The sequence below is a fragment of the Dermacentor andersoni genome, chromosome 11 (assembly GCF_023375885.2).
Source record: "Dermacentor andersoni chromosome 11, qqDerAnde1_hic_scaffold, whole genome shotgun sequence".
Classification (NCBI taxonomy): Eukaryota; Metazoa; Arthropoda; class Arachnida; order Ixodida; family Ixodidae; genus Dermacentor; species Dermacentor andersoni.
In genome coordinates this window covers 66,161,854-66,276,513 of record NC_092824.1, presented here as the reverse complement: position 1 = coordinate 66,276,513, position 114,660 = coordinate 66,161,854, and the positions used below count along the sequence as shown (strand labels likewise).

General features: G+C 45.8%; 2 protein-coding genes across 7 annotated transcripts; one reads left to right on the top strand and one right to left on the bottom strand.

Annotated features, from left to right (window-relative positions):
* Nucleotides 1-7,228: 7,228 nt before the first annotated feature.
* On the bottom strand, nt 7,229-87,962 carry LOC126518369 (uncharacterized). Of its 6 annotated transcripts, none has more exons than XM_072285550.1 (16): nt 86,970-87,962; nt 86,739-86,856; nt 86,348-86,604; nt 85,919-85,993; nt 65,354-65,471; nt 63,478-63,705; nt 59,501-59,553; nt 50,222-50,389; nt 48,484-48,675; nt 26,155-26,357; nt 24,074-24,213; nt 14,532-14,573; nt 13,439-13,680; nt 12,832-12,891; nt 10,735-10,807; nt 7,229-7,392 (listed from the first exon to the last, which is right to left on the bottom strand). In XM_072285550.1, the coding sequence occupies exons 9-15, from the start codon at nt 48,541-48,543 to the stop codon at nt 10,781-10,783; spliced, it is 774 nt and encodes a 257-aa protein (XP_072141651.1). In that variant the 5' UTR covers nt 48,544-48,675; nt 50,222-50,389; nt 59,501-59,553; nt 63,478-63,705; nt 65,354-65,471; nt 85,919-85,993; nt 86,348-86,604; nt 86,739-86,856; nt 86,970-87,962; the 3' UTR covers nt 7,229-7,392; nt 10,735-10,780. The 6 variants fall into 6 exon arrangements, 2 of the variants coding, with proteins under 2 accessions (XP_072141651.1, XP_072141652.1); XM_072285551.1 differs by having other exon boundaries at nt 13,618-13,680; XR_011891102.1 differs by lacking the exon at nt 7,229-7,392 and having other exon boundaries at nt 10,769-10,807; nt 12,832-13,680.
* On the top strand, nt 32,560-37,997 carry LOC140214209 (tonsoku-like protein). The gene is made up of 2 exons (XM_072285572.1): nt 32,560-32,956; nt 34,200-37,997. The coding sequence occupies exons 1-2, from the start codon at nt 32,786-32,788 to the stop codon at nt 37,650-37,652; spliced, it is 3,624 nt and encodes a 1,207-aa protein (XP_072141673.1). The 5' UTR covers nt 32,560-32,785; the 3' UTR covers nt 37,653-37,997.
* Nucleotides 87,963-114,660: the final 26,698 nt, after the last annotated feature.

The window sequence follows — 114,660 nt, the reverse complement described above, 5'->3', positions numbered from 1 at the left end:
GGCCCAAAGACGGCCTAAGATTAACAGCGTGGTTCCAATATTGGCAGTGCCATTCCAATTCCTGGCCAAATGATGGCTTAAGCTTAACAGCGTGGCGCGAATATTGGCTGTGCCATTCTGATAGAGATCCAACGTTGGCCCACATTACACAGTCAGTAAACAATATTGGTACTGCCGTTCATCAAGGCGGGAATTATTGGACCGACTTTTGTACGGATTTGCCAATATGGGTTAGTAGTTGGCTTTCTTTGGAGGACAAACGGCCCGTAATAAGCCAATTTTTGCCTTGTCGGTTTTTAGTGCTCTACGACTTGCTGAGATTGAACAACATGTTTTGAAAACTAACGCACTGAACACAGGCACACTGCGCAGGAACCAGAAATATGTTTGCAAGCTGCGACCCCTTCAACAGAGCTGGTACCACGCTTGTTAACAAACCACCTGTGGTTCTCCCATGTCAACTCCATGCATGGTCCACGGCCATTTTTGCACTTCGCCTTCACCGAAATGTAGCACAACGTAGCAAGCAGGGGAAGTCGCATAACGGGCAAACTAGCCGCTGCTTTATTGATCATGCATTTGAACATGAGCTTTCCATAAGAAGCAACGGTATTGCGCATTTGCCTGCGCATTGTATATTTTGCATGTACGCTCCGCGGCTTTGGAGGATCAGGATTCTACGGAGAATCGAGAATTACAGTGCCACAGAGCTGATGGAACCTTTTTATGTTGCATCGAGATGGAGCGCATATGTATTAGTGAAACTTTTGTTTGTTTGTTTAGCATCGTGCATGGCATGTTGCGGTGACGTAATCATCATGCTCCTATTCCAATGTATTTGTTTGTTCGTGCATGTGTAGTAAGCTCCTTGTATGAATGCCCCTGACAGAAAGAAAAATTAATTGCACGTTTGGGCTTTTCCGTTTCAACAACCTCTCGTCTTTGCCTGTCTTTGGCACGGCGCATTCCGGATTTCTTTTTTCGGCCTAACTTTCCGTCCTTGAGCCCCCACTTGCCTCTCCCCCACGCACCCACGTGAGCCTGGTCAATGCTGTCAATCAAGCGCTCAGACAGCTACAAGCTGCTGTGTCGAATCTCTCGCAGTCACGGGGTAACGCGGCGGGGTCCCTATTGTCCTCCTCGTCTCCCTCCGTCGCTGCCGCCCAAAGAACGTGGTCGGGCTAAGCCCAGCGGGAAAAGCGAGGCGTTTACGCCGTTTTCTTCATTCACCTTTTCCTTTTACCCTTTCCTTCTATGCATCGCTAGCAGAACAGACGTGGGAGGAGCTGCTCAGAACACCGGATGAAAAACGACAAAAAGCCCTCCTTGCCTGGGCCGAAAGGGTCGCTCCTCGTGAGGGGCCATCCTAGGACTCGGGCCTGCCAGATCATAACTGAGCAGTGTCTCAATAAAGTTGTTACCACCACCACCGACTGGGTGCAACTCCACCTGAGAGCTCGCAGTCTTGTCCGTTCTTGTCAGCGCACTCCTATCGTGAAAAATGCTCGCTTGCGGTCGTCATTCCTACTGAGAAGCCTACACCTTGAAATATGCTGCAACGTGGCCACGAATGTTTGTGAGTGTTAGAATTAATACAGGCGAAACAACAACTAGAAAAAACTCAGCGCTGGTGGCCACCGTCTTTGATCTGGGATGAACACGGATACACAGAAGCATGGATCTTACAATGGTGAGCGCATTTCTTTTGCGCATGTTATAAGTTTTATAAGGAGCCAGGCGGAGTGAATTGGGAAACGACGCATTAAGTCGGATGTTTCACAAGCAAGGTTGTTTCAAAGGGGTAAATTTCAGGATACTCTTGGCTTTAAATTTATGTCCAGCTGCTCAAGGCTTTCTCTTTTCGCTTTTTAATTCCACGATTTGTATGCATATTACTGTTGAAGTTCTAACATTACTCATGGTTTCGCTGCGTCCTTAACGTTGATTTTTTTTCTATTCATTCTCAGCACTGCATCGATTTTGGACAGCCTAAAGAACAATCTTTGGTGGCGATTGCAACGTTATATTGCGTTTGCCTGCTATATGCTTGGGGCATTGATGTGCGCATTATAAATTTAGGTTGACTGGAAATTTAAAACAGTTTTTATGTGTGGTGGTTATATGTCAAATGTGATAATACATATTTTTCAGTACACTTTAAGTGAATACATTTTCATATAACCGCTAGATCGCTGTCGAGTTCCTTGTAGCGGCGGAACGCAATTATTTCAGGAATAGGCAGGCAATCTAAAATGAAATGGTGGTCTTCACAGCTGGAGAAGGCTGCTACCGCAGCAAGTTAGCGCACAGCCGAAAGAATCACTGAAATATGCTTTCTTATTTTATTCATTTCTTGCCTGCGGAAATTTATGTGCTGATAAATTGCTCGTGTAGAACCATCAACTTTTACTGAGCAGAAACGCTGTGAGCCGAATCGACAATTCTTTTGTGATTTTGTAGGATGAATATTATAAACCACTGCCAACCCAAGCAATATCACGCGGTATACATATTACTGAAACAGCTCTGGCTAATGTAGAGTGCCTGTAATTACATAGCTCTTTTTATTCGCAGCCTTTGGATAGTGCCAGGAGTAGAACACGTGTAAATCTCTGTGAATTTCACCCAAATTCCCGGACTCCGATTTTATCAAGTCATGCGCGCTGCCTGATCCTGATAGTCATACCGAGGAACCGCGCTTCTTCTCACTGTTCTAGGTCAAGCATCATTTCCAGCCGGCAGTTTTTCTTTCTTTTCGTATAATAATTGCCTAGTTTGCTAGTGTTTCCTGACAGAACGTCTCGGATTCCACATAAAAAATTTCGCACGAAGGCCGCATTGTATCTACACACTCTGAAACTAGGCTTTTTGTGCTGTAGCAGGTCTTGCTGCAATTTTTTTAATTATAAAGGGCTACGCTGACTAGGTGTGGGGTGTAAACAAGGCGGACGGATCCGGCGCATTTTATATTTGTGTTCTAAATACTCTCTCTTACACCTTCTACGAAATATGCCATATATGTCGAAATATTAAAAAGTGTTACCTGACAAATCTCTTGCAAGAAGGTTTCTTGATTCACCCCTTCGAACTCTCCGCTCAAACTTATATTATTCTTGCGGTATGGTGATTTTTCAAATGAAAACACTGCCACATACATTTGTCATACTAACATCTCTGATAATATTTCCTTTTTTTTTTTTACAGTGCAAGCATCTCCTCCAAGTAATGGTGAAGTCGCTATGGGAAGTGGTAGCAAATTCAACGAAACCACCGCGTTATCGTGGTCCTCGGGGGCCTGACCAGCCCGCCGTCATCCAAGTCCTGACCAACCTGCCTACCGACGTCAGCTCCCTGTCCTGAAACCCCTGGCCAGCCCACCGTCCTTGGCACATTGCCCAATTCCTATCCTGATGGCAGTGCTTGTAAACAAACTGTTTGAAGATTACCGAGCGTCACCCAGCTAGGTCTACGGAAAATGCCTGTTTATGCAAATTTATTCGCAAATAAACTGTCATAAAAGTCAATTTCAGTATTCTTTTATTTGCAAGTATAGAGGACTTCTGCTTCTTGACATAATATCTTCTTGTCGAGCTTTCCTAGCTACTATTGAGGAAGACGGTATGGGGACAATTGCTATAAAAAATGCCTCTAGCGAAAGGTTTTCGGTAAGAATGGCTACGTGCTCTAGAGACAGCCTATTTAAAATATTCGTCATGCAAAGTGCATTGGCTCAAAGCTGGCATTACTAATGGCGACGATATGGCTGAACACTGGTCCTACGCTGGCAGCACAATGGCTGCTGCATTGGCTCAAACCTGGCATTAATATGGCAAGGATATGGCTCAACGCTGGTCCTACGCTGGCAGCACATTGGCTGCCGCATTGGCATAACATTGGCCCAATCTTGGCTTTAACGCTAGACCAGCATTGGATTGGGTTGCACTTTGCCAATATGCCAACATTGGTCTAAGATTGGTACCAATTTCTGCCAGGACTGGGCCATGCTTGGACCAATGCTGGTGTGTTGCCTGGGCCATGCGTATGGCTCAGATCCGGTGTTTCGTGGCGCCTGTGTGCAACAACTATCATCATGTGGGCCGATCCTGGCGATAGTGCAGAAAAGGTCCAAGTTCAATGGCTCATACCCCCGTGGGCTCGGGGACCTGTAACGCGCCCTTGAACTGCCCGCGTCACACGTGGGACCCAAAGAGGTACCAGGCACACGGGTAATAACGTACGTTTTTGAAAAAAAGTCTTGTACAGCTTTTTCAGAAAGGATTGTTTAAAAAATTATCGGCGCCAACCGTGCGAACGCACTCGTGCCACTGCTCCCGCGTTCGTCGTTGTCGTCGTCTTCTTCCACAGCTGGCGCCGTCGCCGCTCACCATTTCAGCGTAGCATTTCTTGCAGTTACAATTTTATTAGAGAGGCAAAAAGAGTACCTCGTTGAATTTCAAAAATTATCCATAGTTTCTATTATTTCATTTCTTCACGTTAACTTATTTTATCAAAATTTTTAACAATATTTTCATTACACTTCTAAATTACAGTTCTATCGTCCCACGCTCCACTATTCAAATCTAGTTTTTCTCTACTTCTAACCATATGTAAAACCGCCTGCTTCTTGGCCAATCCCCCATAGTGGGTACGCGCCACTGTTAAGGACACAAGACAAGACAAGAATTTGTCTTCTGTCGTCGTAACGGCGAGACCGCGTTTACGGGGGTATAAGCCATTGCCTAAAGGAGTATCAGCCACTCATTGTCTTACGTGACGTACACATTTGATAATAGAGGTGACACGCGAATGTGTGTGCGTACTTATATAATGACGGTGACCACAGATTAGGACCGTAAATATGTTCGTATCTTTGTTGAAAATCCTGTGTCACCTCTGTGTCGGGCACTAAACAGTTTCACTGGACATCCACGTTCCCAGCGTGCTATGACTCATCATTTTTTCTACTAAATCGGCACTAATTGACGATTGTGATTATATATCATGTTAAGGTTCTGTTTGGTCAATTACAATTTCGTACGCCCACACCTGGTTAAGATCTGGTACCCAGGCTAGCAATACAGAATAAATAATAAAATTTCAAAAATGTCCGGCGATTACGATGCTCCCTAATACGAAATTTTAACGCAGCTGTATACGGTTGTAGTTGCAATTTTACCTACTCTGCGACTAGTTCTAGCTTATGTCGTTGAGACCTACATATTGATACCTTTTTGCGACTCACTACGACGCTCTAGAGGCGCGAAATGTCAGTTTTTATCTCTCCGTAAATGGTTACGAGATACCCAGATCCCAGATACGTTCAGCCCGTGTGAAGCCAGCAAAGATGATTGTGTCTTCAGTACCTAGTTTGAAGTATTCTCACGTCTACAAGTGATGGTTGTAGTATAACAAGTAGACATTTCCTAGGAAGCGTCGCGCATCAGAACGACAGAGAAACACGCGGAGTGAGCCTTTTTTTTTTTTACCGCACTACACGTAGCGCAGCTTCTGCAGCGTTGCCTGCTGAGTGAGAAACGGAGTATAAGCGTTTCTTTCTTTCTGTATTATTTTTTTTTTTTTGGCTCAGGCTCACTGATTGGCATGCTTTCGACAGACGGCGTTAGCGCACTGTGCGCAGGGATCTTAGTGTGCAGCGAAGACTCTGGCGCTAGGTTACGCCTCAGCAGATGCAACACGTTTCCCCTTTCATGAACACTCATCCACCTTGTGGGCATCAGCGGAACTTATTTGCCGTATTCAGTGTTCCTGTGCTGCGAGTTGGTCGATTAATTCATCCTCGCGCTGCAACCTGCTAGCCTCCTGGTTATCTCAGGTAGAAGAGCGACCGCCTCTGGAAACATATGTCGGGGGTTCGAGTCCAGGGCCAGGTATATTTTTTTTCCAACTGCGAATCTTTTATTTCTGCGAAACCCGTAGGAGCGTTCCCTTTAGTTGCATGCTACAGTCGGGTGGATGTGATTTTTTCCTTTCGTGCAACGAAATACATTGACTCATTACAAAAGAAAGTCGAAAAATTACCGTCAGTGCAGTGTGTTTGTAATGAAGTATCCTAGAGTGTCTCAAATAAAGTGGGTCGAACATAAACTCAATATATGCTGGTTTTGCATCGGGTCTGCTCTTTACAAAATCACAATACGTGGCTTTCCCTCAATACCAAGGTTTATTTTAAAAAAAGATAGTGGATTGCACTGCGCCTTGCTATACCAACAGAAGAAACGCCGTGCTATACTAACATTCATTCGCACCGAGTGTGCCCCTCAGCCGCCCTTTCCGCCCCGGGAAGCTGCACTGTCCAACTCATACCAGGAGAGCCAGCAGTCACAGGGACCCTGGGCCACCGTGCCCTGTACTGAGGGCTTCTCCCTCAGGCTCCACCCTCGGTTAGCACACTAAAGGTCTCCCTCTCCCAATTCGCCTCGACGTCGACGTCTATCGAAAAGAGAGATCATTTGCGTTCGACGGAATATTATTTCAATCTTTCGCGGGCAAGCTTCAAATTTTCCCCCGCTTCTTCGTTTTTCCCACTCCACCTCAGCGGTACGCGTGAAGCATTATTAGCGTCCCAGCGTACGGCCGTGTCGGCAGAACTCGTGTCTTTTTCCAAGTTTTCAAGCGTTTCGAGGTAGTGGAGAATGACGATAGAAGCCGCCGTTTACCCTTTCAAAACGAAACTAAGTCTTTCAGCTGAAACCGTTTCACGTAAGCACGAACCTGCCGGGCCACGCAAGCGTCGAGGCGAGCTCTGACAAACCATCAACGAAGGGTGCGTTGACTCGCTAAACAACCCCGGGCAACGTGCATTCAAACGCATTCGACTCAAGCCAACATCCAAGCCGAGTCAGCTCGCCTTCTGACTCAACCACCTTGCGTCGAGTCCACGTAAGCAATGCAACAGTGGTACGGAGCAGAAACATCTTCGCCTGTGTGTCGCAAAATCGCGCGCCAGAGAACGACAATGAACGCGGCACTGCTTGAGGTGCTCGCCTAATCACCGGCAACCTCTGTTTCATGTGAGTACGTTCGGTAGAAGATCAACGATAGCGCGGAGGTGGCCGATTTGCCGCTTCACTGGACCGAGAAGTGTTTTAGAGCGACTGCTGTTATCGCTAAAATAATCTATGCTGCAACCTGAACGCATAGCCAATATTAACAGCCAGACTATCAGAAAATATCTAACGCCATTGAGCGTTGGGTCCTGAGTGTTACATTTAACATTTCTCTTTATTTGCAACAATATCGCTGATGACGTACGTTAGATATAGACAAGTAATTAGCATTAAAAAAAACAAAGAAAGAACGCATTGGCGATGGCGACGCCAAACGCTGCGTGGGCTCCACTATTGTCGGCGTCAACGTCGCCGGTGACTGTACCTGCAAACGCAAACATAAAATGGTCTGTTGTGAGAAAAGTGCAAGATCAGCGCGCACGATAAGTCTGCTATGCTGACGCCGGTGCTCTTCTAGGCAAAAACAAATTCAAGCTTAACCTTTTTTTTTATTATTTACGATATATAGGATAAAACTTGTAGTTAGAGTAAACTCCTTAACTATTCTTGTTTAAGGAGTTGGTTAACTCGTTATTGTGAGCGAACTCCTTAACATTCAGTTAAAAAGTTAAGCAGCCAAGAATTATTCGATTGAGCAAGAGCATGCTTGACCTATACGATAAAGGGGTGCAAGCCAAAAACGGTCACGTCGCAATGCCGTTAAAAAAAATTAAATTATGGGGTTTCACGTGCCAAAACCACTTTCCGATTATGATGCACGCAGTAGTGGAGGACTCCGGAAATTTCGACCACCTGGGGTTCTTTAACGTGCACCTAAATCTAAGTACACGGGTGTTCTCGCATTTCGCTCCCATCGAAATGCGGCCGCAGTAGCCGGGATTCGATGCCGCACCCTCGTGCTCAGCAGCCTAGCACCATAGCCACTGAGCAACCACGGCGGGTCTCAATGCGGTTGCATCCGGCGCGGGGCAACGGTAATTCTTAAAGCGTGTCTTGTTTTTTTTTTTTTCGCCCACTGTCGTGTCAAAGAGGTGTGCTGGATTATGGTGCCCGTTAGTATGCCTGTAAATGCGAAGAAAGAAAGGCAGCCGTATTCAGCGATTCCACTGGCTCTCGACTCGCTGCCGCAGAAGCTTTCTCAGTGATGACCAGCGCCCTAATTTTGTGTACCTGTATTTGCCTAATATAAGTGCGTTCACGCACTACGGGGAGCACAGTGCAAGATTAGTTTGTACTCTGCTTTACTCGAATGATTATTGATTAGAGAGATAACAGGCGAGAACGCCCTGAAGAGCTAAAAGCCCATAAAGCGTGATTGTCCTTGTGCCAACAAAAATGCGGTTGTTGTTGTTGTTGTTGTTGTTGTTGTTGTTGTTGTTGTTGTTGTTGTTGTTGTTGTTGTTGTTGTTGTTGTTGTTGTTGTTGTTGTTGTTGTTGTTGTTGTTGTTGTTGTTGTTGTTGTTGTTGTTGTTGTTGTTAGGCACGTAGGGGAGCAGCCCGTAAGCAATTATTAAAAAAATCACTTCATTTACAGGATTTTGAGTCCCGGAGTTGAATCCGGTTCGTGTCACTCCAGGAGTGGGACTTAGTCCAACCATTCCGAGGAGTTAGAGGAATGAAATTATACGGGGATCTGCATTCTCCTGCCGTGTAGTGGAAATGAAATGGAGGGCTCCACTCCGCAACTCTGATCTGCGCACCGAAAAATTGTCCCTTTATAACGTTCAAACTCGGTGAGGTGTCACTTTAAACTGAGACAACGTGCAGACAGTATAGGGAGATTTACGGCACATCTTCGGACGGTCGCTCTGATTCTCCGAATCCGAGCGGACCGATTCCGCCGGCGCTCTGAATCCAAGTAGGAGCTACCTTGAGCCAACCAAACGGCCAGCTGTTTTGCCGAGCGAACAGTGATTATAAGTGGTCCTTCTTTAGAGCCCCCCTCGAAAATCGCCGAACAGTGTAGCTGTTCTGTGCTTGATTCACAAACACGTCCGCGCTGATCGCCCATCCCCTCTGCCGCTGAGCCCAGCCACGCCCAGCCGCGCCCAGCCGGTGGTTGCACGATCACTTCAGTCTCAGACGCATCTGCGGTAATACGCTTTGCCAAAATCAGACTGCCGACACCACACTTAATGCCAATTCTCTCATATTGCTCAGAGCTTTTTCATAGCGGAATGATTTTCTTAACGGCACTGCCGACATTGAAAATCGCGACACATTTTTTCATCGTTTGTATCAATACGGGAGCAGTCTCGTTCTACGTGTTCCTTATCCCCCGATTCAAGCTCGCATTCGTTTAAGTCGCGTTATATATATATATATATATATATATATATATATATATATATATATATATATATTCTCTATTAAAATTCGAAGTACCCCCCGCAGTGGCTTAGCGGTTATGGTGTTGCGCTGCTATAACCATGAGGTCGAGGGATCAAATCCCGGCCCCGGTGGCCGCATTCCGATGGGGGCGAAATGCAAACAAACGCCAATGTCCCGTGCATTGGGGGCACCTTCAAGATGCCCTGGTGGTCAAAATCAATCCGCTGTCCCCCGCACTACGGCATGCCTCATAATCGAATCGTGCTTTCGGCACGTAAAAACCGCAGAATTCAATTAAAATTCGAAGCATATTTACAAACATATAACCCTGTGTGCAGCTGACGTTCCTCTGCGCTACTTGCATGCTGCTAGTTCTCAGTTTCGTATGACACCTGACGCCTGTGAGAACTTAACCTCGCTGTACAGTCTAACGCCTTTATAACGAAGCGCTTGGTGCCTCCGAAATCGTTCGTTATACACGGCCCTTCGTTGTAAAGAACGCGAATGAGGGCACCGCTCGCAAGAGCACCTGCGGAGCACGCCGCAGCAACAGCGAATCCCTGAATTCAAGAGACGGTTAGAGAAATAATATTTTGCGCACTTCGGCCGTCTGTATACGCGCGACTGCAGCCGACCGAGATGCGACGGGCTGGCAAGTGCTCGATGATGTTTACTTCGTTTCGTAAACTAACACTTGGACAGCCGCAAATGGCCCCTAGGCTGTGCCGGCGGGCTTGAACTTGTAGTTGACAGAGTTCACCGGTGTTAAGTTACATGGCCAGCACCAACGGCTCGGTAAACTTAGCACGGCCGCCGAGTACAGGGCAGGAAACTTTTTCGCGATTAAAGTGTCGCTAAGCCTAGCACTGTTACTGTTATATTGTTATCGCTGGATCATTACACACACAATGCGTGCCCCTCCTGCAGTGTTCGGCTGTTCGGGCCCGCTGGGCTTGTTTCTTTTACTTTCTTTTGCGTCATAGTAAAATGCGGAGTGAAGTGTAGGGGCCAGTCCCTACGACCGTTCGTTGTAAAACAACAAATCAGCCTTCAGGGATACCTAAATGTATCCGTGGTAGAGGTGCATTAATTGTAGTATAGTATTCGCTGTGGAGGCGTGCACAATAGACATTAAGCATTGGAATTTGGCCGGGACATACGGAATCCTTCGTTATACAGGCAATTTCATTGTAGTAGCGTTCGTTAAACATGTGTTCGACCTTGCGTATTTTGTAACTCCCCCCCCCCCTTCCCTCACTCTAGGATATCATCAAGCCTGTTAGGTAATACGCGCTTAAATGAATGAATGAATGAATGAATGAATGAATGAATGAATGAATGAATGAATGAATGAATGAATGAATTGTTGTCTTACCATTACACGTAATCCAGCGCGACTGCTGACGGATCTTCTAAGCCGCTTATGTTCCTGGGTTCGACTTGGACATCTGGAGGCGCGTCATGCGTGCGAAGAACAAAGGGTTAAATTTCGGCGCCCTTCCGAGCTCGTATACTGCGGCAACGAGCACGTGAAAACTTCCCCGGCCACATGCTGCGAACGCTAAGCCTAACATGGGCACATGGCTGCCACACGGCTGCATTCAGGTACCAATAAGTGGACACTAAAGATCAGCACCAAACTGCTTTAGGCCGCCCCTCCCCCCCCCCCCCCCCCCCCCAACGTATTCTTTTCGAAAACTTTATCTTCCCCATATATGGCACAAAAAACAACTGTCTCTTAGAAGCGGATAACGTCTTCCTTTTATTTTTTTTAATTTCGCGCCGACGTCATCGCCATACGTCGTGTGACGTCACAAGTTACAATGCACTCGGGCTACCTGGGGAGAAAGAAATTATTATTTCCGCGGTTTTACGCCGCAAGAACCACAACATGAATACGAGGCAGGCCGCATTGGGAGCACTCCGAAGTATAATTCTAACCACCTGCAGAGTCCTTTAAGGCGCACGTAAATCGAAGTACACGAACGCTCCTGCATTTTTTTCCACCCCTTAGACGCGCGGTCACGTGGTCCGGGAATCGATCCCGCGACCTCGGTTGGGCGCAGAAACGGCGCTTTTTGAACGGGACGTGAAGAGACACACAAAAAAAAATAATACCGCTCGTGCGTTTCGTCTTCCCTAATGTCCCCTTCCCCTAATGTCCCCTAGTGTACCCTTCCAAATAGCCGTTTCTTCGCACAACGTACCGACCGACGTTAGCACTGCGTCGATTCGTCTGTGTGCGCCTTTCTCGCAGCAAGAAAAAGGTTCCCTAAACTCGCTACATTAAAGCTTTTTGTTCCTTTAGGCTGAAATGCGTTGCTTCTTCGGTAATAAGCAGGCGCGGTACCCAGTAACTGGCTATGATGGAGTCGTGCTGCTGAACACAACGTCACAGGTTCCGTCCCGGCCGCGGCGGCCGCATTTCGATGGGGAGAAATGAGAACGCACTCGTGCAGTTTGATTTAGGTGCTCGTCGCTTGCGAAATTTGTGACGTCATAACGTCACCAGAAAGTAGGCGCGAGTGCCGGTACCAGGCTTTTTTTCACTCCGACATCGGCGCGATCTTTCTTTTTTTTTTTCCAAATCTCGTTTTACGTTATTCCGGCTACGCAGTTGCCGTCAACCTGTCATAGGCGAGCTGGGATGGTAGTCTAAACGGTCACAAAGGCGCGATTTCATCTTTCTTAGGAGCGGCAGGCACACACGGAAACAAAAGGTAATATTCTATCAAAAAAAGATAAAGAAGGCTCGATTAGTCGGTGTGTTTATCTAATCAGCAAGAATATTGGAACATTTAACCTGTTCTCCGACATTCGTCGTTCCCATTAATCCAGCTTCTGAACAGTCGATTTTTCATCTCGAGATTTCTATTTCTAGGAGTTTGCTCCGCAGTCTTCTCAGAAACACCATGTATGAGCCGAAATAGCGCCACCCGCCGTGGTTGCTCAGTGGCTATGGTGTTGGGCTGCTGAGCACGAGGTCGCGGGATCGAATCCCGGCCACGGCGGCCGCATTTCGATGGGGGCGAAATGCGAAAACACCCGTGTACTTAGATTTAGGTGCACGTTAAAGAACCCCAGGTGGTCGAAATTTCCGGAGTCCTCCACTACGGCGTGCCTCATAATCAGAAAGTGGTTTTGGCACGTAAAACCCGATAATTAAAAAAAAAAAAATAGCGCCCGACCAAAAAACAGCAGCCAGGCAGCCACGATAAACTCGGGAACGTTGGCAAAGAAAGCATCGCTTTACACTCAACTAGGCCCGAGCTGACAGCGCGAACTTCCAAGACGGTGTCGCCAACCGTCTTCCGTTACTGCGCCTTTTTTTTTTCTAGCTTACCAATAACTTCCCAGTAATTATAGCTCGTCTAGCATATTTTAGAAGGGTGATATTACTAACACAGCTTTTAAAAAAATATTTCGTCCCGAGTGCGTATTCCAACACGTGCGCTCAAGACGTTTCACTCACTCTCTTCGACGCTTTCGGCGTCCTCTGCGAACACGATGGAGACCGGTGGCGTTCCGGAGCCTGATAAATAAAAGATGGCCGCAAGAAACAAAAAGATACTTCACAAGGTAATAACTAAATAACACATCGTAGAATTACGTCAACTCTGAGTGATTGCCACAGAATGCCGGCACATTCTCGGTCGTGACAAAGATAGCCACACGTGGGCTCATCACAGCGGGTGACCCGTGGGAACATCACAAGGCCGTGCAATTCGGAGCACGTAAGTTGTAAATGTGTAGGACCGCGCAAGTGAGTATTTGCGGCAAAGCAGGCGCCCGAGCTAGCTTGAGCAAGTGGCAAAACGTCGCAATGTTCTGCCCCCAGGTGACCACCCTTTTTGTCATGACGTCAAAAGAAAACGAAGCGGGTTTTTTTTGTTGTTGTTGTTGAAAGCCTATTAATCGGTCAACTTTCTAATTAAAGGCATTCTGAGGCATCCCAGTATCTTTTCTTCCCTTTTTTTTTTTTGCGGTTTCGAGGTCACCAAATGTCGTGTCTGCTCGTTTAAAATGGCTCCCGTTGTGTCAGGGGCGCTATTCTGTTCGTGGTAAAAATTGCGCCGCACCATCAGATTCTGTAATGGCGGCATCCTGAGCCAATCATAGAGGCCGTAGAAGGGCTCTGGGCCAATCCTAGCTGACGAGATGGCGAGTTTGACTACGTGGCGGAACGTGAGAAGGTTCAGAATAGCACCCCCAGAGCTCTTGCGCACGCGGGCGTGCCGGAAGATCGCACGCCACTCACTGTCCCAGAAGTCTCCTTCCGGCATTTCGTGGAATGGAGGAACTCCTCCGCTGCTATTTTCCGCTGAAAGAAAAGAAAGAAAGAGAAACGTGCCATAAACTTAAAATAAAAGTGATGAATAACCACGGGAAAATGAAGGTTCAAGAAAACCCTTCCTGCGCATCAACCAAATGTAAGAAATTTATGATGGAGCTGACGACGCAATGGGAGAATAAAAATAGAGCTTTGTTGAATGCAGGAATATTAACGAAACACGCACACACGCGCACACGTCCGTAACTTGAGCCAAGAATTTTTGAAAAATCGGTAAGCCGCATCTGGGTGAAACCAAAGACGTATTCTCTGTCTTCCTGTGGCGATCTCCAGAGTATCTTTTTTTTCCCCGCTTAATCAGTCAATCATAACTAAGACGAGCTATGAAAAACGTGTTGATATTCACCTTATAGCCAAGCGCGTTTCGTTACGTAGTAGAGGAGGCTCAGAAACAGCCGATCCAGCTTTTGTGGCAATTTACCTCCTGCGTATAGTGCTTCTTTTCCGGCATTTAAAGAAAGCCCGCGAAATATTAAAAAAAAAACACGTGACTGCGTTCATGGGCTATCATATTGCAGCGCTCTCCCACCACGTTTCGAGAGAACGGAGCAGGTGCCTTAGCCTGGCTGTCGCTTATCATAGATGGCGGCATGTCACATTTTGCACTACCAATCATGAACTTTCCCCTGCGTATAAACTTCATCACTTCCCACATTCCGACCAATTTTTAGCACGGGCTTATAATTTTTTGTTCGCGTCGCTGCGAACACCTTTCCAAACGTTTACGTTTTCGAGCTGTTCTGTTGTGTCAACAAAATCTTCGCTGTAAAAATGAGGAAAAAGATGAAGAAGGAAAAAGAATGAAAATCTCGAGCACTCACTTGCCGCGTCCTCGATCGGCGGTTGTTCCGCGGATTCGCTTGCTAGCAGAGGCAAAAAGAAAAAAAAAATAGAAAAAAAATGCAATGAATCAACGAGACACTTGTTTGCACAGACTACATATGCGACCGGGTCTAGCTGGAAGTTGAGCCTACTTGAAGACAATTTACGAGCCTACAGCATGTGCAGTGCTCATACGTTAAAGCACGATCGACGATTCCGAAACTACCGCAATGCAATTTCTTTCCGTTTTAGAGTTTCACCTGCATTCGCAACAGTGGCTTAACTCAGACTCCAAAGCGTACACACGGGACCACTCCATGCTTTTGAAACCGACTACCGAGCGATTACTTTGTAGTTGCGCGTAAAAAGGGGGTCCTTTACTGTTCGCGTTTTTAATTTAAGAGCATTGTACGTGAATGTCCCGTGTAATTTCTTGTGTACTGTTACTTGTTCCTTACTGCTTCTTTTTACTGCATACGTCGGTTTCATACGCGATATTCGTAAAACATCCGAATAAGGCCACCATGTTCGAGCTTGAACGGCGGCAGGCAGCTACTGAGTATACGTGCTCGAAGCTTCAAGACTCGGGTGTATCGGGCGTATCGGGCGTAATAGGTGATGTATGGATGGATGAGTGGTTAAGCTGGACGGATAGATAACGGGCGAAACGGCGGGCCTATAGGGTAAATGACATGAGCGATCCCCCTTCGAAACGAAGTGGCAGAAATTGCTAATGAGAGCCTTTTAACAAGTTTCGCTTCGTGTTGACCTTTACGCCGGCCATAGAACCGTTAGAACCTTTTACGCAATATGCCACAAACTAATATAACGTGTGATGTTTCTTTCAATACGTGTTTTCCCGTCCTTCGCACCACCAACCTTCGAGCCATATTTTTTTTTCATTTACTATTCTCCTCCCCGGCATATCCCTCATAGCCAGATACCCATACGACCCGTACGATAATCCAATATTATCACATGGGTTTTCTTTTATGGGAACGTGTGAATTCTTAATACAGGCTATAATGCAATAACGCAGGATTACAAATGTCGGGCATATTGTCACACTTGCATTGGATTACTTCTTTGCCAGCGACCGTGTTACCCCAGATTTTCACCGTTATGAAGTTGTCGCTCAACGCGAGTCGTACCTGCTGTAGCCGAGTTTGCTTTTCAAACGCTCTTGTCAATTCTATAGCGAGACAGTCTCGCCTAAACGAAATTCGCGAGCGACGCGAATGGCGTCGTATGTCTCAAGTGTGAGCCGAGTCCGAGCAATATTACATTGGAATGCACGGTGATCATACAAGCGTAAGTAGGTGACCGATTTGTCCCTTGAGTTCGGAGGACGTACATTCTCGAGCAGGAACGTCAACCGCCCCAGAGGGGCCACAGATCAACTGCGGGAACAGCTTTTCAGAGCTATTAAACCTCTATAAGGGGCTAAGATATCAATATCCCCCACCACATAAAGCATTAACAAAGGAGGAGACCGCAGGATGGCGGAGACTGCAAACGGGCTCCTTCCCAAACTTACACATACTAAGTAGGATGTTCCCCACGCAGTATAACGCAACCTGTCCGTGGTGTGGAGCTAAACCAACATTATACCACATCACATGGGAGTGTACAAGAAACCAGGCATTCCACAAACACAAAACACCAAGTGCGGAGCAATGGGAGAGCTGGCTCACCAGCCGCGAGCTAGAGGCTCAAAGAGCTCTAATAGCGCACGCGTGCGAGGCGGCCCGGCTCAGTGGAGCCCTGGACTAGGGGCCCATCCATGGCTGAAGAGGACCCAAGCTTCAAGAATGGAGACTTCGGCCTCGACCCGCTAAAACCTTAAAAGAGTCAATGAAGTTTTCCATTCCATTCCATTCTCGGACGATCACTTTCGGCGACACCATTGCATTCGCGTGACGTAGTGCTCAAACCAGCAAATCAGCTCGTGCGGTTTTGCTCAACCAGCCGATAAGCTAGCGCGCACCGAAGATGATATTGCTGAAAAGGACCGTCCGAAAACACGTCCCTAGATTTGGAGGACCAACGACCGTCCGTGATCGCTGCTGTCTTCGTTTGAGCGCCTTTTTGTTTTCCTTCCAGAACCCGATTAAGCCCAATATGAATATAAATTCTTTGTAATAGCTCTTTCTGATAGTAACTGTGTTTCTATCATCACCCTTTACTGCAGCATTACAATATTTAAGAGGAATATTTAGCTCGGGAGCTCCTACGTAAATACATGGGAAAAGAGCAACCACTTTTCTCGGCAACCACTGCACCAAATTTGATAATGTTTGTTGCATTTAAAAGAAAAATCACTCTAATGACTCTAGTCACTCTAGTGACTGCTGAAAGTGGATTCTTGATTAAGGCCGCCGATTCTTTTTAATAAATATGGTTTAAAATCGCACATTTGCAGAAAACGAAACTATCAAGTTTACAACTCTAGCTCAGCAATAAAAAATGACATCACAGTTTTGTAAATTGCATCTAATAGTACATCTAAAGCGAACAAAATCGATGTGCTATACATGGCTCTTAAATACGACACTAATGTGTGAGTAGGGCATTTTCAAAACTCTTTTAAACATTGTAACAAACTCAATAACAAATTATTATACCAAATTTGTCAGCTTTGGATGTTCTAACGGATGCCGTGTACGGAACTGCGATAGCTGTTCTTTGTGCAGAGTCACAGATTTTCTTTTTTACCTTGCCAGTTTACGGCGAATTAAAAAAAATGTTAGGCCCTAAATCAAAATTTCGCTTGCAACAGCCACTAGAATTTAACTTTCTCTCTCAAGTTCAGCAAATTTCATTAAAATCGGTTCGGAGGTTATCTCAGTAAATCTTCTCTGCCGTTTGCATATATCTGAATAGGTGGCATCGGAGTTCGGCCCGAGGTACAGCTTCCTCTTAGAGCACTAAATAATTAAGCCCATTGAAATTTAGTTCAATTGTCATACGGATATTAGTTTCACAAAATTTCGTGCATCTTCATAGTATTTAAAATCGTACAGCTACAGAACGAATTTTGAATTTTCCGTTATTCAGCGAGTTTTCTCAACTTTACAGACATTGACCCCATGCGAGGTCTGTGTGAATGAATGGCATATATGAGAACGTCGATTATTTCGTGTCTAGCATACGTGAAAAGCCTCTGTCTAGCCACTTGAAAAAAAAAATGCCTTGTGTAATTTATTGTCAAAAAACAATGAATGAAGTGAATCCGCTTTACATGATGGTATACTGGCACCCCTAGTGAACACCCAGCCGTCTATACCTTCCAACTCGCATTACTAAAACACTCTTCACACGTATCTTTCAAGTTTTCTGCACAGGTCCAATCAGAACCACACAAAGTCAACTGACAACGAAGCCACGAAAAGCATCAGGCAAATTGGGCGAGAGAGCTATCTGTCGCCGTAGCTTCGTTGGCAGAGCATCGCTCGCACCTGCGGCAAGTTTCTCTGCTCGCTTTCCTTTTATCTTATCATTATTACATTTAAAATAGCAGGCACAGGTAATTACCTCTATTATTTTCGTGTCCTCGTTGTCTGTTGCCTTCATGTAGTTCATCTAACACGAGATCGAGCGACACGATTGGGCTCTTCTTCAGGTCGATTCAGAAATGTTTCAACGTGTATGCAACACACGTTTCACGTACAACTTTCATCAACACTCTTGTGCTTTTCAAGTGCGATCAAGCCTGACATCGCATACACCCCACAGCCTACAGGGACGAATGCCCGTGGTATGGGGCCACACCAACCCTATACTACATTACGTGGGAGTGCACACTACACAGGCACGTACCCAGGGGGGGGGCCGGGGGGGCCCGGGCCCCCCCCCCCCCCCGAAATCAAGTGGCATACCCCTCCCCACCCACGCCACCACTCCTCACACATTCCTAAAGCGCCGCCAGATCAATGTTGAGACTTCGCAGCTGTTCATCGGTCAGTATTATGCTGCCTTTTTCACTCCTTTTAGATGGCGGTAGTTATCGCCATCTCTTGTAATGTGAAGGACAGTTTTCTCGTAGATTCCGCACCCGCGCGATTAACTCGATGTGCGTTCAGTTGTCACCATCTATTCAACCGTCACGCGCACAGCTGTTGCTTTTGTTATTCAACCTTCTTTGTTTAGGCTGATCCTGGGACCAGGAGAGGGATGCGGCTGTTACTCAGCTGGTCTGTACTCTCATGGAACGAGTTGCGGCCGGAGAAAACGCCAATTGCGTTTAACGTATCCCTTTGCTTCATTGTTTCCTTGACTTACGGCTCGCCGCGACGCTGGCAGATGCCCGGAACCATATACACGTGATATGGGTTAGATAAGGTGGGAAATAAAATAATGTGAAAGAGCGTCCATCATGGAACCCTGCAATAACCCTTAAGCCCATAAGCAAGATAACTGTCGCCGGTTACCTCGTCTGTTTTTCCCTAACTGTATAGCACTTTTCGTGCAAAATTGGCAACTGGAAACAAAAATCGCAAGGAGTTGAGAAATTAAGCGATCTACTAAGGGAGAGAGCCAAGGCAACAACCAAACTGCAAGCAAAAGCGAATAATAAGAAAGGTAACCGTTATTTATGAGAATATTTATGGATCAACATCTTTTTATTTAAAAAGGAAGTAGAGAAAACGCCGCCGGAAGTGGAGAACAATTACTTGTTTTGAATGACGCTTCTACAGTTATCGGTCGAAACGCCTCACGTAGCCACTTCTCTGCTGTGCTTATGTGGGTGTTTTTCTAACCTTTCGCAGTGAGCGCAGTATGTATAGAATCGCAGAGTCCTGCGCTCTACGCGGTTGTATGGGACTGGCGGCAGCACAGCGTTACGCAATTCGCGGAACTATCAAAACTGATCAACAAGGCGAAAATAACTGATATTCGAAACTATAACATGAGGAAGACTGAAGAAGCCGTAAAAAATGAACGCAGCCTGAAATCAGTAAAAAAAGAAACCTGCCATAGGACAAACCATGATGTATGCACTAAAAGATAAGAAGGATAATATCATCAGCAATCTCGAAGATATAGTAAAAGCAGCGAAAAAATTCTAAGCTGACCTGTATACAGTACCCAGAGGAGTCACGATAGTTCACTTAGCAACAGTAATGAACAGGATACAGAAACTCTCCTATAACTAGCGATGAGGTCAGAAGGGCCCTACAAGACATGAAACGATGAAGAGCGGGAGGATAAGGTGGAATAACAGTCGATTTTATCAAAGATGGAGGAGACATAATGCTTGGAAAACTGGCGGCTCTTTATACGAAGTGTCTATCGACTGCAAGGGTCCCAGAAAACTGGAAGAATGCAGACATTATACTAATCCACAAAAAAAAGGAGACGTTAAAAATTGAACAAATATGGGACCATTAGCTTGCTCCCAGTATTATATAAAATATTTACCAAAATAATCTCGAATAGAATAAGGTCAACACTGGATTTTGTCAACCAAGGGAACAGGCTGGCTTCAGGAAGAGATACTTTACAATGGATCACATCCATGTCATCAATCAGGTCATCGCGAAATCTGCAGAGTAAAATAAGCCTCTCTATGTGGCTTATATAGATTACGAAAAGGCATTTGATTCAGTAGAGATACCAACAATCGTAGAGGCACTACGTAATCAAGGAGTACAGAACGCTTACGTAAAAAGCTTGGAAAATATTGCTACATGCGTGAGGTATTTGTTTGTTTGAACGAGGCGCGAAGGCGCCATCACTCCAGAAAAGAGGAGGAAGAACGAACTGGGCTCGCGCTGTGAATCTAACCGGTCAGCGCATCAACCGTTGTTGTAAATATAATCTGTAAATAGTTTCTCGTCTTACTGACTCGTCTTTCGCGTTAGAATATCTACAGAGGTTCTACAGCTACCTTTATTCTCCACAAGAAAAGCATGGAGATACCTATAGAGAAAGGGGTCAGACAGGGAGACACAATTTCTCCATAGCTATTTTCTGCGTGCTTAGAAGAATTCAAGCTATTGAACTGGGAAGGCTTAGGAGTAAAGATCGACGGCAAATATCTCAGCAACCTTCGGTTTGCCGATGACATTGTTCTATTCAACAACAATGCAGACGAGTTACAACAAATGATTGGAGACCTTAACAGAGCGAATGTAAGAGTCGGGTTGAATATGATTATGCAGAAGATGAAGGTAATGATAAATAGCCGGGCAAAGGAACAAGAGATCAGGATGGCCAGTCGGCCACTAGAGACTGTGAAGGAGTACGTTTACCTAGGTCAATTAATCAGAGGGAACCCTGATCATGAGATGGAAATTCACAGAAGAATAAAAATAGGTTGGATCGCATACGGCAGACATTGCCAGCTCCTGATTGGAAGCTTACCATTATTATTGAAAAGTAAGGTGTGCAATCAGTGCATTTTGCCAGTGCAGTATGCCCAGTGCCAATGCATTTGCCAGTGCATTTCTCAGTGCATTTTGCCAGTGCATATGGGGCAGAGACTTGAGAGCAAGTTAAGGACCACGCAAAGAGCGATCGATTGCTAGGCATAACGTTAAGAGAGAAAGAGAGTGGTTTGGATCAGAGAGCGAACGGGTATAGACGATATTCTAATTGACATCAAGAGGAAAATATGTAGCTGGGCAGGTCATGTAATGCGCCGGTTAGATAACCGTTGGACCATTAGGGTTACAGAATGGGTACCAAGAGAAGGGAAACGCAATCGAGGACGACAAAATACTAGGTGGAGCGATGAAATTAGGAAATTCGCGGGCGCTAGTTGGAATCGGTTGGCGCAGGACAGGGGTAATTGGAGATCGCAGGGAGAGGCCTTCGTCCTGCAGTGGACATAAAACAGGCTGATGATGACGACGACGACGACGACGACGACGACGACGACGATGATGATGATGATGATGATGATGATGATGATGATGATGATGGAGGTGGTGGGCCCCCCCCGAAAAAAAATCCTGGGTACGTGCCTGACACTACACAACATAGAACACCCAGACACGAACACAACGAGGGACCAATGGACACAACTGCTGTCCAGCTCTGCCCTCGGCGACCAGCTCAAGCTGATACAGAGAGCTGAGAAGATAGCAAGAGCCAGCGGAGCCCTGGACTACGGGCCCCGACCATTAGCGATTCTTTTGATCGTTCTTTTAATAATCACATCGTAATACTCATAAAGTTTATCTATCTATATATCTACACAGTGCCTGAAAGAAATACGAGGCATGTGGGGTTACTTCTTTACACCGATCGAGCGCGGAGCGCAGCAGTAGATGAAAGAAGAGCGCGCGAGGAGGAAAGTGGAGGAGGAGGCTACTGTGAAAGCAAGAGGCGGAGTGTGGCGGAGCAGCGGAGAGGAGAGCAAACGGCCTGCGCATGCGCTGAGTTGGCAACGGCCACAGCATCCGCTTTTTTTTCTCACTTGCGTTGACTTTCACAAGGCCAATTTTGCCGTACAGATGCTTCTCGATGGGTCTATGTCGCTGCTTTTAGGATGAAGTTTGAAGGTCTTGGCAACTTTTATGGGAGACCATGATGTCATTACTCAGCCTATGGCAATATTTTAGCCCGAAGCAAGATTCTATTATTTTCCAGTTAGTCAAAAATTTGTATTCACAAATCAAGAGCAGTCGAACTGCGACTGTTCTCCATGTATTTCCGCACGCTTTCAAAGGCGAAGTAGGAGCAAGCGCCGGCTTCACCTCTGCTGGTAAAAAACTGCGAAGGCTGCCACTCCAGAATTTTTTTGTAACCTCATTGGACGGGAAACGCTGCTCCTGCAAGGGCCGATGGTGAGTTAGTACGAGTAAGGCTCGATGTGACGGTCCCTTGGGTGTTGTCGCCGCTGACACTGGTGACACCATTACCGCGCTACGAAGGGCCGCACTCGTAGTTGGTGGAAAGAAAGCGTGAGAAAGAAAAGCGTAGTGCCGCGCAAGACGGGCTGTGCGGCGACGGTGGCTACAATATGGCGCCAGAGTAGCGCGCGTCGTCTGTGTGGAAACAAAGCACACTACTCACAGCGTTCTCTTCCTAATATAAACAGTGTATGTAATCATAACACGAAATATTGACACGCGAAATGAAAACGTGTATAGAGCTGCGCCCAAATTTCGCATTAGGGAGTATCGTAATCGCCGGTGATTTCTTCAATAAATTATTGACCTCATTCCACATAAGCTCCACTAAGTGGTACATTCTTGCAATTGGGTTTCACTTAATTGTTGTAATGTATGTAGAACGACATTACGATGTTCCACTCGGTGAAACTTACGTGGAACGCCGATATTGAGAGTGACATGACAGTCACGGTGACAAGCTCTATAGCAAAGGCATAGCCAACACTTAAGGACCTTCGTCTCACATAGGGGGAATTTTTTTTTTTTCAAGTACGTTCCACTTAGTTGTTAGAACCAATGTTGAACGAAGAGTGACAGGGATGGAACATCACTGCGGCGCTTCGAAATTTGCCTGATCGTAACCGTAACGCGTGATAACATGTGTTGGGAACCTCGATCGCTGAGTGTACACAAATAAGGAGGAGGGACGAAGGGAGTTTTTTTTTTCTTCTCAACGTGATCAAAATCCTGAAACCGAAACTATGTGAAAATTGCATGTGTTTGAAAGTACACCTTTATGCACTTTGTTCGGGCATTCCGGTACACGAAAATGAGTCATGATTTAGGCTACAAAAACGCGTTTTCCGCTGACACAATTATAGCATCTTCACTGCGCAATTTACGCGTTTTCCTCCGCTTCACTTTTGATGGGTTCAGCTCGCTGAAAAAACGGATTTCACTCCACGCTGTGAAGGTGGTTGGCCAGCGAAACCGTAGTATCACCTGATCAGATAGACCAATGTGATGTAGCCTTGAATTCGGGCCTGCCGAGCCCGAGCACGACGCCGTTATGCATACTGACGTTGCTGTTCCTTTCGTCGATCATCGTATTCGCGCCACTCTTCAGGCGTCCTAACTGCACGTGGCTTGTTTTGGGCAGGAACCGCTGCGTCCAACCTAGCCTGAGCACGACAGCGTTGTGTATATTGACGTGGCTGTTCTTTTCGTCGCTCATTGTGTTCACGCTGTTCTTCGGAAGTCCAACTATGCGTGGCATTTCCACAGCGCTATAAGAACACAAGGGAAATCAGTTGCTATGCTAGTTCTTCTCTTACATATGAAAGTGTAGTAACGTCATCCCCTGCTTCGTCTGCTACATATTTAGCTTTCCCGGCAACTGCAGCTTATGCAACCGTAATCTTTACCAGCAAACGCTTGCGGCGAAAGGTAAGCACGAAGGTGACCTTTCTGGCTCTTTTTTGTTTTCCGCACGGCCGACACCGCCGCTGACGCAGATGCACAGAGGCGAGCGCCATCTGGTGCTGTTGCAACGAACCCAGCGGCTCACGCGGTGCACGCCTCCCGCTTTGATTGTCTAGTTTTTCCTCACAGACACGGCAAACGCGTTGGTGGGTAGATTTATAAACAGCTTCGCTGCAAAGAAGAAAAAAGAAACACTGACGTGGGCTCCATGCACTCACACGAAAAGAAGACCTTCCAGAAGACGAAACCGCCGACGCTGAGGATGATGATGACGAAGACCGCGAGACCCACGACGGTCATCGCCATTTGCATCTGGTCCGCGCCTTCGGCGATCTGCTGGGCGGCGATACCCGCAGCTCTGCGTCACACACCACAAGAGACGAGGCACAACTGTGTAAGCTGAACGTGCAAGAGTAAATGCGGGGGGGGGGGGGGGGGGGGTAGCTACGGGCGAGCGCTCTAAAGACGGTATAGTCACCACTTTTGTTGGACCATTTTTTTCGGGAACCCTCGTACACCTCCACTATATAGAGTTCGAGGTCCTTATTCCCGCAGAGTCAGGGCGACCATGCGACCACGGTACAAATGTCCGTGGCCGTTGATTACTGCGCTCGAAAACCGGACTAGAAGACATTTCCCCACAGATATTGAGGGTGCATTTCTCGAAAGTGCACGATCATAGTGGCGTTGCAACGTCATCAAGAGGACAAAGTACATTTGTACCGCATGGCTTCAATTATGCAATAACAACATACCTTTCAAACTTGTTATTGAAAAAGTTCTTTTAGTGAACATTTCTTGGATAATTGTGTTTGTGGCGAAACCCGGCGAAACTCTTGATGTCCGCCACTGCTTATGAATCTGGGGCAGCAGAAGTTATCATTAGGACTCTAATCTCTCATTTTTATTAATACAAACAAGTTGTCGCTGAAGCACCTCGCAACACAGGTGGAGCGGCGTAGTAGTTAACCAGTAGTAAAAAGCCACTAAGTAAACATTTCTGGTTAGTAACGGCAGCACTGATTAGCCCTGGAATTTCTTGGCTTGTACAGAGCTATAGTGAAAAGGTAGAAAAGTATACATGGGTAGGTAGTAAACGTACGCACTTACTAGCTACTTACTAACTTTACGTACAGGAGCACGGGTTCTCGGAGGCCACTCAAAGGGCACACCTTTGACGAGTGTCGTCTGCTATAAGACCGAAGAGGTGCTACAGAAATCCCTTTACGCGGGAGCATAATCGCTTGTCCCGCATTTCGCTCCATATTGGAGAGTATTCGTACAATCGCCGATGAAGTACTTCCACTATGAGTGGGCACGAGCAGAGTTATAATGAAAAGTGTGCGAACACTCGTAACTTTCGAAAACGAATCGAATATTACATTCGGTTCGGTTTTCAAAGCGAACAATCGCTATTTGCTAGCACGAATGTCTTTCTTCGGATACTTCAAATCGTGAACTGTGTGTGCGTGGTAAAACATTATATAGTGACACAAAAAGTGTTGTCAATACCAAGATGAAAACATAGTTTTATATTAGCGGCGAAGAGGGTTGTTTAGCAGAGTATAGCTTGCTAAGTGGCACACTTGTTCTCTGCCTTTTTATTATTTTTTTTAAACCTTTCGCCAAAGTACCTAACAGAGTGGTTGTTCACTATTCGAAAACGATTCCAAAAGTCTTCGACACTCGACTCGATTTGCTTCTAGCGCTTTTGATTTGTATTCAATACGGTCTCAACCGCAACAGTTATTCTTCCCTCCCTCCCTCCATCCCTGATTTAAAGCGCTTCCCGAGGGGGAGTACATGGGGGAAAGCGTTCGATGGACGGTGCGCGACAGAAACGTGACTCTAGGGCGGTTCCATTGAGCTATTATCATCGCAAACGTGGTATTAAAGGGGACCCACCGCAAGTTGCGGTGGGTTCAGTTCGTGAAATTCTAGCCGAGATCAGCGAGCGATTATGAATCTTTCATACCTGCCGCTCCTATCCGTGCGACACTCGGTATATCAACGTCCCCTGTCACAAGAGGATTAACGCCCATAGATCGACGGATGAAGTGCATATAGACAGTGCGAGTGCTATTCACGTCCATTAAGTACCACTAATTAGCCCAGCAAAAAATATAGGTGCTATCTAGATCATGGCGTCTATGACACGTGTTCCGGTTCCCGAATTGCTTCCGGCGCATGCAATCAGCAAAAGCATAGCCTTCGAGATCTGTTTCTGTTATCCTTAGGAGATCCGTCGTTGGGGGCGCGCATTTGGAGACAATGCAGCACCGCTGCGGTCACGGCGTACCCGGATCGGCTGACGGACTTCCTCTGCACCATCATGGAGTCCGGCGGCTTCTTCTTCTTCCCCAGGGCGCCGTCCTTGTCCCCGCCCGCGTCGTCGTCTTCGTCTTCCTCGTCCTCCTTGTGATCCTCGTCCTTCTTATCGTCGTCGCCCTTCTCGTCGCTCTTGTCGTCCTCCTCCTTGCTATCGTCTTCATCGCCCGCCATCTGCAACGACGCAGTAATCATGACCGTTAGAACCGGTCACCGTTTTGTGGCATACGCTGCTGCCACGTATTGCACTAACTAGACCTACTGCGCAAAAGCAGACGACCACAGAAAGAACACACACGTATATCAAACGTGCGAGTTCTGTTTTTGTAGCCACCTGTCTTGCGCAATAATCTAGTTACTTACTGTCAAGCATCAACTAGGCCTCGAACATGTTCATACCCATGCGCCTGTTTAAATACTTATCTATTTCGTTTGTCTGACTGTGTTTGTGTTTGAAGTGCGGAAATTGCATTTTTTTTCTTCATAATGTTTCACTATGCAGTCCTAAGTTTGTCCGCTAACTATATTGTCCTGCTACCATATATTCGGTAGAGAATACAATAAGCTTTTCTACGCACTTGTACTACTCGACACTGCACTATATCGCATTTTATTGAGTCTACTGTAACGTGCTTGAAATTTCTTGTGCCCTTCCTGCAGAAATTCCCAACGGTATAGGCAGTATGTTTAAATATTTAAGTAAATCAGTAAAACCGCCGCCTAAGCACGATTGTGCGCGCCTTGAAGGACGTCACGTGCGAATCTCGGAGGCCATGGTCAGATATTTGGTGTGTGGGGAGGATTGATAGGGGAGATAGAGAGGTCGCCGGACGCTGGAATTTGGCTCGTCAGTAAAGTAACTCATTACATGTAATCGGTACAATAAACGGTAATTGAGTTACGCTGAGCGTTACCGAGTAAATAAAGTGATCGAACAATAACAAAACTGGAAAAAAATAGTACAAGTAATTAATTACGTGTATTTCGCTACGTACAATTATGAACGGGCCACCGAGCGAAAGAAATAAAAGGTGGAGCATACCGTGTGTCTTGCCCGCTGTATTCTTTCAGAAAGGCATGCCTCCGAACTCTCATCATCATCATCATCATCATCCTATTTTATGTCCAGTGCAGGACGAAGGCCTACCCCTGCGATCTCCAATTACTTGCGTCCTGCGCCAACCGATTCCAACTAGCACGCACAAATTTCCTAATTTCGTCGCACCACCTAGTCTTCTGCCGTCCTCTACTGCGCTTCCCTTCTCTTCGTACCCATTCTTTCACCCTAATGATCCAACGGTTATCTAATCTGCGCATTACATGAACTGCCCAGCGCACTTCCCTTCCAACCTGCCTCCGAACTCTTTCTGTTCATTTCCTAATAAAATGTCGGTTACAACAAGAAACGAAGGCCAAACTTCTGTTTGTTGAATTTCGCGTGGAAACCCCAGCGCTGGCAAGCCAGAGTGACGTCACGAATTTAAAAAAAAAAGATTTCATATTAGGGCCATTTTGGCTCAGTAGAAGTTCTCTAAATTTGCAAATTTCAGTCATTAGCTCATCCAGAATACTACGCAGTCCAGCTTTATCGACAACTACTAGGCCCGAGCAGACGCCGTCAAAAAGTCATGACGTCACGACGTGCTGATGCGGGAACTTGAAGGCGGCGTCGCCACCTTCTTTCGATTTTGCATCTTTTTCCGGCTTTTCAGAGTAAGACTGACTTCTTTTTCAATATTGTATGAAGGAATATAATAATACAGGTGAAATCATTTTTTTTATTACTTTGGTGTCCTTCTAACATGCGCGTGAGCTTTAGCCAACAGTATTATAACCAAACTAAAACCCATATTACTAAACCATAGGAGAGCATACTTGTTAGTGAGACATTAGAGAATTTCAGACATTAAAAGTAATCCCTAAAACGAAGAATTTGACAGAGCTAACGCACGTATAGTAAAGAGAGAAAACGAGAGACGCAAATAAATACTTTCACTGAAAATCTAATGAGAAAATCGTTTTGTGACCGGATTATATCTCCCCCAAGAATCGGCCGATATGAATTCGCGGTGCCTTCCCTCGTGCTGCGATTGAGCTCCTCCGAGAGACGCCCCCCTTCGGCATCGTCGAACCTACGCGAAGGGCTTCGCTCGAATCGGAAGCTCTGCGCTTACCTCGCAGTGATCAGCTGGGGTGGGCGAACGTTCTCACAACGACGACGGACCTCGCGCCGGTGCAGTCGTCGCTTGAGCAAGGCTTGACTTGCTCGTCGTTCCTCTTGTTCTTCTTCTTCTTGTGCCCGGACACGCGAGGCCGCGTTGCTGTGATTCTTTCACCCCGTGGCTCATACCCACCATGGGGGACTAGTCAGCAATACGGTGGGGGAGGAGTCTGGGGGAATAGTGGGAAGGACACACACACACACACACACACACACACACACACACACACACACACACACACACACACACACACACACACACACACACACACACACACACACACACACACACACACATATATATATATGTATATGTATATAGTCACCGCCACATTAAGCCAACAGGCAATGAAGTCAAGGAAAGCATAGGGGTAATTATAACTGTGGTTAAAATTTAAAATGTACAAAATAATGAAGAGAAAGTGAACGAAAAGATAACTTGTCGCACCTGGGGACTGAGCCCACACTCTTCGCATTGAGCGTGTGATGCACTATATAGATATATAGTTTAAAGGAAGAGAGTATGGTCTATTGAGACGTTTCTCTTTAAACACTATTTCTTCTATTTCGACAATCTTTAGCGCCGTGACCTGGTGTGAACTGCCCTACTGTGTGTGACCTGTACTGTGCGTGTCTTGCTTAAAGGGACACTGAACCACTTTTTATCGAAGTGGAGAAAGACATTTGAAGTGAAGATAGGCCATTTCAGAACCTCTTTGCCGCAAAAAGTACTTCAATGCGTTCAGCAGAAGCGGAGTTATCGGCAATCAAACACGGCCTCAGCTGTGCTCCCCTTCCTCCTCCAATTCCTTGCACTGCGAAGGCTACGGCGGAGACGTCAGCGTGGCACGCAGTTCAAATTTCCGGTTTAGTGCCTGTGCCGCGCTAAACGTAAGCCAAACGCGGCTGTCCTCAGAAAGCCGCAGTGCGCTTAGCCCATAGAGTTTCTCACTACATTACATTACATTACATTACATTACATTACATAGAGTGAGAAACTCTATGGCTTAGCCACTGGACTCGTAGCGGCACCTCGCGGCGGCCGCGGTGTAGCCGAGCGTATTGGAGTGTGCTTTATGACGAAATAAAGCACACAGACGAGAGCGAGGATCATTGGGTTTTTGAAACGAGAGCGTTTGAAAGAAAGGTGACTTCGCGCTCCGCTTGCGAGTTCACGGACCACGTTCGACAGCAGAACTTGGCTGAGATCTTCACAACAGCGTATGTTACCCGCGGACTATGTTGTTTCATCAAGCCCGAGGCGTGGTTCAGGGCCCCTTTAATTCTTGGAGATTTGTCATCTTGATCTTTCCTTCCTCTTTGTCCCCTTCTTCCTATCTTCCATTTCTGTGTTTCTGTCACCTCCCGTCTGAAGAGTAGGCAGGCGTTGTGCCCCTTTCGGTGGCAGTTAACAGCCTGCTCCTCGCTTTCCCTTTCCTACCTAGTGCATATATATTTTCAAAACAAATAATAATATTCCGTAGGACAGGGCTCTTCCTCCGGTCCACCGACCGAATCTTCGAGTAAAGAAACGTCTCATGGACCATACTCTCTTTCTACAAACTACAGTATGTGTAGCACGCAACGACCCGTTGTCTTTATGACTATATATATGTACACTTACGTACGAGTACGTATGTGCACATACATACATACATACATACATACATACATACATACATACATACGTACGTACGTACGTACATACATACATACATACATACATACATACATACATACATACATACATACATACATACATACATACATTTAGAAACGGCGCGTTGCGCCACAGTCTCGAAGGCCGTGCTTTCGGCGCGCTGTGGTGTCACCGCTGGTTCCCAAACAAGCAGAATGGGCCGCGCACGAGCTTCTAGAGCACATGAAAAAAGTCGCGTCCGTTCGATCGAACTAAATTTGGAGCGTGAAATACGGGAACACTCAACAGCCAACATCAAAACAATCTTTAGAAAAGAAGGGCACCGAAAGCGAACGTTGACGTCATGGCCGCCCTTAGGAATGTCATTTGCTGAACAAATTATAGGAGGCGTTGGCTGAACATTGGCTGAGATATGGTTGAGATATTGATTGCAGCATTCAAAATACGAAAGACAAATAGAAAATTTATAGAAATTAATGATTTTTTATTAAAAGCTAACACGGGAGCGCGTGCCCCACGGTGCTATCAGCGACGCCTACCGATGCGAACGCGAAGTTCTGCACATGCGCAGCATTTTTGCGGCGTTGCTATTTTACCATCGCGCGCATTACAACATCGCAGCGCGCCGTCGTCGTCTGCTATATTTTGCCTCTGCTGCTATCGTCGGGCTTACCGCGACCTGCCAGTTACGATCAATGAAACAGGAGCTGGCTGGGTCTGTGCGGCAGTACCAGCCTTCGATTTACTTTTAGCTTAGACATTGCGTGTCTTTAATACCAAATAAGCGCCCATTGAATTACGTTTTAAAACTATGTTACTACGTTACACCATCTCTTGCCTGCTTCTGAAGCTACCACCGTTCTTTCTTTTTCACTTCGTCCTTACTAAAGAGCGTTTGTGTGGGTTCCACCTGTCGCCCTGCTTTCGGCAACAATTACTAACAACAAAACGTGTAAATAGCTAAATAGATTCAGCACTCTAGTCTTCCAAATTACGCATCGTGTTATCGGATGTGACCGAAGTATTATGCAAGAGAAACTAACCTTCCTATGAAATAATTATAAAACGTTTATTTGCTTCAAACGCGCACGAGGAGTTACATGTCTCAACAACGCCCCAAAAACTCAATAAATAGCGAGTAAAGAAAAAGAAAACAGTGGCAGCACTTGAGTTTTGTAGCAAGTCATTTCGACATTCCCAGCAAGGATAGCACGAAGGCACTCCCACTGCTGTCGAACTTCTTCCCATAAGACGTCTGCACTTGTGGCGTCAATCGGTTTCTTCGCAATGGCAGCTTTCATACGGCCCCGTACATTGTCTATTACATTCAGGTCGGCGCCTTTCGGACACCACTCTAGCACGGGGATCTCCTTCTCTGAGAGCTATTGTTTCACAATCCTGCCCGTGTGAACTGGTGCCTGTTCGTGCTGGAACAGAAAATTCCGGTCAGGAAGCAAGTTTTCAATGTTAGGCAACAATACATCGTCCAGACTACGACAATACTTCGCCGACCTCAAAGTGCCGTAAATACGTTGCAATGGGCCCAGGCCATGTCGGGATATGAAGCCCCATACATTCGCGCTTGTTCTTCCACAGGACAACACACTTCTCACGTTTTAAGCATCGTATCCGTAGCACAATGTCTTCTGAAAATTTACCTGGTAGATGATGAACAAACGTGCAAGTAAATCAGCCTGACCGGGTGCCTGAGAGTCGTCATACACGCACCCTCTGGTCCTGTCCCGTGGAAAAGGTAGACTCAGCAGAAATGATGACGCGACTCCAGTGCTCGCTTGTCCATGGAGCAAGCTGCAATGCAAACGGCAGCCTTGCGTTCTTGTTCGCCGCTGTCAATAATGGTTTCCGTACTGCCATGCAACTGCGAAACCCTGCATCTTTCAATCGACGGCGAACTGTAGAATCTGAAGCATCGAGGTCTAAGGCTTCACGAATTGCTCTAGCGGCTAGGAAAGGATGCTGGACTACCGCTGCGATATTTACCGCATTTTCATCCTCCGATCTATGCTCTTCATCTTCATCCTCCGTCGTATTGCGGATGCGTCCTTCATTCTTAAAAGCCTGAATTATTCTATTCACGGTTTTCAATGGCCTGTTAACAAATGTTCCGATTGGACGTTGGGTTCACCCCTTATATGCAAGATGCACAGTTTCACTCCTGTGCTCCTCGGGAACCATAGCCATGGCAGTATGTCGTCACCTGTGGCACGTTCAGAAACACCGTCTCCATTTATATATTTGCCCATAGCATGCTGGGTGGTGGCGTGATCCTTATCATAAAACGTGCGGCAGCCGGCGCGCAACATAGCAGACGACGAAGGCGCTTTCCCATGACGCGATGCGCGCGGTGGTAAAATATTCAAGCCGCAAACGCGCTGCACATGTGCAGAACTTCACGTTCGCGTCGGCAGGCGTCGCTGGTAGCACAGTGCGGCACGCGCTCCCGTGTTTACGCTAAGCCTGTTCACGACTGTACGTGCTTACACAACAGCAAGAGCTGCACTACAATCGCAACGATCGCGGGGCTGTTCGCTACCCGAGTGTGAAGCCGACTTGCCGTGCGCACTTCAAGTTTTCGTACATTCCGTATGTTGAGACGGCGTCACTTGGCGTCTAAACGCGTCAGTGTGCTAGGAAGCTCGACTGAAGCTTCCATCGCGCACTGCTACCAACTGGCAACGCCAACGGTGTCGTAGCGCAATCATGCCGGGAGGCCGCAGCGCTTCTGCATCGCTGTGCCGTCGCATCGACCAGGACAAGTGTCTTGCGCAAAAGCACGGCAAGTTTCGTAACCTGTACGACCTCTGCTTGTACAAAGGCGACACGCTGCGTGAACATGGAGACTACGAAGCCGCGCTGGCCGAGTTTGATGAGGTACGTGCAATCAAAACCAGCGTGATCTTGTCAGCAAGCTCTGAGCATTCACAAATGCCTTGCCTCACGGTCACCAGGTTGGTGAATCGCAAGCACGGCAAGCTGGAGGCATGTCTTGCCATCTCGTGTTGGTCACAGCCAGGTTTGCGAGAATCGAACAGGTGCGGCCACATAATCGTTATGTGGGATCCCTCCAGCCAGAGTTCAGTTTGCGGCTCATTACTGGACACGAGACAAGTTTTCATCAAACATAGACCCACCCTATGTGCTAACATCACGATAGCAGTGATGCTCGAGCTTGCAACTCTTACATTTTTTATAGTTAGTGTGAATGTGACAGCCAATCACGAGAAAGATTAGAGTACTCGCCATGCTGGTGTATTTGCATTCCGGTGTAGTTGCGATGGTCGGGGAGAAAAGAAACTGCATAACTGCAGCTTGACTAGCCCCACCGGCTTCATAAACCAGGGAACAGCAGCAGTGTAGTACATGGAAATTGAGATGATACATACTATGAGAAGTCCTTTAATACTCCAGTCACACGGGCAATTTAAATCGGACCTGACCAAAATCAACTTTTATATATCACGGTTGGCTTCTTTAGGCAGCTTGCACAAAGCAGCCAATTGCAATCAAGAATGGTATCGCAGTCATGCTTCATCACGATCAAAAGTGCCCATTTGACACCAATATGAGTCGCCGATGGCAGCAACTACTTTCACAAAGTAGTGCAGAAAATATTAAAGGCCAATGTTTCTAACATTTCAGTGGTTTGTGCAATCCTGTTTTAATTCTGGTTATCTAGAGAACATAATTTGTCATTATAACTTTGTTACAACAATTTCAATGGCACATGTTGCTTGAACTTTTTTTTTAATAGAACCACAAGTATGTACAGTCCCGAGCAAAAGTTTGGAGACCGCGGCATCAGCAAAAAATATATATATAAAAATTTCTAGCATGCCTCTGCAGGGTGGAATTGCTTCAGTACATTGCGTTGTTTAAGCACATAAACTGTGCCACTCAATTTCAGCTGGCACGCCCAGGCTTCAAAGAAGACAATAATTTTAGCAGCATCATTGGTCTATAAACTGTCACTCGTGACTGTACATATCAGCATTACATAGTGCTTAGTGTAAAGGTATCCGAATTGCAGCAGACACAGATCTAGACATAGGCCATTACTAGCCACATTATTAGTGTCACTAACAGAGCAACTGGTGGATGCTGCTGGTTTGTGCAGGCTTTTCAAGTCTGCGAGGTGCTGCCAGACCAGACACAACTTGACAAAGCCGAAGTGCATCGGCGACGGGGCGAGTGTCTTATGCAGCTGGAACGCTTTAATGAAGCCCATGACAACCTCAAGAGCTACCTAGCATTGGCTGAAAAGGCTGAATCATATGTGGAACAGCAGCGTGCCCTGGCAACACTGGGGCAGTGCTACTTCGTTCAGCACCAGACAGAAGCCAAACCCAGCGAACGGCTCATCAGCAAGGCTAAGAATGCGTACCTCAAGTCGTTGCGCATAGTTGAAGACAACCTTGCAGATACCTTGAGTGAGCCAGAGAGGGTTGTCATGAAAGGCCGCCTGCTACTCAACATGGGCCTCCTTTACGATGCAGTGGAAGACCCCAAAGCTGTTGAGAGCTTTAAGTTCGCGCTTGTACAGTTTATGAAGCATCGCGAATCCAAACAGGATCTTTGTCGATGTCTCTCAGCACTGGCCAACATCCATCTCAGGCAGGGAAACTCGGAAAATGCACTGTCGCTGGCAGGACGCCTGCTTGACATTGGTAGAGAAGCTAAGCGACCGGATATCAAATGTGAAGCACACCTACTTCGAGGAGCAGCCATGTTGCAGGCAGGAGACCGTGACGAAGCCCGCGTCACCTTCAAGCGTGCCATGCAGCAAAAGAGCCCCATACAAGAGGACCATGAGCGTGCTATTCTTTGCGTTAAGCTTAGTCAGGCACTGAGGACATGGGATTTGGACCTCAAGGAGACAACAGATCCTGCCACACGTGTCAGGCTTCACGAAAAGGCTGGTGATGCTTTGGTGCAGTGCTTGCTGTCCCGGCCAGCCCTGAAGGAATATGAAATGGCCGTAGAAGAAGCTCTCTTGTCTCCAGAAGCCATCTCTTCAAAGAAGCTCGCTGATCTCTATGTCTCCCTAGCAGAAACATGCAGTGATGTCCGCGAATATGATTCGGCCCTCAAGTACTATCGCCTAGAACTTTCCCTGAGAGCTGACGAGCCTGACGAGATGGCATCGACAAAGCTGAGCATTGCTCGGATGCTTCAAAAGACATGTGGTAAAAGAGCCCCAGAAGTTCAGGATGCAATTCGAGAAGCTATTACATTGTCTCGAGCAGCAGGAAAGCTCGCTCTGGAGCTTGAGTCCCTAGAGGAGCTGGTCTCTGTGCAGGGCAGCACCGACAGTGATATTCAGGATAGGATAGAACAGCTCCGTGCAGCCGGTGCAGATGACACTGAAAGCTCCACCCAAAGTCAGCAGTCAGGCACTTTGTCTGAAATCGATCTAGAGGACATCTCAGACGCCAGCGACAGTGACCCCGAATTCAGTGACACTGTACGGAGGCCAAGGAAAAAGCTGGAGGAAAAGATCAACACAAAGGGGGAAACAAAGCTCCACAAGGCTTGCATCGACGGTTCTTTGAAAAAAGTAAAAGAGTTGCTTAGGATGGGCCACTCAGTGCACATCCGGGACTACAGCGGGTGGCAGCCTCTGCATGAGGCGGCAAACTACGGGTACCTAGAGATTGTGAAGTGCCTTGTAGAAGCAGGTGCGCATGTAAGTAGCCCTGGAATGAAAGGTGTCACACCACTACATGATGCCCTGGGAAATGGGCATTTCGAGGTTGCATTATATTTACTGGAGAAGGGAGCTCGCCCATCACTGAGGACAGCCGAAGGGGACACTCCACTGGACATTGTTCGTAAATGGAAACACGACAACCAGTCGACGATGAACCCCAGTGAAGAAGCATGCCTGCAGAAGGTGGAACTACGGCTCAAAGAGGCGAATGCTACAAGCAGTAATGACGGCTTATTGTTGGGTTCTGCTGGTGAAGATCGTCCGTGGATATCTTCACAGTCCCTGAAACGCGGACAAGTTGGTCCTGCTCTGGTAAGGGAAGCAGACGACTGGCTTGAAGATGACCTTTCAAAACCGCAGCCAAAGTCCAGACGCCCAGCAGAAGCAGAGTTGCCTGCATTGGTGACTGAAATGGACGACTGGCTTGAAGACGACCTTCCAAAGTCGAGGTCTAAGTCAAGATGTCTGACAGAACCAGGCTTGCCTGCCAAAAGGAAACGAAACCGTTCATCTGAGCAGTCATTCTGCTCAAAAGTCATGCGCCTCGAGGAGGAGGAGGAGGAGGAGGAGGAGGAGGTGAGCATCACTGAGGACAGTGATGGCACAGAAGTCGTTGACACAGCCGACAGTGTTGAGTTCGCAGCACCACCTTCTACAAGTTATCCTGCCTGTAACACTCTCACTGCATCCTCGGCTTCTCCCAGTGGTGCCATGACTGCACCGTCAGGAAGTAATCTCTTAGTTAGAGTTCGTATCCTCAACACACTTTTCTTGGTTCCGTTACCCAAGGGCACAGCTTCTGAAAGGACAGTAGGATGGCTCGCAACAGAAGCTTCGAAACGGTACCAAGATTTCCAAGGCACGCGACCCATACTTAGAATAACACTTCCCGATGGAGCGTTGCTTGATCCGTCGGACTGTATAGACGTCTTAATGCATGGGCCACACGCTGAAGTCATCGGACAGGTGGAGTCCTGGGATTTGCCTCCTCTGGCCGAGCGTTACCATTCCGAGTGCGAGCGAAAAAATGTGTCGGCATGCATAAACCTTGCAACCGTTCTAGAGCCCTGTGTTGAGAGTGGAGACTTCACAATGCCGTGCTTCAACATCAAGAACGTGGAGTTCTTCTTTCGTGCCCTAAGACACCAAGACCCGCTTCACACCCTTGACATCTCGGGTACTGTTTTGACCCCCACAGCGGCGACAGCATTGTGCGACTGCCTCACTACACTCCGCTCTCTCAATCGTCTTTCACTCAATTGTACAGGCTTCAGGCCGAGCTACCTCAGCACTGCTGTTCAGACTTTACAGAAGGCACAGGTGGATCTGCCATGCACGGAGCTGGACTTGAGCTACAATCCTATCGGAAGTGATGGAGGCACAGCGCTGGCCTCACTGCTGATGCATGTACCTCAGCTGACAGTTTTGCGAATTGAATGTTGTGATCTCTCTGACCCTGGCTCCTGTCTGCAGGGCTTGAGAACATTAGAAGCTCTTCACATTGGGTTCAACCTTCTGAACAGTGACAGACTCACTGCACTAATGCCAGTGCTAGATGTGAATCCCTTAAAACTTTTGGACCTTTCTGGGTGCTTCACAAATGATGTAGCCAGACTAGGAGAACTGCTGGTTAGTTTCCTGTCAAAGGTTAAGTGCAAGCTTACGGAGATTGGGATCGGTTGCTGTGGTCTGACAGACAGTGACATAGATGCACTGGGATCATTGGGGAGTGGCACTCTGTGCAAACTTGATGTCACAGGAAGCCCTGGCATCAAGCATGAGAGCATTGAGGACCTGTCGCAAAAGCTGTGCGGTGTGAAAATCTGTTCCGATCACAGCGCTTATGATTGTTGTTTATAAAAACAGAAGTGCTTAGAAACATGTGTTTATATTATCAAACTGATGAACTGGTGGGATGTGCTAGTCATAGGTGTTAGGAACTGTAAAAAGGCATGTTGGAAGCAGTGACATGGCATTATGTAAATTCTTTCATTTTCAGCTTTGAAGTGTTCACATCTGCCATTTCAGTGTGACAAGAAAACTTGCAAGAATGGCTGCTTTCTTGATGTCTGCTTAATGTTAAGAAATTTGTCACCCACAAACAACTACCATATCTTTTTCTTTCAGCGGTGACAGTGTATAAAGTGTTACATATAACCTGTGTTGTTATAGAATAATGCGTAAAATAAATTTTTCGCCAGCTCATTTTGATGTTGAAAGGTCTGTTGTCAAGAGGTCGCAGTTAGAGATTATTCATTTTCTGCATGTTTTAGGGTTCCGAAAATTTGTTTAGAATGTACAGCACTTCTTTATGGTGCTTACGTGTAACTGCAAATCGTGTGACTGTAAGCGATGAATCTAAAATTTTGTTTTGCACAAGTTGTACCGCGTGTGCTGCAACCATAGACCGATTTATTATGCAAGCTCTGTAGATCGTGGATTTTCACCGCTTGCACCTGACAATTATCTTAAGGCATGGAGCTTTAACCTTTGAGTGAGTTGGGAAACACTGGCAGTATGTACCACACTCAAGGCACACCAATAGCACCGTAGTTGGCTTAACAAGATACATTAATGCTCAAAGGGACACTAAAGGCAAATACTAAGTCAACGTGGACTGTTTAAATATCGTTCCAGAAACCTGACAACGCTTGTTTCATGCCAAGAAAAGACTTAGTTTACGAGAAAAATCCATCTCAAGGGTCTGAATACCTTTTTCGAAATTCAAATCTCCCGCCACCCAATTGGGGGAGTGGTGATGTTACATATGCCATCACCACCCTTTGTTGCTGTGGGAGAGTAAAACAATCACCGATAGACGGCGGCACTGAGCCAAGACAGATTTAAAGACAGAGCGGTGGATTTGCCCTTGCTGCTACTTGCAGTTTGTGTGAGTTTTGCGAGCCAGCAAAATCAACGCAGCACTACACAAGAATGAAACTACTGAAACGCGAAAGTGTGGGCAGCACAGAGTCAAGCAAAAACGGAACGTTTCGACCGCCTGTGTCGCCGGGTAATTTCAATTAGTTCTTTTTTCCAAAAATGAAATAGAAATGGACACATAGCATTTTATTTCGTCTTATAATACAAGTGTGCTTTTGCAACGAATGGTTGAGTACTAGCGACAGAATTTAACTGAGGAATGCTTTTGTCATCGGGCAAGTACTTAAATGTCCTGGGGGAGTCTCTAACCATGTCCTGCATTTACCTCAATGGCTCGATTATTAAGGCTCTGTTCGCAATAAAATACTGATGCCTTAGAGATTCTCGAGCACTCATCTATCACTTTAGCTTGACTTAACATTTCCCTTTAGTGTCCCTTTAAACTAGTTCAGACATTAATCAAGCATTGAACTGCTTTTTATCTCTGGACAATGATGAACATGTGCCAATTTCCACTTTCTTTTTTTTTCTTTTTCCTGTGCTAACAATCAAAGTGAAGGCATAACAAGCTACGTCTGAGCCAATGATGAAGCGAAAAAAAAATGAATTGGATGGTTAGAAAATACACCTCCTGCTTGTATAGCTCAAATATCATAATACTGCTTAAAAAGTGTACATAACTATAGGATACTGCAGCCTTACAAAGCAAGTTCCTCTTTTTGTGTGTTTGTGGCTTTCATATAGCTAACAAACATTGTAAAATCATGAGTCATTGCCGTACACCAATTCTTTGGTGCCTTGTGTTGTGAGGAGAATTTCCATCTGATCTGCTCGCTGCAGTAGAAGCTATACCATGTAAAAAACATTTAAAGGGACACGAAAAACAACCATTGGATTAACCTAGAATGTCAAGTTGCTCTTTGGGAAGCTTCAACATTTTCTTCATGCCAACTAACAACTCCGGTGCAGCAAAATATTGCGAGTGAAGAGGCCCTATAGTTGTCTCATAATTCAGATCGCCTGAGATGAACAGAGTCACTTAAACAGTTTTTCCTGCACTGTGCCAGCAATCTAGGTAGTCATGTTCTGTTTGACTTTACTTGCTGCTTTGAGTCAGAGGCTCACATGGAGAAAGCATCGCTCTGCCACAAATACATAGTGCCAACAAAGTTGGGTAAGCGGCTAAGATCACTGAGCTTTTATATAATGAAATCAGCCAAATTATGTTGTCAAGGTGTAGTGGCAGCGAAAACTCGAAGCAGGAAGTTCAGCGAACCGTTTATTTGGGCAAACTCATACCCTCGGAATCTAAAGAAATACTGACAAAAATTTTTATCTTGCTTTTTATGGCTTATTATATAGCAGCTGACTTCATAACGACGGTATGGCGGCAGAATTTCTCAAACGTGCAATAAATAATTTATAGTATTGTCATCAATGCGGCCAGTTCAAAAATGTGTGCCAAAACCAGTACATCTTCACTACATAGGTTGTACTGACAAGAGCATCTCATTACATCAAAAAAATGAAATTGGAAGTAGTTGTCAGGCAGTGTCACAAACAACTGACGCACGCATCAGTGAGCCTGGTCTAGTAACACCACCTCATGCAGTAGTCGCAAGTCATGTAATGGCTGTCACTGAAAACTGAGTATGCACCGCATCTGCAATTCTTTCCTTTTTTGCTCTGTACTACTTTGCATTTGACGCGAGGTAAGCTTAGTTTTTCTGCTGCTGCTTCCCTTTGAATGGGCCATGTCCTCGTCGGCTCCTCTTCCCCCTGTTATCTCGTCTTTTGGCGAGGCACTCACGGTGCAGTGGTGACCACTGCATCACCCACATGGCAATGATATCACATAACCACAAATCCACAACCCCAATTTTCATGATGCTTTGAGAACCTCCGGTCAACAGCCCACAGCCGCACTACATTCAGCGCATGTTTTCAGTTTGATGCATTAAACAATGGTAGAATTCATGGTTTGTCGTACATTTGTGAAATCGAGACCTCATACCACTACTACAGAGCCAGCGGCTATCTAATGAAGCAAAACGAACGGAACTAAAATTTTATGTTGTTACCCTTTAAATGTTGTAAATGCACTAGCCGTGAACACATTCATAGGTTGTCAAATCAACTCGATCAGTTATCATGATGTCCCCTATTCCATAACAGTGTTGTACATTCTAGATTTCCTTGACAAGCCCGCTGAAGTTAGCAATCGCTACACTCTGATAGGAAAATCCCATCTTTGTACACGTGGCTGCAACATTCAAGATGCTCGAACACCTAGTATCGCAAGCACATATTGTGCAGTGACATAGCTGTCACAACGCTTGTCACATTTAAACTGAAAAGAACATGTGGCATTACAGCGGCACCTGGCAAAACAAACTTTCCATGGCCGATTTCCTTCAGCGAAACATTTTTTTTTGCATTGTTTCTGGTGGCGAACCTATTATTTTAGTCCCAGATGTTGTTTAATTATGCGAGAAATGCAATAAAATATTCAAATACATTAAAAAGGAATTATATACTTGCCAAATAAGGAGGATGTTTGCAATACAGAGGGAAGTGGAGGAAGGGGAGTAATTCACACTAGTGTTTACACCCATGTGCACAATTGGAATGTCACGGTTCAGTCTAAGTTTGTCTCCCGCTGCTAAATGAGGCAGAAGACGCTGATCGCCTTTTCTTCAGCATGTTTCTGAGGGCAAAATGAGAGGGACTCTAGACAATGCAAAATGGCGGCCAAGGAGGACATGGAACATGGAAGTACATGAAACACGCAGGTGCATTTGGTTCATTCAGAGGAACCAGGATCGCTCTGTAACTTTCAGAAAAGTGGTTAGCCGCAGCTGAATGAAACCAGCGGCATATGGCTTGCCATCATATGGCGCTCCTTAGAGCATTTTTCATATTCTGCTGAATTAGTTTATTAACCAAGTTGAAATATGCAATTTTTTAAACATTCACTTTAGACTCAATGGCATTTCGTTGTGTACCTGTAGAGAGAATTCAGAAACAACCGATGCAATTTCTTGTGGCAATGTACAGTCGCGGACAGAATAAAATGGACCACGGGATCTCCGAAAACGTTTAATTCCCGAGCAGCCTGTAGCAGTAATCAGTAAAACTGCCCGCGATAACGTTGTTAGCATATTCTAGTCGAGGTCCAAAATGCAAATACCAGATTGCGTTGTGAGGTTGTGGAGATATTCAGCTTTTTCTTAGATTTCATGGTCCATAATATTCTGTCCGCGACTGTACATGCTGCGTGATATTTTTTTTTCAGCGTTTAAAGAAATCCCGCGAAATATGAAGTAAAGTCACGTGACTGCGCTTATGCGCTGTCGTATTGCAGCGCTCTTCAACCGTGCTTCGTGCGAAAGGACCGCGCGCGGACCATGGCGAAGTGAGCAGCTCCAGGCATCGGCTTCACAGTGCGTGAGCATCTTTGACGGTGGCACAGATAAAGGAAGTGCCGTCGTCCCTGATAAGCGATAAGCTCGACACAAGGTCGAGAGCGCTGCAATGCGATAGCGCACGAGCGCAGTCACATGGTTTTATTTCATATTTCGCGGGCTTCCTTTAAACGCCAAAAAAAAAGATCGCCACAAAGGATTGGATCGGTCGTTTCTGAATCCACTCTACAGTGCTGCAACGAAACGCACTTGGCCATACAGTGAATAATAAAAACCAAGGACAACATACGTTGTCCTTGGAATTGTCCCCTATGTTGTGCTTGGTGTCTGTTTGTTGGCTTCTTGTGATATGACTAATAAAAATCGGGCCCCTCGGTTAACCCCTTTCTTCTCGTTTACCCTGTGTCTACCTAGTATTAAATTTATGCTCCGCAGATATTTTAAGGGGGGGAGGGGGACGCTTTCCTTTGTTTGTTTTTTTTAACCTGAGCCGACAGCTCGCCGAATTGGCAGTGCCTGATTACGCTAGAGATTCTTTCATTTTTGTCACACCTGCTTGGGAAAACCGGCAGCGCGTCATCCTTCCTACCCTATTCGCTCTCTATCACAATTAAATTATTTGCTTTTCCCACAACCACGCGATCTTTAACCCATCCCTCATTGTGGGCCATGTGCCACGTGTAAGGCTCATCATCACCATCAAGATGGCGTCTTCGAATTGAGCGCGATGATACCGAGCGCGGCCGGCGACATTATTGCTTAAAAGGTAAATCGTCCTTCTCCAGGGAAGAACAAAAAAAATCATGTTGCCCGAGCCGTCCCCATTGCATGGGAAAAGCGTGCGATCGTGCGTTTTGACGTCGTGACCGGCTCCATCGTCCTCGCTTCCCGTGCGAGGCAACCGGCCAGGCGACAGAGTTCAGTGCGCCCGGGTGTGACATCGGGCCGAGCAGAGTTGGGATGCCAGCTGCGAACGAATGCTTCGGGCTGGCTTGAAGCGATCCCACCGGGACATGCAGCCGACTCCACGCTAGCGAGACGGTACACGTCCGATCTTCGTCTATCAGCGTCTACGTTGAACAGCTCTGCCAAATCGCCGGCTAGCTTCAACGTTTCTACTTCTCCGTTATAATGCCAACGCCTGAAAGAACCGACGGAGCTGACGCTTTCCCGATTGTCGCCTTCTCGCTCTCACAAGTGCGTGAGCGCTTGTCACAACAATAGGGACGCTGCGGCAGACAAACTCGCCCGAGAGACTGCATGCTCGAAACGCGTTGCGTACAGATTCTCGAAGGACGCTTTGTTCCGCGACCACGCGAACGTTCAGACTCACGCCTGCACTCCGTCAGTGTCACGAGTGGAGAGCTCGGCGTGACTTTCGAAAACGCACCCCGGTGATGCGTGTCAGGTGAGCGGAGATCATTCGGAATCGCTTATAGTGCGTGTCACGGAAAGGATACCCCCCCCCTCCCCCAATTGCAACGAAGACCAGAAACTTTGGGCGCAGGAGGAGACCAGACGGCCAAGCATGTCCAACGCGACGGCGGTGTACGGGACGTCTGCTCCGTGGTACGAAGCCATCGTACGGAGCTTCCTCGGTGCCGCGCACTGCGTGAGCGACAGGCTTCCGGACCAGTGGCCCGATTGTCCGCCCTCGCAGACGATCGTGGCGATGGCGGTGTTCGTCTCGGTGGTGTGCTGCTACGTCTACGGCCTCCTGTCGGATGGTCGGGACGAGCGCCCCGACGTGAGCGTCGACGTCGTGTACACTAGGGTAGACTCGAGGTACAGCACTGCCGATGACGGCCGCTACGAGCGGTACACCGTGCGCTCCGCGACGCCCGCTGGTGGCAGCCGCTTCAGCTTCCGCCGGATAATCAGGTGGTAGTTTACCTGACGACCGACAGAGGAAAGACTTCGCGGGACAGCGCACTTATAGAGGCTAGAAGGTTAGAGAACCTTTCTAGCCTCTTTAGCACACTGATGTTTCGAAGCGTGATTCCCGACAGAGGAAGCTGTCGTTCCGATTGAATATATATGTGGCCCTCAAGTTGGTCTAATTCTTTCTGTCATCAATTTGTAAGCACGTAACTTTGTAATGGCAGATGGTTAACTCAGAAATCTACCTCATTGTCCCTGTGAACCACGAGCGTCTCTTCAACGTCTATTATTGATCCAAACGTCAACGTTTTGAAGTCGCGTACATGTTACGTCTCGCGTATGTGCCGTTTTTATAAGAAAAAGCTTGGCTGTTTATAGGACCTATATATCTACGTGATTGTTAGGCTACCAGACAACGTATTGCGGATGTACATAGGATATCACTCAAGCACCAACAGGTAGGTATATTTTATTGGTGCACACCGTTTGAACAGTATCACCTAAAGTTCGTAAAGTTCGGCCATATATATATATATATATATATATAATTGAAAAATAAGTGTTTCTTGCAACTGGTAAAATATTAGGGGAAATTTACTTTTGATACAGGCCGGTGTTCGGCCGGTCACAACGTCGAAAACAAATTTCGATTTAAATATTAATCAATCATTATTATATTTGTTTTTTTGCAAAGATTTCCTCACACACACACACACATTATATATATATATATATATATATATATATATATATATATATATATATATGCATATCACCTGACGTCCAATGTATTTTGTAAGGACCTGACAAAGCTCTTTCGACCACACGAGTAGTCCTCCCAGAAGCGTTTTTTTTTTTTTTCAGTTTCCCTACTACAAACATGTTTTTTCACTTGCTCCAATTATAGTTCATGACTATCATGTTTGCATCTACTCTTCTATTTCCGCGTTCAACTTACTCTTGAAATGCGAGCTAATTCAATAATATACTTGTACCAGGTGTGAGGCCCTGAAGAATAAGGACTCTGCATGCCCGCGTCGCGGACGTGCGTGAGCACTTATGCGTTCATGCGAAGTATCTGATCTTGCTGTGTGGCGTTCTCCCCATTGCACCTGTCACATAGTGCCTACTGAGGACATAATATTCAACATAGCAAGCAATATGCAAAAGCCCTGATGCGCCAGGCGGTGTCGCGAGTTTTTATTTCTCAGAAATGTTATTGAAATTTTCCGTTCTATTTACGGTCAGTCAAGAACAATATGCTGAACTGTTCCCACACAGTAATGTGAATGTACAAAATCTCATCTTGTTAACGCGCGGTTATAACGCATTTCAGCCTAATATCCAAAAAATGTAACGAATATCCAGCAGAGACATTTATGTAACGTCTTTTCAACGTAAAAAAAAAAAGAGGACTTTTTGGCAGTACCATCAATGTTATTTTCACGTAAACTAACATAACCTCAACCTGTAATGGAGGTGTTGAATCTCCTAATACATCTAATGTACCTCCAGGCAATGTTCGTGGTTTATAGAGAGAGACAGTATGCTTTCAACATGAGCGATTAGATGGCACACCCGCAATATCAATTCTAGCTCAATCTTGCGGCGAGCAGTTTCTTTACAGCGGCTGTTCGGGGCTGAAAGTTCCCTGAAATTGCATGCAACCGAACCCAAGCTTTCTATTTGCAGGAGGGCTGTCGCGCATGGTGCCTGGTGTAGTACCGAAAACGAATTATCTTAAGTAGGGAAATCCGTTTACCGATTATAGGATACGCGTATGGCTTTAATAGAACCAAGGATTTCTATTCTCCCTTGATAACATTCTATGCGCAAATAGCTGCTTAAACGCGAAAATACGTAATCGACGTCACATTGAGTTACCGGCACTGCGATTCTGGCGCGAAATTCAAGAAATGGAACTTCCGCTGGTTAATAACTGTTTTTCGGCAAATAAAAGATAATATGAAGAAAATTTTATTTGTTATTCGATCTTTCTGTCTTTTTAAAGAAGAATCGCTTCAGCGTCCGCAACAAATATTCGACGCGGTGCAATCAATGCCGACGGTTATTTGCCGCGCCGTTATTCCTCACTTTGATCCACCTGAGGCACCTTGCGCGAGATATATATGGCCTTTCTTGCAAATAGAAAACTTGGGTTCAGCTACAATTTCAGTGACCTTTCGAGGCGATATCTTATGTCGCAAAAATCATGCATCACTCTGCGCTCTTCTTTGAGGTGTACTTTGGCGCACAAAGACCACCACTCTAATTAACGTGTGTTATTCCTGGTAGTTTTATTCCCTGTGCACATTAACACTTACGTGAGGGCATCGTACTAAAAGGAAAAGTGAAATGTACCGATAGGAAACAACAAACGGCGCCGGGTGTTATATTAAGTTCGCTCGAATATGATGGCTTACACAACAAAAGGTAAAAGACACTGCATAGTGAAAATGTACACCTTTAATTTTTTAGTACAAGAAGAAAATTCCTTTTCGGTGCGCCGAAAAATTGGCAGTGGCCTAGCTCGGCTATGCCAGGATATACGTAGTGAAAGATAAGGATTGCATGGTTAGCCTTCGTTAATCTTGATTGCAAGTCCAGGTTAGTCTGGTTGTCTAGCTATGTTGCGGCGTTTCGCCAGTCGTTCGGCGCGCTGTTCGTCTGTTTCCTGGGCGATTCCTTTTCTCTTCGTCTCGTTCCGATATCGATTCCAGGCATCCTCCTGCTTTAATATCAGAATTGTCGCCGTCCATACTGCAAATTCTCCTTGCTGCCACTTGCTGGCGCTCTAAGCAGCCTCCGCAGAGCACGGGCCACGCGCTCGTGTGTTCTCTTTCATAAGGGACCACCCTGTACAAGGCGCTTACGTAAATACGTTGGAAAATATACACAGACATTCCACAGCTACCTTAATTCTCCACAAGTAGGAAGGTACCCACAAAGAAAGGGGTCAGACAAGGAGACAATCTCTCCAATGCAATTCACTGCGTGCTTGGAAGAAGTGTTGGAAGAGTGCTTAAGAGGGAGGATCACCACCGAATATCTCAGCAACCTTCAATTTGCAGATTATATTGTCCTGTTCAGCAACACTGGGGACGAGTTGCAACAAATGATTGAGGACCTTAACAGAGAGAGTGTAATAGTGGGGCGTCATATTAATATGCAGAATACAAAGACAATGAATAATAGCCGGGCAAGGGAACAGGAGTTTAGGATCGCCAGTCAGCCTCTAAGAGCCTGTGAATGAGTACGTTTACCTAGGTCCATTATTCACAGGAGATTCTGATCATGAGAAGGAAACTTGAAGAAGAATAAAAATGGGTTGGAGCGCATGCAGACATTGTAGGATCCTGTCTGAAAGCTAAGCATTATCATTAAAAAGAAAGGTGTACAATCAGTGCATACTACCGTTGTTAACATATGGGGCATAAAGTTGGAGACTGACAAAGAAATTCGAAAACAAGGACCGCACAAAGAGCGATGGAACGAAGAATGGTAGGCCTAACGTTTAGAGACAGGACGAGAGTGGTGTGGATCAGAGAGTAAACAGAAAGAGCCGATATTCTATGGCATAAAAAGAAAAAGAATGCAGCTGGGCCGGTCATGTTATGCACAGGTTAGATAACCAGTTGACCATTTGGATTACAGAATGGGTGCCAAGGGAAACGCAGTCGAGGACGGCTGAAGAATAGGTGGGATGGTGAAATTAGGAAATTCGAAGGCGCACGTTACCAGAGGTTGGCGCAGGACAGGGGCAACAGGAGATCGCAGGGAGAGGCCTTCGTTCTATAGTGGACATAAAACAGGCTGATGATGATGCTGATAATCATGACGATGCTGAATTATTTAAAGCTGAGGATTATTTCGAAAATGTCTAGCTCACAAAAGTGGTTTAGAGCATGCTCTCTTAACTACTCCGCCTTTTTCACTTTGCTGCGGTGCCCCCTGCAGCATGCCACTGGAAACGGTTCGGAAAGGTGCCGGAGCTTCCACCTTTTGATTTCTGCACTCTCACCCATGTTGGTTGTGCGTGATTGGCTCCCTCGGGGAGAAGTGTCGCACCTGGAAGCCGTGTCGCCCTCACCGAATACTGGATGAGCAAGACTAAGCACGCAGTTGTGCCAACATTGTGGCGGTTAAACGCGCGGACAGTTCCACCTGCTAACGCGGCGGCCTTGGAGTCTATCGTCACTGATTTCCGCACTGAAATATCACTTATTGTACCCGTCTTACACATTATTTCGATATTCCGCATATTCAATAAGTCTTAGAGCACAGCGTTGCACGTGAGAATAACCAAAGCGGTGCATATGTTTGCGTGGACATTAACAGCCACAGATGATTCATTATTAGCTTGAAATATTGTGGAAACGGCGCTTCGCTGACATAAAATGATGTCCAAATGTAGCAAAACGGACATATCTGAGCATATGAGCGGCCGAGCCACTTAAACAATATAGCTTAGCACTTTAACAGGCAGAGCAAGAAAGTTCCACCCTGCTGGACATCCTGGCCAACCGACATCCAAAGTCGAGTAGCCGGCTGCGCGGAGACATCCCGGACTGCTCATGTCACAGGTAAAGCTGGAGCGCTGTGTCGCCTACGTTGCTCGCAACTGGCACCGGTGGCCTGACTTGAGCGTGCGGCAGCAGATGCTGTTCACCGCGCTCTCCAGCAGCCAGGAAGACCTGAGAGTAATACCAAAGCCACAGTGAGAATCGCAGCCTACGTGTATTCCTGAGCTCATTGATTCATTGACTGCGCCAAACATTTACTGCAGTCAGCAGTAATGTCGTCTTCTTCATTCCTTTATTCATTTATTTCAGTGAGCAAGGAATAACCACTACGGTACTACATTGACTGACAAATGGTGCGATGTGGGTCTATATAAAACCTGGTGCGGAAAAGCTTCACCTTTAGGTTTGTGCTTCTCATGAGTATCCTAAACTTGTGCAATCATCATTAGGGTTCCATAGCACAACCAGTACGAAACATGTGATATACTGCGAACTGTGTTGGCGAATGGGCAAAGAAAGTTGACTCCATGACCTGCACAGATAAGGCTGCGGCTACGATTAAAACAATTAAATACAGTTGGACGAATTTATCAAAAGACTTCATGTCATTAGACTTTTCTGTCTGTGAAACAATCTCCCTCAGAGCGGCGAATACCCTAGTATGGATAGTGATTCGATCTGCTCTTGGTGCTTCGATGCACCAGAGATCTTGTAGATATGAAGCCTTCCCTAGATGTCACTATAACTTTTGCTTACCATGTCAGGTTTGCCGACGAGCAGTTTCCTCGTAAATGTAATTTTAGACTTTTCTTGCAGCACATGCAAGGGAAACAGTATATGTAGATTGCCTGCAGTATTAAATCTAGTACTAATTGCGAAGTGTAGTTGAGTGACGCAAGCAGCCATGAATATTTGGATGGATACTAAGTGCTTTCATAGTTTGCATCTAACCAATTGGCTAAACAAAAAAGTCAAGTAATGCGTCACTAGTTTCTTTTTCTTCTTTCAGTGGCCGTCATATCGACGGGTCGCATTATCTACCACGGCAAGCGACGTGAAGTGCTCCCGTACTTCTCCTACATCGACTTTTCTTGTCCGGATTTCTATAGCCCCTTCGACAACAACGTGAGCTCAAGTTGTTTCCGGCTATTAAAATATATGCCTCTGAAAAGTAGCATCACAGAATGCTAAGAGCGCACCAGATCACAGGCAGCCATTGCACCAGCTATGAATGAGCACGATGGGCGCCTGCTACATTTTCGGGACAATCTTAACACCCACCACCATTCTCGTTCCTCACTATTTTGCTTGTATTTGACTTTCAGTGGGGGGTGAGCAGTAATATTCAAAACGAAATACGAATCGAATAGTGTCAGATGCAAAACTAATTGAATGTAGAATATTTTTACAATAGATCTCGAATGAGGAACTTCCGTTTTCACCATTGATATGAAGTGGTTCTTCACATCCCAATGTATTCACGATGCTACTAGACTTGAGCGAATAGAGCGCAACTTTCGTCTTGCAGTTGATTAAAAGCACAAATAAAGCAATAGGAGCACATAGGCAGTTTATTCGCATACTGAGGACTCATCGATGAGTTCGAAGGATAGCACTCTAGCACAAAGAAAAAAGGGAAGGAAAGCGGGAAGAATGGACAAGACACATTAAAGAGGCTAAAGTAAAATAAGGATGCATAAAGAATATTGCACTGTACCTTCCACACTGCAGTGGACCTGGTAACGCCGTGCAACTTGTCAATAGAGGCGATATTAGATTGCAGCCAGTGAGTTGAGAAATGGGTCGAGGTGATCCGGCCCTGCAGACGTCCCGGGGCGTATTGTCCGGAGGAAACGGGTCGGGATTCTTCGAACAAATGGTGGCCCTGTGGATGAGAGTGCGCGCATTCACAATCACAATCTTTCTATGGTCTCCCGCTCTCTGATCTTTATGAAAACCCTCGTTAACTTTTCCGTAAAACCTACCTTCCTCAACGATTTGCATGATCTTGTATCGAAATCTATAAAAATTTGTCAAAAGTTTTTTTTGTGCGAAAAATATGTTTGGCTGCTACACAGGTGCGTCAGCACTAAGTTGACTAGGGTGACTAGGATATATACATTGAGAAGAGGTTTATTGGCGGCTCCTAAGGCAAAAGCGCAGCGACCGGGAACGGCGAGACAGCTCGAAGCACTGTCCAAAAAAGGCGACAGTAATCAACAGCGCGAGCGGAGCCGAGCCGCGCGTTGGCGATGTGTCTGAGTCGCGAGGCGCGTCTTCTTCTTCACAATCTCCCCCCGGACAAAAAGAGCCATCCTGGCGCCTTAAAAATCAGGAGGCAGAGGGTCGTGGTAGGGCTTGAGACGCGAGACGTGGACAATGTCACGTCCACGCCGGCGCAAGTCTTCAGGTGGTGACAGTGGCTCAATTACCTCGCGCACGGTAAGTTTAGAAGGGCGGTCGCAATCTTCGTCCAAGGGTGCGTCACAAGGAGAAAATTCAACTTCGGCGCGTGCGCAGTCGATCACGGCTTTATGACTGGATAAGAAGTCCCATCCGAGGATGACGTCATGCGAGCAGGTGGGAAGAACAATACACTCGACGATGTAAACAATGCCGTGAATAAGCACACGTACAGTACAGGCTGCGTGCGGAGTGACGTGCTGCGCGCTTGCCGTACGAAGCGACAGTCCAGAAAGCGGCGTGGTTACCTTGCGCAGCGAACGGCACAGTTTGGCGGCTATCACAGAAACGGCTGCGCCGGTATCCACAAGAGCGAATGCAGGAACACCTTCTACACAAATTTCGACCACGTTAGCAGGAGAGGCGCGAGGACTTTGAGAGTTCGAATGGGGCGCAGTTCTTGCCTCTTGAACTGCGACGTTCAGTTTTCCTGGTCAGTTGGTGCGGGTCGCCGACGCATTGGGGAGAGCGAGCGTCGGCGAGGGGATGGCGAGCGACGCGAAGGAAATTCTGGGATGTCAGCACGAGCGTACGGTTGGGGGGAAGGAGCGGCGTATTGGCGAAATGGCTGGCTGCCGTACTGGAAGGGCCGCGAGGCGTCGCCGAACGCTTGAGGGCGACGGCGGCAATATCGGGCGACGTGTCCGGGAGTGCAGCAAGAATAACAGATGGGTCGATTGTCAGGTGTCCTCCAAGGATTAGCTCGCGGTGCGGTCCAAGATGTAGCATGGGCTTCCGGTGGCAGCGGTTGGGACTGGGTCGTGAAAGACGCCTGTGGAGTCCTGCGTACTGCCTGCGCGTACGTAAGAGGCGCGGCCACAGGCAGGACTGGCTGCGCATAGGTGAGAGGCGTGGCGACAGGCTGCACTGCTCGCGTAGAGTTGAGATTCGCGGCAGCAGGCGGCTGATGGTGTGCAGAAGGGACAAGTTGGGCGACCTCTTCGGAAATGAGAGTGCGGAGCGTGTTTGGAAGATGGGAGGTGGGCTCCTGAGTGAAGGGGACTAAAGAAAGTTGGCGGGCAACTTCCTCACGCACGAAGTCCTTGACCCGCTGAAGTAACGAGCATGGGTCGTACATGCTGTCAAGGCTTGCCACCAAGTCGTCGCTGCCCAGAGCACGCCGAGTCGAAGCGCGTTGCTTCCGTAACTCATCATAACTTTGGCATAGGCTGACGACTTCGGACACAGTGCGCGGATTCCTGGCTAGAAGCATCTGGAAAGCGCCGTCATCGATGCCCTTCAGTATATGGCGAATTCGCTCAGCTTCGGGCATTGCCGCGTTGACTCGTTTACACAGGTCCACGATGTCTTCAATGTAGCTCGTGAATGTTTCTGCCGTCTGCTGTGCTCGGGTGCGCAAGCGTTGTTCAGCGCGCAGCTTGCGAACAGCGGGTCGGCCGAACACTTCCGTAAAGGTTGTCTTGAAGATGGACCATGTGGGTAAGTCACTTTCGTGGTTGTGAAACCAGAGTTGGGCAACACCAGCGAGATAAAAGATGACGTGGGTTAACTTCGCTGGATCATCCCACTTGTTGTGCGCGCTCACCCGTTCATATGACGCCAACCAGTCTTCTACGTCTTCGTCGTCTGCACCGCTGAAGATCTTGGGGTCGCGTTGTCGTGCAACGCCGGTGCAAGTGACGGACTGTGGCGTCGGCGCCGTTTGGGATGAGCTGTCGGTCATGGCGGGCGATAGCGTTCTTGATCGCAGCTCCAGGGTTACAAGCGACGGGGTTTGAGTACCCAGCACCTCCACCAATTGAGAAGAGGTTTATTGGCGGCTCCTAAGGCAAAAGCGCAGCGACCGGGAACGGCGAGACAGCTCGAAGCACTGTCCAAAAAAGGCGACAGTAATCAACAGCGCGAGCGGAGCCGAGCCGCGCGTTGGCGATGTGTCTGAGTCGCGAGGCGCGTCTTCTTCTTCACAACATATATATGTATATATATATATCGTTCTTGCACGAGAAGAAATTTCGTGTGACCTCGAAGAATTGAGCGCTGAAGTGACGCCGTTATGCGAGTATATGGAATACTTCATAGTAGGAGACCGTTCAATTTCACAGCCTGAGTCCTCTCGGTGGTTCAATCTTAGATCGTGTAACTGTCGCATACTTGGCTATCACTAATACTGCTTCGCCTTTCCGGCGCAACTGCAGCCTATCTCTCTCTCTTCTTCTTTCATCTGTGAGTCCGGACATAAGAGCTGCTGCACATGATTGCTGTTGATTCTGATTTCCAGTGAATCCGGCTTGGCTTCATTTCGGTTACTGAGTGATTTATACAGGGTGCCCCAACTATCATGCACCAAGACTTAAATAAGGAGCAGTTGCGTTAGTCGAAGAAGACCTAGTGCATATTGTTTCCAGTAGAGTGGTGTAACCGCCAGGAATTCTATCGTTATTGAGATTGAATTCGGTCGTTGCAATTAATTATTTTACTCGAGAAGTACTGCCCTAATTTTCAAAGTGTCAATGAGGCATATGTAGGCACTCCAAAATGGCATCTAACTGCGATGGCGACGTACTAATTGGTTACAATTTTTTCCTACTGGCAAAAAACCGGACGAAGTTTGAAAAATATCGCGTGAGCGCGCTCCTACCCGCATCCTAAAGCAGCGCTTTCAAATAAGCTGATTAAATGCAACTGCACTGCCTGTCGCAAACCCGAAGGGACAGCGTATCACCTTGATAATGGTATGGAAAGAGCACCAACAGTAGGTTTCGCGGCTATTCCTTCCTCTCATTTCTCTATCACACTTATTATCTGGCTGAGAAGAAAGGGGGTTAACTGAGGGGCCCGATTTTTATTAGTCATATCATAAGAAGCCAACAAACACTGACACCAAGGACAACCTAGGGGAAATTACTTGTGCTTAATAAATGAAATAAAGAAACGATAAATTAATGGAAATTAAAGTGGATGGAAAACCAACTCGCCGCAGGTGGGAACTAGTAATTACCCCTATGTTGCCCTTGATGTCATCAACTAAATCAACTAAACATATCGTCATTCGATCTTATGCGTGACCATAATACAGCTAGCTACGTAAACAAAATTAAATTATGGGGTTTTACGTGCCGAAACCACTTTCTGATTATAAGGCACGCCGTAGTGGAGGACTCCGGAAATTTCGACCACCTGGGGTTCTTTAACGTGCACCTAAATATAAGCGCACGGGTGTTTTCGCATTTCGCCCCCATCGAAATGCGGCCGCCGTGGCCGGGATTCGATCCCGCGACCTCGTGCTCAGCAGCCCAACACCACAGCCACTGAGCACTAGCTACGTAAACAATGTTGTGAAACGTAATCATCATCTCCCTGTGTCCAAATTTCTTTCATCCTCACGTGCTACAAGAAGTACTGCCGCTGGTAATTTCAAGCTGCCTCCTGTACCTAATGTACATGGCAAAAGACTACTTGAATTTGTTGGAGTTAAGGCAAAATTAAGACAAAATTTCGGCAAAGCACTATTTATTAGCTATAAACCACTGATTTTGTGCCTGTATTTTTGCTTGGCGTTCTGTTGTTAGCGGCTTGATACTTTGTGTAACTGGTGATAATTTTTATGCATGCCGTAAAGAAATTATTTCTTTCTGTTTTTAATGTGCTAATGTGTTGCATTCACACCCTGTATTATCCCCCTATGCTTGCACCGAATATCTATCATACTTTGCATATCCGGACCCATCCACTAGCCTGCGTCTATTGGGTCCAACAGTTTTTTGCGTATGCACTGTAACACCTATTATGATAATAATAAATAAAGTGAGAAAGAAAGTTCACTAGAATGAAAAGGGAACGGTAAAAAGCAAGTTAAAGAAAGGCATGACATATGCTCATGCTTATGTAGCACCAGACAATGAATATTGTACTGGATTAAGAAAAAGAAGCAGCTGGTAATTGCTCGCTTAGAAGACCGATAAACATACAGTGACACGCAACTTGAGAAGCAATTATATTGAAGCTTGCAAGATTTTAGAAGAAAATAAAAATAAAAGACTGAATCGTCGCGATGGCACATCGCAAGTCGCCGTAGGCGTCGAAGCCTAGCTATAACGAACTTATTTTTTAACCGCTCTGATAGTGTCCATGTAACAATGGTTGCTTGCGTACTGTCAAGTGCTCATATGCCGCGGCATTAAGCTCATGGCAAGGTGCGAAAACGCGCTCGCAGCAAAAGCGAAACATTGTGCGCGGACATGCATGCAGACGCGCAGTCGGCCACCGCGAACGCGTGCGATCGCTGCATTGAAGCTTCATTCTGCTTTGCTCCATTTGGTTACACAGACAGCTCACTATAAGAACATATTTCACATAGTTTTTTTCTCAGCGATTGCCTACCATTCACGCAAGAAAACGGTTCGGGGGAATGGATTGCGGCGACCGCGCGCGATGTCCCAGCTTACTGCACGTAGTAGGTAAAGAGATAGCGTGTGTAAACCATTATATGCTTTCTGTTTGTCCAAGATTATTATTTTAAATGTAAAATACATCTGTCATTTCGAGAGTACTTGCGAAAATGCCCAGGAGGGCTCCCACGTAGTATCTTTATTTCGCGCCGATAGCCAAAGTTATGCGGAGCACGCTGCGTTATCCCTCAGACTACGCAAAGGAGGCGCTTCCGACAGATGAAGACTCCAGAAGTCCTCGTCCCTCTAGTTGTATGTAATTCTATGCCTCCAATACCGACATCGTTATAGTGACGGCCCCGTCGCTACAGTGTTGTTGTTAAAGTGACGCGCCCCATCACTTTAGTGCTGATGTTAAAGTACCGGGCCCGTCACTGCAGTCACTACTACCTATATATATATATAGTTGCAATTTGCAGATCCCAAGGCAAGGATCATGTTTAAATTCTGCTCATTAAATGAAGACATGGCGACTGGGTCGAAACAAATCGCACCTTTCATCCTTTGACTGACCTTGTCAATTCGCTTTTGTGGGGATAGGTCCTGTGGCGAAAAAGAAAACATCTGTGCACATTATCTACGCTAAGACAACAACTGTCACAGCTTGTTTCCAACTGACACCAAACGCGACGTGTTACTTCGGCCGGAGCGCGGCAGATAAGGCACTAGCTCGATCACGATGTTTTTCTTAATTTCCTTTAATTCGTTCTGGATAACTCTGAGGGAGCCTGTTCCTTAAAAAATTATTACGCAATTAGTACGTCGCTGAATATACTGCAGTTAGATGTCGCTTGGCTGTGCCTTCAAATTACTCATTAATACTTTCATAATCAAGATAGTACGTCTCGAGTTAGATAACTACGAGTACCGAAGTAAATCTCAGTAACGAAAAAATTACTGGCGGCTACTCCACTGTACTGTAAACAATATGCACTAGGTTTCCTTCGAGTAACGCATTGCTCTTTTTTAAAATCTTGGTGCACGATAGGTAATGGGGACACCCTGCATATATTTATGACCTTTGCATGCCAACTGACGATGTTTCCATTCCTAATAAGTATTGTAAACTGTTATAAATGTTTTTTCATAAGTCGTTATCATTGCTTGCTCGAAAGAGAAGCAATAATGAGACACAACATTCACGTGCATTTCACACGCCATTGATGAAATATTCTGCCGATGTGGTCACTGACGTATATAGGCTTTTTTTTATGGTCAAAAAAGCACGGAAAGCAATTCGAAGCGCGGTTAAAATACAGCAACATATTCTTTCTCTAGGCATAGGATATCCATACCTTTGGAAATAACTTTTAATTGGCTACCTCCGCGATAAAAGTTTACCATACCATACCTCCATCTCTTTCAAAAATATAATAAACTTTGTCCTGTGTGTATATTGAAATATATTGTATATGTGCATGGTGTTTACAGTGGAAATTTAAAACAATGTTGAAATGACAAAGTACGGATAAGGCAGCCACCGCTAGTTCTTGTAATGCGCTTGTCCTCCTGTTGTCAGGATTGGCAGAAATAAAGTATGAATTAAACGCCCTGCATGTGCGCGCCGACAGTGATGCAGCAAGCTATTAGCCCCAGTGAAATTTCAAGCAAGAAAGTCGAAGAAAGTCAAAAGAAACCTCAAATGATGTGGGTGACGAAGTTCTGTTAATGTCACTTTAGGTGGTAAGGATTGTTCTAGAAAAACTGGCCACCATGTGTACGCAATGCCTCATGACTTCGAGCGTACCGGAATCTTGGAAGAACGCTAACATAATCCTAATCCATAAGAAAGGGGAAGCCAGCGACTTGAAAACTTATAGACCAATCAGCTTACTGTCCGTTGCCAACAAAGTATTTACTAAGGTAATCGCAAATAGAATCAGGAACACCTTAGACTTCTGTCATCCAAAGGACCAGGCAGTACTTTGTCAAGACTACTCAACAATATGCCATGTTCACACTATCAATCAGGTGATAGAGAAATGTGCGGAATATAACCAACCCTTATATATAGCTTTCATTGATTACGACAAAGCGTTTGATTCTGTCGAAACCTCAGCAGTCATGGAGGCATTACGGGATCAGGGCGTAGACGAACCGTATGTAAATATACTGAAAGATATCTATAGCGGCTCTAGAGCCATCGTAGTCCTCCATAAAGAAAGCAATAAAATCCCAATAAAGAAAGGCGTCAGGCAGGGACATACGATCTCTCCAATGCAATTAAGATCGTGTTTACAGGAGGTATTCAGAGACCTGGATTGGGAAGAACTGGGGATAAGAGTTAATGGAGAATACCTTAATAACTTGCGATTCGTTGATGATATTGCCTTGCTTAGTAACTCAGGGGACCAATTGCAACGCATGCTCGCTGACCTGGAGAGGCAAAGCAGAAGGGTGGGTCTAAAATTAATCTGCAGAAAACTAAAGTAATGTTTAACAGTCTCGGAAGAAAACAGCAGTTTACGATAGGTAGCGAGGCACTGGAAGTGGTAAGGGAATACATCTACTTAGGGCAGGTAGAGACCGCGGATTCGGGTCATGAGATTGAAATAATCAGAAAAATAAGAATGGGCTGGGGTGAGTTTGGCAGGCATTCTCAGATCATGAAGAGCAGGTTGCCATTATCCTTCAAGAGAAAAGTGTATAACAGCTGTGTCTTACCAGTAGTCATGTATAGGGCAGAAACCTGGAGGCTTATGAAAAGGATTCTACTTAAATTGATGACGACGCAACGAGCTATGGAAAGAAAAATGATGGGTGTAACGCTAAGGGATAAGAAAAGAGCAGATTGGGTGAGGGAACAAACGCGAGTTAATGACATCTTAGTTGAAATCAAGAAAAAGACATGGGCATGGGCAGGATATGTAATGAGGAGGGAAGATAACCGATGGTCATTAAGGGTTACGGACTGGATTACAAGGGAAGGGAAGCGTAGCAGGGGGCGGCAGAAATTTAGCTGGGCGGATGAGATTAAGGAGTTTGCAGGGACGACATGGGCACAATTTGCACATGACCGCGGTAGTTGGAGAAGTATGGGATTGGCCTGTGCCCTGCAGTGGGCGTAACCAGCATGATGATGGTGATATATGTAGGTGGGGGAGAGGGAGGCTTCGGCATCGCCCATAAGGCAAGGGCTCAGCGACCCCCCCCCCCCCCCTCAGAACACTCCGGAGGGGGCTCGGGCCCCGGAGCGCCCCCGTAGTCGGAGCCTATACCACAGACAATAAATATTTGAAGTGTACTCCTTTAGTTTTTGAAGCACTTCTTAATATTTTGCTAGTGCATGAACAACCGAAATATTTAATCCAGGTTGAAGGCAATACTGTGTTGAAACAAATTATTCAATTCAAAAATTAGGTGTTCAAAATTCGTTTAAATATTGTATTATGATAGAATGCAACAGCCTACTAGGAATAATGGAGCCACACTTCCATAAATAATGCCTGTTGCCTGCGGCCCACCGGAGACTTGTATAGCCATATGGAAGCCAAGCATATATAGTGGAGAGATCACTTTTTGCTCATGCATGATGTGCCTATTTGAGCAGATTTACTTTCAAATGGAATTTATGGGCATTTATATTTCACGATAAAGTTATTCAACTTTCACTTGACCCATCCTTTTTCACAGTGATAGCGCATAGTAGTCATAACAACTTTCTGATCAGACTCGACACTTCTGGAACAACCAATTCTTTAAATCTGAGTAGCTGTTCCTCTTTATATTGAAACCACCTGTATGGCGTCATGGCCCTTACATACCATCTAGTTTATCTGAGCTTGGAAACGTGCTGGTTATTTTGTTATGTTTGAGTGAAGGTTGTGCTATATGTGTTACTGAGAAAGAAAAACGATATGCAAGAAAAAAACAGTTAATTTCGTTCAATACTTTCTTTCCGTGCGTTTCCTTTCTTGAAACTCGACACTTCTGGAACAACCAATTCTATAAATCTGAGTAGGTTGTCATTTTCATATTGAAACCACCTGTACGGGCGTACTCGAGGTACTGACGTACTCGAGTTAAGTGTGCGAGAAATCGTTTTACAGGTCAATACTTTTTACCAGAGCGAAACACAATCGAAAAGATTATGAAGCTACACGTCACTTCTTCGATGCGCTCACCTTGCCGGTTTGACTCGTGCAGTCGGCCCCCGTGCTGCTGTCTCCCGCTTGACCTGGTGATGACAATCGAAAGGCCAGCATGTTCTTCGACCGACAGATGAGTGCAGGACACGAACATGTCGATCTCGCGTCGTTCGTTTACGGCACCAATGAAAAAGAAGACAACGCACACGTATGTGAGAAGCACGGTGAAAGAGGTGAGGACACGAAACCTTGACCTATTCTGTACACCATAAGAAAGCGAGCTTGCACACAGAGCCAGAAACGCTTTCGGTCCTATGCGTCCACACAGCCGGTGTGATCGCCTCCGAAAGTGATCGCCCTAGAAGTGACCGTCCCAGATGACGATTTCTAACTATTGGCCGTTCGCGCCTCGATGACGGTTATTCATCTACGTAGTCCCATATACAGCAACGCCAGCTGTACGGGCCGTGGTGTTTTATGGCAGGACATTGATGGGCTGATGGGAAGTAAATGATGAACAGCAGGAGAAAAAAACAGGCAAGCGCAAGCGAAGAACACGGACTTAGCGCCAACTCCAAACAAGCGAATCAATCTGGAAAATGAAAGGATAAGCACTATGTCTCATCGTAGGGGAAGAGGAAACCGAAAGAGCCGAAATTATAGGTTGTGCAGAAAGGTATAGGCCATCCACTCCATGATACCGTGATTTCCCACATATCAGCACAAGCGGCGTCATGCGCTACCAACGCATGACAAACCCAACCGCCGTATGTTGAGGTTAGCTTTGTTTTTCAGCGCTTAACTTCTCATGGTCATAGTCCCTGATATACGCAATAAAATGCAATAGGCAAACAGACGAACAAACGCGGTAAGCCTGGGCATTAACCTACAAAATTAAGAAACAAATACTCAAGACTGCAGGAGCTATGAGACAGCGGAGTGCTTTGTTAGAGCTAACAGTTATAATAGTTGACATTAAGATGAAAAGATGAAACTGGGCAGGCCATGTAATGCGTAGGACAGTTAACGGCTGGTTTGGTAGTGCTTCCGAGGACGGCAGGCAATTAGATATGGTATGGCACGAAAATTAGGAAGTTAGCAGGCGTAAGATAGAATCAGATGGCGCAAGACGAAAGGTTATTGAAAATTGCACGGAGATGACATAAACAGACTACTGTTGATGATGATGTAGGCTTTATTTTCCCTTGAGGGTAGCTTTGTTTTTCATTGCTTAACTATTTATGGTCAGGGTGCGTGATATACGCAATAAAATACAATAGGCAAGCAGACGAACAACCACGGTAAGTTTGGGCAATAACATACAAAATTAAGCAAGAAATACTCGAGACGATAGGTGCTACGAGACAGCGGAGTAGTTTGTTAGAGCTCGCCGTTATTCTAGTTGATAGTAAAAGGAAAAAATGGAGCTGGGCAGGCAATGTAATGCGTAGGGTAGTTAAGCGCTGGTTTGGAAGTGCTTCCGAGGACGGCAGGCAGTTAGGTATGGTATAAAAATTATGAATTTCGCAGGCGTAAGATAGAATATAGATAGATAGATAAACATACTGCTGGTGATGATGATGACTGCTTTATTTTCCCCTTGAGGTTAGCTTTGTTTTTCATTGCTTAACTTTTTACGGTCACAGTCCCTGATATACGCAATGAAACACAATAGGCAAGCAGACGAACAAACGCGCTAAGCTTGAGCAATAACCAAGAAAATTAAGCTACAGATACTCGAGACGACATGAGATAGGAGACAGCGAAGTGGTTTGTTGGAGCTAGCCGTTATTCTAGTTGATATTAAGATGAAAAGATGGAGTTAGGCAGGCCATGTAATGCGTAGGGCAGTTGACCGCTGAATTGGAAGTGAATCCAAGGATGGCACGGAATTAGGTCTGGTATGGTATGAAAATTAGGAAGTGGGCAAGCGTAAGATAGAATCAGATGGCGCAAGACGAAAGGTTATTGGAAATTGCACGGGGATGACATAAACAGACTGCTGGTGATGATTATCACTGCTTTATTTTCCCCTTGAGTTTAGCTATGTTTTTCTTTGCTTAAGTTTTTGCGGTCAGGATCTCTGATATACGCAATGAAACGCAATAGGCAAGCAGACGAACAAACACGGTAAGTTTGGGAAATAAACTACAAACTTAAGCAATAAATACTTGAGACGATAGGAGCTATAAGACAGCGGAGTGGTTTGTTAGAACTAGCCGTTATTATAGTTGACATTAAGAGGAAAAAATGGAGTTAGGCAGGCCATGTAATGCGTAGGGCAGTTGACCGCTGAATTGGAAGTGAATTCAAGGATGGCACGCAATTAGGTCTGGTTTGGTATGAAAATTAAGAAGCGGGCAGGCGTAAGATAGAATCAGATGGCGCAAGACGAAAGGTTATTGGAAATCGCACGGAGATGACATAAACAGACTGCTGGTGGTGATGATGACTGCTTTATTTTCCCCTTGAGTTGAGCTATCTTTTTCTTTGCTTAACTTTTTGCGGTCAGGATCTCTGATATACGCAATGAAATGCAATATGCAAGCAGACGAACAAACACGGTAAGTTTGGGCAATAATCTACGAAATTAAGCAACAAATACTTGAGACGATAGGAGCTATAAGACAGGGGAGGGCTTTGTTAGAGCTAGCAGTTATTATAGTTGACATTAAGAGGAAAAAATGGAGTTAGGCAGGCCATGTAATCCGTAGGGCAGTTGACCGCTGAATTGGAAGTGAATCCAAGGATGGCACGCAATTAGGTATGGTATGGTTCGAAAATTAGGAAGTTAGTATACCTAAGAAAGAATCAGATGGCGCAAAACGAAAGGTTATTTGAAATTGCACGGAGATGACAAACAGACTGCTGGTGATTATGATGACTGCTTTATTTTTCCCTTGAGTTCAGCTATGTTTTTCTTTGCTTAATGTTTTGCGGTCAGGATCTCTGATATACGCAATGAAATGCAATAGGCAAGCAGACGAACAAACACGGTAAGTCTGGTCAATAAACTAGAAAATTATGGAACAAATACTTGAGACGATAGGAGCTATAAGACAGCGGAGTGGTTTGTTAGAGCTAGCCGTTATTATAGCTGACATTAAGAGGAAAAAAGGGAGTTAGGCAGGCCATGTAATGCGTAGGGCAGTTGACCGCTGAATTGGAAGTGAATTCAAGGATGGCACGGAATTAGGTCTGGTTTGGTATGAAATTTAAGAAGCGGGCAGGCGTAAGATAGAATCAGATGGCGCAAGACGAAAGGTTATTGGAAATTGCATGGAGATGACATAAACAGATTGCTGGTGGTGATGATGACTGCTTTATTTTCCTCTTGAGTTGAGCTATCTTTTTCTTTGCTTAACTTTTTACGGTCAGGATCTCTGATATGCGCAATGAAATGCTATATGCAAGCAGACGAACGAACACGGTAAGTTTGGTCAATAAACTAGAAAATTAAGGAACAGATACTTGAGATGATAGGAGCTATAAGACAGGGGAGGGCTTTGTTAGAGCTAGCCGTTATTATAGTTGACATTAAGAGGAAAAGATAGCGCTGGGCAGGCCATGTAATGAGTAGGGCAGTTAACGGCCGAATTGGAAGTGTATCCAAGGATTGCAGGTAATTAGGTATGTGGTATGAAAATTAAGAAGCGGGCAGGCGTAAGATAGAATCAGATGGCGCAAGACGAAAGGTTATTGGAAATTGCACAGAGCTGACATAAACAAGTTGCTGGTGATGATGATGACTGCTTTATTATCCCCTTGTGTTTAGCTATGTTCTTCTTTGCTTAACGTTTTGCGGTCAGGATCTCTGATATACGCAATGAAATGCAATAGGCAAGCAGACGAACAAACACGGTAAGTTTGGTCAATAAACTAGAAAATAAGGAACAAATACTTGAGACGATAGGAGCTATAAGACAGCGGAGGAATTTGCGTATGCTAAACCATCCGCCCAGCTTGTTTTTTTTTTTTCGATAAAGAAATTGTAATAGAAAAAACTTTGGCACCTGTGATTCCTTAACGCACTCGTGGTCTTCTGATCAGCAGCCGAGGAGGCCACAAGAACAGCTGGTACCAGGTCAGAAGGCCGGGCATCGCGATTCGAGCTCGCTATATCAGCTGGTCACTAGATCCATGGGGTGGGTATCAAGACACCAGGCTGCTCAAACAGCTGTCCACCAGGTCAGCAGGGTGGGCAGCCAGATGTCATCGTATTAGGAGGTCTGCCACCAGGTCTGCAGGGCAGGCAGCAAGACACCTGACCATTGTACCCAGTGGGATAATACCCAGTGGGACATAAACAGTTACGAAAGTTGTATTCAAGGATATTGACTGAAGGGCAGTAGGTACGCAACGGCACATAAAACAAATTAAATCCTGGGCTTTTACGTGCCAAAACAACGATATGATCATGAGGCACGCAGTAGTGGGAGACTACGGATTAATTTTGACCACCTGTAGTTCTTCAGCGTGTAGCCAACGCACGGTGCACGGGAATTTTTGCATTACGGTCCCCTCGAAATGTGGCCGCCGCTGCCAGTGTTTCAGCCTGCACCTTCAAGCTTAGCAGTGCAACGTCAAGGAAGGTAAAAGCGGAGAAGGAAAGGCAGGGAGGCTAACCAGTTTAGATCAACCGGTTTGCTACCCTACACATGAGCGCGGGATGGGGGGATGAAAGATGGGGAGGAGAGAGAGAGAGAGAGTGCAACTCCAAAACTCCAAAACTCTCCAAAAATTTGGGAAACCTGGGGTTCACAGTGAGGCAGAATGGCACGGGATAAGGTCATTGAGGTGCACCGCATACCCTCACGTAGGCACTGAACCAAGTTGGTCCCTCAGCATAGCAGCCAGATGTTAGACCCATTAGACTACCCCGTAACCCTAGTTGGCATGGAACAGGTTAGATACGGTTAAACAAACCAACAGACAGACATACCGCAAACTTGTTGAACTTAAAGAATGCTAGCCGCAATAACTATAAGGGATAATTGTAACAAGCAAGAGTGCAAATGTACTACTGTCGTGTTAAGGCTTTGCGTTGGGTCGTTATCTTTTAGAATACTATGAGTGTTGAGTCTCAACGACTTCCGAGTCGTTAAATGTAAAAGACTCTGGGCCCCAATTCACCCCAGTCATGTACTCCTTACTTCTATTCTGGATTCAAAATGTGCGGCTTCATTGAGTATAATGCCCAATGGCAAGAACGGATGGCACATTTACGCGGAATGGGTTTGCGTTAGCAGCAACCAGGAACAAGACTGGAAAATCGTAACGTGTTTCGTTTTGCGTAAAGCAACTCGCGGATTGCAAGGGACACTACAGTGGATAGATACGGACTCATTTTTACCAGACATACTATGTGAATGCGAAGTACATAGACAAGACTTATTTCATTGCTGGAATTCTTGAGTGATAAAGGCAGCCATTCAAACTGCAGGCACACTACAGTGAGAAAAAAACGTTAATTGGCGCATAACTGAAAGTTTATTAAACAACAGAGCCACTTGCTATGAACGACGCAGATGCGTTTCACGCTATTTTCTAATGAACTTTCATTTGTCAGGAAGCCGCACGTCTGGCACTTTCTCCCTTCCCTGTTCTTGATGCGCTGCTGCACAGGAGAAGCGCCAGTTCACCCAGCTTGCAATTTTGTTCGGGTGGAATTGTGGACTGCGCTAGTTAATTTCTTCCTTATTACTTCTTAATATAAGAAAATACTGAAAAAGACATTAGTAGCGTCTTGCTCATACTTCGTTGATAAGAATTGCAGAAGCATCGGCCTACTCGAAATTAGTTGGCGTGAAACTGTATTATGGGAAACTGGCACAGCGAAAGGCAATGGAAAGATTTCGATGCAGGACATCATGTTTTCGATGCGCTCACCTTTCTGGCCAGATCGTATAGTGCTGCCTCCCACACATGACGTGGTGATGACGCAGGAAAGCCTAGCGTCGTCTTTGCCCGAGAGATGCTTGCACGACACGACCGCGTCGACCTCGTGCTGTTGGTTCTCGGAACCGATGCAAAAGAGAAAAAAAAAAGTCATTGCATATGTAACTCTACAGAAGCAATTTCTGTAGAAACAGTTATTTGTGATTAACAGAAAAATCATCAAGAGCTGCAGAACCACATTTTTCGCATACTAGTATAAACAACTTTCTTTTGTATTTCATACAATGGGTACACTTGCTAGTTCGAAAAAAAAACATTCTATACCTAGTAAATTTTCTGCAGCTGTCCTTGCGCTAATGTGCCGATAAATAGTTAGCGAACTATGTTGATAAAGCTGATAGACCGCGTAATAATAGATGGAACGAAGATTGCTACGCATAATATTAAGACACCGAAAGAGAGCAGTTTTCGTCAGAGAGAAAACGGGTGTAGACGATATTACAATTGACACGAAGAGAAAAAAATGGAGCTGGCCAGGTCATGTAATATGCCGGTTAGATAACCGTTGGATTATTAGGGTTACAGAATGGGTAACAAGAGAAGGGAAACGCAGTCGAGGATGCCAGAAGACTAGGTGGAGCGATGAAATTAGGAAATTCGCGGGCAGTAGTTGGAATCGGTTGGCGCAGGACAGAGATAATTGGAGATCGCAGGGAGAGGCATTCATCTTGCAGTGAGCATGAAACAGGCTGATGATGATGTGAGAAGTACGGTGAAAGAGGTGAGGACACGAAACATTGACCACGGCTATGTCATCTGGTATAGCCCCCAGGTAAACCAGAATTGCGCCATGAGCGCCAATTTCTCCCCTCGTGCTTAGTAGGCCAAACTCTGAGCGAAAAAAAAAATCAAGCATGCTGCCACGACAACGGTTTTGTTGATGCGCGTGGGGAAAACCCCGTCCCGCATGTCGTCTGCTATCTCTACAGGCGCCATCAAAAACGAACTGCGTTAACATGTTTTTTCATATTTTCCACTTCCAGACCTTGTTCGCAACCCCCTTCGAGTTCTAATTTTCTTGTAGCGCTCAAAACATGTGCCACTTAGAAGGAAGAGGTCCAAACACTGACCAAACTGCTTCGAAATATACATTTACGGTTCGGCTCCCCCACGGGAGCCTTGTTCACAATGAAAGAAGCGGCACAGCTGGCGCCCTTTTTATGTGCGGCTCAAAACATGATTAAGGCACTTGGCAAACATGGACGCCAGACTGCCTTCGTAGCAATTGAGAGTGCGCGCCGTGGTTTGCACGTTTAGGAACTCATCTCTCAAGACCGCTTCCTGTTAAGCCTGCGACACGTGTGCAACGCACCTGTGTAAAAATTTGTCTTTTCAGGATTCGCGAGCCAGCATGCAAGGACGCGTGGCCATTCAGTTTCGGCAAAAGATAAATAGGCAGAAAAATGTGATTTATTCGTTGTTTTTATTAGCAACCTATCGCACAACAAGGCATTCTACACACAACACAACACCATACAGCTGAGTATCGCATTACTCAGTACAAATGGGCTCTTTCTGTACAACGATCATACATACATAAAATAGTTCCTACAATATTGCATAGACAGCACATTGTTACAGGTGCCATGTTAGTTTGCTGTGCCCAACACAACTCCACCAAGACAATTTTTCTCAAAACAGTTATTTGTGAGCAACAAAAAGATTATCAAGGGCAGCAGAACCACATTTTTCGCATACTACTATAAGCAACTTACTTTTTTATTCCATACAACCGGTACAGTTGCTAGTTCAATAAACATTCTATACGTAGTAAATTTTGTACAGCTGTCTTTGCGCTAATTTGCCGATAAATATTTAGCAAACAATATTGAAAAAGTTGATAGTTTTCATGTTTGGTAGTGTTTCACGCTACAACACATGAGACCACCAGAGCTTCATTCATATCGAACAATGCGAACAAGGTATCATTAAGAAATTCCTCACGAGCATATTACAGATGTTTCTTAAAGTTTTTAATGCACTTCGTCCGCTCTATCATCATCTAGGTATGAAAGCTACATTTCCAAAACAGTAGCAACAAATAGCACCGAGTCTTTTTTTCGTCGTCGAGAAACAGTAAATACAGGAGAAACATGTGTCAGTTGTCTGTTGATCATCAGATGAGTTTGTGCAAGAACAGAGTGATGCAAAAAGGTATTATTGAATGCGTAGCTTCGGGACATGGAGAAATATCTTTAAAGGTAACTCAAATCGGCCACCTTCAATGCATCAGGGCAACCTGCTCAGGACAATTTTCCTTTGAATGGCTTTCATGACCTGGCTCTAATACGCTGAACGTACATTATGCACTTTCTTTCCCAGAGCCCATAGGCTCAGTTTCGTGCGACCTGTTTCAGAGACATGTTTCAGAGCTATGTTACGAGTTTAATTATTGGCTGGAGGTCATCCAACATGAGAATTTTGATGTCCACACACTAGGGAGAGGAAAGTATTTCAACTTGTCTAAACACCCGCTTATGGCACAGCATGCTTTCTTTTGCTTATTAACGTTATTTGTTGCTTCGCCGAAAGGATCACTTGCAGAACTTTATTGAGGTAAGCTCAGTAAGATTCTAGTATCTCAAGATCCATATATGGTAGCTATGTAGTAAGCTTTGAAGAGTAGAATGCAAGTGGGGAAACAACGCCTGTCTGCACAAAGCATACGCTGCCCGATTTTTGTGCAAATATTTACATATGACAAAATATATTGTATAGATAAGGTGATCAGGAGACTGCACTAAGAACTATCGGAACTCCAAAAATAATAAAATATCGGAAAATTATTCGTAATTTTCAAGCTTCTGGAGCTTTTTTTGCACCGGAATTTCTCTCACGATGTTTTTTTGAGATACAGATTGATGTCATTTATGTGCAGCAAAAGCCACGCATGGCAGAAATTCTGCAGCAGATACAGGGGACACTTAGAGCAAAATATTTTAGAGAGCAGGCTGCTGTTTAGCCTAAATTCAGTACACTGGTAACACCGCAGATTTGCGCGGCCACACAACGTGCCCTAGAAAACATTTATCCATGTCCTTCCCTTCCGCTCGCGATATTGGAATGCCATCTGGCTCCGCAAGAGTCGCTAGAACTCTGTGCTTAAATGACGCCTCAGCTGCTCTAGTGCTTAAGCAATAGGGGGAATTCCCCCGTGGTAATATTTCGGCAGCTCTTTAACTTAGCGCAACTTGCGATATCTTTGTGTATAATTTCCCAGTCGGTTGATGATGCCTGCGATCTCTGATGAATATATTATCCGATTTTGCCTTGCTGCAGGTGTTTCAGAACCTGTAAAGACAGATACCTCATTAGAACATCTTCTTCGGCTAGTTGATCAATTTTCGCCGAAATTGGACATTTTGTAAAAGAACATTGCACGCAGGCACACAGGACAAGCGCAACGTCCTGTCTACTCTAAAGTGTCATGTTGTATTGGAAAGCAAATTCCTGTGGCCACAAATGCATACCATGTGATATCACTTTGCATTTATTAAAATACGACAGCATGTTCATTAACACTAACAAATTTCTAATGCACGTAACAAAACACAGAACTATTTTCGTAAAGGAGTACATAGGCGCCGACTACGGGGAGGGGGGGGGGAAGGCTCCGGGGCCCGAGCCCCCCCCACCCCGGAGTTTTTCGGTGGGGGCTGAGCCCTCACCGGGCGATGCTGAATCCCGCCCCCCTCCCCCTCCCCCTCACACACACACATCTTAAGTGTCCTTACCAGAGCTTTGACGTCCACATCATTTGAAGTTTGTTTTGACTTTCCTAGACCTTCTCACTTGAAATTTTACTGGGCCTAATAGCTTACAGCATCACTGTTGGCACAGACGTGCACGGCTTTTAATTCCTACTTTCGCTTTATTTCTGCAAATCCTGACAAGACGACACGCGCATTAGAAGCACTAGCGGCGGCTGCCTCATCCGCTTCAAGTTTCCACTGTAGACGCCATGCACATACACAGTATATTTAAATATAGACACAGGACAAAGTTTATTATATTTTTGAAAGAGATGGAAGTAGCCAATGAAAGATTATTTCTAAAGGTATGGATAGCATATCCCTAGAGAATTATTATGTTGCTGCATGTTCACCACACTTGAAATTGTTTTGCGTGCTTTTTTGACCATGAAGAAAAACCTATAAATTTTAGTGACCCTTCAGCAGTCTTTTATCAATGGTGTATGATTGCTTCTGGCTGTATTCTGGTTTCTCGTTGCATGAATGGTCGCATTGCTTCTCTTTCGTGTAACTAATGCTAACGACTCATGAAAAAAAATTTCTAATAATTTACAATAATTATTAGGGATGGAAACATCGTCAGTTGCATGCAAAGATCATAAATATATACAAGGTGTCCCAATTAACTATTGTGCACCAAGATTTAAAGAACGAGCAATATGTTAGTCGAAGAAAACCTAGTGCATATTGTCACGTGGTGGTGACGTAGAAGAACACAGTAGCAATACTGTGAACGAGGAAACTAACTTTTATTGGGCGAACTTGTGCCCACAAAACAGGCTACACTTATAGCACAACGAAAGCGGCGAACACAGTCGGCGATCGTCGGAAATCTGACCAGCGGGTCAAGCGCGTCGGCTTTTATAGAGCAGTCATCGAATGTTCCAGACTAATCGTTGGGACCCGCGTGCCTTCCACAGAGTTCTACACCATTCGCGTCAGGCGATGAAATCAGATAACACAAGGTTCGGCGACAATAGACCGCGGATAGAAGCATCGATAACTTTCCAGAAACTTCGGATACATGCAGGCGCGTCCCGCGCTGTGTGATAGCATTTGTTAGGCGGCGAAGCGTGGTCGCCCGATAAAGATAAGTACACGTGTCAATACCCCCCTCTTAAAAAGCATCGACCCGATGCTGCTAACAAACGAAAGTAACAAAGAAAAGCATTCGTAGCAAAGAAAACAACAAACTAAGGAAGTTAATCAGCGTCCGTAAAATGGTTTAAGGCGCACCACGTGGACCACTTCAGATCGTGCGCGGCGCCGCTGTGAGTGCGAAATGCCGTCTGGCACGACCTCATAGTCTAGTGCGCCAATACGTCGGATGACCTTGTAGGGTCCGAAATGGCGTCGCAGCAGCTTCTCACTGAGTCCTCGCCGGCGTATCGGGGTCCATACCCAAACACGGTCGCCGGGCTGGTACTCGACGAAGCGTCGTCGGAGGTTGTAGTGTCGGCTGTCGGTACGCTGCTGGGTCTTGATCCGTAGGCGGGCGAGCTGTCGGGCTTCTTCGGCGCGCTGGAGATAGGTAGCGACGTCAAGATTCTCCTCGTCAGTGACGTGCGGCAGCATGGCGTCGAGCGTCGTCGTCGGGTTCCTGCCGTAAACCAACTTGAATGGCGTGATCTGTGTTGTTTCTTGCACCGCCGTGTTGTAGGCGAAGGTGACATACGGCAGGACCGCGTCCCACGTCTTGTGCTCGACGTCGACGTACATTGCTAGCATGTCGGCGAGGGTCTTGTTCAGGCGCTCCGTGAGACCATTCGTTTGCGGATGGTAGGCAGTTGTCCTCCTGTGGCTTGTCTGGCTATATTGCAGAATGGCTTGGGTGAGCTCTGCTGTAAAAGCCGTTCCTCTGTCGGTGATGAGGACTTCTGGGGCGCCATGTCGCAGCAGGATGTTCTAGACGAAAAATTTCGCCACCTCGGCTGCGCTGCCTTTCGGTAGAGCTTTTGTTTCAGCGAAGCGGGTGAGATAGTCCGTCGCCACGACGATCCACTTATTCCCGGATGTTGACTTTGGAAACGGCCCCAACAAATCCATCCCAACCTGCTCGAATGGTCGACGAGGAGGTTCGATCGGCTGTAGTAACCCTGCTGGCCTTGTCGGTGGTGTCTTGCGTCGTTGACAGTCTCGGCGTGTCTTGACGTAACGGGCGACGTCGGCTGTCAGACGCGGCCAGTAATACCTTTCATGTATCCTCGACAGCGTCCGGGAGAATCCGAGGTGCCCAGCAGTTGGATCGTCGTGTTAGGCGTGCAGTACTTCTGGACGCAGCGCCGACGGAACAACAAGAAGGTAGTTGGCGCGGACTGGTGAGAAGTTTTTCTTCACGAGTAGGTTGTTTTGAAGCGTGAACGAAGATAATCCACGCTTAAATGCCCTAGGGACAACGTCGGTGTGCCCTTCCAAATACTCGACAAGGGCTTTTAGCTCCGGGTCCCCTCGTTGTTGATCGGCGAAGTCTTCCGCGCTTATTATTCCAAGGAAGGCGTCGTCATCCTCGTTATCTTGCGGCGGCGGCTCAATGGGGGCGCGTGATAGGCAATCGGCATCTGAGTGTTTTCGTCCGGACTTGTATGTTACAGTGATGTCGTATTCTTGTAGTCTGAGGCTCCACCGTGCCAGCCGTCCTGAAGGGTCCTTTAAGTTAGCTAGCCAACACAACGCGTGATGGTCGCTGACCACTCTGAATGGCCTGCCATATAGGTAGGGGCGAAATTTCGCTGTAGCCCAAACGATGGCGAGGCATTCCTTTTCCGTTGTGGAATAATTGCCTTCCGCTTTTGACAACGACCGGCTAGCGTAAGCTATCACGTGTTCATGTCCATCTTTTCTCTGGACTAGGACGGCACCGAGGCCTAGGCTACTGGCGTCAGTGTGGATTTCGGTATTGGCGTGCTCGTCGAAGTGGGCAAGTACGGGCGGCGACTGCATGCGTCGTTTGAGTTCTTCAAATGCGTCGGCCTGCGGCGTTTCCCACTTGAACTCGACGTCACATTTAGTTAGCTGTGTCAGCGGCTCAGCAATTCGTGAAAAGTCCTTGACAAATCGCCTGTAGTAGGCACACATGCCAAGAAATCTACGCACTGCCTTCTTGTCGGTGGGCTGCGGGAACTTTGCGATGGCAGCTGTCTTCTGCGGGTCGGGGCGGACTCCAGACTTGCTGATGACGTGGCCTAGGAACAGAAGCTCATCGTAGGCGAAGCGGCACTTTTCTGGCTTCAGAGTGAGGCCTGATGACTTGATGGCCTCGAGTACTGTTGCAAGCCGCCTGAGGTGATCGTCGAAATTTCCGGCGAAGACAACGACGTCATCCAAATAAACGAGACAGGTCTGCCACTTCAATCCTGCTAAAACCGTGTCCATCACGCGCTGGAACGTTGCAGGCGCCGAGCACAGTCCAAATGGCATAACCTTGAACTCGTAGAGGCCGTCTGGGGTGATGAAGGCGGTCTTTTCGCGATCTCTTTCGTCGACTTCTATTTGCCAATAGCCAGACTTGAGGTCCATCGACGAGAAGTATTTAGCGTTGCAGAGCCGATCCAATGCGTCGTCTATCCGTGGGAGGGGGTATACATCCTTCTTCGTGATCTTGTTCAGTCGACGATAATCGACACAGAAACGTAGGGTTCCGTCCTTTTTCTTTACCAGGACAACAGGGGATGCCCACGGGCTTTTCGACGGCTGGACGATGTCGTCGCGCAGCATTTCGTCGACTTGTTCTCTTATAGCTTCACGTTCCCGCGTCGAAACTCTGTAAGGGCTCTGGCGTAGTGGTCGAGCGCACTCTTCGGTTATTATGCGATGCTTTGCGACTGGTGTTTGTCGAATCCTCGATGACGTCGAAAAACAGCCTTTGTATCGTCGAAGCAGACTTCTGAGCTGTTGCTGCTTAATCGCGGGGAGACTTGGATTTATGTCGTAGTCTGGCTCGGGAACTACGGTCGTCGGGGTAGATGCGACAGAATCCGAGAGGACAAACGCATCGCTGGTTTCCTGAATTTCCTCGATGTATGCGATCGTCGTGCCCTTGTTGATGTGCTTGAACTCCTGGCTGAAGTTTGTCAGCAACACCTTTGTGTTTCCTCCGTGCAGTCGAGCGATCCCTCTTGCGACGCAAATTTCACGGTCCAGCAGTAGACGTTGGTCGCCTTCGATGACGCCTTCTACGTCAGCGGGTGTTTCGGTGCCGACCAAAATAACAATGCTGGAGCGAGGCGGGATGCTCACTTGATCTTCGAGCACACTCAAGGCGTGGTGACTACGAGGGCTCTCCGGCGGTATCGCTTTATCTTCCGACAGCGTTATTGACTGTGACTTCAGGTCGATGATTGCGCCGTGTTGGTTCAGGAAGTCCATACCGAGAATGACGTCTCGTGAACACTGTTGGAGGATAACGAAAGTGGCAGGGTAAGTCCGGTCATGAATGGTTATTCTTGCCGTGCAGATTCCAGTCGGCGTGATGAGGTGTCCCCCAGCGGTGCGAATTTGAGGGCCTTCCCATGCAGTCTTAACCTTCTTCAACTGGGCGGCGATGTGTCCACTCATGACGGAGTAATCAGCCCCTGTGTCCACTAAGGCGGTAACTGCGTGGCCGTCGAGAAGCACGTCGAGGTCGGTGGTTCTTTGTCTGGCGTTGCAGTTTGGTCTTGGCGTCGGATCACGGCTGCGTCGTGTTGAACTGAAGCTTGAACGTCGCGTCGTCAAGTCGTCTTTCGTCGGTGTAGTCTTGGCTTCCTGACTTCGTCGGGGCGGCGGGGTGTCGTCATTAGGTCGTCGAGATGGTTGCTTCGTCGTCTTCGTCGGCGGCGGAGGATCTTCGTCAGTTCGACGAACAGCAACCGCACCTCCATCGGTTGCTGCTTTTAGTTTTCCGGATATGGGCTCGCTGACCGGCCCCGAGCTGGGCCAGTGTATGTTCGGCGCTGCGGCGACAGGTAGCGGCCTGGTGATGGTGAACGCGACGGTCGTCGAGGGCTCCACTGAGTGGTGGCGAGGTAGTCGGCGATATCGCGAGGTCGTTCGCCAATCTGTGGCCGCGGCGCGTTAACGGCGAAACCTCGCAGTCCCATCTCCCGGTATGGGCACCGGCGGTACACATGGCCGGCTTCCCCGCAGTGGTAGCAGAGCGGGCGGTGGTCAGGAGCGCGCCAAACGTCGGTCTTCCTCGGGTAGCTCCGCTGGGCGACGGGTGGGCGCGCTGTCGGTGGCGGCGGCGGTGGTCGACGGAATTGCGGCGTTACAGGGCCCTGGCGCGGTCGCTGAGGAGGGCCGTGACGGCGTACGACGGCGGCGTAGGTCATCGCTTCGGGTTGGGGTTGCGGTAATTGAGGTTGCACCTCCGGAACTCCAAGCGACCGCTGAACCTCATCTTTGACGATGTCAGCGATCGAGGCCACTTGAGACTGCGACGACGGGAAGATCTTCTGAAGCTCCTCTCGTACGACTGCCCTGATAGCCTCGCGCAGGTCTTCGGAGGCCAGTGATTGAACTCCGGCATAGTTTGTAGCGTTGGTGCGGCGGTAGAATTGCCGGTTTCGCATCTCGAGTGTCTTCTCGATAGGTCGGCGCTGCGGCGACAGGTAGCGGCCTGGTGACGGCGAACGGGAAGCTCGTCGAGGGCTCCACTGAGTGGTGGCGAGGTAGTCGGCGATATCGCGAGGTCGTTCGCCAATCTGTGGCCGCGGCGCGTTAACGGCGAAACCTCGCAGTCCCATCTCCCGGTATGGGCACCGGCGGTACACATGGCCGGCTTCCCCGCAGTGGTAGCAGAGCGGGCGGTGGTCAGGAGCGCGCCAAACGTCTGTCTTCCTCGGGTAGCTGCGCTGGGCGACGGGTGGTCGTGCGGGTGGCGGCGGCGGCGGACGACGGAATTGCGGCCTGACAGGGCCCTGGCGCGGTCGCGGAGGGGGACCTTGACGGCGTGCGACGGCGGCGTAGGTCATCGCTTGCGGCTCAGGCTGCGGCGATTCAGGGGCTACTCCAAGTTGTTGTTGGAGTTCCTCACGCACGGCGTCGGCAATGGAAGCCACTTGAGGCTGTGATCGTGGCAACAGCTTTTGTAGCTCCTCCCGCACGACAGCTCGGATAGTCTCGCGTAGGTCGTCGGTGGCCAGTGACTGAACTCCGGCGTAGTTTGTCGCGTTCGTGCGGCGGTCGAATTGCCGGTTTCGCATCTCGAGTGTCTTCTTGATGCTAGTGGCCTCGCGAAGAAACTCGTCGACGGTCTTCGGTGGGCTTCGTACCATACCGGCGAAAAGTTCCTCCTTTACACCACGCATTAGTAGCCGGACTTTCTTTTCCTCGGACATTTCCGGGTCGGCGTGGCGGAATAGGCGGCTCATTTCTTCTGTGAAAATCACGGTGGTCTCGTTAGGCAACTGCACTCGGGTTTCTAGGAGTGCTTGGGCTCGTTCTCGGCGTACGACGCTTGTGAATGTCTGCAGGAAGCCGCTTCGGAAAAGGTCCCAGGTCGTTAAGGTGGCTTCTCTGTTCTCGTACCACGTCCTGGCAGCGTCTTCCAATGCGAAGAAGACATGTCGCAGTTTGTCGTCGCTGTTCCAGCTGTTAAATGCAGCGACCCTCTCGTACGTCTCGATCCAGGTTTCCGGGTCCTCGAATGTTGAACCGCGGAACGTGGGGGGCTCCCTGGGCTGCTGCAGCACGACGGGGGATGCTGGGGCTGCCATTGGGGTGGACTTGGTGGCAATCTTCCTGTTCGTCTCAGGTAGAAGTCCGTGCTCTGGGGGCAGTCCTTGCAGTCGGCGGCTAGCACGCTGGTCTTGGGCGACGTTGGTTTTGTCCTCGGGCTTCGGGCTTGGATCGCGGCTTTGCGGGGGCGTTCTGTACATGAACGCACAAGCACCTTCACCAGATGTCACGTGGTGGTGACGTAGAAGAACACAGTAGCAATACTGTGAACGAGGAAACTAACTTTTATTGGGCGAACTTGTGCCCACAAAACAGGCTACACTTATAGCACAACGAAAGCGGCGAACACAGTCGGCGATCGTCGGAAATCTGATCAGCGGGTCAAGCGCGTCGGCTTTTATAGAGCAGTCATCGAATGTTCCAGACTAATCGTTGGGACCCGCGTGCCTTCCACAGAGTTCTACACCATTCGCGTCAGGCGATGAAATCAGATAACACACGGTTCGGCGACAATAGACCGCGGATAGAAGCATCGATAACTTTCCAGAAACTTCGGATACATGCAGGCGCGTCCCGCGCTGTGTGATAGCATTTGTTAGGCGGCGAAGCGTGGTCGCCCGATAAAGATAAGTACACGTATCAATATTGTTTACAGTACAGTGGAGTAGCTGCCAGTAATATTTTCGTTACTGAGATTTAATTAGGTAATCGTAATTAATTATCTAACTCGAGACGTACTATCCTAATTGTCAAAGCGTCAATGAGGCATTTGAAGGCACAGCCAAGGGACATCTAACTGCGGTATTTTAAGCGACGTACTAATTGCGTACTATTTTTTTCCCCGGCTGATAAATAAAGCACGCGAATTATAGAGCTACGGGACTGCGCTCCCAATAGGATAAAAAAGCAGCGCCCTCGAACAGGCTCCCTCTGAATTATCCAGAACGAAGTAAAGGAAATGGAGAAAAAACATCGTGATCGAGCTGGTGCCTTATCGTCCGCGCCCCGACCGAAGTAAGACGTCGCGTTTGGTGTTAGTTGGAAACAAACTATGATCGCTGTTGTCTTGGCGTATATAAAGTGCCACAAGATCTATCACCCCAAAAGCGAATTTACAACGTCGGTACAAATGTTTAAAGATGCGTTTTGTTTCGTCCCAGTCGCCATGTGTTTCTTCAATGAGCAGAAGGTAAACATGACCCTTGCCTTAGGATCTGCAAATGGCAATAAGAGGAAGCCCGCATATTATATATATATATATATATACATATACATACACACATAGCTAGTTTTTCTTGATCACTTAAAGCTTTGATTCATCTTGCTAAGGATTAAGAAATTGGGCGTTCGATCTGGCTTCATTTTTCGACAAAGTACCCATGAGAGAACAACTATAACTTCTCACTTTCAGTAGTTTAAAGCTGCTGGGCAACTGAGAATTAGAATTTTCGCCCCAGAAGAATTTCTGCTACAAAGCGGCAAACCAAACTCCAGGAGAACACGGCAGCGCGTGGCATGAACTGGTTTTGCCCTATCGTATGCTATAGCGCTAAGCACGGCGCGGCTTTTTACGAACGGGAATTCGCCCATAGTCTGTAAAAACTGTTCGGCTTTTTAGGTTAGCCTATAATCGGGAACATCACGAACCACCGACGAGCAAATGATACGGAGAAACTGACAAGCACGTGCTTTCTTGGCGCACGCGGAGCAAATTTCCCTGCTTGAGGTCACATGACGCCAGACCCCGTAGCAAATGACGTGCACAAGACAGCGCTCGCCATGCTAATGACACTTGCGCCGTACCCTGTAAAGTGGTTTCTGCGCGGAAATAAGGAATTACGGAAGTACAGACTCGCGGCGACTAATAAGTTATAGTCCTTACCTTCATCGACCAGGGACCGCACTTCCACTCCAACAGTCGGCACAGCCGACCACAAGTCTTGTTTTGGTCGGGTCGGCGTACTCCCTTTTTCTGATCTGGTCCAAGCAGAGGCAGTAGTCGTAGCACATCTGCACGCATGCCAACCCCGCGAGGACATTTAGCGTAATTTCGCCAAATGTCACATCTGAAAAATGGGCAAAATACCGCATGGTCATGGAGGAGGAACACCTAAATATGAAACCAAAGCTGAGAGCACGAAGACGCGACGAAAAAATTCTGTCCTTCTAGGCACAGTTCGAAAAAGAGAATAGTAAACTCGGTCATCGCGTAGTTAACTCGAACTTCTCGTAATTCAAAATACAAATGGTGACTGCTACGTAATTGATTTTGTTTTACTTCTGCCGTGTTCATGAACATTCAGAGGTAATGTGGCGACATAAAACTAGTCACCGGAATGCTCTCCATCGTAACCAGTTTGTGCAACAAGCATTGGAATACTTTCGCCAAATATAAATCGCAAATTTTCTACTCCTGTAAAAAATGAAAAGCCACCGCCAACATACACCGATGGGAAATTTCCGTCTGCGCATCAGCTAGCATCAATCGGCCCATGTGCAACTGTCATCAAGTAGCTTTTACAACACCACAGAAAAATGCGCCGCGCCAAACGAAAAAAACACATTCACTTGAAAACAACCCCGGAAGATCTTTCGTTTCGTTCTATAGCTGTTTTGATAAGGATAGCGCTTGTTTCTTCATAACGACTGCAGAAAAAGCGTGCTTACCTGTCGTCCGCCGGGAAATGGAAAAACTTCGCCCAGCTGTCCGTCCCCGAGTTGCCACACCACACAGCCGCGCAGCATGCCTTGTGCCCTTTCCTCGGTTTTTTTCGAATTTGTCGGAACGTTCGAGGGCACATAAAGAAAAATTTTAACTGCAGAGCACGCGAAAAAACGTACACCTGCATAGAAAGCGGCAGAAGCAGATGAGCAGAGTAGCAAACGAAGCCGAAGGTAATTGCATCCCTTTATTCTTATGTAGTTTGAAAAGATAGAGCAACATATGCAAACGTTACTGAATTTACATTTGGCTACTAGTGTCATGACGACGCTTTATTGTCAATACCGAAACTAGCCCCACAGTTCGCCCACTGTCTTGACCTTCTCTACAACATCAGATGGCTCGCCTGGCACAGAGCCAGAAACGCTTTCGGCCGTGTACTCGCACAGATCCGGTCTGATCGCCCCAGAAGTCATCACCACAGATGTCGATACCGAACTAGTGGCAGTCCGCGCCTCGATGACAGTTGTTCACCTACGTAGTCCCATATGTGGTCCCGTAGTCCCTTGAATATTCCATAATACGGCAATCTTTTTATTTATTTATTTATTTATTTATTTTATTTATTTATTTATTTATTTATTTAGTGAGTGCCCCGCTTTGCCAGGAAGGCGTTACAGCAGGGGGTTACAGACTTAAATAAAACGCTTCTTCATCTATACAGCACACTTGCGTCTCTTGCAGCCGGTTCCAATCTCTGATAGTCATCACAAAGAATTGTTGTCCTTGCATGGTACTCCTTCACTTTGTGTCGGTGATCATTTCTACTGGATATGTAATTGGGTTGATAAAAGTAGTTATTACAAGCAATTCCAGTGTTACCGTGAAAAATACAAAAAACTTCAATCGCGGTGTTTTTCTGCGCAAAGAAATCGATTCCCAACCCAATTCCGTTTTCATAGCGGTACAGCTGTCTGTCCGCTTGTACCGCCCTAAAACAAACAGCGCAGCTCTATTCTGATTTTTTTTTTCAAGTTTATCTATAGACCTGGCCTGCATCGGGTCTCATAAAGGGCATGCGTACTCCAAGATCGGCCTAATACAGGTGAGATAGGCCGTGTTCTTTAAATTCTGGGGTGCCCATCTTAGGTTCCGTTGGATAAAGTTAGGAGCGCTTGCTGCTTTACCAACAACATAATCAATATTGGGATTCCATGAGCAATCATGCGATAAAACAACACCAAGATATTTGCATGTTGGTTCAGTATAGTCACATACATATTTAGCCTGTAAGCTGTTTCAATTTGTTTCTTTTTTTTTGGAAACACGCCTGTGCACACACTTTTTTGGACTCAACGTCATTTGCCACTTCTGGCCCCACCTTGTAATACGATCGAAATCGTCCTGCAAAGAAACGCCGTCACTCGCATTCCTAATCTGCCGATATAAAACACAATCGTCGGCAAATAAACGCATGCACGATGAAATACCCACAGAGATATTATTAACAAAAATAAGGAATAAGAGCGGTCCAAGGACGGAGCCTTGTGGCATGCCTGACGATACACCAGCATAGGATGAACACCTCCCATTTAAAAGCACGCATTGACGCCTGTCGAACAAGTAATTGGTTATCCAAGTTAGTACATTCTGGTCAAAATTTACAATGTGCAGTTTGACTAGGAGAAGGAAGTCCGACACGGTGTCGAAGGCCTTTCGAAAATCTATGAAGACACAATCTGTTTGCCCACCCTCGTCAACGTTGGAAGCCAACTCATGAAAAAACTCTACAAGTTGCGTGGTACAAGAAAATCCTTTGCGAAAACCGTGCTGCTCATTTATCAGAACATTATTATCTGTAAGATGGGTCAATATGTGCTTAAATAGGATATGTTCAAAAAGTTGACATGATATTGATGTTAATGAAATGGGCCGGTAATTTGTTACATCCTTTGTTCAGCCACCCTCATGAACCGGAACAACATGGGAAATTTTCCAATCATCGGGTAAAGTGCCCGTTGAAAGCGACTTAGTGCAAATTATGTAAAGGTAAAGCGAAATGGGCGGTAATAGTACTGTTGCTGTTAGAAATTTGTACTTTTCATATCTTAACCGTTTGAAATTCCACCCCCCCCCCCCCCCCTTGCTTTATGCACTGCCATAGGGCCTGTGAGGTTCTGCTGGATCAAGAAATACGGCAATGCCAGCTGAAACGCAAAGTCATGGGCCGTGGTGTTCTCTAGCAAAACAATATTAGGCTGACGGAGAGTAAATCAGGGACAGCAAAAGAAAAAATATGCAAACCCAAACGAAGCACACGAGCATAGCGCCAACACCCATGAAATGAAGCATTCTGTGAAACTCGACCGTAAGTACGTCTCATCACAACAACAAATCAAAGCGGAGCAATGAAGCGCGAAATTATATGTTGTGCAGAATGGCCTAGGTCCTCCACTCCACGATACACAATTCCTGGCACGAGACAAGAACCATTGTCATGCAATGATAACATATGACAAACCCAACCTTCTTATATTTTCTTCTACCTCGAGTATCCCTTTAGCCATAGTTAATCTTTAGGAATGAGCAATATTTGAGTTTCCTTGAATTTTCGGCAATAACCTTGTGCCTGAAAGTTTGATGCAAAAAATATTTTCTCCTGGCAATTCGCTTATGCTCATTCGACTTTTCCTTAACACAGCGTGCAGCTTTCCCTACGTAATGTCTGCCGGGTAATTGCTGAATGTCATAGATTTCATTTTCCTCCCATGCCACGTAAGGACTGCGGTGTATGTAAAGAGTTTTGCTACAAGGTTCAGTTCTCGGTTATATACTCTCAGCTTTTTGATAGCGACATTCTCAGGTGTATGTAATCTTTTTTTACTATTATGAGAATTGGTGTTAAAGGTAAACTATGACTGCTATGGTATGACTGTGCCAACGGATTGAAAGAGTAAGTTTGAAAATCAATATACTGAAGACTAAGGTAATGTTAAATTGCCTAGCCGGAGCACGGAATCCGCGATCGGTAGTAAGACTCTAGAATAACACTTAACAAGGCAAACCAGTCAGAGGCTATCATGATGAAGGAAAGGATATTGAAAGAAAAATAAAATTGGTTGGATCGCAAACGGTATGTATTACGACATAATGATGGGCAGCTTACCGCTATCCTTGAAATGGGTAAAATCATTGCTTTCTATGGGTACTAATGTAAGGACCAGAGACTTAGAGAATAATAAAGAAATCTTAGAAGAGAAATCTTAGATGCCACGTTCAGAGACAGGAAGACAGCGATGCGGATTGTAAAGAATTCAGAGGTAGCCGAGTTAGGTGGGCCATGTAATGTGTAGGACAGATAACTGGTGCTTTAAAAGTGTTACGCTTACACAATGAGTGCAAAGGGAAGAGAAGTGCAGTGGAGGACGGCAGGAAATTAGGTGTTGTGATAATATCAGTAAATTAACAAGCAAAAAATGGAATCAGCTGGCGCAAGACAAGGGTTATTGTAAATTGCTGGGAGATGCAATTAATAAGCTGATAGTGATTGTGATGACTGCTTTATGCTTTCCATAGTGGTTCGCTTCATTCTCATTGCCTAACTTCTTCACGGTCCCTTTCGCTGCTAGACGCAACGAGGTGCAACGCTTAGCCAGACGAACAACCGCGGTCAGCTTGGGCAATAACTGACCAAATTAAGCGACAAATCCTCGAGAAGAAAAGACACTTATTTTCCCTCAAAAACCCCAAATGGGGGCATTATATTACAGATCTGTCCGTTGGTTTTTGTAATGTGTAAACATAGCATTCGTTGCGCTATCGCAAGAACTGATTGGTACCCTGGAAAGGATGACATAGAGCATCATATTTATTTGATTTCAGATTTATGTGCTATGTTCGCGGGCTTCGCTTCTATTAATCCATTAATGCACTCTGCGTACATCTGTGCTATATACCAACGAGCCTAAGTCGTAAATGTTTTCTTCCGCAGCTTTAAATTTGCGAGAAAGCAAATATAAGTTCATGGTAAGTACATGGGCAGAAGAGTTGAGTTTGATAACGTGATTTTTGGAGTAGCAAGGCGAAGACAGCAGAGGCTAGATGTTTACGCTGCCTGTCATCAGCGGATGATTTTGTTCAGAACGGTGCAGCCCATACATATATATATATATATATATATAGCAAGCTTCCCTCTAAAGTGTACACGAACCTTAACATTTGAGCTAGCAGTGGCGTGTGCTTTTAAAGCTGCTCCTATCACATCGTGTATATAGTTTACGCTGTGGTTACGCTGTTTGCCACTGTGTGTGTAGATATTTGCTTGCCTAATCATCTCGCACCCAAATAAGACCAACACACCGTGTTATCTGATGCTTCATCGCCATTTCTAGGCAAAAAAAAAAAATACTGTGTGCCTGTGCGCTTGTGCGTGCGCTTGTCCGTTCGCGGGTATGTGTTAGTGCGTGCGAAAGAGACAATGAGAAGACAACGGCACGACGACGACTACTCAAGTTCGATCCACGACAAAAATGACGAGCGTGTCATGGTGCCAGATGTAACACGAACACTACGACGATGTCGCGAAGACGACCGCGGGAAAACGACGACATGGCCGCCAAAGTGACGAATGTGGCCAAGCTTGACTCCGGCGCCAACAAGACGGCGATGACACAACTACAGGGGTGTAAAGAAGACAGTACAATAACGAGGACAGTGAGATAAGGAAAAGAGAACAATGACGTCACGGATACAGTAACACGTAGATGATGACACCGACATGTTGAGAACGAAGACCGCAAGATTACAAAACGACAGTAACATAGGACGACCATATGATGGCGTCAGTGGCGTTATTACGTAAGTGCTGTCTCAGTAAAATAAAATTGCAGTTACCACCTACGATGATTGCCGTACGAGCGAACAAACGAAAGGGCAAACTAACTTCCGAAAGGAGGAACGCGCCAACTGAACGAGCGACTGAACGAGCCAACTAACGAAGGACTGAACGGGAGAACAAACCAACCAAAGAGCGAATTAACCAAGAACTAACACACGAACGAACAAACATACTAAGGAAGGTTTCCTTTCCATATCCTACCGGCGACCGTTGCTCACCGATTCACCACAAAAACGGGCGAAAGAGGCAAAAAAAGGTATTTGCTTAGAAGTCTGCAGCATAAACATTCTAAAGTGTGCGCCGCTGCTTTCACCGCCGCCGCCGCTTAAGTATCACCGTCAATGGCGAAGCATGCGCAGTGCATGTTTAGAGATGAAAACTTTCCCTGCCACGGCACGTAAGCAGTCACGCCAGCGACCCCACATTCATCATCACGTCGCCACTTCAGCGTCATTCTCTCGTAACCATGTAGTCCTTAGAATGTCGACGTCGTTGAATATTGTTAGCATAATTACAGGTTAACATGAATAAAGGGAAAATCAGACATCCACCCGTTCGTAGCAATTGCTATAAAGGAAACCCATACGGGTTCCTGGAAAGAAAAAGCCTCGTAGTTGAAGAAAAATTCGTCCTGGTCCGGACCTCGAACCCGGATATGCGGATAAAGGTTAACATGTAACAAAATTACTGGAGTCCACGATGAACTCCCAAACATTGACGAGACAATAGAAGCGAGAACGGAGTTCCCGAAAACTGCAAACAGAAGTGAACACATAATTTAAAGTGCATGTTGCAGGCAAGCAACAATATCAAGGAACACACACGCACACGCGCACACATGCACACACACACACACACACACACGCACGCACACACACACACACACGCACGCGCGCACGCGCACACACAAACACACACACACACACACAAACACAGAAACACACACACACAAAAGCACACAACACAAAAACACACAAAAACACAAAAACACGATAACACACACACACAAAAACACGAAAACACAAGAAAACACACACACACAAAGACACAAAAAAACACCCAAAACCACAAGAAAAACACACACCCAAAAACACAAAAACACACACCCAAGAACACAAAAAAAAACACACACACACACACGCACGTATACGTCACAGTAGAGGGCACATGACCCTGAATGACCGCCTACGCTTGCCGAACCGCGCTGTTTCATGATTACAAATTCCCCGGATATGTCCCTGACACATATATGTCCCTGAAATTATAAATGCGTCCTACCTCTCTGTTCACACGCCTGTCATCAGCATTCTTCCCTAGACAAGCGTCACACATCGCCTTCGTCCTCGTCACATCACTACACAGGCGTCTCACACTGTGCATACATCTGATCTGGTATTTGCATTTTGGAATAATTCTGAACGATCTAGCACAATATTCTAAAGAAAATAATGTACAGCGCGAAGGTTGTGCATAAACATTGCATGAATTTATCATTGCATAGGATGAAATCGAACAGCTGTGCGCATCGTGATTAGCTGTATGTCATTTATTTAAAAAAACTCTTATAACATTATAACATGCCTGTCGGACGAGCATTATTCTCCACTGATGATGCCACGACAAAAACGACCAAATTTCAGCTGAAACGTCAGCCTATGTAAACCCTGTAGTATGGCTTGGAAACTGTATCAGGAAGCTTTGAATTGTATTTCAATATATGGAACTAAAAAATTATTTCTTTCAACTGCAAGACATCAAATCCTGGTATGTGCTGCTTTAAACTGGCAGCTGTAGTACATTTGTTTAATCACAGATACGCCAACTTCATAAGCACTAAAGAGGGAGCGCTTACGAGAAAGCTTTAGCTCGGGCCCAACACCGACGCGGCCTATTGAAATACATGTAAAACACAGAAATGCTTTTCTGAGATAACCCTTGGACCGAGTTTAATGAAATTGGTTGCATTTGAGTGAGAAAGTTAAATTATAGTGACTGTTGGAAGCGGAATTTCAATTTAGACCTGAACTTTGTGAAAAGAATTTTCAGCAATTGGAAAGTTCGAAAAAATAGACGCATACGAAGTTTATCAATCAATGACACACACATTACTAAAGTTCTTTTATTCATGTATAACAGATCAATCTTGTCCGCTTTAGATGATATATCAGATCGATTCACAAAATTGTGATGTCATTTTTACTTGCTGAGTTGCTGAGTAAACTTGATCGTTTTGTTTTCTGAAAATTTTTGATTTCTGCCAATTCTAATAAAAATTGACGATCTTAATCAAAAATTCGAAACAAACAGTCACTACATTTTAAATGTTTCTTTCAAATGCAACACACCTCGTCAAATTTGGTGCAGTGGTTGCCGAGAAAAACGAATTCTCCTTTTACACCTATTTAGATAGGAGCACCCCAGTTGAAGCTTCCTCTTACAGCAAAACAGCAGCGGACGGCACTTCGCGTGGCTGCTACACCAAGATTTCAGCATGATTAATTCAAAACGGTCGCAAGGATTGTGCTTACCTCGTCCGCTAGGAAGCAGAACTTGGCCCGGCCGTCCGTCCCCGCGTTGTTTGAACCAAAAACCACGTAGGTGTCCTGCATAAAGAAGCAGCGAGCATTGATCCATACAATGCGTTGTTTCTTCAAAAAAGCGGCGCGAGTTGCGTTCGCACGTTACAGGATAAAACTATGCACGAAGGAATGTGAGCACTCTTTCACGCAACCACATGCACTGTTAATGGTAAAGTGGCAGCCAACCCGAAATCAACCCGCGATATCGATTCCAGCTACATCACCCGTTATTGCAGCGAGCACAATATTTAAATGCAAAGTAATGGCAGAAATCAAACAGCTCGAGGAGAATGAACACAGACGCTGAACTTGTGTATGTTAAACAACAGCTTGCCCGACTTATCTTGTTGGTGGAGCAATTGTGATAAAAAAAAAAACCTTTTGCCACTTGGGATTCCTTGACGTGCGCGTGATCTTCTGATCAGCAGCCCAGGAGGTGACAAGAAACAGTTGGCCACCAGGTCTACACTGTGCGCAGCAAGACATCACACAGCTCAATAGCTGGCCACCAGGTCAGCAGGGTGGGCAGTCAGGTACTAGGTCGCTAGATCAGCTTGCTGCCAGATCCACCGGACGGGGATCAAGACACCAGACCCTAGGACTGCTAGAACAGCTGGGCACCAGGTTAGCAGGACCTGCATAGAGGTATAACATCGGCAGATCAGCTGGCCACCAGATCCACAGGATGGGCGTCAATACACCAAGCTGCTAGGACAGCTGGCCACCAGGTCAACAGTATCGGCTTAGAGATACCACGTCGCCAGATCACCTGGTATCTTCATGGTTCTAGATCAGGACACCAGGCTGCTAGAACAGTTGACCACCAGGTCCCCAGGGCGGGCACCGAGTTACCAGGTCACAAGGTCAGCTGGCCACCAGGATCAGCACTGCGGGCACAGGAATACCACGTCGAAAATCGTATAGACTGCTAGATCAGTTCGTAAATAAATTAATAAACAAACATCGGAGCACTAGACCAGCCCAACGGCCATACAGATACCACGTCGGTAGACCAGTTGGCCGCCAGCTCCACAGGGAGGACATCAAGGCGCCTGGCTGCTAAAACAGCTGGACACCAGGCCAATAGGGTGGGTATCGAGTTAGCAGGTCGATATGTCAGCTGTTCGATATGGCGGAGATCAAGACACGAGGCTTCTATAACAGTTGGCCGCCAGGTCCTCAAGGCGGGCTGTCAGACATCACCGAGCTGGAAGGCCTGGCCACCATGTCCGCAAGGCAGGCAGCAAGACACTGTGCCGCTGTAGAACAGCCCTGCGAAAGAGGTTTATTGAAATGTGGCGGCTACCTAGTGGCACATACCCATGCAGTTACCCAAGTTGGTATCAGGTATCGAGAATATTTATTGAACGGCAGTACGTAAGCATTACTTTAAAAAAAAATTCTAACCCTTTGCGAGCCAAAACCATGATATGATGTTGAGGCACGCCGTAGTGGAGAACTCAGGAATTGCATTGAACATCTGGGGTTCCCAGTACACGAAGTGCATGGTACACGGCTGTTTCTGCATTTTGGCGACCGCGACCGGGATTTGATCCAGTACCTTCGGGCTTAGTAGCACAACGCCAAAGTCACTAATCCGCTACTGCGGTTAATAGTGACCAAAGTTGGCGTAAAATAGGTTCACTGACGAGCGGCCCATACACAGCGACCCAGAATGGCATCAACGAAGTTCATTGAGGGGCAGCACATGCCATCACATAGCTAGTTACCCATGTTTATCCGAAGGTTGTTTTATAACCCTGTCCCTTCCGGACAGTAGACCGATACTCGACTCATTAGTTCACGAACTAACCCGTAACCCAAACTGGCATGGAACAGGTTTGATAAGGATAAACAAACCAATGGACAGACGAAGATATCGCAACCTGGGTGAAGTTCCGAAGGAGTGCTAACCGCAATAATAACAAGTTAGAAATGTAGCACAGTAGACTGCACAGAACTGCAATATTGTCGTGTTAAGGCTTTGCGTTGTGCAGTTACACTTTAGAATACTCATTATTGAGTCTGTGGGCTCAATGATTTCCGAGTCGTTAATTGAAGATGACTCTGGCCCCAAATAAATCAGTCATTTACTCTTCATTCGTGTTTTCCCGTTTGAAGATGTTCAGCTTCATTCTATTAATTGGCCATCGACAAGCACGGATGGCAGCATTAAGCCGAATAAGCTTGAATTATCATCAATCAGGAAGAAGCCTGGATTCTTTGCATTCTTTGCTAAAGTACACGGTATTCTTTCAGACGATCGCTTTGGTGAAGGCATTACCGTTTTAATACAGGACGTTTGAAGTGGGGCGTTTCGGAAGTAATTGCGAAAGATTTTTTTCCTTGTATTGCTTGCACCCACTAATTAACCTGTGCATGTAATACGAGCGGGTGATTGAATACTGTTAATGAAGAAACGTAGCATGACTCACGGCACAATAAATTAATGTTGAATTACTATGTAATTGACATGAGTCCCTATAAAATGCAAAGCCATTCTCATCCCACATTGACTTGCTTTCGATTGAGTGCCCAGCATCTTGGCACACAAGTGTGCAAATTTCACAACTTTATCGACAGTCGATCGTAATTCGTGACTGAAGGGGATGTCGTTTTAGGCGCATGATGGTCAACTTGGAACACTTGCATGTACCAAGTCAAATCCAGCCTGCCTTTATGCGCTAATATTTTAACTTGAATAAATTTCCACACTGTAACAAGCGCCAGAACACACAACTATAGCGAGCGGGTAGTTAAAGCAGGTTAACATTAGGTTAGGCCACGTCACGTTAGGTGAAGAACGAACGTATGGCGAAGGACAAGGATAGAAGTGCGTTCATAGGCAGAATAAGGTGGGGCAGTCACGTCATGCTTAAGAGCCACTTTCCTGAAACTTCGCCCTGTTTTTCGTTCTATCCGCTATCCATCCCTACCCCAGGGTTCAACCAGCATTCTACTCCTTGTATTTCCTCTGCCTTTACCCATTGGACAAAGCTAAGCCCCGGTCTCTTCGGTAATCTATTTCGATGATCACTCCCCCCCCCCCGCCTCCAGCGCTCCTTTGTCTGCCCAGCGCCTGCTGCTGCAAACACTTATTAGTTCGACCCACGGCGCGTGACATGAGAGTCGTCGTGCATGTGATCGGCGTTGTACGTCGTCATTGTCGTCGTCTGACCTTATGTGCAGCTCTGTTTCCCGTCATTTTTGTTTTGTATGTGTATGTTTGCGCAACCATGTGTTCTCCGCAATAGTGGGCAATGATGCCAATGACCACGTCGTCGGGACAATAAATGTGGTCGCTTGGATACAGTTTCGAGACCTGACGTTCCAGCAGAAGCATTCCAGCCTGGGCCAGCGGCTGTGCGGGCGGTCCAAGCACCAACTTGCTTTTGCTCGAGGGACTGTCATTTGAAGCTAGTGGTGGGGACATTCTCGCCGTCATCGCCACTTCCATTGAGCACGCTGTTCTGCAACTGTCCAAAAATTTGAAAAAAATAAATACAACATTTGAGAGATCTGGCAACTCTTTTCGGCACAAATAAACGCTTGTCACGTGTTTCACTCATATTTTTCGGGAATTTGCATACCGTTCGATTAGACAGTCGGGGGAGAGGAAATTTACCGACCACGGTTCCTAGCGCCGACCACAGCGTCTGATCTACACCGCACTTGGTATAAACTAGCCAAGTGCACGCAGTGCCTAAACTTTTGAGCGCCACAAAGTTCTCGCGCGAGAGCCCGTGCGTCCGGTTTGTGTTCGGCAACAAATGCGCGGCACAGCGCACGTCCTCCTCTCCCACCGCAGCCCGTCTCCGAACCACTTTTCTCTACGACTAACTTTTCTCTACGACTAATGTCGGTTGAGGTGTCCTCTGCTGAGAGACAGTTACTGCGCTGCACTTTACCCCAACCTTTCCTTCCCATCAACAAGAATCTCCTCTCTCTCCCTCTCTCTCTCTCTCTCTTCGACTAACGTCCATCGTGACGCTGGCCAATACGCACTCTCCCGTCCTTAACCTCCGATGCTGGCGTGGTGCGATTCTTCCGAATGATATTCGGTAGTTTTTGGCCCCTGCAAATGGCACGTCTTCTTCCACCTTTAATTGTGGCGTTCTTCAGTTATCTTTATGACGTACCAAATAAATCATCCCATCCTTCAGTATCTGCATTTCCAAATTGCTGTACTGATTTCTGTAAATTTTCTTCTTCGTATTCCCGCGTTTGTGTGGTAAATTGTATGTTTACTTCTTTATGCAAGAGTGCTTAAGTGTATTACCACCGCTATATTTTTTGTTGTGCGCATAACTTTTAGTGTTCATTGTACTAAAAATGTATTCCACCCCCCCCCCCCCATAGGCAATGCCCGATGGGCATTTAGGGTAAATAAAAGTAAAACGAACGAAAAAATTGTGCATTCTTAAGTTGAGTACTAGCAAAATATTGCGAAGCTCAGGATAGGTCCAAAAATGACCAGCTTACAAAAGTAAAGTACTCTACAACATGCTTTCCTTACTACTTCCTAAAAAAATTTGCAGATCAGGTGCAGAACCCATATTAATTGTGTAACAGTGTTTTGTAAAGTATTCAGGCCCATTTGAGTAAATACAGGAAAAATTCACTACGCTTCTCCTCCAACGTTGCAATGAGATATTTAAGGCAGGGTTTTCTTATTCTAAGCATTAGCCTTACATGCGACTGCAGCTCTTTATCACAAGAGGGTGCTACTTAACTCGGAGCTTTTGTCTGCATTTCTTTCCTGCCACAGCTAGCCCAAAATGAACAAAAACTGCAACTTCACATGTGGGCACCATGAGCGAAGAAGACACAGTCACGTTATACCCTACTGAAGTATTCTGTACAGATTACAATACTTACGCTAGTTTTCAGACTGGTTGCATGAAGATGATGAAGCAATAAGACATCTTTATCAGTTCGAGCGAAAGAGTACGGTTGATGATTAATATGCAGAGCACAAAGGTAATGATAAACAGCCTGACAAGGAAACAAAAAATCATCGCCAGTCAGCCTCTAGAGTCTGCTTAGGCTGCTGAGCACAAGGTCGCGGGATCAAATCCCGGCCACGGCGGCCGCATTTCGATGGGGGCGAAATGCGAAAACACCCGTGTACTTAGATTTAGGTGCACGTTAAAGAACCCCAGGTGGTCGAAATTTCCGGAGTCCTCCACTACGGTGTGCCTCATAATCAGAAAGTGGTTTTGGCACGTAAAACCCCGTAATTTAATTTTTTTAGAGTCGGCACTGGGTTCCGTTTATCCAGGTCAGTTATTGACAGGTGAGCCTCACCATGGGAAGGAAATTTACGCAAAAAATAAATATGGGTTGTAGTGTATATGGTAGGCATTATCAAATACTTACTGGGAGCTTACCACTGTCGTTAAAAATAAGAAAATATGCAGAATCACTGAATTGTACGGGTGCTAACATGTGAGGCAGAAACTTGAAGGTTAACAAAGAAGCTCGAGAAGAAGTTAAGGACCGCGCAAAGCGATGGAACGGAATATCTTAGGCGCCACGTTAAGGCACAGCAAGAGAGCGGTGTGAATCAGAGAGCAAAAAGGGATAGCCATCATTCTAGTTGGCAATCAGAGAAAAAAATTACAGCTGGAATATTAGAGTTACAGAATGGGTTCCAGGGTAGAGAAGCACAGTAGAGGACGGCAGGAAATTAGGTGGAATGATGACATTAGGAAATTTGCATGCGCAAGTTGGAATTAGCTAGCGCAAGGCAGGGCTAATCGGAGATCGTCGGAAGAGGCAGTCGCCCTGCCCAGTGGACATAAAGATACGATGATGAACACGATCAGTTTGACGGTAGTAGCATGCACAAAAAGTGAAAATGTGCTAGTTAGGAGCTCAGCATATGCCTTTGAACCTCAATACAATGAATGGGGGTTCTGCTGCAGAGGTATAAGGAATTAGCAAAACTGTGTTATGACGAAACTGGGCATAACGAAATTATGGATATAACAAACTTGGTCAAATTCCCCTTCAGATACCCTGGAGATTCGTAGTGCAGTGCACGTAATAATCGATATGGCGTAGTAATGGATTTAAGGAAGTAATTTCTTCCCCTTCCAACTTTGCTATAACTGGGTTTTAGTGTATTGAATGTGATGAAGCAAGTCAAAAGCGCACTAAAAGTGCACTATTAGCATGTATGCTATAGCATACATGCTAATATTTTGTGAGCCTTGCTTTTTATTATATTCAAAGGAATTAATGATGGGTTTTACCAGGTTTTGGAATGTTTTAGTAGACACCGTGCAGTAGAACAATGGCAACAATGTCGGTGTATGATCGAAACAGCGATGTTATACAGTATGATCCCGGCCACAAATAATGTGGTCGTAAATTACAGTCGAACCTCGTCCTAACAAACCACCACCTGACACTACAACACAATTGTTATACATATGATAATCGCTGTAAGCGTTCATAGCTCCGAAAAAGGTTAGAGCAACTTTTTTCGTGATTCCTTATATCAAATATTAGGTTCTATCTGGTTACTCGTTATGTGTATTTGCACTTTCACATGCAGAACATGAAGGTTGCGCCCTGTCTAACATCCCTGCCAACCGACGTCAAACGTGGAGTAGCCCGCTGCGCGTAGACGTCATGTTCGGCGGGCTGTTCATGCCACCGGCGAAGCTGAAGCACTGCGTCGCCTAGGTTGCTCGCCTGGCAAATGTGGCCTGACATGAGCGTGCCGCAACGGGTGCAGTTCACCTTGCTGCTCCAGGAGCCAGGTGGACCTGGAAGGGACACGGACGCCAGAGCGGGGATCTCAAGCTCATTATTCATTGGCTGCGCTAAACAGTTACACCGACGCTACAGCGCAGTCGGCCGCAATTTCGTGCCCTTCATTTCTTGATACGCTTGTTTAAATAAACAAACGTATCGTCATTAGTGTTCTATAGAATAACCAGCACGAAGCTTCTGAGCCCCTTGCCCCTGCAATACGAGAGGCGCGACGCCTGTGGGCAATATATACAACCTACCTATTCACTGTACAATGGGCACTATTCAAGCGTACTCCATCGAAGACAATCCCACGAGCTCTGGGCAAAGCTGTCAGCGCTACTGCACATTCGTTGCCATTCACGGGCACCGTGAGTTCTCATATAATCTCATATACAGCATATACTCGTATATGCTGTGGCCACTGCTCGGAGCGCTTGCCACAGCATTAGGCTTCGCTTTTCCAGTCTGGGAAGCAATGCTGCCTACTGATAACGTGCGCTGCTCATAACACATTTAACAACTGCAGTGATATTCATAACGTTCACGCAGGAACTTTTCACTTCTTAATGCAGATATGGCATTGCTTGACAAGCCCATCTCTGGCATGTACATCCTCCACAGCTTCTTTCTCATCCACTATGTCCGATGGCGGGCCGCCACGGGTAGCATCGTCATCATGACCATCCACTCATCCACCCACCAGTGAGATCTTCTCCATTATGACATGAGATAGATCGCCGTTTGCAGTACACAGCCGTGTTTACTATCCCCTACACGCGATATCGGGAGATTGCGGTAATATGCCGCCAACTGTGTTGGCTAATAGGCAAAGAAAGTTGACCACCTCACTGGACCACAGGGGCAGATGAGGCTGCGGCTGTGATTAAACGATCGAATAACATTCCACCAGTTTTACTAAAAGCCTCCATGTCATCAGACCTTTCTATCTGAATGGAATTCATAGCAGCCATCTTCCTTCTTCGTTACGCCAGTGGCCATCACAGCGACTGGTTGCGTGCTGTAGCACGGCAAGCGACGGGACCTGCTTCAATACTTCTCCCACAGGGGCATACTACGTTGCTTGCCGCTATTAAATTATGTGCCTCTGAAAATCACCGCCACTGAAAGCAAATGGAGCACCAGTCACAAGAAGTTTTTGCACCAACTTTGAACGAGCACGCTGGGCGCCTCCTATCCTTTGAGGACCATCATAACACCCACCGTAATTCCTCACATTAGCTATTTTGCTTGTATATGAAATTCGCTGAGGGTGTATGAGTGCAATATGACAAAACTGAATCAAATACGAATCGAATAGTGTGAAAAGCGAAACGAATTGAATATCGAATACTTTTCCAATAGTTCTCGAAAGAGGAACTGCCGTTCTCTCCATGAATATAAAGAGGTCTTCACATCCCAGTATACTCGAAACAATACCGAAATTTCTGTTATTATAATGCAAAAAAGTTTCGAAGTAAAGCTTATTAAAAGCACAAATGATGGAATAGGAGCCGATAAGCAGCTTATTCGCACGTTTAGGACTGATTGATCAGTGCGAACTATAGCACTCTAGCCAGAGAAAAAAAAAAACGAGTGATAGCGCGGGACGAAACGACAAAACACATTAAAAAGGATGAATTAAAAAAAATGATGCATAACGGTCTTTGCAGTATACCTTGCACACCGCAGTCGACCTTGTGACGTTGGGCTGCTCGAGTATAGAGCTACCGAAATAATTTTACAGGCAATTACATACCGTGCAGAGCAAGGGGTATTGGAAAAATTACGACGCAAGAAAACTGCTCGATGAGCTCACCTTGTTGCTCTGACTCGTATAGATGCCCCCGGTGCTGCCTCCCACGCTTCACCTGGTGACGAAGCAGGAAAACCCGGCGTCGTCCTCGGCCAGCAGATGAATGCACGACACGATCGGGTTCATGTCGTGACGGTCGATCACGGCAGTGATGAAAAAAAGCAAACAAGAGAAAACGTGGTTTGCGTATGTGACATCAACGGGAAAAAATATTTCATGATACGAGACACTGGGTTGCTAGCCTAGTCACCATCGAACTCGAACTTGTTCTCAGATTGCGCCATCCCCTTTCTTTTAATTGCGGTAACATTTATATAGACACTACATGAGCATTATTACTATCACTGGCACAAATGCACCTATATAGAAACTAACTTATACGGTTATTACTCATTTGCGCAAATTACTTATAGAGCAAAATACAAGCATTTAGCCCGTTAGAACCTACGCTACGTCGTGCTAACTCAGTTCTCTGTAACGCTCAAACTCAACGCATCCATCACGCCCCCTACAAATGCACGTGTGCAGACACGTAAATGATAGATACATCAATTCTCAGAAGAAACACCAGCCTACAGCATGTCAGAACCTCAGCGACGTCGTGTTAACTCACTTCACCGTAAAGCTTAAATTCGAACCATCCATCACTACCCCTGCAAATGCGCGTGTACAAACTTGCACCAATATTAAACGAATATGTGAAGTACGTCATCGCGGAAAGAACGTATGTCTGTAGCCCGATAGAACGTCTGCGCTGTCGGAATTACTTATATATAAAGCTTAAATTTCACACATATTTCACTCCCGCTGCACAGCTAACTGCACGATTATTAAGCGAATTTCAAGAAATTAGAGTTGTCGCGGAAAACTGCAACCAGCTCATTTGTGGTAAATCATCTCCATGAAAAGCTGAATCTCGACGTATCCATCACTCCTCCTGCAAACACACGTACGCAGTTACTAAATTACATGACTAACATAAATTTGCAAAAATTACTAATCTCGGGAAAAAAAAATAGAGCCCAACAGAACCTCAGCCACGTCGTCTGACCCAAATCTCTGAAAACCTCAACTTCGACGCATCTATCACTCCCCCTGCAAAAGCCCGTATGCTTACACTAACATCCGTTAATATTCAACGAATATGCAGAAATTTCTGTTCGAGGAAAGAACATCAGTCTATACCCCATAGAACCTCAGCGTAATCGTGCTAACTTATTTTTCTCTGAAGCTGAAACTTGATGCATCCATCTCACCGCTTGAACGCACGCACAAGGGCAATAAATACATAATTATGAAGCGATTTTGCGCGTAACGACCGCTTACAGGCACTATCTTACTTCATTAATAAACGAATTCGTACAAATAAAGTGTAGCGGCAAAAAAACATCAGCCTATAATAGTACAGTTCTATGTGAAGCTCAAGTTCCACCAATTCATCACTCCCCCTGCAAATTCCCGCTTAGACCCACTTACTTAATAAACCAATTTGGGCAAATAACTAACAGTGGACAAAAACCCTTGCAAAGCATGTTTAAAGATACTAACTTATTTGATAAATTAACAAATTTGCGCAAACTAATTCTACCGGACAAAAACACGAGCCTACAATAGAATGGTTCTTTGTGAAGTTAAATTCGACCCATCCATCACTGCTCATGCAAATGCACGCTTACAGACAGTAATTGATTTATAAAGGAAATTGCGCAAATAAATTATAGAGGAAAAAAACACCAGCCTATAATAGTAGGTTAGAACCTCAGCTCAGTCGTGTTAGCTCAGTTCTATGTGAAGCTCAAATTCGAGCCATCCTTCACTGCTCCTACAAATGCACGCTTACACAGAGTAACATACTTGATTAAGGAAGGAATTTGCGCAAATAACTTAAACGGAAGAAAACATCAGCGTATAATAGCATAGTTAGTTCTATGTGAAGCTCTAATTCGACCCATCCAACACTTCCCCAGCAAATCTCCCGCTTACAGACAAACTTACTTGATTAATAAATTAATTTCCGCAAATAAATTACAGCGGAAAAAACATCAGCCTATGATAGTATGTTAGAACCTGCCCACATTGGTGTAAGCTGAGATCTGAGTCGCGCTCAAATTCGATCTATCCATTACTGATCCTGCAAATTCCCGTTCACAGACACAAACTTGCTTGATTAAAAACGAATTTGCGGAAAAAAAAATTATAGCGGAAAAAACATCAGCTTATATTAATATGTTAGAACCTATGCTCAGTAGTGTTAGCTCAGGTCCATGTCACGCTCAAATTCGATCCATCAATCACTGCCCCTGCAAATGCACGCTTACAGACACTTTCTCAATTAATGAAGGAGTCTGCGCAAATAATTTAAAACGGTAGAAAACATCAGCCTATTATAGTATAGTTCTATGTGAAGCTCAAGTTCCACACATCCATCACTAGCCCGGCAAATTTCCGTTCACAGAGAAAATTACGTGATTAATAAACGAATTTGCGCAAATACCTTATAGAGGAAAAAACATCAGCTTATAATAGCATGCAAGAACCTCAGCTCAAGAGTGTTAGCTAAATTCTATGTGAAGCTCAAACTCTATTCATCCATCACTCCCCCTGCAAATGCACGTTTAAGGACACTAACATACTTGGTTAATAAACCAATTTGCGCAAAAACTTAATAGAGGCAATAACACCAGCCATTAAGAGTATGTTAGAACCGCAGCTCAGTCGTGCTAGCACAGTTCAGTGTGATGCTCAAATTCAAACCCATCCATCACTGCCCCTGCAAATGCCCGCTTATAGGCACTAAGTTACTTGAATAATAAACAAATTTGCGTAAATGAATTATAGAAGGAAAACATCAGCCTTTAATGGTGTGTTAGTACATCAGCTCAATTGTGTTAGCTCCGTTCTAAGCTCGGGGTACTCCTGTTCACCCCCCCAAAAAAATTATGGGGTTTTACGTGCCAAAACCACTTTCTGATTATGAGGCACGCCGTAGTGGGGGACTCCGGAAATTTCCACCACCTGGGGTTCTTTAACGTGCACCTAAATCTAAGTACACGGGTGTTCTTGCATTTCACCCCCCTCGAAATGCGGCCGCCGTGGCCTGGATTCGTTCCCGAGACCTCGTGTTCAGCAGCCCAACACCATAGCCACTGAGTCCTGTTCACCCAGTTCTCTGACCGGTTCACACTGGACGCTTACTTCACTACTCCTACAATCTCACGAATACTGTCACTAATTTATATGATTTGTAGGCGAATTCCCTCAACATAGCTATAGCGGAAAAAACGCCAGCCCGTCAACAGTACATCAACGCACTCGAATTGACAGAATTCCCTGAAAAGCGAAAATTCCACGCGTACATCACTCTCCCTGACAATCTACGTATCCGGACACTGATTTGCACAGTTGATAAACGAATTTACCCAAATTACTTTTCGGAGAAAAAAATGATCAGCCTATATCCCTCTTAGACGCTCAGCATACTCCTATTTGCTAAATTCCCCGAAAGGCTCAAACTGGACGCTCACTTCATTTCTCCTGAAATTGCACGAATACTGCTACTAACATATGTGATTGGTAAATGAATTTGTTCAACTTGGTGTTAGCGGAAAAAGCGCCAGCATATGACAGATAGTGCCTCACCGCATTCCTATTGACTGAATTCTCTGAAAAGCTCAAGTTCCGCACATACATCAATCTCCCTGGAAAAGTACGAATGCTGACACTAACTTGCCTAACGGATAAACGAATGTTCCTAAATTACTGTTCGAAGAAAAAAAAAATCTGCCTATAGCACCCTTAGAAGCTCAGCATACTTCTGCTCCCTTAATTCCCTGAAAGGCTCATACTGGACGCTTGCTTCATCACTCCTGCCATTGCAGAAATACTGCCAGTAACTTATATGATTCGTAAACAAATTTGCTCAAAAAGGTTATAACGGGAAAAACGACAGCCTTTAGACATTTAGTACCTCACAGCATTCCTATCACCTGAATTCTTTGAAAAGCTCAAATTCTAGGCATACATCACTCTCCCTGCAAATGTACGTGTACTGACACTAACTTGCCTAATGGCTAAACGAATTAGCCCAAAAAACTTGTCGCAGAAAAATATCAGCAGCCTATAGCCCCCTTAGATGCTCGGGTACTCATGTCTGCTCAATTCTCTGAAAGGCTAAACTAGACGCTAACATCATTACTCCTGCAATAGCACGAATACTGCCACTAGCTTATATGATTAGTAATCCGATTTCCTGAAGTAGGTTATAGCGGCAAAAATGCCAGCCTGTAGACAATTAGTACCTCACCGCATTCCTATAGATCGATTTCTCTGAAAAGCTAAAATTCCAGGCATACATCACTCTCCCTGCAAATGTACGTGTGCTGACACTAACTTGCCTAACTGATAAAAGAACTTGCCCAAAATTACTTTTCGCAGAAAAAAAATCTGCCTATTGGCCCCTTCGAAGCTCAGCGCAATGCAGCACACTCAATTCTCTCAAAGGCTCAAACTGGACGCCTACATCACTATTCCCGCATTTGCACGAATACTTCCACTGAATTATATAATTAGAAAACGAATTTGCTCAGCTTACTTATAGCGGTAAACACGCCAGCCTATAGACAGTTAGTACTTCACTGCATTCTTGTTGACTGAATTCTGAAAAAAGCTCAAGTTCCACGCATACATCACTTTCCCTGCAAATGTACGTATGCTGACACTAATTTGCCACAGTGATAAACCAACTTGCCCAAATTACTTTTCGCAGAAAAAGAAGACAGCCTATAGCACCTTAGAAGCTCAACGTATTGCTGCTCACTATTTTCACTGAAAGGCTCAAACTTGATGCTTCACTACTTCTGCAATTGCACGAATACTGCCTCTAACTTATATGATTAGTAAACGAATTTGCTCAAGTAACATATTGCGGAATGAACGCCAGCCCGTAGACAATTAGTACCTTATCGTATTCCTATTGACTGAATTCCTTGAAAAGCATCAAAGCAACGCATAAAACCACTATTCCTGCAAATTTACGTATGCTGTAACTAATTCGCCTATTGGAATAACGACTTTGCCGAAATCACTTCTCGCAGAAAACGAAGTATCACCCTATAGTGCCCTTAGAAGCTCAGCTAAGTGTTGTTCATTCAGTTCTCTGAAAGGCTCAAACTGGACGGTTACTTCATTTTTCCTGCAATTGCACGAGTAATTCCACTAAGTTATAGGATCAGTAAATGAATTTGCGCAACTTAATTATAGCGGAAAAAACGCCAGCCCGTCGACAGTACATCAACGCACTCGAATTGGCAGAATTTCCTGAAAAGCGAAAATTCCACGCATACATCACTCTCCCTGACAATCTGCGTATCCGGACACTGATTTGCACCGTTGTTCAACGAATTTATCCAAATTACTTTTCGAAGAAAAAAACGATCAGCCTATATCCCTCTTAAACGCTCAGCATACTCCTATCTACTAAATTATCCGACAAGCAAGAACTGGACGCTCACTTTATTACTCCTGCAATTGCACGAATACTGCCACTAACATATGTGATTGGTTAATGAATTTGCTCAACTTAGCGTTAGCGGAAAAAAGCGCCAGCATATAAACAGTTAGTACCTCACCGCATTCCTAAAATAAACTATGGGGTTTTACGTGCCAAAACCACTTTTTGATTATGAGACAGGCCGTAGGGGAGGACTCCGGAAATTTCGACCCCCTGGGGTTCTTTAACGTGCACCTAAATCTAAGTACACGGGTGTTTTCGCATTTCGCCCCCATCGAAATGCGGCCGCCGTGGCCCGGATTCGATCCCGCAACCTCGTGCTCAGCAGCTCAACACTATAGCCACTGAGCAACCACGGCGGGTCTCACCGCATTCCTATTGACTGAATTCTCTTAAAAGCTCTAATTCCGCACATGCATCAATCTCCCTGGAAAGGTACGAATACTGACACTAACTTGCCTAACGGATGAACGAGTGTGCCTAAATTGCTGTTCGAAGAAAACAATCTGCCTATAGCACCCTTAGAAGCTCAGCCTAATCCGCTCCCTTAATTCCCTGAAGGGCCCAAACTGGACGCTTACTTCATTACTCCTGCAATTGCAGAAATACTGCCAGTAACTTATATGATTCGTAAAGGAATTTGCTCAGAAAAGTTATAACGGGAAAAACGACAGCCTTTAGACATGTAGTACCTCACAGCATTCCTTTTGCCTGAATTCTCTAAAAAGCTCCAATTCTAGGTATACATCACTCTCCGTGAAAATGCATGTGTATTGACACTAACTTGCCTAATTGATAAAAGAATTTGCCCAAATTACTTTTCGCAGAAAAATAATCTGCCTATAGCCCCCTTAAATGCTCAGCGCACTTCAGCTCAGTCAATTCTCAAAAAGGCTCAATCTGGACGCTTACATCGCTATTCCTGCAGCTCCACGTATACTGACACTAACTTATATGAGTAGTAAACGAATTTGCTCAACTTAGTTATAGCGGAAAAAACTTCAGCTTATAAACAGTACTTCACCGCATTCCTATAGACTGAATTCTTTGAAAAGCGCAAAACCGACGCATACATCACTCTCCCTGCAAATGTCACTGACACTAAGTTGCCTAAGTGACAAACCAACTTGCCCAAATCCTTCTCCCAGAAATAAAACTCAGCCTATAGTCCTTATAGAAGCTCAGGTACTCCGGTTCACACAGTTCTCTGAAAGGCTACACTAAACGCTAACTTCATTATTCCTGCAACTGCACGAATACTGCCACTAAATTCTACAATTTGAAAACGAATTTGATCAACTTATTTATAGCGATAAAAACGCCAACCTATGGACAGTACCTCACCGCATTCCTATTGACTGAATTCTCTGAAAAGCTCAAATTCCGCACATACATCACTCTCCCTGGAAAGGTACGTGTAGTGACACTAACTTGCCTAATTCATAAATTTAAAAATTACTTTTCGTAGAAAAAAATATCACCCTATAGAACCCTTAGTAGCTCGGCTAACTACTGTTCACTCATTTATCCGAAAGTCTTAAACTGCACGCTTCCTTCACTACTGCTGCAATTGCACAAATACTACCACTAACTTATATCATTAGTAAACGAATTTGCTCAAGTAAGTTATAGCGCAAGAAACGCCAGCCAGTACAATTACTACTTCACAGCATTCCTATTCACTGAATTCTCCGAAAAGCTCAATTTCGATGCATACATCACTCTCCCTGTAAATGTACATGTACTGACACTAACTTGGCTAATTGATAAACAAATCTCCAAAATTACTTTTCGCAGAAAAAATATCCCCCTACAGCGCTCCTAGAAGCTAAGCTAACTCCTGTTCACTCAATTCTCTGAAATGCTGAAACGGGACGGTTACTTCATTTTTCCTGCAATTGCATGAATACTGCCACTAACTTATAGGATTAGTAAACGAATTTGCTCAACTTAGTTGTAGCGGAAAAAACGCCAGCCTGTAGACAGTTAGTACCTCACCGCATTCCTATTGACTGAATCCTCTCCGAAGCTCCAATTCGACGGATATATTACTCTCGTTACAAATGTACGTGTACTGACACTGAGTTGAATGATTGATAAACGTATTTGCCCAAATAACTTTTTTCAGAAAAGCAATATCACCCTATTGCCCTTAGAAGCTCAGGTAACCCCTTTTCACTCAATTCTCTGAAAGGCTTAAACTGGACGATTACTTCATTACTTTTTCAATTGCACAAATACTGCTACTAAATTATATGGTTAGTAAACGAATTCGCTTAACAAAAATATTGCGGGAAAAACGCCAGCCTATAGACAATTAGTACCTCACCGCATTCATATTGACTGAATTCTCTGAAAAGCTCAATTTCGACGCATTCATCACTCCCCATGCAAATGTACGTGTACTGAAACATATTTGCCTAATTGACAGACAAATTTGCCCAAATTACTTTTCGCAGAAAAAAAATACCCTATAGCGCCCTTAGAAGCTCAGGTAACTCCTGTTCACTCAATTCTATGAAATGCTCAAACTGGACGCTTACTTAATTACTCCTGCTATACCAAAAATACTGCCACTTAGTTATATGTTTAGTAAACCAATTTGCTCAAGTAAGTTATAGTGCAAAACACGCCAGCCAGTAGACCATTACTACCTCACCACATTCATAGACTTAATTCTCTGAAAAGCTCAAATTCGACGCATACATCACTCTCCCTGCAAATGTACGTATACTGATAATGACTTGAATAATTGATAAACGAATTTGCCCTAATTACTTTTCGCAGAAAAAAATATCACCCTACAGTGCCCTTAGAAGCTCAGGTAATTCCTGTTCCCTCAATTATCTGAAAGGCTCAAAGTGGACGCTTACTTCATTACTTATGCAATTGCACGAATACTGCCACTAACCTATATGATTAGTACACGAATTTGCTCAAGTAAGTTACAGCACAAAACAAGCCAGCCTGTAGACTGTGAGTAGCTCACCACATTCCTATTGACTGAATTCTCTGAAATTCTCAATTTCGACGCATACATGCTTCCCTGCAAAAATTACGTATTCTGACACTAACTTGCCTAACTGATAAACGAATTCGTCCCGATTACTTTTTTCAGAAAAAACTATATCACCCTATTGCCCTTAGAAACTCAGGCAACTCCTGTTCACTGAATTCTCTGAAAGGCTCAAACTGCAGCTTATTTAATTATTTCTGCATTTGCACGAATAGTGCCACTAACTTATATGAATAGTAAACGAATGTGCTCAAGTAAGGTATAGCGCAAAAAAAAAAACGCCATCCCGTAGACAATTACTTCTTCACAGCATTCCTACTGACTGAATTCTCTGAAAATCTCAATTTCGACGCATACGTCACTCTCCCTGTAAATGTGCGTGTAGTGGCGCTAACTTGCCTAATTGATAAACAAATTCACTTTCTACAAATTACTTTTCGCAGAAAAACAATACCACCCTATTGCCCTTAGAAGCTCAGGTAACTCTTGTTGACTCAATTCTCTGAAAGGCTCGAACTGGACGCTGACTGCAGTTCCCCCGCAAATGCACGTATCCTATCACTAAATCGCTAAAAAAGGGCGTTGGCTTTAATTAATAAGCATAAGTGAAATTGGCTAGTGGCAAGTTTCAAACAGAGGACCCCTAGCACAACAGCTCTTTTTATTTAGCTGACGTTTACTTGAGTTCATACAGCCACTACATCTATGATTCGTATACTTCGTGTAATATTTTTAAATCGCATTCCTTGCTTTGTTCGCCATTTTCTTTATTCTTTATTGATACACCTTTCCGCTGAGCTTGAAGGCGTTACATTAGGGGCTCACAAGCTTGGGGAAAAAAATCATTCACACTACATGTTTGCTCAGACGTCTGACGCTTATGACAAAACTGTCATAATTTTTTCAATGAACTTTCCATTCTGACTCAACGCACGTCTGCTATTTGATTTTTCCTCAAGCGATACTTCGATGAATAAGTTCCAATTTACCCAGATTGCATTTTTTTTTCTGTGGTACCATAAAGAGGTGGCATAATTGTCGATGCGCTAACGATAACCACTTATTAGTGTTTTTTACGCTTTATTGCTAAGGGTTATAAGGAATGTTTGTTTACTTAAGTTTATTGAGCGTAAAATAATTTTTTTTACGTAATTACCTTTGTAGAGCGAAAGGCTACGGAAAGATCAAGACGCAAGAAGACACGTCTTCGATGCGCTCACCTTGCTGGCTAGGCTAGTAGAGTCGGTCACAGTGCGACCACCCACGCCGGTCCCGGTGACGATGCACGAAACGCAGCATCGCCTTCGCTTGAGGGATGGGTGCCCGCCACGGCCAGTTCGATCTCTTCCCGTTCGCTCACGGCACCGTTGAAAAAGAAGAGACATGGCACGGGTATGTGAGAAACACGGTGAAAGAAATGAGGACGCGATGCCTTCGGGTTCTGTTCTTGACACCGTAACCGCAGCCATGACCTACTGAAAAAAAATATCTATAAGGACATTAGGACTCATTAGGTCATCCGGCTCTTCTCATTTGAGTTAGTATAGTCAGCTTGGCCCGAGTTGGTTAGGCATATAGACAAGCGCTCTCATTTCAGTTAGAAAGGCATCGACACTTGTGGCGTTTGCCTCGACTATGACTGCGTCAGATACAACCTAGTTATAAAAACGACAGGACAGCAAACCCCGTTTGTGCCGGCCCCCGCTAGCATGCCTTCTCTTTTTCCGTCATCTTGCAAAAGCAGGCGTGTATTCTGTGGTTACCACTTATGGAGATAGTTTCGCGAGATTTCGCGAGACTCGGCGCCGGACTCAATTATGTATACGGCCGGCTCTGTTCTTTGCCTTGCGTGAAGATATCCAGCTTGTCAAAGTGCCAGAAAGTATCTCGGTCGCGCACAAAAAACAGGCGAACGCAAGCGAAACACACAAACACAGCGCCTAGGTCCGACAAATGAATAGTTCCGTAAAAAGCAAAAATAATATGTCTCATCGGTGCGAAAAAGCAAAACACAGGAACAAAGCGCAATATGGTAGCTTGTGTGGAAGGACCTAGGCCCAGATTCCGTAAAGGCCATGATACAGCAATTCCTGACGGAAGACAACCAAACGCATGGGATGCTAACACATGACAATCCCAACCGCCATAGCCTTTCGCCTGAAGTACAGCTTTCGCCTTCGCTAATATTACGAATATGCAGGCTGTGAGTTTCATTGAACTCTCGGTGATGACTATTTATGGAAGCTGGACGCCAACATCATGTTCTTCTGACATTTGGCTGATGCTCATTTGACGTTAGCTTAACGTAGCGTGCAAATTTGCCTACCTAATGCCTGATGATTGATTGTCTACTGTCAGATTTCACCTTCCGCGAATGCAACGCAAGGGCGGCGGTGCTTGTGATTAGTTTTGCTAAAAGGATCAATTGCTGGATAGAATAACCTTACCAGACTATTGTTGCCGAAATTATAACGTCTATATCATTGCGCTGAGTAATATGTCTGTAATGGGAACCGCGCAAAGAGCGATGGAATGACAATTGCTAGGCATAACGTTAAGAGACAGAAAGAGAACGGTTCGGATCAGAGAGCAAACGGGTATAGACGATATTCTTATTGACATCAAGAGAAAAAAATGGAGCTGGGCAGGTCATGTAATACGCCGGTTAGATAAGCGTTGGACCATTAGAGTTACAGAATGGGTACCAAGAGAAGGGAAACGCAGTCGAGGACGGCAGAAGACTAGATGGAGCGATGAAATGAGGAAATTCGGGGGCGCTAGTTGGAATCAGTTGGCGTCGGACAGGGGCAATTGGAGACCGCAGGAAGGGGCCTTCGTCCTGCAGTGGACATAAAACAGGCTGATGATGGTGATGATGAATCGGAATTCGTAATAAACTGAGGCATGTGTGCTATGGTTTGACTGAGCCGACTGAGTGTAAGAGTGAGGTTGAAGATTATTACGCATAACATTAAGGTAAGGTTTGATAGCCTAGCTATGTTGACTAATCATGCTAAGCTAACTTGCAGGAAAATAAAATCGGTTGCATTCCATAAGGTACGAATTACGATATAATGGCCGGCAGCTTACCGCCTTCCTTGAAAGCCGTACAATCACAGCATTCTAAGGGTCCCAACAGATGGAGCATACACTTGGGGATTAACAAATAACTTTGAGAAAAATGCTAGGCGTAACGCTCAGAGACAGGAAGACAGCGATGTGGATTAGAGAGCAAACAGGGGTCGCCGACACTATTGTTGACATTAAGAGTAAAATATAGAGTTTACGAACCATGTAATGCCTAGGGCAGATAACGGAAGTTGCATTAGAGTTGCAGGATGAACGCCAAGGGAAAGGAAGCGCTGTCGATGACGGCGGGGAATTAGGTGCTGTGATCAAATGAGAAAGTTGGTAGACATAACACTGAATCAGCTGGTGCATGACAAGGGTTATGAAAATCGCTGGAAGATGACATTAGTAGCCTGATGGTTATGGTTAACCAGATTAATCGACGTGGTCACCTTGGGCAATAACCAAATAAATCGATAAATACTTTAGAAGAGAGATACCGGTTTTTTTTTTTTTCGTCGTGCGCAAGCGTGGAGGTAGTTTCTCTATTGCATTGGGAGTTGGCTCGGAGTAGATGACAGACATGTTTCTCATATTGAATTAACTTATCAACGCTGGTCTTCCTAATAACGCATCATTGGCATGGGAAACGCCACTATTTCTTATTTTAACAAGGTGCGTTGGGCAATGCCGAAGAAATTTTTTCTAGAACTGTAAGGTCGCTCTTCAAGGACACTCGCGGACATAAGCCCGTAGCCGCCACAGCAGAAGTTAGATGACCCTCGGTGACCGTCTACGCAGAGCTCCCGAATCACACATTCTTTCAAGATTACAACTGCCCCGAATAGGTCCCGAATACGCGTGATTGCAGTCTATGCATCCCTGTGCATACCCTGTCATCAGCATACTTTCCTCGATAAGCATCACAGATCTTCTTCGTCGTCGTAATATCGCTACGCAGAAATATCACCACATGATTTGGTGTGTGTGCATTTCTAAAGTGCTTCTGAACAATGAGCGCACAAATTGTACGAATTGAAGGTTATGCATAAACATTGCGTGAATTCCCTCACTGCACAGATTAAATCAAGCAATTATAAGCACCGTCGTTAGCTGTATAGCATCTAAATAAAAAAAAAAATTCCCTTCAAATACATTCCGCCATGACCGTTTTATCTGGGTATAAATTCTAGTTAGGCCCAATTTTTAAAAAGTACGGGCTTTTACGTGCCGAAACCACGATAAAATTATGAGTCGCGACGTAGAGGGGGACTACGGAATAATTTCGACCACGTGAAGTTCCTTAACGAGCCTCTAGACCTAAGTACGCAGGTTTTGTCGCATTTCGCCCCCATTGCAATGCGGTCGCCGAGGCAGGAATTCGATTCCGCGACCTCGTGCTTAGCAGCCGAACGGCATAACCACTAAGCGTCCACGACGGGAAAGGGAAACATTTTTGTTCTTGGCGTATCCCTCACTCGGCATGTTTTCCCCTGATGGCGACACGACAAAAGACAACAAAGATGGACCAAACGTCGACAAACGTAAAAGTTTTCTGCAGTAGTCATCGACTGCACTTTCAAGGAACTAGCAGGTTACGTTCTTATATAAAGCTGATATATTGAATTCAGTGGCGTGCTGCACTGTACTGGTAGCTGTGGCGCATTTGTTTAACGGTCGATACGGCGACTTCGCGAGCAGGACAAAAAAAAAAAATTTTACAGCAAAAATTTGCCGAATGAACACGTCGATCAGGGGCTACGCGAAAAGTTCTTTGAGCGTAATTAGTTCCCTTCGAAAGCAGCAGAAACGATTGTGCTCATCTCGTATGCTATGAAGCGGAACTTGGCCCGTCCGTCCGTCCGTCCGTCCCCGCGTTGTTTCAACCAGAAGCCACGGTGATGTCATACATAAACGAGTCGCCAGCATTAATCCACATACTTCGTAGTGTCTTCAAAAAAGCGGCACGTGTTGAGTTTTGGCGTCATAGACTAAAAGTATTCACGAAAGCAAGTGAGCACTCTTTCGCGTAATCACATGCACTGTCAAGGCAAAATGGCAGCCAACGCGACAGCAACCCGCGATATCGTTTCAGGCTACATCGCCCGTTATTGCTGCGAGTACAATCTTTAATTACAAGGAAATATTAGAAATCAAACAGCGCGAAAGGAAAGAGGCTAACACAAACGCTGATTTTGCGAATGTTTACGAAAAACGCGTCGAACATGTCTTCTTGATAAAGAAATTGTTACAAAAAAAGATCATTTTGCCACCCGTGAATCCTTAACGCAGGCGCGATTTTCTGACCAGCAACCTAGGAGGCCTGAAGAAAAGCTGGCCACTAGGTCCGCAGGGCAGGAATCGAGTTACCATGTCGCTAGATTAGCTGGCCACCAGATCCACAGGGTGGGCATCGAGACACCAAGCAGCTGGAACAGCTGGCCACCAGGTCACAAACTCGCAAACAGGGGTAAAGAATGATTTAAGGAAAAATTGGCCAAAGTCACATATCACAGACGCTACATGAAACGTTCATTGAGCGCAATTATTTCACTTCGAAAGCAACAAAGTAATGTGTTCTACGAGGATTGTAGCCCACGACGCAAAAAGCCTCGTGGGCCACATGTTGCTGCAAGGTGCGATACACAAACGAAGAGGACGACGCTGTTCTGTATTCGGCTTGAACCCCGGTGCATTGATGGTAATTAATGGGCGATTGTGTTTTTATTTTGTCAATTGCAGGGCAGCTCGTGTTAACCTTGTGGACTTGTGCTCATTGTCAGGTGCTGTGTCTTGCAATTCCATTACTTCTATCCGTAGAAGAACCTCACCCCGGCATCTAATGCATGTCTCTTTTCTCTTTTTTTTTCCTAGTTGCTGTTGATACTTGCAACATTTTTTTTGTCTCTCCTCACATCTGACTGCCATTTCTGTATTCGTAGTAATGTTATAATGACATTTCTTCAAATGTATTTTCAAAATCGTCCCCATACCGGTTTTTGCCTATGGAAACAGACAGATTGCGAGTGCCCCGTCAATAAATAAATACGAAGTGTTTCGTCGTTTCTTGACTAGCTGCTACAGCGAGATCAAAGCGCATTCCCTGACGCTTGCAAAATCCCTACAGCGTTCACAGTGGCACAGCAGTTCGTTCAAAAGACGTTTTTCTCCTCGCAAAATACTTCTCAATATAAGCGATTTCCTAGGCCCCCATAATCTAAACTTCGCAAGCCAATTCAGAAACAATTTTCTTTCGCAAAGAACGGTACAATTCATTTGGGATGCTGGAATAGACACGTACAAAATAGGAAAGTCAAGGCATCACAATAAAGCCGGAGCATCGATTGCGATAGCAAATTATTAGACAGCGATAGGAAGTAACGATATTATTGGCCGAATAATCTTGTAAACGATCGCTTACTAACTAGATTAACAAGCATGGCGTCTCGCGCGCACAGACAGGCTTTTCCTCTGAGCAGTCGCGCGGTCTTGCGACGCAAATTTCATGGTCGACCGGGAGATGTTCATCAGCCTCCACGACGTCTTCTACCTCTGCTTGTGCTTCGGTGCCGAGATCTTTAGGCGGACTCAAGACATGGTGACTCTAGCTTTGCCGTATGGCATTGCCATATGATCCCTGATATGTTGGAAAATACACCCCAATCACGAGATGTTCTTCAGTGAGTGAACCTCTGAGAAGGTGCTGGAGTGAGAAGGGTTGTTCGTCTGAGCTTGCCGGATCAATGCGCCCTGTTTTAAGTTCTGGGCGTAGCTTACACACGAGAAAATGCAATATCAACGGACACGTTGCAAACAGAAGACTAAAACAAAGTAGATCAAGCTTCAACAAAGTAAACAAGTTGTAGCACAAACATAAATATGCGCATTGGCACCTGCAATCGCAGGCGGATACCAGTCTCGAAGTCTCACCAGATCTGAATATCGAAGAATCTTGACATGCCGACTGAGTTAGGGAACAAAGCCATTTAATGAGATGCTTCTGCAAAATCCGGAACGTCGGGTAGGGTGTTCCTGTTTCGAGATTATAGTCTCGCAGAAGAATGGAAAACACTAGAACAGGAAAAAGTTCGCGCCCTGCCATTCCCCTCGAAGAGGGGCATTTTAACAGGACGATCGCGAAAGCGGAAGTACCATTGGTAAGTCACTGTGACGTGATGAAAAGAACAGCCGCTAAAAGATGGGACTGTTGGGAGCCCTTCGTATCCCGGGATTCCGATACCGTGCTTCTGCGCTTCAGTCGGGCCCCGTGACCTGTCCATAGCTCTCCCTATTGAGGAGGCCGGACAGATACCAGCAATACCACCCGGCGGCAGGCAAACTCCTTGACGTGAGAAAAGCGTGAATCCCCCGCCAGGAGCCAATCTGGCCACCTCCCACCCCCGCGAAGACCAGCAATTCTTGCCAGTCGGTCACGGGACTGGTGATTAACGAACGGGTACAGTACTATATTAGTGTGACGCTTTAATCCCTAGCCACGAGGAAGACGAAAAAACATGCAGATATCCAGGACAGCGTTGCAATGTAGATGACGCAGAGCTTGTTTGAGCAAACGAATTGGCCACAGTAGCGGATGACAGGTGGGCAGCCCGGTCGCCAGTGCATTTTAGCTGTCTGCCTCGCGAGTCCGAACGAAGGTAATGCATGATGCATCAAGCGTGTTGGTGAAATGTGCATGCATAGAGAAGTGTGAAGCATCTCTAAACCTACTTAAGGCTGCAAGCTCCTTATGGAAGTGTGGCACATACATTCTAGGGGATTGCGCAAGAATTGGACGCACACCCAGTGGGCACAGACCAAGTTGTACGTACCGAGCGCGTGGATTTGTCTGTTTTGGCGCACTCCCGGTGTTATATATAAAACCAGTGAACCCAAGTTGTCTAGTACAGTCAAGGCAGCAGCCAGCAACAAATTGTTTATTCGGACACGTATACCAAGATGACCCAAGTTGCGTATTCGACAAGGCAGCATCCAGTCCACACCCAGTGGCCCAAGTTCTGTACTTATATCCAAAAATATACAAAGCGAGAAAACGACGACGAGCGGCAAGCTCCGCAGAAGAGGTAAAGAAAGCTTCGCTCTAAATGAGGACGAATGAGTGCGACCGTGTGAAACACTCCCCGACCACTCCGAAAGCATCAGCCGTCTCAGTCCTTTTATTTCATATATATATATATATATATATATATATATATATATATATATATATATATATATATATATATATATATATGTTGCCCCAGTGCCCCAGCTCACTCTAGCCAGAGTTTAAAGATATGCAAATGCCACCACGTAGCTGGACAGAGCCAAGTTAATCTTGTTTGCAGTCGCTTGGAGATCCCCAAATTATTTTTCTTCCACCTAATGAAATAATTAGTCTTAATTAACTCAAATATCTTATTTACATTAAAAGTGTGAATGAGAAAATTTTACAGCGACATGAAAAACTCCCGACGTGGATTTCTATTGCTCGATACGTGTTATGTAAAAGCGTTTTTCCGCACGTGAAAGAAGCCCGCAAATGCGCGTAAAATTGGCGCGTGACTGGCCGCTCGAGGCACTTTGCATGTGCTGCGTGCTTATTATTATAGGCCGTTATGAGGCTAACAAATCACTGGGGTCCACAATTTTTTTTAAGAATGACATGAGAACAGACGCTAAAAGACAGTTCCCAAAAAGTTAAAAACACAAGTGAACATAAGACAGAGGGTCCATATTGCACATGCTGAAAGGTTTCAAGGAGCATTCACAATGAAAACATGCATGGGAAAAAAGAATTATGTCATGCGATACACTAGTTTCGCTGAAAAAGCAGCATGGGCAACGCAAACTCCATTGTTCTCAATTTTAACCACGGCTATGTCAGCTGGTATACCCCCCCCCCCCCCTCCCCGCCTGCCCTGGTAAACGGGAATAGCCTCACGAGTGCCAGTTTGTCCCCTGGTGCTTGTTAGACCGAATTCCGGGAAGGAAAAAAAATTAAGCATGCTTCCATGGCAACGGTTTTGTTCACGCACGAGGGGGAAACGCCATCTCGCTTGGTATTAAAATTATGGGGTTTTACGTGCCAAAACCACTGTCTGATTATGAGGCACGCCGTGGCGGAGGACTCCGGAAATTTCGACCACCTGGGGTTCTTTAACGTGCACCAATATCTAAGCACACGGGTGTTTTCGCATTTCGCCCCCATCGAAACGCGGCCGCCATGGCCGGGATTCGAACCCGCGACCTCGTGCTCAGCAGCCCAACACCATGGCCACTGAGCAACCATGGCGGGTATCTCGCTTGGTATCGGCTATGCACTCGACAAGCCCACAACTTCCACTGCAGGCGCCAACGGAAACCAACAACGCTTGCATTTTTTTTGTTCAGATTGCTTTCCTCTTTCCGAACTTCATTGCAAATTGGAGCATTCACGATCATACTTAGGATCATACCTACATGAGAGCTCCCTACAATTGCTTACAAGCTGAAAATTGCTACAGATTACATGTCTGTTTACTGTGCGCAACTCTACCAAAGCAGTTCGTGTCGAAATAGTTGCTTGTGAATAATAAAAAAAGATTAAAAGCGGCAGCGGATTCGCATTTTCGCTTACCAGTAAAAACAGCTTTCCTTTTTTTTTTTGATACCACGGGTACACTTGCTAGTCCAAAAAACGTGCTACATCTAGTAGAGTTTCTGCGTAGCTGTCCTTGTACTAATGAGCCGATAAATATTTAGCAAATTATACTGAAAATTTCTATAGTTTTTCTACATATTTGGTTTCGTTTCGCGATACAACATGCAAGGCCACTAGAGCTTCATTCCGATCTGCAACATTGGGAAAAAGGTATCATTCCGAAATTCCCCAGAAACATATTGAAGTTGTTTCTTAAAATAGGTAATGCACTTTGTTTCTTGTATCATAATTTATGTAGACATACATGACATATTTCTAAGACGAAACCAACAAATATCACCGTTTTTTTTTTTTTTTTTATCGAGAGACAGTAAATGAAGAAGCTTGTGTCAATAGGCGGTTGAACGTCAGTTGAGGCTTGGGAACGACAGAGTTATGCACAAATGTGTTGTTGAACACAAAGCTTTGGGGCATGGAGAAATATTTTTAAGAGTAACTCAAATCGGCTGCACTCAATGCACCGAGGCAACCTGCTCAGTATAATTCTCTTTTGAATGGTTTTCAAGACCTTCGTCTAACTGGCTGAACGTACATTATTCATTGTATTTAACAAAGCCATGTGCTCAGTTTGGTGCGACTCGGTTGAAGCATTGCACAGGAGTCAGAGCTATGTTACGAGTTTAATGATGACGATGGTGATTGGAGTTTATCAGCTCAAGGGCCAGAAGTGGCCAAAGAGCACCAAGGCTATGATAATCGATTGCCATTGGTAAATAATGTTCATGAGATGTGCATGAAACATGGATGTATAGAGGCCTAAAATATTCTTTGGATGGTGCATAAACATCTTCGTAATAAAAGTAGATAATCATACATGAGATATGCTATGCAGCAACGATATACTAGGAAGAGGTGATCTAAAATATGTCTCCACAAGTAGCACTACTGCCTCACCAAGGCCCTTAAGCAGAAGGGTCCGGAGACATGTGCCATACAAGTCGCTACTATTACAGCATCAGCCTGACGTGAGAGGATGTGCTACGAATATCGTGGGCTTGTCGAGAGTTATAGCTCGGCGAGCCAGCGGGCCAAGCGGGTCGGCACAGACGCCATTGCGCATATTGTACCACGCATGCGCACTAGCTTCTACGCTTGTCCACTGGCTCGCTGAGCTATACCTCTCTTTTAACGCGTAATAAATCGATATTTTGTCAAAAAATTAACACTGATTTGTAATCAAGAACTGGTTCTGCTCCAAGAAACAATAGCGGGTGAAGAGGAATGCGGCATCGGTATACTAGAGGAAAGTGCTTTTTTTCGTTCAGCTTCTACTTCCCGACATTCCATCGAGACGTGGAGAACGGTCAGCCTCCCACCATACCTACCACAGAGGGGAGATTCACCACCAGTCAGGAGGTGAGAATGAGTACTGTGTGCGTGTCCTATTCTCATTCGACAGAACATGACAGCTGTATGTACCACTTTTGCGACCGGAGGCGAATTTCGTACATGCGGCTTCATTACATGAAATTTATTAGAGGCTTCACGGTCCCAAATGGATTGCCAAAAGTTTCTCAGCGTTCTGCGCAAGAAAGGCTAAGTATGTGGGAGGAATAGCTATATGGTAGCGTTACAGGCTCTCGCTGTTATCGGTGTAGCATGTTCGTCTGCAATTATATTGCCCTGTGGCGCCTGTGGCCAGGTCAGGGCCTAAACTGGGAACGGGATCCAAAACCTTTCATGCACTTGGAGCGACAGTTTAATACACCGCGGAACCATGATCCAGACGCGATCCTATGAGGCTCCTGTACAGGTTCATTAAACAGCCCCTGTCACTGCCCTATGTTGTGTGAGCCAGAATTTTAAGAATGTTCATTGT

Coding starts and splice junctions, on each gene's coding strand:
- LOC140214209 (XM_072285572.1), top strand. CDS start 32,786: ATGCCGGGAGGCCGCAGCGCTTCTGCATCGCTGTGCCGTCGCATCGAC. Junction 32,957..34,199: donor CGCTGGCCGAGTTTGATGAG/GTACGTGCAATC, acceptor TGGTTTGTGCAG/GCTTTTCAAGTCTGCGAGGT.
- LOC126518369 (XM_072285550.1), bottom strand. CDS start 48,543: ATGTCTCCGCGCAGCCGGCTACTCGACTTTGGATGTCGGTTGGCCAGG. Junction 12,892..13,438: donor CGCCATTACAGAATCTGATG/GTGCGGCGCAAT, acceptor TTTATTTATCAG/GCTCCGGAACGCCACCGGTC. Junction 10,808..12,831: donor CGCCGAAAGCGTCGAAGAGA/GTGAGTGAAACG, acceptor ACGCGCCTCCAG/ATGTCCAAGTCGAACCCAGG.